At 43.8% G+C, this 140,747-nt stretch overlaps 1 protein-coding gene across 8 annotated transcripts; it reads right to left on the bottom strand.

Moving 5' to 3' along the window:
- Positions 1-36,300: 36,300 nt before the first annotated feature.
- On the bottom strand, positions 36,301-139,076 carry TRANK1 (tetratricopeptide repeat and ankyrin repeat containing 1). Of its 8 annotated transcripts, none has more exons than XM_074312632.1 (25): positions 138,936-139,076; positions 134,564-134,704; positions 108,078-108,209; positions 103,327-103,453; positions 100,283-100,433; positions 97,976-98,094; positions 95,309-95,392; positions 94,949-95,087; positions 93,045-93,176; positions 84,688-84,858; positions 77,149-77,310; positions 73,432-73,686; positions 71,707-71,883; positions 68,151-71,081; positions 62,755-62,954; positions 62,342-62,479; positions 57,135-57,281; positions 55,785-55,941; positions 53,100-53,188; positions 50,842-50,945; positions 50,602-50,734; positions 45,356-45,501; positions 39,658-42,707; positions 39,092-39,190; positions 36,301-37,878 (listed from the first exon to the last, which is right to left on the bottom strand). In XM_074312632.1, the coding sequence occupies exons 2-25, from the start codon at positions 134,647-134,649 to the stop codon at positions 37,781-37,783; spliced, it is 9,027 nt and encodes a 3,008-aa protein (XP_074168733.1). In that variant the 5' UTR covers positions 134,650-134,704; positions 138,936-139,076; the 3' UTR covers positions 36,301-37,780. The 8 variants fall into 8 exon arrangements, with proteins under 8 accessions (XP_074168733.1, XP_074168734.1, XP_074168735.1 ...); XM_074312633.1 differs by having other exon boundaries at positions 138,921-139,056; XM_074312634.1 differs by lacking the exon at positions 138,936-139,076 and adding an exon at positions 135,114-135,237.
- Between the last annotated feature and the right edge of the window lie 1,671 nt (positions 139,077-140,747).

The raw sequence follows: 140,747 nt of genomic DNA, 5'->3' as shown, positions 1-140,747 counted from the left end.
GACAGGTTGCAAAACATCCCTCTAGCCTCAAGTCTTCCTGATACCATTTAAAGGCTGCTCAATGCCCCTTGCACTGTTAAACCCTTATACCCCTTCCCAGCACCACGTGTCTAATCCTCATATTTGCAGATGCCCCAGGTCTGCAATCACAGTCCGGGGGGAGGGGGGGGAGGGGAGGGGGGCGACACCAAATCCTCAACTGGCTCCCAAGCTCTTCCTGCGAGAAACGATGAATGCACGGGAAAAACATGGCCAATTCTCCACATGGCCACTGACATGTTTACAACAGTGGTCTTGATTTTGTTTTGTCTCAACCCTTCAAGTCACAGAATGGCCTTGTCCAACATTGGTGTTCTGTAAAATTGTTCACATTCAACAGACCACTGAGACTGAGCTGATAGTACCAGGTCAGCTCCGAGACATAAGAGTCTTTCTCTTTCTCACACATAACAAAAGTCTAAAAGAAGGCTGTTCGTTGTTGCTCAGCCTCTCCGAGATGACCTTAGGACCCAGTCTCTTTCCAGACTTCCATGTGTCCACTTGCAATATATTGCCTTTTCTCCCCAGACTTTGTTACCTCAGGATCACAAAATGGCAGCAACAGCCTCATGAAACTACTGTGTGAAAAGGAACTTCTGCTTCTAGCTGGTTCCAGACAACCCCAAGTGATCACCTAGGACCTTTTTCAGCAATCCAGTTCACCAATAGTGAACAAAATGACAAATGACCTGCTTCCAAGTCACTCACCTTCTAGTGGGGGGAGACAGATAATGAAATAATCAGGTAGGGTGAGAAATGGTATGTGGAAAAGGAAGCAAGGAAAGGGAAGTGGGGAGGGTTGTTACTGAGCAAAAACCTGAAGAAAGAGCCTTCCGTAGTCCCCTTTATCCATGGTTTCACTTTCCATGGTTTCCGTTACCCTCGGTCAACCGGTCCAAAAATATTAAATGGAAAAATTCCAGAAATAAACAATTCTGTGTAGCATGATGAAATCTCACATCATCCCTTTCTGTCCTGCCTGGGACATGAGTCATCCCTTTGTCCAGTGTCATCTCTCTCAAAATCCTGCTCAGTTGCCGAGTCCTCACAGACATCTCCTAGGCACCTCTTACAATATATCCAAAACAAAACTCAACATCTTTCCCCAAAAATATGTCCTACCTGCTGGATGCTTAGTCTCAGTTTATTCAGTTGTCCAAGTCATAACCCAGAAATTAATGTCAACTCCACATCCAGTCACCAAATCTTCTGTTCTCCCTCATCCTCCTCCCCAGCGCCTGCCATTGTGTTGTTCTCACTCTCATTACATCCCATCTTCACCATCCCGAGCATCTCCTCTCCTACACAGCTACATCCTTTCCATTCTTATTCCCAGATCACCAGCCTTACCGGAGATGAGGAAATCTTTCTCAATATTGCTCTCTATAATTACACAATGTCTCCATTGAAAAATCTGCCCAGGGCTCTATGTCCCCTGAGAATTAAAAATCTAAATCCCTTAGAATGAACTTCCAGGCCCTTCGACCTCTGGTTTTGTCTGTCTGCCAGCGTTCATCTCCTGCCTGCCATCCCCTTCCAGCTAATGCACATTCCCTGCTTTGTCTCAGCTACCGTCTCTTTCCATACGTGGCTCCATCTGCCTCCTGCAGCCCTGACTCAAGCATCACCTCCACACAGTACGTACGTAACTGCCAGACCATGATGAAAGCCCTAACTATTCTGCCCTCCCTACCGGCAGAACGATAGGAAAGTAGGGTGTTTGAAATTACTGCCTCGTGGCCAGTCTGAGCTCTCCCCAGTGCTGACAACTGACCCAGTCACTGGCACATTCCATTCAGCCAGTGATTCTTATCTACCCTGAAGTCAGCCCAAATGCCTCAGTCTGGTGTGAAAGACTCATCACTGTTGACCTGAGTCCACACTGGAGAAAGGCTTCAAAAAGCAAGAAGTCAAAACTATTGCCTCAGAGAAAATACAGGGTTTCCAGTGGCTGTCATTGATGCATATAATCTATCTTCTCACTTTAGTTCAGATAACTGTGTCAGCTAACTTTGTAGACATGAGATAAGGAATATATCAAAATACGTATGTTACCTCTTTTCCTGGACACAAGCTCTTGCTTTTAAATGAATCCATTTATTTCGAATGCCTGCTAAAATTGCCATCTGGGCCCTCCTGATGCCCAAGAATATGGTACTCAGTGCTATAAAAGCAAGATGCAAATAATTGTTTCTGTATTACAGCAATAAGAACAAATTCATATGCAAAACTACTCATCCACTTTCCAAGTCCTTACAGTATAGTTGTAGATACAAGGCAAGATTTCAAGTATCACAGGATATTATGTTACTTTTAAAACTTAATCACAATTTCCCAAAATACTGCTTATAATTAGATACCATAGCTAGAACACTGAACTGGGCCCCAGTTAGCAAAAGCTGGACTATAGTACAAAAATATGGGTGATCTCTATTGACTTACCAAATGTTCCTGAAGAAGAAGAAGAAGAAGAAGAAGAAGAAGAAGAAGAAGAAGAAGAAGAAGAAGAAGAAGAAGAAGAAGAAGAAGAAGGAGAAGAAGAAGAAGAAGAAGAATGTGAGGTCCAGTTCTAAGATTTCAGAATAAGACGTGAAGGCACTCAAAGTTAAAAACGTACAAATGCACGTGCACATTTGCAAAATATATATGTATGGTTCATGCCATGTACAGGGCACACTGAAACTGAGAGTGCTGTTAAGAAATTCTTAAATTTAGGGGCTCAAATTCTGTTACACAAAATTTAAAGTTATCAACGCTTCAGTTGGCCTTAGAAAAACTCTTTTTGTCCATCTTAATGTTAAACAAAGGATAGAAGTCACCTTCGGTGGTGACTTCTGGTAGATATGGGTGCTATTCACAAAGTTAAACAGAGAGAAGGTGCTGACAGACCTTTCCTGGTTCTAATATTTAGCTGAAGGTTGCTGCTCTAAGGCAGGGGTCTACAAATTATATGGACCTCACAGACAAATCTGGCCTACTGCCAATGTGTGCAAATAGTTTTATTAAAATATAGCCACACCTGTCATTTACAGATTGTCTATGCTACTTTTGAATACTTGTGACAGAGACTATGTATTCCACAAAGCCAAAAATATTTATTATCTAGTCCTTTACAGAAAAAGTTTGCTATAGAGTCAGCACATTTCTGTGTTCCGTCTTTGGATGAAACGGAGAAGAGCGAGCCACCAAAATATACTTATTTATATGTTTAATAAGGATGAGATGTTTTCAGGAAAAAAAATTACAGATCCTCATTCTCAGGTTCGAGCCAGTCATTCTGTTTTAATGTAACCCTTTCAGTGTCCAACTCACTCGGTAGATTCACTTCCCTCTGTGAACATTCTCAAAATACCAAGTAGAGAAGCTCAACAGGAAAGGAAAGGTGAACATTTCTGAACTATCTTTCAGGAGCATCCACAAAAGGTCACCTCTTTTAAACCTCATAACTCTATAAGGTAAGGCCATTCTTGCCATTTTTCTGAGGCTGTCTCCTGTTTTTAAATACTTGACAAAGCTGAAAATGGGAGAGCTTATGAAATTCACCCAAAGTCACACAACAGCCTAATACGTTGCAGAGGCAAAACTCAAATTCAGGTCTGTCTGATTCGAATGCTCCTTCCACCATATCTTGCTGCCTGACTGAATTATTCATATAATCATTCAATGAATAATTATTGAGCACTTCAGAGGGTATCTATTTGATTCAGTCACTATGCCAGGCACCAAGGACACACAGATAATCAAAAAAGGAAGAGGAATTGACACTTGGGGAGGATACATTTCAAATAAGATTGATGTGACCCTCCACCTCAGAATCCCCTCAATCCATAATCTAATTTAAAAAATTAAGAGTAACCATATCCTTATGAAATACAGTTGCATGGTTTTATTTTCTAAAAGCTGCAGTGTTGACTAATTAGACTGTTAATGCTGAAGTGGGTGCCTGATGTATAGACTATTGATATAATGTCAGAGAAGTTGCCTGGCTCATGAAATTCAAAGCAATTTCACAAACCAATTCAGTTTTTCTTTTATCTAGATTACCTTTGAATTTCTATTAACCACCATACCAGACATAATTCTGACGTCCTGTTGGCATGGAACGCACCAGACTGTGATGAGTTAGATACAGTTACTGTGCTGTACTCTATAACTTGGGTGTCGTTTTTCAGTATGATCTTAGGATCTGCATTGTGTGTGTACGTGATAGAAGTTACTTCAGCTTAGATTTGGACAATGCACAGCAAAATATAATTGAACTCTTTTTTTATTGAAATATAGTTGACATACAATATTATATTAGTTTCAGGTGTATAACATAGTGATTCAACGTTTATATACCTCATGATGTGATCACCATGCTAAGTCTAGTAACCATCTATCACTGTACGAAGTTATTACCATATTATTGACTATATTCCCAATGCTGTACTTTACATGCCTGTGACTTACTTAGTTTATAACTGGAAGTTTGTCTAATTCAACTCTTGACACCTGCATGGAACATATATGAGGGAGAAATGTTCCATGATTTTCATGCTCCAGGAGAAGAGATGGTTTGGGCAGTTGTGCTGTAACCTGGGAAACAAGCGTTGCGATCAGGGCTGATGGAGCACCAGTCACATTTGAAGCAAAAACTATTTCTATACAGTCCATGGTCTGTTCCCAAAGGCCAACCCACATACAGCTTTGACAGAGAATATGGCAGTGGTCAGCAGCAGTCCCTCTGGTCCTAGCACAATGAGAAAGGAGCCAGTGAAAATCACAGGCGTGATTAAATCAGAGTGACTTAGTGTCTGCTTTGTCAGCGTGTTGTGGGAAGAAACGGACGACAACAACAACTCTATTTCTCCCACACTCCAGTACGATTACAGTCAAAAAGGACTGTGCTTACGTTAAATTATGGAGATAAGGATGAGATTGTGAAAATGGTATTTTTCATGTCACTGACAACGCAAAAAAGACCCATTCTATGCTTCCAAGTGGCAAGCGGTAGTGACATATTCAGTATCTTAGAGGGGCTGGGATTATAACCTCCAAGCTAATCTATCACAATTGTAAATACTATCGAAGGTAAGATATCAGAATTTCGTAAGGAGGTTGGGCTGTGGTACAAACGACTACCACTGGGTAAGACTTTTTTTTCCCCAACACTAGTTTCTTCATTCATTAGAGAAATAAGTCAATGTCATATTATTGAGCATATTTAAAAGCCACATTCAAACAGTGCACTAGGCCGTGAAGAAATTCTTTCCTGGGCCAAGTCGACCTAGGGCAAAACAGGAATACAGGAAGTATCCTCTTCCAAACTCAGATGGTCACCCTCCTGGGCTCTGAGTGCAATGGAACTGTCCACCTAACACACTTCGAGTGTAGTCTTCAGTAAGAAATGACCCTATAATTTCTGGGTGATTGTCCAATTCCTATATCCAAACCATCAGAGCTATCAAACACATGCTGGTATCCTGAGTGCCTACCCCTGTGATTTAGTTGAAATAAGGAGTCAGACAAGAAAACAGAGAGAGTCAGCATGACCTACTATTTAAGCCGGCTGATGCAGAAACCCTAGTGGGGAAAAAAAAAGAACTCTTCTCCTAGATGATCTGAAATTATTGTCATTAGTCTTGACTTTTTAATGTCATGTTTTGTAATATTTGGAAATCGTGATGACTTTTGAAACTAAAGTTGGTAAATTGCGTGATCCAAACCCCCATGAGTGGTCTAAATTTCAAAAGATTAAGTTCCCAAGTAAGCATGTTAAAAACAAAAAAACAACTGCAGCACAGCTACTTTGGCAATATGAAAACAGGGCCATCATGGCTGGTCTGGACAGCCATCGTCTTTTGTATATAGTCCTTGCCTTTGTCTTTTACGCTTGCAAAGAACCTTCCTGGGTTGAAATTTCAAGAATTTTGCAAGTGTTCCATGAATCTTTAGACCATCCCACTTATACTGAGAGTGGGTGGAGAACATGAGACCCAGGGAAATGACACAGATTCTTCTGTGTCAGAGAAGAGAGTAAGGATGAAAAAAAAATGCCATACTTTTGTTCTGGTTTACTTTTAATAATCTTTTTTCTTACAGCATTTTAGCAACAAAAAAATCAGACGAAAATCCCTCAAATTATCCCTAAGTGTCAGAGGAGGTAGAAAACGTAAATTTTTTTAATGCTATTTTCAGGAAAGCATTTAAAAAGCACAAATGTCTAACAAAGCAAAACTGATAATTATATCATTGCACAGCACTTGGCAACATGATAACTTTTGTTTAAAAGAATAGGTGGGCTTTGTTTGTTTCCTTCATGTCTACAGAACTTTGTGCCTCAGCTCTGGAGAAATCTCTACTGTAGAACAAGATTATCATCGATCAAATGTCTTGCAGGAACAGACAGTATTTATCTTAGTCTTTAGGAAAACAGAACTTGGAGAGTGCAAATGGAAATTGCTGGTAATGAAAACAGTCTAGAGAATGTTTCCTCTGGGAAAAAAAATGAAAGCAAATGACACACAGTGACAGAAGACTTGGTTCCCAAAAGATGGCACCTCCTACACCTTGAACTTTAGGAAGGTGCCACCTTGGTGATGAGAGCCTCGGTTATAGAGCATCTATCATGTACTAAAATCTGGGTGTCTAGCTTTATATGAATTGTCTTATTTATTCCTCACAGCAATCTACGTGCAGAAATTGTTATGTCCATGTCAAAAATAAGTCAGATGAAGTGGCTCTCCAACAAGCCACACAGTGATATAAATACAGCAACAAGAGATGAATGACAAAGTTATAATAGAAGGACTGATGGAAAACACTTAATTGGGGGGCAGGGTGAAAAAAAGTGAAGGGATTAAGGAATACAAATTGATAGTTCCAAAATAGTCACGGGGATGTAAAGTAAGGCATAGGGAATATAGTCAATGATATAGTAATAACTCTGTATAGTGCCAGGTGGGTACTAGACTAGTTAGAGAGATCACTTCTTAAGTTATATAAATGTCTAACCACTATGCTGTACACCTGAAATTAATATAAAATAACATTGAGTGTGCGTCAATTATAATCAAAAATTTTAGAAAGGGGAGAAAAAGTGAAGGAGAATAAGAGGTTCAAATTTCCAGGTATAAAACAAATAAGTCACAGGGATGTAATATACAGCATAGGGAATATAGTCAATAATATTATGATAACATGGTACGGTGTCAGATGGTTGCTGACGGTGATCACTTCTTTAGGTATATAAATGGTGTACAACTGAAATTGATATAATACTATATGTTAGCTATATTTTAATAAAAAATCTTTTTTAAAAAGTTGATTAACAGATTATAAAGGCTTTATTTGACTTTGGTATTTTTTCAATAAAGATCTAAATTTGAATACAAAAAAGAAAACACTTAAACCATTCCAATACAAAGTCAATGCTAAACAACCATCTAAAATGTAGACTCTAAACAATAATTACCAATGAGAATATAGTAAATGCTGTAAATCATGCAATATGTTTAACCTGTCTCAATAACTGGTTTTCATGGTACTAATGATCCCATTTCGTGGTACATTGGATCCCATTGTTTGTCAGATGTTTTTTGATATGAAATATGTTTTAAAAATCAAAGTATATTTCCCATTTTTCATTGTTATATATGGAAATATTACTTACCCGATTCCTTCTGATTTTACTGCATAGACTTAGGGAAACTGTTCACAAGAAACCACATGTTTCAATTGCGAGTCTCCTCTTTATCTAGCTGAGTCCGGTTTCCAATCTAAATACAGAAAACAATAAGGGAATTAGGTTCAAGTTTATACCTAGCTTAGTGACTTAAAGGGATCTATACAGATTTCTACATGCAATGCCCAGAATCTTAATAAAGGGAATCAGAGAAATAGAAATGGTAGTGGAATGCAAAATGTGAAAGCAAAAAATTTCACTTAAGGCCCAAGAGTTTTCAATGAATTCACCAGATTTCACAGTTCAGTTATAACGACCCAGGGGCAAAGCCAGCCTCAGTCATGATCCTCATTTGAGGAATGTTTCCCTGAGCTCGTTCCCAGGTCCCAGCTCATTTCATCCTCAATAACCAGCCCGTGAAGCAGAATGCTACCATCCTCATTTTACATGTTAGAAAAAAAATCAGACACTCCAATAGATTAAGTGATTTGCCCAAGATTATTCAGTTAATTCCTTTGTGCGCCTGGAAGTTGATGCCAAGGCCTTTTGATGGCAAAAACTGTGTTTCTTCCCCTGTATCAGTGATTCTCAAACCTTTAAGAATGTAGATTTCAGACATAGATTTCAGAATGTACATTAGCATATATATATATATATATATATATATATATATATATATATATATATATACATACATACACACACATATAAGCATATTTTTTAACTGAAATCTTTCATGAAACCTTAAAGTATAAGACCAATAACGGAAGAATTCTCTTGGTGGATTTATTTTATATATTCACACGTATGACATTCATGTTAAAGTTAAACAAGGAGAACAATGAAACTGTTTTGATAACGTTTTGAAATGATAGCTTATGGAAGATAAAGTATTATGTAAGTCCCAGGATACAGAAGGCAAAGTAACCCAGAAGTCGACTGAGTATTAAAGAGATATAGGAAAATATTCAACTGCAGTTGCCATCAAAACAATATAAAGCAGTGAGAATAAAACAATGTAACAGCAGACAGAACCATTTTGCTCAATGTTGCAAACACGTGGTGAGATGGAGACTCACAAACATTGCTTTAATCATGGTACAATTTTTGAAAAATAATTAGCTTTGAGGTTCTATAAAAATTTTCTATATTCCTTTTTCTCAATAATTTCCTTTCTAAGATTCTATCCTAGGGAAATAATCTTAGATACAAAAAGGTAAAAGAAACTAATATTTTCCCAGTCTCTACACTGTTAGACATTATGCTAGAGGCTTCAGACCTTGAAAAACTATGAGTTAGACGTGAAATAGATACTATTCACTCCATTTTACACAATGTCTAAGCAATTTATCTAATATCACAAATGTAGACATTCCAGTCCAGCTTTATCCAACTCTGAAGGCCAGACTGTTCTTTGAACTTTCTTGATTATCAAGAACTTGGACTCAGAAGAGCCATCATTCCCCATACTTGTCAATATCCCATCTTCATCTTCCTTCCCTCTTGTCTAGAGTCACAATGGCTATGAGAAGCTGAGTGGGAGCTTGAGGCTTCAAGAGATACAACGTAAGCCCTCAGCTGGTGGATACTGATTAGGTTAAAAAACAAAGGGCATCAAATGGAATTTGGACGTCTTTATATATGTGAAATTGTTAGAAGAAAACATCTGGATCACACCGGAACTCTTGAGAGAAACCAAGAGTGAGAGCTCATTGTAATATTCCCAATTCTCAATGAAAAAGTCTATCTTTAAGGCTGTTAGAGACAGATGTCATTGCATCATGGGAATTGCCCATAAGAAATCAGCTCAATGGGAAAAAATGTGTCCCGGAAACATAAAAATGATGCTGTTCTGTTAATAGACATCAAGGACTCCTGTGAGACCTGAACTATGGAACATCCAACATGACTCAGGAACATTTCAGGACTCCCAAGTTTCCTTCTTTCTGCTCAGCCTACATGAGCCGGATGAGGCCCATTTGGCTGCAGTGCCCTGGGCAGTCAGTCAGGGGAAGAAGGCACGCCCCCAGGAAAGAAACTCCAGGAAAGAACTCATAGATGGAGCTGCCGTGCCTCCATGCCAACACAGACTCTGTGGTGATGGTTGATGTCTGCCATATGGGTCCTGGAATGGAGGTCCAAGGTCACTTAGGTGCATACTTCTTTGTTGAAAGCCAGAGATAGGGTTCATTGCCCTAGGTAAAATCAGGCCTTATGCCTCAAAAGGAAATGGTCATTTTGGGCTTACCTAAAAGAATAAAAAATATGAGTGACGGCCACTCGTGGCCATAGCCTGTTTGAGCTTCTGCCAGGAATCAAATTGCTAGCCTCTTCTCCCTAGTTTGCCATTCGTCTCCTCACTGTTTCTTGGGCCACAGAAGCCCTCTCAGCCCTGCCAGCTTTGGGGCAGGGATTTCTCAGTGTGGGTGCACTTAAGATCCTGGGGGTCCTTTGGATTCCCATAGGATTTGAATCCTTCCCAAAATCAGAATGAAGATAAACCACAGAATGAGCGTCATAAAACATATCCTGAAGCACTTTACCTCACCAACCAGACCAGCAGTCTCTGTCTCAAGGTCTCCGTGCTTCTGAGAATTCTCTCACCACCAATGTAATATTTACCTAGGTCCTTGCATTGTGTCATTTCTGAGTCATCTGAAAATTAAAAATTTAGAAATCCTACAGAATAAGAAAGAAAAGTCAAATAAAACGATGAATAGTGAAAAGGTCGTATTCAATTACCTTATGTGATTGCATTGTGTTTCTTTTTGAAACACACAATTGCAAGGTGTGTTTCTTTTTTCCAATTAAAATTTTGTTCCTCACTCTTTGGAAAGTAACAGAAACAAAATCTGAAAGAAAATATATGTAATGATAGCAACCTAAATACAGAATAGAAAGGGATGGTGGGTTCACCAGAAATTTTACAGCCATAATTTTTATGCCTCCCTCTCTCAGCTCCTTTATCTACATCATCACCAAGTCCTGTCGATTTTACCTCCAAAGTGGCCTTCAAATCCATCTGCATCTCAGCTACCAGTGCCCTAATCCAAACTATCATCACACCCTATCTAGACCACTGCCATAACCTCCTCATTCATATCCCTGCTTCGAATCTTGCTCTTCACCCACCTGTTCCACACCAGAAGCTGGAGAGGATTTCTTAGAATGCAAATATGATTGTGTGTCATGCTCTTGCAGAAAAGTCGTCAGTGGCCCATAAACATTTGAAGATGTTCCCTGTTTACTCATTTGGAAAATGCAAATTAAAAACACAGGGAGCTATCACTACAAACCAACCAGAATAGCTGAAATTTTAAAAAGATGCAAAATACTATACTCAGGGTAGATGAGTATGTAGAGACTGAAACTCTCATACCTTGCCGGTGAGGATGTAAATTGATACCACCACTTTGGAAACCAGTATTGTGGTATCTACCAAAGCTGCACATACATGCATCCTGTGACCCGGCAACTATGCCATTAAGTATATATAGCCAACAGAGAGACATATTTATCTAGACATGTTCACAAACATTCTGCACAGCACAATTCATAACAACCCAAAATTAGAAACTTGCCAAATGCTCATCTACATCACGATGGATAAACCAGCTGGGGTGTGTTCACTTAATGAGAATGAATAAGCTACAGGTACAAAAACAGATGGATCTCATGGACATTATTTTGAGGGAAAGACGCTAGATACCAGAGGACATATCGTATAATTCCTTTTATAGAACGGACAAAAACAGGCAAACAAATGTATGCTGTTGAAAATCAAGACAGTGCTTACTCTTGGAAGGAGGGGGGCGGCCTGGAGGCAGGTGCAAAGGGGAGTCCTTTGTGTTTCTCATACGTTCTGTTTTCTGATCTGGGTGCTGATTTTATGGATACAGAGTTTGTGAAAACTTCAGCAAGCTGTGTATTTATGTGCACTTTTCCATGTGGTTTATAGCTAAATAAAAACTATTTAAATTATTCAATGACTTCTCAGTGAGAGAAAAATCCCAAATCCTTGACATGGGCTACAAGACTGTAAGTTATCTTGCACCTGCTCACATCTCCATCCTTCTTTTGAACTACTTACCACCTTGCTTACTAACTCCAACCACATTGGCCTTGAATCAGTTCCTTGATTGTACTGCATTTCTTCCCACCTCAGGGGCTTCACACCTGCTGTTCCCTTGGCCTCAAATAGTGGTTGGCAAACTATGGCCAGCCCATAGGCTAATCCTGCCTGCCATTTGTTTTTGTAAATAAAGTTTTATTGGAACGCAGCCATGCCCATTCATTTGTATATTGTCTCTAGTTGCTTTAGTAGTACAACAGCAACAGAGTCTGTATGGCCCAGAAAATTGAAAATATGTACTATCTGGCCCTTTATAGAGAAACTTTGCCAAACCCTGGCCTAGAATCTTCTTACACACCTACTCTACGCCATCTATCTAACTCCCACTCACCTTTCAGAATTCAGCAAAAACCTGTCCTTTGTTCACGGAAGCTTGGGTCCACATTTTGAAGATCTTTGGACCTTTCTTCTATGACTCTCCCCTGCTTCAGACCCTCAAATGGCATACAGTACAGAGTTCCTCAGTCTGCAGCCCCTGAATGGCTTGGCCCTCGTGCTCCACTCAGGTCTTTTCTCCTACGTGCTCATTTTGATGTGATCTGGACTTTGACCTCATTCCAAGACTCAGTCAAGTTCTTCTACACCTCAGAATCTTTGCCCATGTTGTACCCTCTACCTCGAATGCTCTTTCCCAGCTCTTCATTGAGCCACTATTTGCTCCTTCTTCAATATCAGCATAGAGGTCACTCAGTAAAATGGCAGCTCCCTTAGTGGGTTTAGCACAACCAAATGCTGGAGGCCTCTCACTCAGTGTGGGGTCCTGAGGCCCCACCCCCTTCCAACTTGGAGCCTCTTCTTGACCCCACCCATACCCACCCTTGAGTCTTACTTCAACTTCCCCTTCAGCAGAGGCTGCCCATGCCTTAGACACCACAACCCCTCACATAGAGCTCACCATTAGCTCCTCAGAACGCGTCCTTCTTGGGCACCTCTCCCAGCTGATGACCTTTACAGAAGTAGCTCCCACAATATCTTGCCCTTTGCTCTCTGTGCTACCCCAGAACCAGTGATGCTTCTCACTAGGAAGGGGACAGTTGCCTCAAGGAGGGATTCTGGGTCTCCTTTATGCTTCAGACATAGAGATGAGCCACCCAAAGAACCCCCCAAAGGAAGACATGTTGCCTCCATTGTCAGTTCGTTCATTGTCAGAGGCAGAAAGCCACCTCCACTGAGATCATGCCCTGTCTCAGGCAGCCTACATCGGTGACAGACTGAGGTGGGACGTTAGGGCCCAGGCATTTGTCTACCTCGCGACAGCTCTGATGGTTGATACTCACTCCAGAACACCCCACCAGGACGGCCAAGACCTCATTGTGCCTGCATTACACTTCAACTTCTCTCTCTGCCCAATCTTGATTCCTCCCCCTTCCCTTCACAGATTTCCATTCCTATTAAACATCTTGAACCCCGCACTGTCTCAGCATCTGCTCCCAAAGAGTCCAACCTGTGACATTTATTTATATGGTATTAGGGAATTAACACAAAACTGGGAGTCAGACAGAGCTGGCCTTGAATCCTACTGCTGGTCCTCAGCAGCTGGGTAACTTTGGAAAAGTATTTAACCTCCTATCCCCAATGTCCTCAGCAAATGAAGATGATAATACCTTCATTGCAAGTATGGTTTTAGGATTAATGGAAGTTACATTATATGACAGAGTGTGAAAATGGAAGCTGGGAATGAGATGCCCAAGGTTGTAAATATCAGATGTCAAACTGAGTTAAAGGACAGACCCTGTGGGACTTTCAAAGTAGATATCTCAAAAAGGATTACATGACCCTTGGAATTCCTCACACATCAATTTATAAACAGTATGATTATATAATACTGTATGTCTTAAAAGAGGGTGGTTTTGCGATTCATACCTCACCCCGGAGGTAAAGATGGGTGGTACTTTTCACTTTGCTTTGAGAAAAGAAGAGGGGCTTCAGAAAGCTGACTATCCTACAATTAGGGAGATACAGTGGGCCCTTATCTGATTCCCAGGGGAAAATCAAGAGGGCAAGAGATAGGCTGGATGAAGTGGATCAAGGAGAGATTATACTGTAGTGGAATCGTCCTTCACTCTCAAAGCTTGTCTGGGCAAAGACTTTGAGAGTCCTTCCCAGGGAACTGGATTTGGGGAATGCACAACAACAACAAAGCCAGTCTGTGGGTTGCCTTAGGCATTGTCCAGGAGGCCAACCTGGAAGGACAATCAGAATTTAGCATTGGAGAGGCTAAAGCTACCACCTCATTGTTTAACACTGTGCTAGGGCTTGACCTACGTTACATGAGCTGACCTTGAGAAACCAGGAGTTCATAGTTCCAAGAGTTCATAGTTCTCTCTGGTTAGAGAGACTGCGGGTTCACCCGGGGATGGGGGCTTTATCCCAAAAGCATCTGCAAGTAAAGGAATCAATGTGTTATGCCTGCCACATCCAGAGCTGTAAAGACATCTTACAATAGCCCCAGCATCTCCATCCTCTCTTCCCCTCTTCCACTCTAAAAGGATCAGAAATCAACATTATCAGGTAGGGAGAGGAGTAGAAAGATGAGGCAGGCGCACCTATGAGCATGGTTAAAATAGTTTTTAAAAACTGACACTGTCAAATGCTGCCAAGAATGCAGAACAACTAGAATTTCCGTACACTGCTGGTGAGAGTGCAAAATGATACAGCCAGTTTGTAAAAGAGTTTGGCGATTTCTTATGAAGTTACACATACACTTTCTAGGTGATCCAGCCATCTCACTCTTAGGTACTTACCTAAGAAAAATGAAAACAAAAAGACCTGTACTTGACCATTTATAACAGTTTTATTCATAATGGCCTCAAACTGGAAACACCCCAAATGTCCATCAACTGGTGAATGGATAAGTTAACTATGGTGTGTCCGTATAGTGGAATACTAGAACAAAGGAACGAACACGCGACAACATGGATGATTCTCAAAGGCATTATGCTAAATGAAAGAAGTCACACAAAAACTACAAGTGTATAATTTTATTTCTATGACATTCTGCAAAAGGCAAAACTATAGGAACAGAAATCCAATGAAGGATCAGAGTGGAGGGAAGAAGTTGACTACAAAGGGATATCAGGGAACTTTTCAGGATAATGGAAATATTTTGTATCTTAAGTGTGGTGGTGGTTATACAATTAAATACATTTGTCAAAACTCATAGAACTGTATGCCTAAAAAGGGTGAATACACATAAGTTATACTCCAATAGACCTAACTTTAAAAAAAGGAAGAAGGAAGAAATGTGAGGCAGAAGAAGAAAGGTCGTGTTTTCCTCCTGGAGAGCAGGTTTCTTGCAAGGAGGATTTTGTTCATTATTATGGAACTGGTGACACTGAACTTCAGACATTCTTTTACCCACAAGGGACCAATAAAGAGAACAAACACTGCTGCATAATTTTAAATTAGCAGTAGGAAGTAAAAAATATGTGCTATGTTTGTTTAGTATTCCAGACACCCGGGATGTACCTTGCAGTGCCTCATACTGAGTTGGTATTTAATAAATGCCAGCCCCCCCCCACCCCCCGCCCAAGCCTTTTTAATCAGCTACATAGAAAACAGTAGCACTGTGGAAATCAGAAACATACAAAAAATTGAAAAATGGCAGAGAACTTGAAGGAAATCCAACATTTGGAGACTAAGGCAAGGATGTCTTTAGTGTGGCTTAGTTCCTCACACAAATCTAAAGTATGGTTTATTTAAAGCTAATTAAAAGAACTGGTGGGCAACTCTGAAAAGTGAGGTAGTTCTTATCCAAATTATGTAATGAACACACCAAATTGTATGGAAACACAAAAATGTTCCTATGCGCTGATCTAAAAATTTTTCAGTGAAGGTAAGGGTTTCACACACAAAAACATAACTATTAGAATGAATAACAGAGTTCATCACACTTTCCAGAAACATAACTAACATATAAAAGTCAATTATAAGGAGAAGGGATTGGGAAGTTATTATTTAATCGGTATAGAGTTTCCGTTTTACAAGATGAAAAGAGTTCTGGAGATGGATGGTGGTGATGGTTGTACAGCAGTATGAATGTATTTAATATCACTGAACTGTACACTTAAAATGGTTAAGGTAGGGGGGCAGGAGAGCAAAAATAATGGTTAAGGTAGTAAATTTTACATTATGTGTATTTTACGACAATGTTAAAAACGGAAGAAAAATCAATACCAACTCAACCATTTTGGAAAATCATTTGGCAGTATGTACTAAAAATGACCATATGCAAACCTTACGACGCACCACTTCTACTCCTAGGTGTGTATACCCAACAGAAATATGTACATATGTTCACCAAAAGATGTGTACAAAAATGTCTATAAGCTGTGCTATTCATAATAATGCAGAAGCTGAAAACTACCCAAATATCCATCAATAATAGAATGGATTAAATAGATGGTGACATATTCACACAGTGAAGTACTACACATCAATGAAAATGAGTGATTTATAACCACAAGCAACAATACATATGACTCTCACAAACACATTATGAAGCAAAAGAAGCCTGATGCAAAACAGTACACTCTGTCTGATTCCGTTTATGTAAAGTATAAACCACACAAAACTAATATAGCAAGTTAGAGGTCAGGGTAGTAGCAGTTGTCATCACAGCAGTTGTGACCAGAAGGAGGTATCAGGGTGCTTCCAGGGTCTGGTCATGTTCTGATTTTTGACCTAGGTGCTGGTTACATGGACATGTTCAGTTTGTAGAAATTCACTGAGTTGTCTTCTCATGATATGTTCACTTCTCTGTATCATATGTTTGAAATAGATAATCCCATTTCTTTACATAAGCAAAACTGATAATGTTGTAGGAAATAAAATATCATTGAAGGGGATCAGAATAGGCCACCCTAAAACATGTCATTTTGGCATAAGGATTATTTTGAGCTGAAGGCAATCGAGAGAGAACAGGTACAAAGGAAGCTCTCTACCCTCCCCCATCTAAAAACAGGGTATAAATCTCCCTTTGTAAAGGTAACATAAGTTTCCATTTGTAAAGGTGTCTTCCGCTCCTTTACCAGGAAGAGGAGGATGAGTCTTAGATTCTTAATCACCAACTCTTATCAATAGAAAAGACTCAGACATAACTCTCCATTACAAATCTTACTAAATAATCTTTATCTTCCATTAGTTTCCCCCATACACTTACTGTTCCACATTTACTGCCTCTCCAAGAACAGAGTTAAAAGAAAAAGAAGAAAGAGCAAAAGCCACACCCCACCCCTACCCCAGGGGACCCAGGGAGTCACCAGCTGAGGCCAAAGAAGACAGCTCCTTCCTTCACAGAGCTAGATGGTAATTTACTCTGGGAAATTTATAGAAGACTCTTTCTGCAGGCTCAGTTCCCTGCATCTCCTGCATTGTTTCATAGAGGGGTCCTTCTGGGTCAGGCTGGGAGTCTGCTTTCTCCCAGGGGTAACTCAGTACCATGCTGGCCACGAGTCCTCTCCTTATCGTTGGCTGCCTTTGAGGAGCTCAAGGAGAAGGGGAGCCATAGGCAGACCCTGAGCAGTGAGGGGCAGGGCTGGCTGTGTACCCTGAGGTCAAGAGACGCATATGGGACCTGGAGGTCCACAGGACCAGGGAATGAGGAAGTGGGGATGCACTTTTATTATTGAATAGCAAATAACATATTAGATCAGGAGACTTCAGTCTGTCTGACAAGATGGCTTCTGGAAGAGAAAGAGATTGAGGATGAAGAACAGCAGGATGCTTTCTTGGTGTCTCTTCCTGACATGGTTAGTCATTTTATTTCCCTGTGTTTAGGCCTCCCTCAGTCACTGACCATATTAACTGACGCCAACTGTCATCTACCACAGCATGGGGACCGTCTCTTCCTCCTTCCTGGGCTCTGTTCAGCACTTGTTAACAAGGTGGGCTGGGAATGGGGAGGCATGCGAGAGAGCCCCGACTCAGCCGGGGCAGGCTCTGCCAATGGCGTGGTCTCAGTTTCTTCTTCTCTAATTCTGTCACCATCATCATCCAGCCCTTACTATGTACCAGGCATTATTTTAAGTACTTTACATACATTAACTCACTTAATCTTAACAACAACCCTAGGAAGTAGGTACTAGTGCCACCTTACCCCCTTTTTACCAATGAGGACCCAGAAACAGAGAGGCTAATTAACTTGCCTAAACTTACACAGCTAGTTAGTGGGTAAACTCTGAGTTTGAACTCAGGCAGTCTGGCCTCAGTCTATACTCTCTGCAAATAGGTTCAATCTTATTTAAAACACGGATAATACGTAATGCCACTGAGCAGAATTCTGAAATCATGTCTGCACTCAGGAGGAAAAGTACCATAATTGAATAGCAATGTCTGCAATAGTGGCATCTATCTATACTGTTTGTTTTTTGTTTTGTTTTTTCATCATTATATTATATAATGAAAAAGACTCTTTCCTTAGCCAAACTTTCGGCAGGCTCCTCTGAGTCCTCTTTTTAAACAGACCTTGACATTGACCCTCATTCTGTCTCCCCGCTGCCTAGCCCAGTCTTAACAAGATTGCTGCAAAGTCAGTTTAGTAAGAATCCCTCCCACCTTGATACCTGACTACCCTTGCTCTCTGATCAAGTTCCTCGTTCCCATCTCTGATATATAAGTTCTTGAATTACCTTCAGCATGAATCCTGTTGGTCAGTTTAGCAAAAATCCCCCACTCTTCGTGTCTCCTCTTAGTAATTATCCATCCACTGACCACCACCCCCACTCTGTTCATTGGCCATAAATCCCCACTTTTCCTTGTTATATTCCAGTTGAGCCTGATCTCTCTCCCCTGTTGCAATAGTCTCAAATAAAGTCTTCCTCACCATTTTAACCAGTACCAAAATAATGTTTTCTTTAACAATCATCTTTAAGGTCATATTTCAAAAAGTGCAAGTGGTGAAGGCCTTTAAGACTAAAAAACCAGCACATACAGAGGACTGTGGTGTGGATGGGAGGGCTAGAGAGAAAGATGCGAGATGACGAAGAAAAGCCTGTTACAGGTATCTTGGTTTGTGCTGAGAATCCACAGAGGCCTGATAAACAGGCCTGAGCTTTATTTCAGAAAATTTCCCTTGGTAGTCATATCAAGGAGAAATTCATTTCATGGACTAGAAGAAACAGAGGTGGCATGCAAGGTAAGGACTAAGGGGCCGGTCCCAAGTAGTTGGGACTAGGACAAGACACATTGAAGACACTTTGAAGGGCGACCCAAAAGTTACATAGAATGCAAGTTTCAATGCTGACTTTCCAGAAAACACCACCAAAATAACCTGATGAGCAAGCAAAACCACTGTAACTTAACTTACTGCAGTAAGGGAGACTGCCACCTTGATCTATTCTTAGTATTGTCTCAGCAGATCAGTGGTAGATGTTTATGGGGTTTGGGTCTGGGATCAAGTAATTTAAGACAGGTCTTCCAGATGGGGGAAGAGGGAACTAAATAGGATCGAGAAAAGTGTGTGACATTTGCAAGGGCAAATACAAATTTTTAAAAGGAAGCTTAATTCTCCCTGCTAAAAATAAGAAAACAGAATTTTTTCCCCTCTTTCTTTTCCTTCAGAATTTCGGTCTCTGTCCATTTCAAATGTATGTATATCTGAGGGCTAAATAAGACTCTCTCCAGTGTCACAACTCAGGAATGTTTCCTCAAAAACCTGGGCGCCATCTTTTTGAAATGCAGACACCAAGGGAGGTAGCATGTGTGCCTCCCAATTCCTGTGGGAGGGTAAGAGCCTCGGTTTCCGTGGGCACCTTGCTCCAATTTGCAAAAGAATCTTCTGTCATAGATTTGAGAAGTTTGTTCCTCCTCCAAGAAAGCCAACACACGGAGTCTCCCCAATTACCATGCTGGTTAGGACCACCATGTGCAACAAAAGGTGCTGTCAAGTCTCCTTACTTGCAGACTAGTTACCATTTATCTTGAAAACATGTATTAATGGATTGTATCTGCTTGACTGTAAAAAGGGGTGAGATTTCTTTCTTTGCAATCGCTTAGTGGATTGCCTGTATTGCTTTATTCAATCACATTCTGCTTATACAATAACGAAAGTGTTGGGGGTTTTTTCTCTACTACCTTTGTGAAGAGGATGTCTGGGTCAGAAGAACATTCTATTTTTAATCTGTTTCTCCAACACATTATAGTTTAGGACTGGTGGTGTAGCGGAGAGAAGAAAAAAGCCAGCTCCTCTACTGTCCTAGGTTTTCCTCTGGGGCCCTGTGAATTGGACTGACAAAAGACAAATTAACAAGAGAAAAATAAGCAGATGTGTGTTACATAGGCAGCTCTCATGCACATGGGAGCACTCAGGGATGGGTCGCTCAAAAGGAGGCTTAGAACTTGGGCTAATATAGCATCTGAAAAGAAGAATGATAAATTTTTAGAGAAGTGGCAAAACAAATGAGCTTCTAGGTGCAGGAAATTGTGGGAAGGCAGATATATGAAGAAAACAATGGTAGATAAGGGCTAGTTAGCAAAGTTTGTGTAGAATATTTGGTGTCCTCCCGTGGCTAATAATGGGTCTAGAGTTGTCTCCATTCATTAACTTTTCTCCTTTCTGGTAAGAGGGGAGGGGGACACCCTTACAAATTTATGTCCTGCTTCTAGGCAAATAGGGGGAGGGCAGAGAGCTTGTCTTGTATCTACTTCTGCTTAATTGTCTTCAGCTCAAAATAATCCTCATGCTAAAGTGGCATACTTCAGGGTGGCATATTCTGCTACCCCTCAGAGGATACGGCCTGACGAAAGTCTTACAGTAAACCTTGATACCAAAGTGAGACAGGTTAGTTAACATATTGTTAAGCAGACAGGAAAATCCCTGGTGAATAAAGCAGAAGACAGCCATATCCTGAAACTCCAGGTTCTGAAATGTCTCCTTCACTCCAGGACAAAGATATGAGAATGCACCTTGAGGTTAATAAATTATCTCATAAATCCCTTTTGGCTGGACAAAGGAGCAGATCTGATAGACAGCAATCGGTTGTTAATCCCTTTAGGGTGAGCAAACAGGACAAACCTGATAGACAAATTCCATTAGAAGTCTCTAGCCCCCTTCCCCAAGCAGGCAAGGGAAGGTATAAAATAAGAACTTTTGTCTCTGTCACTGGGCTTCCCAGTTTCAGGTACCCCCTTCTGCTCGAGAGCTGCAACCTCTTCTCTTGTTTTTAATAAACTAACTTCCTTTACAACTCTTTGCCTCTCCCTGGTCCGTGTGTACATTCTTCAGCTTCACGAGACACGATCCCAGCCTACACCCAGAAATTGCCGGCAGATCTGACATGAAAAGTAAGTGTTTGCCCAACTGAACAATATATTGTCCCAGAAGGAGGCTATTTGCCCAGATGAGCAAAACTGAACAAACTGGGTGTCATGTAAGGTCTCAGCTCCCGCTCCCTGCACGAGAACGCAGGATATAGTGAGGCCAAAAAGGGACACCCACAGAGCCATAGATAGAGGATTCATACCACTATTTTCGCTGGCGGCTGGGTTGGAGACACAGGAAGCAGGATCCACACGATACTAACCAACCAACCAACCCCCTAGCATAGCCACATCAGTTATGTTAGTGGCCAATTGCTAACTGGTTACAGCTGACGGCCAACTACTACCCGAGCCAGCACCTTTCCACGTGAGGCCGAGAGCCTGGAAACGGCTCTCTGGGACTGTCCCCTCACTGGGTTACAGAAATTCCCTGAAGCAAACAATGAGGTTATTATTTACTGGTTCATAGCCTTAATTCTGGGCAAGAATTTCCTGGAATAAACAAGTGGTCCCACTTCTCAGTTCTGATAGCTAAGCTGTGTGGATGCAGGTGGTCTCAGTTCTCACAAGGAAGAAGCACAAATAAGATCTGAGCTTTCAGCCTGGGTGGGTGGTGATTCTAGCAACCAAATCCGTGTCTGGAGGCCAGAAGGCCACGTGGGGGCCAGGAATTAGGCAGATGATGAGGTTGAAATGGAGGTGTTGTCTGAAATGGCTGTATGCCACCCAGGTAGAGTCCAGTGGCTGAGGGCTGAGATGTTGCTTTGCGGGCTCTGCTGTGTGGTGATAGTGATTGCCTGCAAGCCATGGGATTACTTGAATGAAAAAATAGCAAAGACAACACTTCTAGCTGCAGTTCTCAGCAGCTGTTTCAGCTGTGGGTCTGCTAGATCCTAGATGGAACCAGCTTTCCGGTTCAACACAAATTGAGGGACATTCTACAAAGTCCTGATGTATCATCTTCAGAAGCGTCAAGTTCAGAAAGTCAAGTAAAGGCTGAGGAGTTTTCCAGGTTAACAGAGACTAAAAAGATATGATAACTAAAGAGATATAACTAATTGAAAGGCATGATTCTGAACTGAATTCTTGGGGACATCATTGTGACATTTGGTGATTTGAATGAGATCTGGGGATTAGGTAGTAGTAACGTATCGATTTAATTTTCCTGTTGTGATGGTTGTGTTGTAGGCATGTAGGAAAATGTCCTCATTTGTGGTAAATACACACTAATGTATTTGGAAGATGATGGAGCAGTATGTCAGCAACTTACTCTGGAACGACTCAGGAAAAGTTATTTGTAGTTGTTGCAACTTCTCTGTAAGTTTGAGATTGTTCCAAATAAAAGGCGTTAAAAACAAATCCAGAGTGAGGAAGGCTAGGGGGAAAATTCTCAGCATGCTGATCTACAAACATCTCAGCATGAGGGTATCAAGTATAAAATGGGAATTTTAAAAGAGTAAGCTCTGTGTGCAGCCACAGTAAGGCCCCTCGTGCCTACTGGTCATCACTCCGCAGCCAATCCAGACTCCCTGCCTGGCCTGGGATGCCCTGCCCAGCTCTACTTCCCTTTCCTCTCCCTTTGTTGGCTGCTCAAGAAGGAGAATTTATCAGTCCCTTGCCAGGGCCTCAGAACTAGGTCAAGACAACATTTTTAAAAACTGCAATATACAAGGTCATTGTCTGTGGTCTTGTGGACTTTATCCTACAGGATATATACCGAGGGTACTAAACAAATTTATACACATTTTAAGAAAGGAAAAAACTGTATTAAATGGTTTAACTGATGGTGACCACTTTGAGCTCCTCTTGTAATTGCAGAAGTCAAACGTGATTTGTATTCATCTTTTGTTATCAGAAGGTTTGACAACCCAACTTCTCCCCACACTTGGGAAAGGAGGGAGGGACATCTAGGCTGGCTCCAGGAGGTCAACTACTCCACCTCTGCACCTCCCAGAGCACAGGGGCCTGACTCTTGTATCACTTGTTCATTCATTCATTCAAGAAATATCTACCATGTTTCCCCGAAAATAAGACCATCAGCTCTAATGCTTCTTTTGGAGCAAAAATTAATATAAGACCTGGTCTTATTTTAATATATTATATTACATTACATTATATTATATTATATTATATTATATTATATTATATTATACAAGACCGGGTCTTATATTAATTTTTCCTCCAAAAGACGCTTTAGAGATGATGATCCAACTAGGTCTTATTTTCAGGGAAACACGGCATTGGACAGGCACTGCTCTAGGTGCAGAGGTGGATAAAATAGACACGATTCCAACTCTTGAGGAATTTACATTCCAATGGGAGAAGACAAAGATGAAAACAAATAAACAAGTTATCTTCTAATTGTGATAAATCCCATAAGGTGAATAAAGCAGAAAGCTACGACAGAAAGTGAGTAAGGATGGGAAAGGTGAGCCTCTCTATTGCTTCTGGCCTAGCATGATCTTGGCAACTGAAGACTGCAGTCCTCATTCTCCAAAGGAGGAAGAGAAGCACCTTGGGAGTGAGGGGGTGGAGTGGGGGTGGATCCTTCTGTCATTTCAGCAGATTGTTGTTATCTGAGCCCCGTTGCCAGGCAACCCAGCCATGCCACAGGCAAAACTGGCACAGAGTTTGGAACCCAGGTGAGCAAAGCCAATTTCTGCTAAGCAAGAAAGCTCTCACCCAAAGCATCTTGGTGTCTGGATGGTCTCACCCTACAGGTCCTTGAAGGAGAGAGAGGAAGAGAAGCACTTGTGAGGGGGCAGAGTCAGCGGTCCAAACTCTTGATCCATGGAAGACAAGACTGAAACATCTTTTCAGAAAGAACAATGTCAACAGCAACAATACTTACCGTTAGACTAAGCATATCTTGGCCAGAAAGATTGTTCCAGGTCTCTCGGTTTACACCCTCCCTTTCAGCTAACTGGTCCTTGTGTCTTGTCTGGGCTCCCTGACCCCAACCATACGTCTGGCAAACTGACACTCAGTTGAAGAGCACCTAGCAACAGGGGTCCTTCCCAGGTAGCCTTAGGGTGCAGGGGGTGGGGTGGAGACCTGTACTGAGCAGGAGGGATGTCTTTCCTGCCCCCGTCTCAACTCTGACATCCCCCACCCATACGCATCTTAGGTACAGGTCTTCAGCCTCAGTGGAGTAATGCGCAAGTGTTAACTACTCAGAGAATGTCTTCCTACTGACCTTCAATTCACGGCTTCTGATGAGAAGTCAGCCCTTAATCTTTTTGAGGCTCCCTTGTATATGATGAGTTGCTTCTCTTGCTGCATTCAAGGTTCTCTCTTTGGCTTTTTCTTTTTTTTAAGATTTTATTGGGGAAGGGGAACAGGACTTTATTGGGGAACAGTATGTACTTCCAGGATTTTTTTCCAAGTCAAGTTGTCCTTTCAATCTTAGTTGTGGAGGGCGCAGCTCAGCTCCAGGTCCAGTTGCCATTGCTAGTTGCAGGAGACACAGTCCACCATCTCTTGTGGGAGTCGAACCCACAACCTTGTGGTTGAGAGGACGCGCTCCAACCAACGGAGCCATCTGGGAGCTCAGTGGCAGCTCAGCTCAAGGTGTCCTGTTCAATCTTAGTTGCAGGGGGTGGAGGCCACCATCCCTTGCAGGACTAAAGGAGTTGAACCAGCAACCTTGAGGTTGAGAGCCCACTGGCCCATGTGGGAATCGAACCGCCTGAGTGACCGTGCTGGCCCAAGGTTCTCTCTTTGGCTTTAGACAGTTTCATTATGATTTGTCTAGACGTGATTTTTCATTTTCACTTGTACTTTTCAACTCCAAAATTTCTATTCATTCAATGTTTGCTATGTCATGAGATAGCGCTCCCCTGGTGTCCTTTAGTTCTCTGGCCCTGGGGCATTAGGGCAAGTCCTGCAAGTAGCCTGATAGAGGGGATAAGGGTGTGTGGACTCAATTGGCTGCTCAAGAAGGAGAATTTACCATCCCCTTGCCAGGGCCTCAGAACTAGGTCAAGACAGTATTTTTAAAAACTACAATACACAAGGTCATAGTCTGTGGTCTTGTGGACTTCATTCTTCAGGATATATACCGAGGGTACCAAACAAATGTATACACATTTTAAGAAAGGAAAAAACTGTATTAAATGGTTTAACTGATGGTAACCCCTTTGAGCACCTCTTGTAATTGCAGAAGTCAAACGTGACTTGTATTCTTCTTTTGTTATCAGTATATATTGAGTACTACAACTTTAATACAGTTTTTTCCTTTCTTAAAATGTGTATACTTTTTTTGGTACCCTCGGTACTAAGCAGTAGCCAGAGGCAGGAGTACTGGGGGGCATTTGTTGAAAATATTTATAGGCTAACAGTCTTACGTGCTGCTGCCTAAGGTGATAGATAATAGTTAACAGAGGAAATAACAGAGATAATAGATAACAGAGGAAATAATAGCCTAAAAGCTTGGGAGGAAAGCCTGGAGAACAAAACAGAAAAGGGATGCACCAATTATTGTTAATGATTGGGACTGAAAGTCCATTGCAGGGGTACCAGTCACTATGGTTGCAAGCTACCCCAAAACACAGTGGCTTAAAACATTTATTTTGCATACAGATCTGCAATTTGGGTACGGCTCATGTCTCTACTCCATTTGACATCTCTTGGGGCAAGGGCTGGGAGCTAGAGCCATCTGAGGGCTTGTTCACCTGCGTGTTTAGTGGTGGTTGATGCCGGCTGCTGACCCAGACCTTACCTGGGACTGTTGGCTGAAACACCTGCACGTGCCTCTCCATGCGGCTGCTTGGGCTTCCTTACAACATGGGGGCTGGGCTCTCCAGGAGAAAAAGCCCGGTGGAAGCCATATCAATTTTTATGCACCTCGCTTTGAAAATAATGCAGTTTTCCTCCTGCCATATTCTGTTCCTTAAGGAACTAACAGAGTCCCACCTGGTTCAAGGGAGAAAAAATAGACTGTCTCTTCGTGAGGTGTGTCAAAGCCCTGGTATAGCAGGTGGGGCTAGAAACGTTGCTGTGCCAGTTTTGGGAAAATACAATCTGTCACAGGGGCTGAAGGAAGGAAAAACTGAAGACAACAGGGGAGCACAGGAGAGATGAGGCAGGCGTGTGTTAGGTGAGGAATGAACAGGGGCAAGATTACGCTTGGCTGCAAAAAGCCCAAGAGAGGAAGCAAGGAATCGATGCCTTGATGGAGACTGAGTCTGGAGAGGGTGGTCTGCAGCAAGGAGATTTCATGTCCTGCCCAACAATGGTCTTTCTTCCGAGGTGTCTGTGCTGGGTGCTCCCTAGGGCTGATGGTGCCAGGCTGTGGTGGAGCAGGTGAAAGGTTTAACTGGGGTTGCAGGAGTCAGAGGTACCTGATGTATCAGGTCCCAGATGAGTGCACTGGCTCAGAGAAATCAGGCCCGCAGGAGGGGCAAATCAGAGAGCTATCATGGCCATAGGGGGCAGCAAATAACCTCCCTCGTGATTGTACTGTGCTAGTGGAGGATGGAGCAGGGCACTGAGAGTGGTGAGGGAAAGGCACGGGCTGGCCGCTTAACTTCTCTGCATCTCAATCTGTACATCTGCAAAGTGGACACTGCCTGCTTTTCAAGGTTACCAGGAAGCTTAAATACAATGACAGCCGTGAGACACTTGGCTCCAAATGCTGATTAGTGGGTGTTCCACACAGAAGCCATGCTTGCTTATACTTAAATAGTTCATGAACATTCCTAGAGGAAAAGGAACGAAGTACCAACTTTTTTGACCAGGAATAGATGGAGTTCCAGGTGTCAAAATCATCTTGTGATATTAATTCTTGGGAGCGTTTATGGGGAAAACAACCGAGTTTGATCCGTGTCTTGATTTGAGCAGATAGAGCTCAGAGCCTCCCACTGGCTGTCAGAGGACCTGAAGACTGGGTTTCCCAGAGAAACCCAGTGACAGCTCACTGTCACTGCAAGGGAGCTGCCTATTTGAAGCTGAGACTGACACACAGCCCCAGATTCAGTCTGGAAAAAGGCCAGGAGCCCAACTCCTCCCTCTCTGCATGGGCCTCCCTGCATTTTCTCTAGTCTCCCCAGGTCCCCTCTCAGAAGCTGTGTCTAAAGTAACAATTGTCTGCACTTCTCCATGCACCACACTAGCCCCAGCAAATTTTGGGGCTGTACCTCAGGCCTGGTAAGTAGTAGGTGCTCAGCTCCTGGGCTCCTCTTCCTTTCTCCCCATCTTCTGCTCCTCAGGGGCAGGGCAGCTGCCAATTCACTTTGGAAGACTGGAAATCTGGTTCAAGGGCGCAAAAGATTATTATTTATTATTATTATTTTTTTTTTGTGGTCATCCCCTCATTCTTTTTCTCCCTCCAAAACATATGTGTAATTGAATTCAACAGACATTTATTGAACACCGACTATGGGCCAAGCCCCACGCCTTATGCCGGGACTGGCAGGTAGGAGCTCTCGCTCTTTGTCCAACAGAACTTTCTGTGGTGGTGGAAATGCTCCATACCAGTGTTGCCCACTACAGAACCACTGTGGCTAGTGTGACTGAGGAACTGGATTTTCAATTATATTTCATTTTAATATAAATCGCCAAATGTGGCCAGTGACTGCTACACTGGACAGCGTAGGCTAGGAGGCAGGCACGTACACCAACGCCCTATTCCCCCTTCTGCTCTGAAGTGCTGCAAAAGAGGCATGGAGCCCACATGCTGGGGAGCAGAGTATCAGTCCCCCTCCTCCCACATCTCAAAGAAAAAGGTTAATTTCCATGTGAGGATTAGGGAAGGCTTCCTGGAAGTGGGGGTCTGGGAAAAGAGAAATAAAGGAGGGAAAGGATTTCAACAGGTGAATCTGGGTGGGAAAGGGGCTTCCAGGCAGAAACTAGTGCTAGGCGAGGGCGCAGAAGCTGGAAAGTACACTATACATGCAGGGGACAGTTAGAAAAGACGGTCACTTGCAGGCAAAGAAGGGCAACTGGGATATGAGGCTGGACAAGGGGGCCGGCGAGAGTTTTGATGGGCAGCCTGGGCCCTGGGGTGTCTGATGTCTCTGCGCAACAGAACCATACAGCCAATGCAGCTTTAAGAAGCAGCGAGCATGGCTAAGACACAAGTGAGGGGGGAAGCCGAACAGCCCTGGGAGGTGGGAGGTGGGTGCCATGGTCCAAACGACAAGGGATGAAGACCTGAGTCAGGAAGGAAATAAGGGTTGAGGGAAAAGTGAGTCTGAGCTTGCCCTTCGATGGCCTTCCTAGCACCTCCTACTGTTGTGCACCCCCAGCACCCAGCTAAGTTTCAGTCAATAAAAGGGGGTCAAAGCACAAGGTAGGTGCCCAGTAGAGGTTTGCAGGAGGATGGATAAAACAGAGTGATCTCTCAGGCTTGGTGACTGATTAGAAATTAGCCACAGGGATAAAACAGGTTTAGCGATCCATTCCCCCCATCTCCCAACAGTTACTGGGTGCCCACTAAGGGGGGCACACGTTGGCATGGGGGACACAGCGGTAACCAGCCCGAGTGCTGCCCTTAGGAGATCATTCTTGGTGAGGAATGCAACCAGCTTCTTCGAGGCTTGTGACTGAGGGGAGATTGACCTTTCATGAAAATCAATAAATCAGGACAAAAAGCTGACCCAAAGGGGCAGAGCACTTTGTTTGGGGCCCCCTGACTTTAGTGTACCAGTGAGACATCAGGATGGAGAAGTCCCGCAGGATTTGGGAAGAGGGACGGGGCAGGAAGACTTAAATTTGAAGTCATGAGCAGATCAGGGAAACTGAGGCCGCAGGGGTGATGCAGACGTCCAGGGAGTAGGATCAGAAAAGACACAAGGGAGGGAGAAGACGGAGCTCCAAGGGCAGCCTTTATGGCCACCGCCCTGCCAGCCAGTCGTCTACGCCCTCCGGGCATCTGAAACATTCCAGGCAACCAGATGCCATAAATCCTTTGGTCCCCTTTGTTCAGCCAAAATTTACCATCACAGGCTCTGCTTTCTGCCACTTGACCACTGGGGCTAATGTAATAAATTCAACTAAACTCATTCTTCCTCAAATATTCCTCAGAAAAGCAGATGCCTCTACCTGGTGCTATGAGATGTGTGTGTCCTCCAAAAATTCATGTTGATGTCCCAACACCCAGTACCTCAGACACCTCGTGTATTTGAAGTGGGGCCGCTAAAGAGGCAATTAAGTTAAAATGAGGTTATCAGAGTAGGCCCTAATCCAATATGACGGGTGTCCTTATAAGAAAAGACTATTAGGACACAGACGCACACAGAGGGGAGACGATGTGAAGATGCAGGGAGAAGAGGGCCATCTACAAGCCAAGGAGAGAGGCCTTCGGAAACACCAAATTGCTGACACCTTGATCTCAGACTTCTAGCTTTCAGAACTGTGAGAAAACACATTTCTGCCGTTTAAGCCACGCACCTTGTGATACTTTGTTATGGCAGCCGGAGCTGACTAAGATACCTATCATTATGGGGTGATGGCCCTCGTCAAGAAGGCCTCCCGTTCTCCTTCCTTATACCAAATAGGCAGCTCCCTCCCCACTGCACACAGCGTCTCCTGCCCTTCCCTGCACACCCCACCCACACACACCTACTCCCATCAGTGCAGGATGAAAAAAGGATTTGTAGACCCTTTCAGACTGCAGGCTTCCACTTTATTTTTTAAACTACCTCCTGTAACAAGGGTAGACAAAACAGTGTTTGTCCCCTGGCCAAGACTCCTCAGATATAGGTATTTGCGGATTGCAGTTCACTTGGAGTAAACTGCCATGGCTTAGTTCCACCTGGACACCCCCGGGCAGCCTGGGAGATTTCTTTCCTTTGAATTAGTTTTCCTTTGAATTAAATGCAAAGAAGAAACAGAAGGGATGATAAATTCAGCCACTTGCACCCTCTTCCTCTATGCCCCAGTCACCCCCACACACACACACACACCCCACCAGGCAGTGTCCTGCCTACTCACAAGCTGTGCCCTTAGGGCCCAGGCCACATTCCCTTCCACCAGCACAGACAGCCTGACACTTTCCTTCTTTTCTAACAGGATTGCTGCTGCTTTCCAATTTTTTCATTTGAAAGCTCTTGACAGGAGGAAGACTAGAGTTCTTCTAGGAAAGCACTTCAGTGAGAAACCCAGGTCTCCCTGAAAACTCTAACCTGACCTGGGTTCTTCAGGGCTGAGTTTTGACGAGCCAAGAGAATTGATGGTGCTTGACAGCAGACACACAAACCCCAGGCACATAGCACTTCTGCCTTTTGTCCTGCGGTTCAAATATCTCACAGCCCCGGTGGAAGGGATAAAGAGTTTTCCCCCAGTTCTGACCCAGAAGCTCAGAGTGAAGTTGAAAAAGTCACCAACCTGGTCTGTTCTGTTTCTTCACTTGTGAAATCAGAAACATTCCATGAGAGGGAGTCTTTCCCTTCGCTGGATGTGGCCCAGCCCTGCATCGTCCCAGGGGCCCCACTCCTGGGCCAACAAGACCAGCAACATGGTGGGAAGGGATGCCTGATGCTGGGTCAACCGTTGTAGCTCTCACCCAGGAAAATGGACTTCATGCTTAGCAACAAAAAAGATGCTCCCACCTCTTCCCCGTTGCCAAATTGGCACCTGCAAGGTCAGCAGTCAAAACAGGCAAAGGACTCCAGGTAATTGGAAACATGCTGACATCTGCTAGAAAAAAAAACACTAAAAAACAAAAACTGAAGGGAGGAGGACGTTGATAAGAGAAAATGAAAAACACTATTTTCGTCCTCAAGCAAACGTCTACCCTCTCTACCTATGCAATTCAAACACTTATCTGTGATCCCCATGGGCCAGTGCTGGAGGGGGGAGTCCTGAGGGACAAGGCCTTAGCTTCCCTCTGTATGACGGACGTGATCACATCTCTCTCGTGGGGTCGCTGTGAGCATTCTTTGGGGTTGTACCTGTACAAGCCTGTACTGAAGTACTCACTCACTAAATGACGGGTTAGTATTATTGTTGTGACTGCTTGGTCTGAAGCCCCATAGCTACGTAGGTGAGGGTGTCTTCATGGCTTAGGAAAGAAGCCTGGGAAGGTAGCAGGAGGATATCATCACCTGTGAGACTCAAGGTCAAGAATGCTCTTGGGGAGAAAGCTAGGTCTAGAGCCAAGATTATTAAGAACAGGACATGTAAGGATCAGGTGATAAAGTTCAAGGTGTAAATGACGGACAACCTTGGAAGCTGGGCTTTCCTCTTATTTACAGCTGGCTGCAGATACACATCAGTTGGATGGGGGTCAGTTGGAGGAGAAACACAGGACTGAACCAAACCTGTGTGGGACCTCAGGGATGTCTAGAAGAGCATCCGTTCCTACAGGGCTATCATCACCATGAAACACGTGACACTACCTGTGGGGACAGAGTCAGGAGTCCAGTTCCCAGGCTCTCGCCCTCACATGGAAAGGTGCTGGCTCAGGTAGTAAATGGCCATCAGCTGTGATTAGATGGCCATCAGCTATGGCTAGTTGGCCGTCAGCTGTAACCAGTGAGCCATTGGCCATTAATATAACTGCCAAGGCTACGCTAGCAGAAAAATGGGGGCTAGCAAGAAGATGGTGGCTGAGCTAGCAAGCGCGGATTGCAGTTAGCAAGGGAGGTTGGTGAGCAGAGAGACAGTAGATGGCAGGTAGCGGATAGTGTAGCTCCTGCTTCCTGTGTCTCTAGCCCAGCCGCCAGCGAGAATATAGTGGTATGACTCCCTATCTATGGCTCTGTGGGTGTTCCTTTTTGGCCTCACCATGTCCTGCGTTCTTATGTGGGGAGCGGGAGCTGAGACCCCGCATTACACCCTGCATGACACTACCTTTTAATATCACTTTGTAAATTCCTGAGTGGGTGGAGCATATTCACCTCTGACCACCTCATTGAGCAACATATACCTGCCCTCTTCTGCCTCTGCATTTTGATTTCTAAAAATATTTTTGTGTGTGACCACAAATACACTCCAAACGATTTTTAAAATTCCAAGTCTTTCAGAGTACTCAAGTACACCACAACAGCAATTTGGAATTAAATTTTTATTTATTTTTACCAAAAAAATTGATTGAACCTCAGAGCCTCCTCTTTACCTTGAGTTTGCAGTGAGAAATTTTTCTTTGCCATATTTCCATGCCAGCACATTTAGATCTTTCTAAAATCTGAACCATATTCATGGTATTTGCTCATGCCCCTGCTGAATATTTGAGTTGTGGCCAATTTTTCCTTCTCTCAGGCACTCCTGAAGTGTATGTTTATTTGGGCACTTGTAGGGATGTTTCTCTAATATAAATCCTTAAAAGTAGGAATGCTGGTAACACATAGGCAATGGAATATTAGTCAGCCTTAAAAAGGAAAGAAAGTCTGACACATGCTACACCATGGGTAAGCCTTGAGAGCAGAGTTCTAAGTGAAAGAAGCCCGTTATAAACAGACAAATTCTGCATGATTCCATTTATGGGGTACTTAGGGTAGTCAAGAATCACAAAGACAGAAAGTAGAATGGTGGTAGCCAGGGGCTGAGGGGAAGAAAAATGGGAGTTATTATTTAATGAGTATAGCGTTTCAGCTTTTTAAGATGAAAAAGTTCCAGAAGATGGTTGCACAATAACGTGAATGTACTTAACACTGAGCTGTATGTGAAAAAATGCTGAGAGAGTAAACTGTATGTTATGTGTATTTTACCACAATTAATAATAATAATCATCATCATAATAATAAAGTGGGGATGCTAAGTCCAAAGGTGAGTCGATTTTTTAAGATTTTTATTGGGGAGGGGCAACAGGACTTTATGGGGGAACAGTGTGTACTTTCAGGACTTCTTTCCAAGTCAAGTTGTTGTCCTTCCAATCTTAGTTGTGGAGGGTGCCATTCAGCTTCAAGTTGTTGTTCTTTCAGTCTTAGTTGGGGAGGGCGCAGCTCAGCTCCAGGTCCAGTTGCCATTGCTAGTTGCAGGGGGCACAGCCCACCATCCCTTGAGGGAGTCGAACCAGCAACCTTGTGGTTGAGAGTGGTTGGGAGCCCACTGGCCCATGTGGGAATCAAACCGGCAGCCTTTGGAGTTAGGAGCACGGAGCTCCAACCGCCTGAGCCACCGGGCCAGCCCTGGTGAGTCCATTTTTAAATTTTAATAGATGTTGTCGAAGCACCCTCTAGAAAGGCTGTACCGGTTTTGTTCCCACTGCAGTGTGACAATGCCTTTCTCCCACAGCCTCTCCAGCACAGGCATAGTCAATCTTTTCTCCATCATGATTTGGTAATGGCAAATGGGGACAGAAACAGCAGAAAACGATACTCAACTGGCAGTGTAACAAAAGGATGTTCACCTACTGGGCACCTCCAGACCCTCAAGAGTGGCCACAGTCACTTCGGGTTGCAGGTGTGGATCTCTGAGGACACAGCCTCCAGAAACTCCGGGGTTTCTCTCTCGTGCCCCATCCCACTCCCTGACCTTAAAACAATGACTCCAAATATCACAGACTGGCCTACTATTTCCCTGAAACAGCTGTCCTGCAAAATTGCTAAAATTTGGGTTAAAAATAGTCTCAGTCTCTAAAAGAAGGTTGGGTAGCTGGGAACAAAGCCCTCTTAGAAATGGGCACACATAAAGGGCACTCAAAAGCTGACCCAGCTTTGTCCCCAGGGCTCCGTCATTGCTCCTGACCACTCTTCCCTGTCCTGTCTGAAATCTTTTCACATTCTTCCTCCATCTACCAAATGAAGGCAGGAGGAAGGAAGCTAATGATATTACAACCAAGCTACAAGCCTGTGTCATTATTTCCATTTTGTAAATCCCCATAACGGGCTCAGACTTTAAATAACATGTCTGAATTCCCACCAGTATAAGCCAAATTTCAATCTTTATAGCTCACTTCAAAAATCCTGTGATGACGGTACTGTTTCCCCAAGGCAGCCCATCCCACAGAAATGTCCTAGCAGCTATTCAGGTTGCATCACCACTAAGGAGGGTGATATGCTGTGTCTTAAGCAGAGAACATAGAATTCTGAATAGGGTTAGAATTCTGCAGCACCAGGAGACAGGATTCTAAACAACCCATCTGTAGAACACCTGGTACCTCACTGGTGGCTTCTCCCTCCCCCTTCGCCAGTGGGGAGACACATTTTCCCGGCTGGTGGGTGGGAGTGAGGATCAGCTGTCTACCGTCATTGGCAGACCTGTTTCTCTGCTGTGGTACGGAATAGCGGTCTGTTGGGTTAAGCAGGGAGGCTTCCTGGCAACTCTTCCAGCCTGTGCCATTATGGGGGCTGCTGGGGGCGGTGGTGGGGAGATGGCTCCTTGCTGCCCACCTGGTCTTGTGCTCTACAGCCAGCATCTCTGAAGCATCATTAGAGTGACAAGGTCAGGCAAAGCCAGTCTCAGTTTCTTAGGAAAGATATTTGTGGCAGAAGGGAGAGCAGTGACCCGCTGCGTTGATTTCTCCATCCCCTGGGTCATACACTTAAGGCTGACCCCAGGGACACAGATTTCTGGCAATTACACAGTATTGACCCAGGAACACATTTGAGGCATCGCAGACCCCAGATCAGACTGCAGGAAAAGGCCAGGGAGAAGTGTGTGTGTGTGAGAGAGAGAGAGAGAGAGAGAGAGAGAGAGAGAGAGAGAGAGAGAGGTTTGACACCGAGGAAGTTAAGATGGTCATATTGTAATCATGGCTGGAGAATATATGAATGCTTGATTCCTATCCTGCAAGGATCCTGAAGGAGCTAGATGTAGGAAGAGAGATGACAGGAAAAGTGGCACAATGTTGTGTTGTTAGCTAAATACTGCGTCCCAAACTTGTGGAAAGTACGTATTCACGGCCCCCTCCAGATCACATTCCAGTATGAACAAACTGCCCCCCCACAAATATCCTGAGCCTCTTCCTTGCTGGTGTGCAGGGTCCAAGGGGGAAGTCAAGGGTGAGTGTTTGGGGGGTGGGTACAGCCTATAATGAGCTTGCATTTGTGGCTGGAATGTCCACACACAAACGGGCTTTTCATGGTGCAGGATGGAGCAAAGGGTGGGAAGAGAAGGGATGGGGGAGAGACCTCTTGTTGTATTCCTACCCCAGGCCCCACAAATGTTAGGGTGCAGACCTGTCCTTATGTGATAGCCAGTAGTGTTGGCTGCCAGTGTCCCAGGGGAACGAGAACCTAGGATCCCCACCGGGTCAGGAAAACAGGTGGCGGAAGCCCTTTCCTTCTGATGGCAGGCTGTGTACTAACATGGGCTTCCACAGGGAGTTGTGCTCACTACTTCAGGCAAACCCCTCACTTTACACATATATAAATTAGTGATTATCACGCTATAAGTTGGAGAGTTGTAAGATTTAGCATCACAGCTGCAACATGCCTAATAGTACCTGACCCATAGTAGACCCTTGTTTTAGTTATCCACTGCTATGTAACAAACCTCCTCAAAACTTAGTAGCTTAAAGCAAGCACGCTTTATTCATTCTCATGACTCTTGGGATAGGAGGCCCTGCAACCCAGAGTAAGAAATAGTATCTAGGCCTCAGTTTTCCCACCAGCAATTTGGTAAGGTATTGAGGTGCCAGCACAGAGCTGGGGGACGCTGTTAGCTCCCAAGTCAGTGTCCTTTCTTCCTTCCAAACTCCTGGCAACAGCCCACAGAACCACTCTGCATCAGGGCAGGAAGAAATCTTAGACAATTCAGTTTCCCAAATGGGGAGACTGAGGCCCAGCTGGGTGATGTAAATGCTGCTAACACCCCACGCGTTCCCCTTTTCTATCGCTGCTGTTTTTCCCAGTCTCCATCTCTCTCCCACAGCACATTGTGAGGGCCTCCAGCCCCAAGGGTGGTGCCATGTTTAGGCATTCAGGGAGTGTTGAACGGATGGGACTTACCCAGGTAACATGGCTTATTAGGGGCAGAACAAGGATTCGATTCCAGGTCTTCTGCCTCCCAGAGCGATGTTGGTGTCAGGGAGCAGTACCAATAGACAACACTGGCAAAACTCTGGACAGTCCACCCCCTGCATGCTTAGGAGCCGCCAGATGGGAAAGAATTTGCACAGGCAGGCCCTCAGGAGACTGCGACCAGCCGTGAGCCCTGGGCTATGCTTTATTTCCCTGTCCCCGGATGTCTTCACTTCAGAAGGCACAGCGAGCTTCTGCCCTGGTCAGCCTCAACCAGCTGACCAGAAAGAACCAGCCACAAGATGTACCCCTTTACTCTCTGCGTGGAGATTACACATAAACAAATGGACAGCATCATGTAAGAGAAATGATTTAACTTTATAAAAATGTGATAATACAGCAAGATTTGATTTTTTTTCATTTTTTTTCTGGCAAGTGAAGTTTATAAAAAACACCTGGAATAAAAATTAGAAACATAACCTAATAAAAATTAGAAACATAAACATTTCAAGGAAAGAGAGACATTAGGAAAGCAAGGAAGAGAAAACAATGAGCAGCAAAAGCAGCAGCAACATGGGGAGAAAGTTGGTTCTGTGGTGACAACAGAAACAATGAAGGGCCAAGGCGAACCTGACCTTTCCCACCAGGCTGAACTGAGGGGCTGGGGAAAGGGTGGGCAGTAATCAGAGAGGCATGAAGGCTTTCCAAATGGGACTGTAGTGATGGCTGCTGGCCCAGGGGGGTGGGAGGAGAAAGCACTGGCCTCCCACAGACAGACCCACGCCCCACCCCTCCTCTTACAGGGCCTACCAGCCACAGGGCAGTGATTCACAGCTATATTCCCTAGGGATCGGCACTATAAGACTGGCTTCCCTTTCTGTCCGCTTGTCCCTTACCTGCATCTCTGCAAGTCACTATCCCACCGTGGTGAGCTCAGTGGGACAAACCTCATCAGAATGTCAACCTGAGCTAGGATGACAAACTTGCCTGGGAGAACCGAAAGAACTAGATATACCAGGCTACATACAAAACACTGTTTGAAATGTCGGTACCATAGCCAAGGTAGAGTTAGGACCACCTTGGAGAGGCAAGCCGGGAAGCCGCTGGCCAACACCTCCCCAGCCTTTCCTTCTAGGGGGAAGGTCCTCAGGTTGGCCACCCAAAGGATGCTGGGGGAACTCTTGACTACATTCTGAGGTAGTCTAACCATAATGTGCACAGGTAGCAGAGAATCGGGGAGGAGAGGGGACGGAAGGCAGAAAAGTTACCACAGAGAGAAAAGGCGAACATATATAACAGAACGAACTATGCTACAAGTAGGCTCAGAGATGACCAGGATGGGACTTGGGGGCAGGGGTGGCCGACAGTAGGGCCCACACAGACTGCGCACACATAGCTCTTGCACTACTCGATGTTGCAGCAGTGGAAAAGGAGATGAGGGGATCTGTGGAGGCATTTCCTGGCCCAGGACAGTGGCAACTGAGGTGAGAGGTGTGCCTCCTACTAACTCCAGTCGTGATGGGGATGAGCCAGAGAACTTGGGGCCTTTGGGGTGAGGAGCTATCCCTTCAATGATGACTCCTCTCATCTGTCATGTTTTAGGGGAACTAACACTGCTGGACTTTTACTGGGAAAGCATTAGAGGTCCCTGCTCTGAGGGAGCAGCCAGGCCCTAAGCCACCACAGAAAGAGAAGCAACGGGAACAAAAAGCAAAGAGGTTGCTAGACTCCCCTACTTTTTAAAGCTGCTTTACATTCTTTTTCTCCTCAGCCGCAGCACTCAGAATTCTAAGTCAGGATGGAATGTTCTGAAGGTTGAGGCAGTTGTGGGGACCTTCATTATTTCCTCTGCTTCCCACATTTCCGGGCACGTCTTCTAGGACGGAGCTCACCAAAGTCTTCAACTTCATTTTCGTAATCATTTTCCTGAATGATGCCTGTTTAAAAAGCAACAACAACAGCAAAAAAAAAAAAAAGAAAAAGAAAAAAAACACAGAAAAGAATAGAAACAAAGTGTAAGTATAGAATGGTGATTCCCCCCCCACACACATACACACCCCCACCCCATGCACTGCAAAATATAACAAACTAGTAAAACCTAATGTTGCTGTAATTGTTTTAAAGTAAAGGGGCCTTCTGCCAGGGTGCCAGCAAGAGAGGATTTTTCTTCCAGTACTGACGTTGCCTCCCAGGATGAGCTGAAGCCAAAGTAAACGCTCTTCTCTAGAAGGAAGTTCTCTCACAGGCTGGTTCCTCTGGCCTTATTTTAAAGGCCCTTTAAACGAAAGAAGTGAAACAAAACCTAAACTCAACCACACACTTTAGTTGATATACGTCATCTTCCTTTTGAAAGAATCTTAAAAATCACAGATCAGGCAGAGACTATATTCTAAAGACTTTTTTTATTGGGACAGATATTTGTGCCAGGTCCCCTCAAGTTTTCCAAGCTCTGGGGTCTGGATTTCCTGGTAGCATCTGGATTAAAAGGACTCACAGAAGAACAATATAAGGCAGGTGAAATACTCAAGAGCTAGAAGAAAAGAGGTGGGGCCAAGGGGTCAGCAGTTGGAATGGGCAAGAGGGAAGACTTTCCAGATCACAAAGAACTTGGCAACATAGTTCTGTCAGGAGAGAAACTCATTCTACACAGGCCTTTACGGCTCTGCAGGAAGATGCATGCAAGTTGCCCCAATGATTTTGTTTGTTTTGTTCACCAAAGTGTTCTTTTATATGCCCAAGCCCAGAACGGTATTAATCCACACTAAATACTCAATAAATATTCATTAACTTACACAAACGGTTGACACAGGCAAACATTTATCAAGAGATGGCTTTGCAATACTTTGTGTAACCTTGGGAGTCACTGTTTTTTAGCGGGAGTAGTGACTGAACGTCACTGATAATAGCTCTTGAGTGGCAAAAGAGGTTTTTGAAAAAGCAACTAACTTAAGCCCAGAATAAGGCCCTCACAAGTCAGGTGGAAACACTCAGATTCTATGTTGCTAATAATTTGATTAGGGGGCAGATGCTCCCAGACGGAGAGCGGTCACTGCTGACATCAGAGGCAGCCCCACTTCAGATTGACCTGAAAGTCGGCACAGCCAAGAACCCCAAGACCCAGAGCCTTGCCAGGGATAAAGGACTCCTCACCTTCCTCCTTTAAGTGGACTTCTGTTTTCTTCAGCCACTCCCGTGCATCCTTGACTGACGGGATCAGAATGTTGACAAGCCGCGTCATCATTTCCTCCGCTATGGGAACCAAGGAATAAGGGATCTGAGTGAAGGGGCCACTGTAGGGGCATGGACCCCCAGTACTAGAGCCAAAGCCCCCACCTCCCAAGAGTTTTCTCTGTGCTTCCCTGAGGAGAACGACAGGGTAAAAAGACCCACTGCTGCCTTCTGCAGCCAAAAGCGAAGTCCTCAAAACTTGAAACATTCTCTCTATATCCTCTCCATAGACTTAGTTAGCAAGCCCTTTACTTATCTGTGGTGCCAGGGGAAACCATCCTGGCCCAAGATAATCCGTCAGTTTAACGGGGGAAAGGGTGGTGCCAACCATGGGTTTTGCTCAAATTTGAGAACACACGGTCCTCGCTTGCGTTTCTGCAAACACCAAGTTCCATCAGGCCCAGGTCAGACAAAGGGCTGACTCTGATGTGTGTTCTTAAAGGCCTGGTCTAACACCCTGTGGGCCCCCCTCTCCTGGGGCCCCTTACCACCAGCCCAGGCCTTCCGCCTGTACAGGTCCTCCACTGTATCCGAAACCTTCTTGATGTTCTCTTGGACCTTCCTCTGCAGCATGTGGCTCTGCTCTTTGGAGCCCAGGTGACTGCGGATCCACACGCTCTGCTCAATATCCTGCACCACCAGCTTGCCCTCGTCAATGGCCGGATCCACCTTGTCACGGAAAAATTCAGCATATTTCTGGTAGGCCATCTGCTGCCTCTGGTGGCCTTCTTGGCGGATGTGCTGCTCGTAAGTCTCGCTATTCCTCTCCCGACCTTCCTTGTCGTCCAGCTCGGCCCCGGAAAGGGCCACAGTCTCTGAAGGATCTCCCTCGAAGTCTTTACTGGGGCTGAAATAGTTCTCAGGACCTCGGGTGAACTTCACTCCACACAGGTCACACTGGGTCCTGTCGATGTCGGCCTTTTTGAAGTTCCCAGTCCCGGGCTCCCTGGCCTCCTCCCTGAAGCACTCTGTCGGGGCATTCACCCTTCTCCTCCAGCTGATGCACAGGGACACCACCAGGCACACTCTTCTCAACTTCCGCTGGATGGAAGCCTTCCGCTGCCTCTGGGAAAGGATGGTGGCGAGGAGGTGATCTCGGTCTTCTAACGCCAGCTCATCCGTCTCGTTCTGGTCAAACTCACACTCCGGTTCGGCAGAGTAGTCCACAGGGTCCACACAGAGCAGGCGGTTTAGTTTGACCTCCTCGTGATAGAGGCCGCGGACCAGGACCCCTTTGGTGTGCACACTGTCCCACCGCCAGCAGCAGTCCACCAGGTACTCTTCATCTCGCTCAAAGAGCAGGTCTTGCAGCGCTTCTGCCACAGACTTCACACTGGCTGCCATCAACACCTGTTTCACCACTTTCAGGAGCCTCTCGGGAACCTGGCCCGGGCAATCCATGCTCATCAGCTGCAGCCTCCTCTCGATCTCCTGGAAGTGGCCATGCAGAAGAGATTTGCAGAACGGCTGCAGAATGGCCTCTGCATTCACCAGCATCACCAAGCACAGCACCAGGGTCCGCTCTGCCTCCCCAGAGACCACGTAGTCTATGTCAGCGAAGGCATCGAGCAGGACGTTGAAGTCCATATTCTCGTAGCCGCATAGCACCTTGGCAAGGTAGGAGAGGTGGAACCGGAAATCCTGAACGGCTCTTGTCACATCCTTAGGTTTGTACTCCTGAATGATGGAGAACACGTCCCCGAGCTCCTTGTCCTTCTTGCTGCACAGAAACTCCCAGTAGTACAAGAGCGCAAGGTAGCTCTTGGGGAGGCACAGGATGGTGTTCTTCCGGAGGCGGGCCAGGACCACCCCACAGTGGATGAACTGGAACTCCAGCAGGGCCACTGTGTTTGCAATGCTGGGGATGAGTGGTGCTTTGCACCGCTTGACAAGGACATTCATGAAACGGAAGAAGAGCCTCTTGTAGTTCTCTGGGTTCCTGTACACGTAGAACTGGTCGATGCAATTCTCCAGCAGCCGGATGAAGCACAGGTGGGTCTTCTCGGTACTCGCGTCATCCTTGTTGGGTACCAGCATGCCGAATTTCCCTTCGATTCCTTTCATCCTGCTGCCTCTCCCTCTGCCCCGTTCCTCTTTTTCAGACTCTAGAGCTTTGAGTTCTCTGTGGTAATCGTCTTCCTCCTGGCGCAGCAGCTTTTCAAACTCCTCCGGGTAGTTGGAGGAGGGAAGGAAAGCCTGCATGGCGCTCAGCCACAGGTCTGTAGATTCCCGGCGGCCTAGGGCCCTTTCATTTTGAAACAGAAAATGGATGTATTCTTTCAGAGCAAACTTGTAAGATCGGAAGGATTTGTAATTTGGTTTGAGGATTTCTTTACATGCCACGGGGTTTTCTGACAACACTCTTTGATGGAAATGCTTAGGGAAGAGGACATTCAGGAAGGATTTGCAAAGGTGATACGTATCTGTAGACAAAATATAATCAATTTCTCCCAGTTCTTCAGCTAAGATTTTAGGGAACACTTCTTTGGCTTCCAAAAGCAATCCATTGATTGCAACCAGGTGCATTTTTGACTGAACCAAACACCTGGCCTCACAACGCCGCAAAGGCCTATGGAAATCTTCACAGTTTTTATCCTCACATTTTAAGCCAACAATAAACCTCATGCAGATGCCCGGGTAGTTCTTCCCAAGCAGTTTCCGTGTGATCTGACACAGCCTGCTCAAAAGGTGTTTGTTTAGGGCTAATTTCACTTGGTCAGTCATTATCAAGAAATGGTCTTTTGTCTTCTTCTCTCTCAAGTTCAAATCCAGGTCAAAAATTTTTCTTAATATGGGTCCAGGATCGTTCTGAGCTATCTGGCAATATTTGGCATCTACCTGAGAAATCCCAAAAAACTCAAAGCAAGACTTGACCATATCCTTCTCAGCATTGTTGGTCACTCTTTTGAGGGCCCTGACCAGATTGAGCAGGACTTCCAAGCCCCCCGGAGCCAGGGCTAGAACCTTCTGAGGCTCAGCTTCACGCTGGTTGGTGGCTTCGTAGAGTGCTTCCACCACTCCAGCCGAGTGGTTGAGGTTGCCAAACTTAAAGAAGGCATCCTTGAGTTTCTGGAAGTCTCCCAGGATTACCCCCAGCAAGAACTGGGCCTCAGCAATGCCGGACAACTGATTGGTTTGATAGCAGAGATCAAGGGCTTCTTTCAGAATGTCCTCGGTACGTTTTACATCCAAATTCCTGGCTACATTGAGGCGGGCAACCCCCAGCAGACATGAGGCCTGAAAGTCCTTGTCGGCAGTGAGCCTGGCAGCTTCCAGGAGGCAGCCATGTTGCTTCATAAGCAAAGCAGCATCTTCTCTCCGACCTTCCCTGTTCAGCAGGTCTGCGGCTTCTGTGAGCCGTTTCCGAGACTTCAGGAACACCAGCTGGTCATCTATGTCTAGCTTCGAGAGGACAGCCATCATCTCCTTGATCTTATTGGCACTCAGGTACTTTGCTGCAGCTTCTAAGTAAAACTGACTGGCAGAATAGGAGAGCTTGGGTTTAGGAAGGGTCTTGGCCCTTAGCATTTCTTCATACCTACAATGACAGATGACACAAATGAGAACTCATTGTCACCCAACCAATAGAAAATGTCCTCCAAAACATAGCACAGAGAAACTTAAATGAAATAAATTACAAAATAGGACCTCAACTTATCCAACATCTTTATAAATGCTTCATTTTACAACGATAAAATTAATTCTTTATTTTCCAAAGGAGCCAAGTATTAGTGTGTTTGATTAGTGAAATACAATGGAGTTGCAACCTAAGTAACCAAAACTTAAGTCTGAAAGTCAATCGCCAGTGCAAAAATTACGCAGTCAAAAGTATCCTTGAAAAAATAAATCCCTTACACTTTCATAAAAGCATGATAATCCTTTTGGGTATACAAACCTATTCAGTTTGATACGTGATTAATGAGAGAGGAAGAAGATGGGGGTTGCACACTCCAGCAATTGCATTAGTCTTCCTCTAATTAACCAACCTGTGATTTCTTTCTTTTGCCAGGTCTGTATGGGGTTGAGTTAGTGTAAGATTAATGAACTTCTGATCAAAGTCCGTATATCCCACACTACCAGTTTTCAAGGCATTGGAACAATCCGACAAAACATGCTTACTTTTGAACTCTCACATTGGGACAAAATTCATTTCCTCACAACCAGAGAAGTGGCCAGGGACCTTGTGATGCCTCAGGTTATCCTACAAACATCAGATTTCCTAGTACAACAGGCCCTCTGTGAATGGGGTATAAATGAAGATGAAGAAAGGGAATATACTTCTCATGCGAGCATCGGCTGATGGAGTAGGGAGCATTTTTAGCAAGTTTAAGGAACTACCTAGGTCTTTTCTTTTCAAATCTAATATGTCCAGTTAGCAACTGAATTTTGAGTTACACCAGTTAGCAACTGAATTCTACATCCAGTACACACGGCATTCAAAGGACACTCAGATAAATCTAGTGAGAAACTCTAGTTAATATTCAGACGACTACACTTAGATCTCAACTCAACACATCATTAAAAACTCAGTTGTGTACCTTAAGAAAGCTGAAAAAAAATAAAGTACAGAGGGACCCAAAAAAATGTTTCTGGGGAAAAAAAAAAATCGATGCTTATTCAATGCTCTATTGGAAAAGTGAGAAGGTTAAATAAATAATTAAAAGTATTAAAAAACAAAACAAAAAAACTCTCCATCAGTTTTGTCATACGAACTCACAAGGAATTGGCCTGGTCCATTACTCACACCATTGCATAGCACCCTGATAATTGGGAACACAATAAATGCTGCAGCTGGCACCTGTTCTAGAATGATAGTTTGTGTCCCCAAAATTCCTGTGTTGAAGCCCTGACCCCTAGTGTAACTGTATTTGGAGATGAGGCCTCTAAGGAAGTAATTAAGGTTAAATAAAGTCATAAGGTTAGAGCCCTGATCCGACAGGATTAGTGTCCTTATAAGAAAAGACACCAGAAAGCAAGTTCCCCCGCCCCACCCCCTCCACTCCCACATGTGCTACCAAGAAAAGGCCACATGAGGACATAGAGAGAAGGCAGCCAGCCCCCTGCAAGCCAGGAGGAGAGCTCACACCAGTAACCCTATTGGCTGGAACCTTGATCTTGGACTTCTAGCCTCCACAACTATGAGAAAAGGAATTTCTGTTGTTGAAGCCACCCAACCTGTGGCATCTTGTTAGAGCAGTTTGAGCTGACTAATATAGACTCATTGTGTGTATCAGATGCATGATGGGCCCAAAGACCTGGATAAAGGAATATGCTCAATTACCAACCATGGCACTGGACACCTACTTTTCCATTTCCAAAGATAAAACAATTTCTTTATCTAGGTGCTGGTTATGCAAGTGTATTTATTGTGAAAATTATGTGCCCATTTTAAAATATATGTTATACTTTGATAAAAGTAAACTTAAAAATTAAAACCTAAGGGTTGAACCTCTGGGGCAATTATGTTTATTTTGTCACATGTATAACTTGGTGTAAAGCAAAACAGAACCAATCCATAGCCTGCTTTCCCAGGAGCTATGCGTGAACTCAAACCCCTGCCAAACAGAAAGGCAGAAAAGCAGACTCTGTAATTCTAGCTGTCTCATACCACCAGGGAGATCTGGGGGATGCCAACCTCATGCTGTTTCTAGATTCCTTGTCAACCATTAACTCCACCCATCTCCACTTCACCTCTGGAATATCAGCTAAAGGCTCAAGGAGGCTTCCGACGTGTCCTGCAATTGAGGGTACATGTACATACGTATCATACACACACGTGTAAGTGCGTGGGTGAGCATCTGCCAGGAGATCACGAAGAAGCAAAGTCCTGACTGCCCCCTAGTGTTCTTATCTGTATCCATCCACCCAACAGCGAAACTCAACTCAGCAGGTAAAGGTGAGAGGACAGAACCACTAAGCACAAACCTGCTGTGCATGTTCTATGCATATACGCACTCAGAATACACCCTTCACCTTCTTTGGTTCCTGTGTCAAAGCTTAGAAGGAGAAAACAGAGTCCTCCTCTCGGGGAGCTCTTGACCCAGCACCAAGAACACCACTCCGGTGGAAGGAGGGTGACATGGTCCACACACTGCAGAAGAACAGGACAACACCACCTGGGGCAGGCTGCCCCTCCGCTACCCCTCTGAGAGTAGGCGGAGGGGGGAGGGAGAGAATAAAACCTACCTTTCCACTGCAACAGCAGCCTCTTCATAAAGCTCCTCTTGACAGTACATTTTGAGGGCTTGATCAAATTCCTGAATCTGCTCAAAGCATCTGAAAGCATCTTGGTAGCGTTGGCTTCGCTTGTAGAAGTAGGCGGCATCTCTTATCTAGGACAGAGTAAAATTTTCCTCGTAGAGTATTCGTAACATAACTTTTTATCTTAAAAATACACCAACACCTTAAAGAATAAAGAGGATGGTCATATGGCTTCCAATTTGTTAGCATCTAGGTAAAAACACTAAAGCATAGCTACTGTTAGGCAAACTAATTCTTTATAGGGAAAAAATAAAGTTAAATCCCAATATCACGCCATACACCACACACAAAGTTAAGCTCTGGACGGCTCAGAGACCTAAAGGGGAAAGCTATTGGAGGAAAATATATAAGAATATCTTGTGACCTTGAGGTAAAGGAGGTCTTCCACAAAACCCAAAACACACAAACTTCAGGAGAGAAACTGATGGATTTGATTACGACAAAACTGTTCAACAAAGGCCATGAGAAATACAGTTAACGGAGAGAAGACAAACATTAACATCTAGGTCAGCATTGTCCAATCGACCTTCCTGTGAAGATGGAAAGGTCCTGGATCTATGTATCCAGTATGGCAGCCATTAGCCCCGTGTGAACAGTGAGCACGTGAAATGTGGGTAAAGCAACAAAGGAGCTGAATTTTATGTTTCATTTCATTTTAATTAATTTTATTGCCACATGTGGGTAGTGGCCACTGTACTAGGCTGGGCAGGTCTAGAATATTAAATGGATTCTGGCAACCACACACACACACACACCCACACGAAAGAAAAGAAAAGAATAAGAGATTTTTCAGAAAATTAGGCAAAGGATATAGACCAGCAATTCACAGCGGGGGAAACACACACCAACAGATAAATGAAGATGCTCAACCTCACTAATAACCAGAGAAGCACAAACTAAACCCACAGTGGGAGACATCCATCAGGTTTTGAAAAAATTAGGAAATCAATACCCACTGAACCTGGTTAGGGATGTGGGGCACCACTGTTCTGGAAGCCACGTGGCTCTCACTTTCACTTACGGAGTGAAGTATATGCATACCGTGGGGCCAGCAAGCCCACTTCTAGCAGAACACCCCCTGGTCTCAGACGCCTGGAAGGAGATGCACTGCGGCACCATTCAGTGTGTGGCAGCCAGGAGTTGGTGGCAATTTGGGCGTCCACTAGTAGGGAAATGGAAAAGTCAAATGCAGCGGATGCTGACTCTACAATACTATCAGCGGTCAGAAACCTGGCCAGACCGTAACACTACAGCAGGAGGCGGAAAAAGTGAAAAACAGAGCAAGATGTTATTAAGATAAGCTTAAAATATATAGGTGTAGAAAATACTACTATTTATTCTCCCATTATGCATGCATATGGGAACATATATTAAATGTATTGGGATGGCTGCCGGTGAGAAGACAATGGGAATGGAGACTGGCTATGAAGAGGAAGAGGATGAACAAAGTAAAATGCCGTGAACGTGGCCTGGTACCCATCAAGGGTGGGTTGGCTGTGAACCTATAGAAGCCTATACTCCACTCCTCTCCCTCTCCCACTGCCCATTCAGCCACGAGTAATCCTGTCTGCCTGGCTCTCCCAGCATTTCCCAGACACCACCCCTTCCCACCACCTCCACCACCACCACGACATTCCAAGCCACATATCTCGGCCTCAGCCACCACTAGACTCTCCTAACTGACCTTCTGCTTCTACGCTTGCTGCCCACAGACCTCTCCACAGGGCCTCCGAATAATTCGCTTCATGTCTCTCACCAGTCAGAACCTCCTCTGGCTCCCCACCACATGTGAACAAAATCCAGTCCCTACCATGGGCCACGAGGCCTTACCTGATTGGTTCCTGCCACACTCTCTTGTTCATTTTACCATTTCTGTCCCGCTCACTCTGCTCCTGCCAAACGATTCCTTGCTGTTCTTCAAACTCATCCACACACTCCCACTCTGACGCCTTTGCCTGCAGGGACCCTTGCCCTGCCGGGCCCTCCAGAAATTATTCTCATAGTCTCTGCTCAAAAGTCAGCTCCCTGACTGCCCTGTGTCTAAAACACCAACCCCTCTCTCCTCTCATCTGGCCCTCATCATCGCTCATCTTATATACCACTGGCTTATCTATCATCTCCCTCCCAGGGGCAGAGGCCTCTGCTTCCTGGCCTGCTGGTCAATGAGCACCCATAGTGCCCGGTACACAGCAGGAGTCCATCTGCTTATTGAATATTTAACAATATTCAACTCTGCTTGATGCACCTGAGATCCAAAGAGACAACAAAATCAAAGTTAAATGAAACCAAATACCTATGCCAGGCCCTCTAATAAATTTTAGCTGGGTTTTATTTAAGGAGACACAGTACAGGAAGGGCCAAAGTATACCCAAGATTCAGGTGTGAGGTTCTTCTATGTCTAGAGACCTCACGGACTGGGGAGCTCCTAGACCCATCTTGCCACATCAATAAAACCCCATAATTAGTACATCTAACCACCCATCTCCTTTCCTCTTCTTGACAAGGCTGAGTACTCAGAGAAAAATCCTAGAGTGTGGCCCTACTCGGTGCCCAGTGTGCACACAACTGGAGTGAGAAGAGGGAGAGGGGAAGGCTCTAAGAGGCAGCTCCCCACTCAGGCCCACTCTGCTCCAAGGGCCTTGAGAGGTTTCCAGGGAAACCAGTGTTGCTCTCTGGAGAGAGGCAGGAAGCAGGTGAGGCAGAGGAATCCCTGAAAGGAAATCTTACACTCCCGTGGCCCCCCTCACAAGCATTTCTTCCCAGGGGTAGCACAGATTTAGGGGCTGGGAACAGGGAAGTGATTGGCTTAAGGATTTGGGCAAAGGCTGCTACCACACTGGTCAATTTGAGTCAGACTGGTTAGTTTGGTGGGATGACCACAAGAGGTCTGAGCCTGGCTGAGGCTCAAACGCCCTTCCAGAGAGAGGCCTAATCAAAAAAAAAAAAGAAAAGAAAGAAAAGAAAGTGATCTGACTCTTTCCCTGGGTGGGGCTTGGAATGTACTGGTGAGAGAGGGTAGACACCAGTGGTCAGGCCTGTGAAGTGGAAGGGAAGAGGGAACGTGCCTCTAGGAGCAGAGTGGCCTCATATTCTGAAGGCACTGAGGTCCTGGAGAAGGGAACGTGGGCTATTCTGTGGCCTCCTGGTTCCCACCACCCTGCCCCACTTTAGAGGCAGAGCTTGGCAGGCTGGCGGAGGCAAGGTGAGCAGATAAACAAGGGGTCTCTGGTGCAGCCATGACAGGTTCTGGTAGGCAAAAAGGGGAAAGTGAGAGGCTTAGGCCTGTCCCCTGTAGTTGTCACTGCTTGGGGTCCAGACGGTGGCACTGAGATTGGAGGGAGGGTGCTAAGGAATATGGAAAGGCTGGAAACTATTCTAGTTCCTGGAATCTTAAGATCTAAACTTTCACCTACACTGAAATCCCTACTCCATCCTCATTTCCCTCACAGTCACATCCCATAATAAACATGGGACAGGGCTGGCAGCATTGGGGGCACACATCAAACATCCCATTAGGTCCCCCCATGCCACCCAGTGCCTGGGATGCTCTGAGGATCCAGGACTTACTACATTTCACATACAGATGTGCAAACCCACCCCCCTACTAGAGGGTCATAAAGCCCATGGGGGGGGGGGGAATGTTCCAGCCACAGCTGGGCGCCTAGAGCACCGTTTCTCATGCCACCTGTGGGGAAGGACCAGATAGATAGTTTTACACATCCAATCCATCACAACTGATACATTAAAAGTGAATCTTATGGGCGGCCAGATGGCTCAGACAGTTAGAGTACAAGCTTTTAACAACAGGGTTGCAGGTTCGATTCCTACATGGGCCAGTGAGCTGTGCCCTCCACAATTAGGTTGAAGACAATGAGCTGCCGCTGAGCTGCTGGAGGGGCAGCCAGATGGCTCAGGTGGTTAGAGCGCGAGTTCTCAACAACAAGATTGCAGGTTCAGTTCCTACATAGGATGGTGGGCTGTGCCCCCTGCAACTAAAGATTGAAAACAGTGACTGGACTTGGAGCTGAGCTGCACCCTCCACAACTAGATTGAAGGACAACGATTTGGAGTTGAGGGGCCCTGGAGAAACACACTGTTCCCCAATATTCCCCAATTAAAAAAAAAAAGAACCTTGTAATGTACAGCATGCTGATGCAAGTTAATAATGCTGTATTGTATATTTGAAAATTGCTAAGAGAGGAAATCCTAAAAGTTCTCCTCACAAGAAAAAATATCGTAACTATGGGTGGTGATGGATATTGACTAAACTTATTGTGGCGATCATCTCACTATATATATATATATATATATATATATATATATATATGTATCAAATTACTACGCTGTGCACCTGAAACTAATACACTATTATATGTCAATTATAACTCAATAAAACGATGAATCACTAAGAAAAGTATCCCCACTTGGATGTCACAGAAACGCCAAATGGCTATAAAAATTTGTTACTACTTCCTTTCACCTTCTGCGTTAATCTTATCTCAGACAAGTAAGAGTGTGTGGCCCCCTGCCAGCCTGCCGACCACTCTGTGAGTAGCCAGGCCATCAGCTCTGTCCAACAGAGCTTTCTGCAAGGATGGAAATGTTCTATAACAACGAGCACTTGAAATGTGGCGAGTAAGGCTAAGGAACTGAATTTTTAATTTTATTTACAATTTTCATTAACTTAAAATTTAAGTTAAGTAGCCGCATGTGGCTAGTGGCTGTTAACCTGGTGGGTAGTTCCAGAGCAATTAATTACTGGGAACGTAGAAAGACCGCCGTGTAAATGCCAAGCCATTCACCCAGGCAGACCCCTGACTGTGAACATAGAGGAAGAGAAGGCAGAAATATTGTGGAGCCCATCACCCCTTTGATCAGAACACTTGGCCTCCTCATTGTTAGTATCAGTTCTCAAACATTCCCACAGACATGAACACTACACACACACACACACACACACACACACACACACACACGTGCACACGCCTATGGAGCCATCTAAACACGAGCATGTAGAGAAAGAAGGGCCATCCTAGAGTCAACCGGGCCGACTTCTCTCTCTTTGGAGGACTGGAGCCCCTTCCTGACACAAACAGAGGCAGAGAGCCCACCCCTCAACCTGCCCGAGGACAGTATAATTCTCCCCGGAGCAGCTGTGGGCTGGAGCGTACCTTCCCAAGCCTTTCGCACAGCTGACCAGAGAGCTGGAACTCCTTGGCGTAGCTCAGACACTTAAGGGACAGCTTTGGCTCATTGCACTCCAAATAAGTCTTAGCCAGTTCCAAGTAAGCCACTTGCTTTTCCCTGGGATGGGGGGGAACAAAACAGTTTCCGTGAACTGTTGACCTGACACCAACATATTTACCTGCTGATCTCATCAGAGCAAATCCGAAATGACCTGAGACTCTTACTTGGGGCTGACTTTCTTAGATTTCATATTCAGGGCGGTGTTGTGGGCCAGTGCCAGTTTCTCCTTCTCAAACGCACCCCCTTTTTGGTAACACTTGGCTGCAACCTGGAAAAGGCAAATGGTTTCAAGAACCCACAAGGTAATGGAGGTGACATACAGAACAAGAGTTAGAGCGGGCATTCTGTGTTTGCACCGACAAAGCACTGAGTCTCACCCCAGCCCTATCTAAGAGGGAGGAGCAGGAAGGTGCTGGTAAGCTAAAGACAACAGCCTCTGAGGACAAAGCCCAACAATGTTACCACTAACACTTCACACTCAAAGGTTCCTTCTGGAAGTACCCAGTAGCCGTGGAAAAGGTACATAATACATACTTTACAGGCGCTCAGTTAATCTTCCATCAACCATGTGTGAGAAGTTTCATCTTCCTCACTGTATATAGTAGCAACCTCAGGTCAGAGACACAGAGTGATTGGCCCAAAGTCACCCAGTGGCTTTTCTGGGCTCAACACAGTTTCTCTCTGGAACCCCATTCATCCCCATCACCTGAACCAAGAGCCAGCCAACCCCCAAAAGCAACCTGCTTGCTGACTGACAGCTAAGTTCAGACATGAATCTCTCAGCTGAGACTAGAAGAACTACTCAGCTGAACTGTTTTGCCAACCCACAGAACTACGAGCTACATTAAGTGACTTGTTTTAAGCCACTAAGTTTTGGGGTTGTTTGTCATGCAGCAAAAAGTAACTGATAAACCCTAAATAGGAGTTACTTGTTGTAGACAAAACCATTTTTCCTTACACAGGAGACAAAATTCTGCTAAGAATAGGGAAAAAGAAAACTCTGAGAGTTCCTTCTTCCAGGCACGTCAGACAGAAGGCACCTCCAACAGTGGCTTCTAGTAAATTTTGACTTGCAGTTTCATTGTATTCATCACTTCCCAGTACCTTCACTAGGGTCCAACTCTAGGAAATTCCAGTGAAAAGAAGAATCATGAAAGCAGCCCTTCAAGGAATCACTGTCTCAAAACATTTTTTCAGAAGTAGCAAGAGAAATTTCAGGCACTTTCCCTATAACATTCGAGGAGTTGGACCCAAGTCTGACATGTGCACAGAGGCATAGAAAGGAAAGAAAGCACTCTGACCAGAATTCAGTTTCAGGTGTTCTCTCAGGAAGCTCTCCTGCACCAGCATGGGGCACTGCAGGTGCCTGGGAGAGTCAAATCTCAGGGAAATGCGTTCCTGTGTGATCGTGCCTGGGCTGGCAAACACTGCTGGTCAGTTACCCACTCCTCCCTTTCTTGACTGATGGTAGAACCTGCCTGCCATGAAAGACCAGAATTGTCACATGGGACTGCTCTCCCAGACTCCCTTACAGCCAGGCATGGACATGTGACTTAGTGCTGACCAATGAGATGTAAGGAGAAGTCCACCGGGACTTCATGATAAAAAAGATACACGAGAAGAGAGGGTCTGCCCCTCCTTCTTGCTTGGGGTGCTGCTGAGGGAAATGAGGTGCTTAGCCCTGCAGAAGCCATCATGCAACCAGGAGGGGGGGCATCTGACAAACTGCCGGTGACACAGGGAAGAGGTGGAATGAGACTGGGCCCATGCTGACTTTGTTGAGCTGAAGGTGTTTGTGACCTGCAGGCGAAGACATCATTACCATTACATCACGGGAGACACACAGGCCACGGTGCCCCACCTGAGATCATGTGACATGTAGGGATGCCGACTGTGGGGAAAGGGATGGCGCTTTTTATGCTGGTTTCAATATTTCAAGGACTAATGGTGACAACATTCCCTGAAAGAACGCTAGGCTCACTATGATGGCTTGTGGCCGGAAATCAGTCAGTCAGCTCAATCTAGTGATAAAGTTTAACCTGTGCCCACCAGTCTCAAATTGGCCGTGAAGTCCGTGTCTGATCGATTTGGGGGGAAAAAACAAGAGAACGATTTGTTCCAGTTTAAAAAACACCATATGACTACAGCAAAACCTTTTAAGCTTAGAATACAGGAGAAAATAAATAGAAGTGTTCCTTAGTGGGGCAAAAGCCATGACCTCCCGTTTTCCCATCAGCCCATGCTGGCCCTTGGCCAAATGAAGGAGCAAGAGGGGTGACCTGATGTTTCCGAAGAAGTAGCACAAGCACCATTACCCTCGTCCGGTCACAGTGAAAATGTGATGGTGGGAAACCTGCCATGAGGCCTGATGAGGCCACGCGTCACAACGACCCCTCCTGCAGCTGCGGGTCTAGCCCCTTACCTTCCAGCACTGATGTTTTGCATAGTATTCCCCTTGTGCGAACCACTCCTCAGGGGTGGAGGTTTTAACAAACATGCTGTCATCCAAGTCTAAAATGAAAAAGCAAAGTGAAATTACTTCTCTTGGCATTTGTTCACTTCAACCTGTTGTTATGGGCTGAATTTTGCCCCCCACCTAAAAATTCATATGTGACATCCTAACCCCAAGTCCCTTGGAATGTGATTGTATTTGGGAACGGGGACTTTACAAGGATGATTAAGTTAAATTGAGGCTCTTCTGGTGGGTCCTGATCCGATCTGACTGATGTTCTTATAAGAAGAGGAGAATCACACACGCAAAGAGATGTCAGAGGCTCACACAGAGGAAAGGCTATCTAGAAGCCAAGAAGAAAGACCTCAGAAGACACCAAAGCTGCTGACAGCTCGATCTTCGACTTCCAGCCCTCAGAACTGTGAGAAAATAAATTTCTGTTGTGTAAGTCACCCAGTCTGTGGTATTCTGTTATTGGCAGCCTTAGCAAACAAATACACCTGAGTTGTCTTCCTAGCTTTCATTTTAAGATGTAGCTTCACTTACCAGGCCAGGTGGTTGTGGGTTTTGGAAGGAGGATATGGGGGTGAGAAAGGATGCTGTTTGGTTTTTGAACTTTGCTCTACCTTCCTTTTCTACGGCTGTGAATTAGAAGACGATAGCAATTCATAATTCCTCCTTGAAAATCCAAAGCTATGTAGCTCTCAGCAAAGTCCCAAGGTGGGGCCTTAGCAAGGGACAACGTGATAGGATTTTACAGTATTTCCAAATGTGCAGACTTTGCCCTCACCATAGTGAGCAATCTGACACTCCCGTTGGTGGACACAGACTATTGCAAACCACCTGCTGTCAGACCCGTCTGTTATCCTCACTAACCTGCTGGTGACGGGATCAGCTTCCCCTCCCTCAGACCCCTGAGCAACACCAGCTGTGGGTGACACTCCCTGCAGGTCTGAGCCACAGTTTCATCGAGCCCAGGAATGGCAGTGACTACCAGAACGATGCTGACAGCCAAATCTGAGCTGAGAGGGCTAGAGCTATCCAGGCTAATGGATATTAACCGGGGAGCAAGGCAGACACACCAGCTTTATTTAGAAGGTGCAAAAACACACATTAAGCCTTAGAGCCTGACCCCTCCTTGCGGGCTGACAGGCTCCACAGCAAAGATGACTTCGCAGCATCTTGTTCTGGGTCCATATTCACTATTAGTGCCCTGGTGACGTTTTATCCCTACAGCAAAGCCCTGCAGTATCTCTCTGCATAGGGCCAGTGAACTCCGCCAGCACCACGTTGAAGAAACCCACACCACGCAGTCACTACGTTCATCCCAAGCTCCCCTGCACAGCGGGAACAGATGTTCTCAAAGACTTTACCATGTGCAACTTGTAACACAATTAAGACTGTACTTTTTCTTGTATTCGTAATACTATGAAGACAAAATAAATTAGAATCCTTTATTTTGAATTTTTAAAGTAAAGCAGATGCCTATTTTGACAATCTCTTATTATGGGTGCCAGGACATACTTTGAGAATAAAAGGAGTGTAGGGAAGAGTAAAAATGGCCACAGTAGGCCCCACCTACTCGTTTGTCTTTAAGATAAGGAAGTGAAGGCCCAGGGAGAGAAAGTGGGACCTGAACAAGGCCATGTGGCCACACAGCTGGAGGGTTCTTCTAATCAGAAGCTAGGTCAGCCCCAAGCCTTCGAGTTTTCCCATTAAACCACAGCAGTCAGGGCCCAGGAAGAAAACGTCTAATCCCGGTTCCCAAGTCAGACATTGGCTGTAAGCAGAAATAGCCCCCCAAAGAACTGGCTAAAACATGCTGAGGAAACCAGCAGACCCCTCTGTACAGCAGCCAAGCCCTGTGCTTTCCCCTGTCTTTGGAGAAATTAACTGTGTCCTAGAGGGGCCAACTCAATAGCTAAGCCACGACAAAGGACAATTGTCTCCTTCATGAAGGGCTACTGATTTCTCCCCCAGTTATCCTATCAAGAAACCTTCACTCCATTTTTAATTAGCTAGTCTTTGTAAATTATGAAAACAATACATGACAACGGTTTTAAAAAAAACAAACACTACAAACAGCACAGAAGGGTATAAAAGTGAAAAGTGAAAGGTATCCATAGCTCCTCAACAACTCGACAACAGTCAATTCTAGCACCAGAGGACCCACTGTACACAGTTTCGCATTGGTGGACACTTAGGTCGTTTTTAGTTTCTTATAATTACAAATAGACCTGCGATGAACATTGTTGTCCATGTATCTTTGAGATTTTATACAAGATATATCCTTAGAAGTGGAATTACTGGGTCCAAAGGTATGTGCATCCTTTATTTTAATAGATATTGCCTATCAGCTGTCCAAAAGCCCATAATAATTTGTATTCTCCCAACAGAGCCTATTTCCTGCAACCTTTGCCCATGACCCTCACTTTTAAAGGACAATAACAGATCTTCCCCAAAGGAGTTAACCCTTTCGATGCCATTACAACCACACTTTTCCAGCACACCTTAGTAATAAATAGCAACTCTTATTTCTCAGACTAGAAAAGAAAGTGCTTTCAAAAAAACGAAACCCTTTGTACCACACTCTAAGAACAGTTGACAGCAACACGCGTCCTATCCAATAGCAAGAATATTTTGATGAGCCCTTACCTTTATTTTCATCTGTCTTCACCACTTGGACAAAATTTCTTCTATTGAAATATTTGAAAGCAGGAGCCCGCTTCTCTAGGTTCTCATCGAAGATCCAGAGGTTGACCCGAGCCCGTGTGATGGCGGTGTACAGCTGCTTCAGCTCACCATTGAGGAGCTAAAGACAAGATGAAGGACAAAGATGATGAGTGAGCCTTTTGTCTGTAGCGAGCAGGTGACACACTTCAATGGGCTTAAACTCTGATTTGGGAGAAACACGAGGTGTAAATTGTAGAGAAGTCTAGCACCATAGCCTAGGCCATGAAAACCTGAGGAGCTCATTGTGGCCGGAGAAGAAACAGGCAAAGCTGTAGCAGGGAGCACACCATTAGTACAGGACCACTCTTGTGGTCTGCTGTGATTTTATATTTGAAAATATTATAGAGTCATAGGAAGTCGCAAAGATCGTACAAAGAGGTCCCACGTAACTTCCATTCAGTTTACCCCAGTGGTTACATCTTGAGCAATCACTGGAACTGATTTTTAAAAATTAAACCAGTCATATACTTCTATTATATTATAACTATCACTAGAACTAAATGACTCATGATCTACCCCAGGGCTGGGTACTGTGGATATAAGGGGATTCTGACTTGGATGAGGGAGGGTCTATGTGATTAAATAACATTTCAAGACAACAACAGATTTGTGGCTGCCTACAAGTATGCAAAGCTCAGCAGTGATTTAACTTTTGTATCTGCAAAGCCTTAGAGGCATTTACAGAAATAACCTGATAACTGCTATTCTATTTATTTGCTTTATACTTTATATGAGACATGAAACTAGGACAGTAGCTTCTCCCAGTTTTTGCTTTTGCTGCTTCAGTTTTCCATGATGTCACCCTCACTCTCTTGAGGGCCCCATCAATCCCCCTCTGCCAAGAACTCCATAAAACTTCTTAGCTTTGGCCTCCTTCTTGGTGACAAAGCAGAGATGTGAAGGGCAAGGGAGGCCGGATTCCTTAACAGTCAAGGCTCCACTAACTATAGTCCTGGACTTGCCTTCTGAGTTCCTCAGCAGCAACTACAAAATTTCGGAACAGAACCGAGGTCCAGAGAGGAACAGAAGGTATAACCCACCCCTTCCACTTTCAGAAAGTGCACCACCCATCAAGCCCAGCTCCCTGCTGAGACAAGGGAGTTTGCCACCACCGAGATCCCTGCCGCTCCCTTGCCATCCTCCACTCCCCGGTGCTGATGCACAGGAAGACCGACCAAGTACCAGGCTCCATCTTTAATCTCATCTTCTCAACCAAGCTTCAGTCACTGGCTCCCTGTCAAAGAAGCGTGTAGACAAATGGCAGAAAATCACCTTGTACATTTCTGGATTCACCATAACAGACCGACCCTGAGACGAGCTGGGTTTCTCCAGGGGCACTTCAGTCAGTGGCTGGTTTTCCCCTCTGGAGTCAGATGATGACGGTACAAAAGAGGAAATGATCTTCCATTCCTTGTAAGCCTAAATAATAATGACAAAGCAAAGACTGACAGAATATGCTTTTGAACTGTACAGGCAGCCTCCATGGGCCTCATGGAGAGTTGAGCCCCGCTTTTCCCAGGGTTGGGACAAGGCCTTCATCCCCAGCTCTGAGGAGGGGGCCATCATATGGCCTCAGAGTGAGGTGAGTGTGCTCAAGTTGCAGAGGCAGAGACCAAGGAAGCTTCTGGGAAAACTTCCCCCAGACACTTGACCAAGACAGCTGACAAGCCAAGCACATGTACCCACTTCCAGAAGGAATGCTAAGAGCAAAGAATTTCAAGAAACAGTACAGAGAGAGGAACCCAGTGTTCTCACCCCTTTTCACAACCTGTTTAAAGAGATGCCATTTAGGGTCAGCTGTTAAGACACATGTGGCAGAATGTTCTAACTAAATTATTCAACCGAGGATGGAAGAAAATTCTGGAGCTGTGGGGTACATTGTGTAAAGACTCTGAGGTCAGAAAGAACAAATTCATATCTCAGTTCTTTCACTTATTAGCTATGTGACCTTGGACAAATTGTTGACTTGTCTCTTCTCCGTCTCATTTTCCTGTTCTTTAAAATGGGGATAATAGAACTACTCAAGTTTGTTGGGAAAATAAAAGGAGATAATCAATGTCAAGTGTCTGACACTATCCTTGATAAATAGTTGGTATTTTAGCCATTTTTCCCTTTACCTAAACTCAAATCCTAAAAACACAGTGACTGTATAGACCAGGAGTGAGCAAATTTTTTCTCTAATGGGTCAGATAATAAATATTTTTGCCTTCGTGGGCCATATGGTCTCTCTGGCAACTACTCAACTCTGCTACTATCGGGCAAAAGCAGCCATAGTCAGTACATAAATGAATGGGCATAGTATGTTCCAACAAAGCGTTATTTTTCAACACTAAAATTGAATTTAATGTAATTTTCATGTGCCACAGACTACTACTTTCCTTTTAATTTTTTTAACCATTTAAAAATGCAAAAACCATTGTGAGCCCACAGGCCATACAAAAATAGGCACTGGGCTGGATTTGGCCCCCAGGGCCATGGTTTACAGACCCTGGTGAAGCTAAAGTGCCCAGATTACGTGCAGTATTTAGAGTTCAGAATTCCTATGACATTTCAATTTCAGACTTCATACTTTACTGTGTCTTGCGAGAGTAGCTAATTAACGCTTCTAGCCATTACGTTTCTATTCCTCAAATGGTGCTACTTGCCACCTATGTACCTTTTCAAGGATGAAAACATGGAGTGGACACAATTCATTACCTCCTTTAAGTTACTCCATAACTTAAACTATATACACATTAGATTAAATGCTTTAAACACTACCTATTAAATGACAATTGTTATGCTACTAACCAATTACGGAATTAATCAACAGGTTTTGGGGTTTTTTTTAAAGATTTTATTGGTGAAGGGGACCAGGACTTTATTGGGAAACAGTGTGTAGTTCCAGGGCTTTTCTTTCCAAGTCAAGTTATTGTCCTTTCAGTCTTAGTTGTGGAGGGCGCAGCTCAGCTCCAGGTCCAGTTGCCGTTGCTAGTTGCAGGGGGCACAGCCCACCATCCCTTGCGGGAGTCGAACCGGCAACCTTGTGGTTGAGAGGACGCGCTCCAACCAACTGAGCCATCCGGGAGCTCCGTAGCAGCTCAGCTCAAGGTGCCGTGTTCAATCTTCGTTGCAGGGAGCACAGCCCACTGTCCCACAACAGCCCACCATCCCTTGTGGGACTCGAGGAATCGAACTGGCAACCTTGTGGTTGAGAGCCCGCACTCCAACCAACTGAGCCATCTGGGAGCTCAGTGGCGGCTCAGCTCAAGGTGCCATGTTCAATCTTTAGTTGCAGGGGGCGCTGCCCACCATCCCTTGCAGGACTCGAGGAATAGAACTGGCAACCTTGCGGTTGAGAGCCCACTGGCCCATGTGGGAATCCAACCGGCAGCCTTCGGAGTTAGGAGCGTGGAGCTCTAACTGCCTGAGCCACCGGGCTGGCCCAACAGGTTTTTTCAAAGAGATATGAATCATCTAATCATTTAAGTAGTTGGAAACTAAAAAAACATCTTCAAGACATATTATGACTATCCTCTTTGTAAAGCTGTTTACACAAATGAATTGTATGCCAAAGAAAGCAAACAAAAGACACATGTGCTCAACATTTGAGAGGCTCTCTTAGCAGACAGCATGAGGCACAGACTGACTGACCTTGGAAGGGCTAGTGAAGCACAGTGTATTTTAAAACTGCTAAACGAGAAGCAAAAGCTGCTCGTATGGCACATGACTAACTGCTCCCATGAATAAAACACATTTGACTTTCAAGACAGAGCCTTTTATGTCCACGAAGACACAAAAACAGAGGCCTGCAGCACTTCTGGCAATAAAGGAAGAAGCATTAAGTCTTCCAGCTTATTTTATTGGGATCAGCCATTGTGAAGGAAAAATGCTTAGATTCTACTACCATGTATCCCCAAAAATTAGACCTAGCTGGACCACCTGCTCTGATGCGTCTTTTGGAGCAAAAATTAATTAAGACCGGTTATTATATTAATTTTTGCTCCAAAAGACGCATTAGAGCTGGTGGTACGGCTAGGTTTTATTTTCAGGGAAGCATGGTAGCAAGCCAAGCATTGTGGGGCCTGCTCCCTAGGCTAGTTAAGCAGCCCATAAAACCTGTGGCTTTCAAAGTCCCTCTGGTCTTATTCACATGAGTGTGAAGGAAAGGACTCCTCACCGGGGCAGAGTGTAAATGGACCCCACAGGAGGAGAGGACGGGGGTGACTGGGAGAAGCACTGCCCCTCTTCCAAATGAGGCAAAATCCTATAAGAAGACTTGGTGCAACATTCCCTGTTTCCTTCCCCGTCCCAGGAGACAGTGCTAGTGACCATGTGGTTGGACAGGAAACAATAAACCCTCTAGAGAGAAGAATCACAATCCAGGGCAACAAGAAGCCCCCTCCACACGTCCGCACCCAACTGACAGGTGCTTTAAAGGGACTGCCTGCCAGAAACATAAATGGGGTGGGGGGAGTAGAGGACAGGGATGGAGAGGAGCTCTCTGCAGTTCCCCCATCTCAAACAGCAATTACTATTCAACAGCCTTCAGCCAGTCATCCTGGAAGAAACAACCACATGAGCAGCCAAACCACAGGTGACCAGGGACTTACACGATCCCTGTCTCTCTTGGCTTTGATTAAAGCCTTTCCTACCATCTGCTAACTGCCGCTTTTAGGTCTTGAGGTTGTAAATAATAAACTGAGGGTGTGCTTTGTACCCGGAACACATAATTACATTCCCTTGTACCCTGGGAAGCACCCCATCAGAGGTCTTTCTAGAAGTCTTCCAATGTACATGGGATGAAGTGGATGTCACAAAAGATTCAATGTGTGATTGTTTTCACTTCATGCAATTCACTGAGCCATTGGTGGGAGCACAGGGACAAGGTATCCAGGTCTTTGCCATTTCCAGGATCAAGGTGAGACAGAATCACTGGATTTTTCTATCACAAACAGAAGCAACCACAAGTTATAGATCCCTAAAGTCCAGAACTCCTTGAGCTTCTTACTGGCACAAGCATACAACTGGCACTTAATAAAGGACAGGAACAACAAAGTCTTACCCCTTCCTCTTTTAGGAGAGCCTCGGTCCAACTATGACCAATGGATATATTATGAGAAAAAGAAGTTAGTCCTCAGAGATTAAAAATGGTTCCCGGCTTAATGAGATTGCATCTGATTTTATTAGCAAAAGTCAATAGAGAAGGAATGTACTTAAGGTATGACAATGGTATACTCATTGTGGAAGGTTCTGGAAGCTGATTTGCATGCAGGGCTTTAAAAGGAAGGGAATACAGTAGAGATTTAGAACTCAGGGCATCTGAGTTCAGTTCTAGGCTCTGCCACCTACGGGCAATTTACTTAATTTCCATGACCCTCAGCCTTATCTATAGGATGAAGGTAATAAAAATACATACAACCTCAGAGGGTTGGTAGAGGATGAAGTGAAACAATGCATTTAAAAAGTACTTAATAAACTGTAAAGCACCCACAGCAATATTTGTCATAGGTATTATCAAGGCAAACATGACATTTTTTTGAAAGATCAGAAAAAGAAAATAAGGACTCCATGGAAAGGGTCAGTTCTGGGCAGATTTTAAGGTGTCCAAGCTAAAGGTGGTCCTGACCTGGATATGAAAACCAGCTCCTCAAGCATGCACCATGTGCAGTGGGAAGTCTGCACCAGGGACCAGGGCAGAGTCAGCTAAGTCCCCAAAAGAGATCCCACAGCACAGTCAGCAGCCAGCCTGAGTTCCCACCCAAAGATGGTGGTAAAGAGAAATCAGTGGCTAGAAAACCGAGGACAATGGTCTTGAGTTGGTCACTCTATCCATAATGTGCCGAGCTTGGGAAGAACGACCATCAAGTCGAAGAAATGAGCTGGCCCAGAGGTCACTGGGGGTCATTCTGGGGACTCTCTGACTGCCAGTGTCTGCATGGGCGGCAAGCAATGGTGGTGAAGCCATGCCAGAAGGGAGCTCCCAGATAGGGCGGCTGTTCTCATCCCCCACATTACCTGATCCAGTGTGCAGGAACCAAGCCTCATTTGTCTTCCCGGAGTTGTCTCTTTCTATGGACTGACCTTGCCCAGTTCTGTCCTCATTGGGTGGACACTGCTAACCTTGCCTTCATTAGTAAGGCTCTCCTTAGAGCTCACTCCAACTTGAGCATCTTCGGGAGTCAAGGATAACAGAAGCTGGTGAAAACCGGAAGCTGGCACTTGGGTACCAGGCATTCAGAAGAAGATGAATACAAGAGAGCAGGGAAGGGCAGGGCACGGGGAGAACCAGCCCATGACACACTGTGAAACAACCCACAGCCATTGTCAAAACCCACATCAAACACTCCAAACCCCACGCTAAACGGAGGATGCTCGAAAACAGAAACAGGCACCTGTGATAAACCCTCTTCCACTCAGCTCCAAATTCTTTTTCCTGGAGTGGAAGTATAGCTCATACATATACATGCATTGGGTGAAAAGAATTCAGCATGACATACCTCAGAATCAGTAAAAAAGTTGTAGAGGAGGACATCATCGAATTCTAAGCCTTTTGCTTCATAAACTGTTAGCACCAGCGCTAACCCCAGCTCTTCTGGAATTTTTTCCTTTGCCATTTCATTGGCTACAAGGATTACCTGGAAAAAAGAAAAGGGAGATGAAAGGAAAAAAAAAAGCCCATCAAATATTACATAGAGAAATCTCGTAAAGCTCAGTCTATTTCTTTGGGAGGCAGGCAATGTCTTTAAAGAGAAGAAGCCAGCATGGACTTGGTCAGCCAGTATAGTGGAAATATTAATAACAATTAGTCACTCACCCATCTCCGAAACTTACCCATTCTGGAAGAGGGGCTATTCTTTTTTCAATTGCAAAGTGCCTTTTATTTCAAAACATACAATCCCAAGAAGCTCACCTGGTGGGCTCCAAATTCAATGGGCTGGGTTTTTCTTTTGTTCCCTCGTAGCAAAATTGCCAAGTCGCTTACGCTACAAGACTCCAGGACAGTTGGTTTTGGACCATCAAAGAGGCCAGAATCCCTTGGAAGGCGATCAAAAGATTCTGGGAAATAGAATTGAAGTAAATCCACCACTCCTGATGCCAGATTGAGGATTCCTGGAATAAAACAGAAAACACATGTCAGATATTGAACAACATGACAATATGGCTGGATTTTTGGTTTCTGTGGGGTTTTCTGTTGTTGTTGTTTTTCAGTTTGGTTTCGTGTTTTTTTTCCTGAGAAGCAGTATTGGCCCTGATAGTACATGTAATTGCAAGCCAATTTCCAGCTCTCATTAGATTATCACTTCGGCCCTGAGCCTTATTACTCTGGGTACAGTGGCTGAAGGCAGAGATGTGTTGCTGTGCTAAGGTTTTGTGGGACCTCATTCTCGACCTATATTCCTATTAGAAAAAATTACCTAATAAAGAAGAGTCAAGGCAGAAATGTAACCTGAACAATTAGAGATGTTAGAATGTTAATACAAGGGGCTAGTGTAGATGGTAAGGAAACAAAGTTATCCTGTCCCCTCTCGTTGGTGCTTAGAGCACTGAAGACAACATTGCCATGGTAACAGCAGTGCTGTTAGCTGGGGCAGCAACGAAGGCCTCCACCGCCCTTTTTCACCAGGTTTGTATCCAGCTGAGAGAAGATTATATCAAGAAAAATTCCCAGCGCTGGAGAAAAGATTTTTAAAAAAAAAAAAAGATTTTTCCAAAGAACTTTCTCCCTGGGTCCCATTTTTTTTCTCTAAGCTCTGAAGTAACACTGACAGTGATGCTGACTGATGACTACCATATAACAGGCACCTTCATAAAAACCATACCATATAACAGGCACCTTCATAAAAACCATTCCATTTAATCCTCACAACTGCCCAGTGAAACAAACCAGACAGACCGAGTTTTCATAGAGACTCCGAGGTCCAAGAAGTCAGTCAACCTCTCCATGACAGGATTTGCAGCTGGATTGAACAGATCATCCTGGATCTCTTCACTATTCTCAGGGGCCATGTGCTCTTTACCTAACACTGGATAGAATACTACATTCCTGGTAGAACACCATGAAATGTGCATATGTGTCCCCATTGCTATGACCAAATAATAAAGGGAAATTTTACTACCCAATACTAGTATCAGTAAAGTATACAATATAGGGGCTGGCCCGGTGGCTCAGGCGGTTAGAGATCCATGCCCCTAACTCCGAAGGCTGCCGGTTCGATTCCCACATGGGCCATGGGCCAGTGGGCTCTCAACCACAAGGTTGCCAGTTCAATTCCTTGAGTCCTGCAAGGAAAGGTGGGCCCCACCCCCTGCAACTAAGATTGAACACGGCACCTTGAGCTGAGCTGCCACTGAGCTCCTGGATGGCTTAATTGGTTGGAGCACATCCTTTCAAACACACGGTTGCCGGTTTCGACTCCCGCAAGGGATGGTGGGCTGTGCCCCCTGCAACTAGCAACGGCAACTGGACTTGGAGCTGAGCTGCGCTCTCCACAACTAAGACTGAAAGGACAACAACTTGAAGCTGTTGTTTCTCTTCCCCAATAAAATCTTTAAAAAAAAAGTGTACAATATAAAGAAATCATGAGCACAAGTGGAAACTGCTGACTGAATCCAAGCAAATCAGCTGCTAGTGGGGTTCCCTCCCCCATTTAGAGCTAGCAAAGGCCAGAGATTCACATTAATGAAAGTATCAGAGTGTTCATTGCAGAGCAAAACTGAAATCCTCTTAAATGCCCTTCTAGGAAATAGATAAATAACTTTTACATAAACATAACTCAAGGCATAAGACAGCTCCACCATCAAAAGGAATGAAGTCCTGATATACCCTACAATATGGATGAGCCTTGAAAACATTATGCTAAGTGAAAGAAGCCAGACACAAAAGGCCACATATTGTAAGATTCCATGTATATGAACTGTCTGGAACAGGTAAATCCATAGAGACAGAAAATAGATTAGTAGTTCCCACAGAGCGGGGGTGTGGGGGAGGATGAGTGACTGCTAATGGTATGGGGTTTCTTTTTGAGTGATGAAAACGTTGTGGAATTAGATGGTGGTAATGGTGGCACAACCTTGTGAATATGTTAGAAACCACTAAACATTTTAAACAGGTGAATGTTATGCTATGTGAATCTCAATTTAAAAAAAGAATAAAAGATCGGGGGAAATAGTCACCAAACATAGTATATATTCACTACATAATCAATACATGAGTGTGATAAATGCATATAATGTATATAAAGAAAATAAATCAGAAGGAAATGAAACAAAATGTTAGTAGTGAGCAGCCTTACAGATAGCTTATAATTTTTTTTTTAACATTTTATGTCTTCTAAAGTCTCTAAAATCTAGTACATATTATTTGGGCTTTTTCTGGTTCTGTACTCGGAAACGTATACCCATAGTCTTGTCTCCATTCCAAGATAGGAGGTGGGAAATGGGGTTTGTGTAGTAATCGTCCAAGTGTGTTACTTAGCGGGGGTAAAAAACCAAAACAACAAAAAACAACTGTTCCCAGGAACAACTCCCTTTGCTATGCTCTATCGTGCTGATCATAAAGGCTGCTGATCATAAAGGCTGCTGGTCCTAGACCCATGTCACAGAACCAGGAATACACATCAGAAGAGGGGCTCACTCAACTACTCATGCCAGGTCCTCTCTACTGGATCCAACGATGGGGGGAGGGTGCCATCAGAGCCGCTCCCTGAGGACAAAGAAGTAACTGGGCATCTCGGTCACACAGTGCCAAGCAGGGTAGGAGCTCAACAAACATTTCCTGAACAGATGAAGGAAGAGCAAGGGCTAATATTTCCCATTAAGAGCATAAATTCCTCTGGCAACCACCAAGGTAAGGGGGATCGAATATATGGTGATGGAAGGAGAACTAACTCTGGGTGATGAACACACAACGGGATTTATAGATGATGTAATACAGAATTGTACACCTGAAATCTATGTAATTTTACTAACAATTGTCACCCCAATAAATTTAATAAAATAAAATAAAAAAAAATAAAAAGAGCATAAATTCCCTTGTGCCAGCTCTTCCCACACAAATCCCAGTCTAAGACCATGGAAGAACAAGAAGATGAGCTTCTTAGACCCAGCCGGATCCTGTGATTCACAGGTAACACCAGTGAGAACTTCGAGAGCCCTGGAAAGCTGGGCTGAGTTGTGTGGTGTATGCTATACTCTGGGAGGCCACCTGGCTTCTAATCATTTTCTGAATCCTTGGCTAAACAAATCAGGATTTTAATCTAATTTTACAGTGTGTGTGCATACGTGTATGAGTGTGTATGTGGATATATGTATGTGTATGAATATGTGTGTATATGTATATATATGTGTATATGTATATATGTGTATGTGTTGTATGTATGTTTTCTCTTTCCACCAAACTATAGCTATCTGAAATGCATCTAGAAAAAGCGCATCTATCAAAAACCTACAATAAATGTAACACTTAAATGATGAAATGTTATTAATAGAAATATCCCCATTAACTTCAGAAATAACACAGCAAATGTCTGTTATTGCTTCTATTTAAGGACTTAACCAATGAAATATGATGGGGAAAAATAACAAGTATGAAAAAGAAGATAAAACTGCCCTTATCTGTAGAAAAATGCCAAAATCTCAAAGTCAGGATGTTCAGCAAGATTGTTAGATACCAGATGAACATACAAGAACTAACAGCATACAAATATGCCTATACTCAGAATAAAATATTAAGTGTAAAAAAAAAAGAACTAACAACATTCCTCTATACCAGTAATAACTGATAAGAAAAAAAAAATTTTTTTTTAAAAAGGTAGCCATAATAGCAACAAAAAGTATAAGGTACTAGGATAAATCTAACAGCTGTGTAAAATGTCTGGGGAAAATGATAAAATATTATTGAAGGCAGTAAAAGAAGATCTAAATAGAGAAATAGGCCAATGCCATGACTCAGAAATCTCAACAATGTAAAAATATGAATTCTTCCCAAAGAGCAACAAATTCAATGAAATTCCAATCCAAATTACAAAGAGCTGTTGGACAAGTTTGGTAACTATCATAACTATAATAGTGTGATAATAGCCCAAGAATAGACACATAAGACAAATAAAATAAAATAGTGAGTCCAGAAACAGATTCCCAGATGTATGAAAGAAAAAACGAAACAAAACACAAAATGCAGCATTACAAATCACAGGCAAGGTTGGACTGTGAAGTAAATGGCATCAACACAACAAATTATCCACATGGAAAAAGTAAAATTAGATCACAAAAGGGTTATAATAGTGCCAAGGTGGAGAAACCATGAAATAACCTTATAATACTCCAGTAAGATCCTTACTACCAGAATCCTTGAAAATGGTGTAGACAAATGGAAAGCATTTGTGAGCTATGGACAGCCCATGTTGAAACTTAATTCACTCCAGGATTGCATGTCACAGTAAAATATTAGCAGGAACCGAATGTCCATCACAACAGATTGTGTTATAATCACCGAATAGAATATTAAGGGAGTTAGAAATGCATGAACTAGAGCTCCACATTATTGACGTGCAGAAAACCCAAAACACAACGTTAAGGAGAAATAGGAAGTTTCAAAAAGATATGTCTGGCATGAGCCTATTAAATAGTTTCCAAATGTGTAAAAGAATACTGTATATTATTCATGGACACGGGTAGGACACAGGAATTTGTGAGCACCCTATAAACCATAAAGAAGTATTCTGGCATTGGTGTCATGTTATTTAAACCCTCCGTGCTTCACTTTCTTTCTCTGTAAAAGAGGAATGATGCTTACCTTGTGGGTTGTTTGAGGGTTAAGCGTAGGTAAACTGCCTGGCATCATGCCTGGCACAGAAAAGGGGCACCACTGAGGTACAAGTTCAAAGCACCTGAGTGTATATTATCTCCCACGACTGGCCACCCCTGTTTTTTGGCTTCTTCTTGAAAGAAAAGCTACTTTAAGGATTAATGACCTGCAATTGGTGCATTACTTTATCTTGTATAAGCAAAGTGCTTTCATAAAGTTCTCCAGCAGTTTCAATGTTCCCCTGCAATGTTTTCATGTCATGGCAAACACCCTAAGATGTATTATTTAGTGCTCCATTTCCACTCAACCACAACTGGAATTGCCAACCTAAGAAGCAGTGGTGGCAGAAATCATAAGATCTCTTGCTCATGAGCATATTTACTTACTAACAAACTCCAAAATACTATCCTTACTTCAGCTACAAGAGCCGCAGCTTCAAAAGCAGCCCAAGAACAGTGCCCAGCACCTCCCTTGTAGGTGAGCCCAAGGCCTGGACGTACCAGAATGGGACCTGTAGTTCTGGTACAGCTGGTAGATCTTTTTAGGCTTGCGGACGGCATACTGCTTGTCTACAGTGTTTCTACAGCTGGCATAGTGGAACAGAGAGCGCAGGTCGCTGAAGCGGAAGGCCACGCCCTTCATGATGCTCTGGGCCGTGTCCCCGGTAAGGAACATGGCGTTGGGGTCGTTGATGCATTTCATCAGCAGCGCCAGCTCAGCCTGAGTGAAGTCCTGAATCTCATCGCCATAGAGCTCATGGATGGACCACGGGAGCACCTTGAGCTTCGACAGCCTCCGGGACAAGTTGTACAGAACATCCTCTTCATCAAAATAACCGTTCTGAGACATGATCTGCTGATACAGGCAGAAAAGGCTATAGATCTCGCTCCGGTCTTCCTTGAAATTGGGGGACCGCTTCTTCCCTAATTTCTTATACGCTTCTTCCGTGAGTATCCCCTGGGGGCAGCTGAGGGCCTCATAAGACCCCTTCAGAAAAGATTTTATTTCTTTCCAAACCAGTGCCGGGTTGTAGGAGGTTTTTCCTTTGTTCATTTTGGGCCATATTTCATTGGTGAACACCTCAAATGTCACATACACTCGGGGGTCGATGTCACATGAACGCATTTCCACAACTTTATCCTCCTCGCCAGTGTCCCCGTCCATCTCGGCCTCTTCCTCATCCTCCTGCCAATTGGGGATGGTCAGCTCTTCCTGTGTGGACCATCCCACAATGGTTCTTTTCAAGCTGCCATCTTCATTTCTCAGGAAAAACGGTTTGGGCAGAGAAGCATCAAGCAGGAGGAGCAGCTGCTTGGAAGTGACAAACAGAGGAAAGTTCTCATCCTTCAGGTCCTGGAGCTTGTGAACGTTGGGTTCCAATGGTTTGTAGTGGCTGGTGGCTTTGGTAGACTTGGAAAGCTCAATGAAATTCCTCTGGACCTCCCGGCACAGGACGTGGTTCTTGGTCACGAAGATCTGATGTAAATGCTCCAGCTGGTGGGGATGGTCGGGGGCACATACTTCCACCCCATGGTCAGGTGCCCCGGGATCCCCACTGGCTCTCTCTGTGCAGGCTTCACTTTCCTGCTCCTGCTCCTCATCTCCACTGTCCACCGTCTCCATTTCCATGGAACCTTCCTCGTCCTCATCCTCATCCTCGTCCTCATCCTCCTCTTCCTCTCCACTTGGACCCTCCTTTCTGGGTTCCACTTCCAACCTTCTCTTTGGCCAGATCTGTTTCACCAGCAGCGGGCTTTCTGCTTGCTCGGCTTTTTCCCAGTAAACATGGAATTTCTTCCACAGCCTATACAAGCAGCAGGTCGTCTTCCCAGTGCCACTCCGCCCGATGAGGATGATGGGCTCCAGCGGCCTGGGATTGAGGTCAATCACGGAGTACTCGAGCTCCCCGACCCGGAAGGGGTACTCCACCGTCGCTGTTGTGTCATTGAGGATATTGAAGGCCATGTTGGTGCTGAAGCTGTGGAACTTCATGATGTTGTACTCCGTCTGCACCGCGCTGGCCGGGGGGAAGTACTCGGGCTCCACGGGCTCCACGGGCTCCCGGCTCTTGACAGCGTCCGTGTCCTCCACATAGCAGCGGGGTATCCGCTTTTGGATTTTCATGTTGGTTGACACCTGGCTTTTGTTGATACCCTTCAGCTTCTTTCGCAGGACACAGGACAAGCCCCGGTTGTAGGCGTTGCAGATGGTCCTGATGGAGTCCGACAGTTTGCCGTGATCTAAGACGATGTCCCAGATCCGGATGATTTCCGTGTAGACCCGCCCTGACTTCTCCATGGAGTGTGAACTCCGCTCTGTGGCAATGATCTTCTCTGGGTTCTCACTGCATCGAGGGGAGAAGTCGATGGCGAGCTCCCACAGCATCCGGGCTCCTTTGTCCAGCTTGGCCTCAAAGAGCTGGATGTTTCCTTTTAGATGCTTCAGCCTCTTCTGCAGGCCCTGGGTCCACTCACCATTCCCCAGCTGCTGGATAGCTAGGATGATTTTCTTCTTCATGACCTTGGGCATCACCTTACTGGACAGCTTTTTCAACATGTCCGAAGTGCACTCGATCTCCCACGTCATATTCTCAAAGTCCTGGAGGCAGAACTCAACTTCCTGCACGCTAGGGTCATCCTGGTCACCACAGACCTCCCCGTCTCTGTGACCAACAGGAATGAGCTGCGAGGCCCCAAGGCCTGCCTGAGCATGTCCATCCCCTGCCTCCAGGACGGCAAGTTTGTTCCCACTACAGTCAGAGCCCCCCGCCCCTAGGGCTCGCTGGAGCTCATCTTTCTTTACTTGGGTGCCAGCTCCAGTCTCCAGAGGTTTGGAGTCCTGAGGATAGTCCCTCGGGAGAGACGTATCCAATTCGACCTGCTCAATCAGAACCGTGATGTCCTGCACGAGGCGGTCTCTCAGACAGCAGGGCCTGACGGCTTCAGGCTCCTGCCTCATCATCTGGGCATCCGGGAGAGTCTCCCAGCTGTCAGGGACCACGGCTCTGTCAGGCCGGGATCTGGCAGTGACACCGCCTGGCAGCACCTTGGATGAAACCTGGGACTTGAGCTGAGATATGTGACCAGGGGCCGCAGACTTCAGCAATTTCCCCGAGTGGGCAGCCGCGTCCTGCCGGCTCTTCCGCCGGCTCTCCGTGAGAGCTTTGTTCCAGGCCAGGAGCAGAGGATCATTCTTCTTAATCCGGTGCCGTGCGTCCTTGCCTTCTTTGTTCTTCAGGTTGAAGTTGATGTCAAACTTCACCAGCACGTCTAACAGCTTCTTCATTCGCTTCAGCATGCCCCTCTGGAAGAGGATGTGCATCAGCGTGTTCCCATTGCTGTCCTGGACGTTGGGGTTGAGGTAGTGAAACTCGGTGGAGTTGGACCAGAATAGGTCCAACAGGTAGGTGAGGAAGTTAAAACCGATGTCAGCTGAAAGACACAAACAAAACTCTGTGAGTGCTGAGCCACTCTTCTCAGGGAACAGAGATGCCTGGATCTGAGAGAACCAGGGGCATGCCAGAATTTCCCTAAGGATTTCATAACCCAGTGGTTCTCAACCAGGGGTGATTTGCTCCTCAAGGGACACGTGGCAATGTCTGGAGAAATTTTTGATTGTTACAATTTGGGAGGTGCTACTGGCATCTTGTGGGTGGCGATCAGGGATGCTATTAAACATCCTACAGTGCCCAGGGTAGCTCCCATAACAAAGAATTATCCGGCCCATGTGACAATGGTGCCAAGGTTGAAATAACCTTATAACACTCCAGTAAGAGCCTTTATGTCAGGACCCTTGAAAATGGTGTAAATAAATGAAAAGCATTTGTCAGTTATGGACAGCCAACTTTGAAACTTAAGAATCCTCCTCAGTCAGCCCACCCTGACCATCGACCATGATGGTCAGGCCTTCCCATCAAGCTATGGGTAGACCTCGCCAAGAAATGGGCCTTTTCCAGATCATTGGTTTTCACAATAGGAAAGACCAAAAAGCAGAGCATCAGTTCTAATAGTCAGCATCCTCCTCAAGGAAAAGACTGGTCAAAAAACAGAGGCCTACCATTGATATCTAAAAAGATGTGGAGTGCTGCATGCAAAGGAGTATCGCCTTCCGTGAGGGAAATGCCGTGGGGGTCTGCACCCTTGGTCAACAGAAGGAAAGCCAACTCGAAGTCTTCATGTTTCAGGCACATGACGAGCGGCCTCTCCTGGCTGTTCTGAAGACCCTCTGGCAAGGCTGGGGGAGGCAGAGGAGGAAGGGCACCCATGAGTTGCATTGCTGTGACAAGGTATAGCCTGGCTCACCTGAGGAGGGCAGGACCACTTCTGCCATTTGTTCCAAGGGAAAAGCTGATGCTCCGAGGTCCTCCTACCACCACTCTTTCTGGGGCAAAGGCTTCCCAACACCCTCAGAGTGAAAGCCCGACTTCCTCAAGTGCCCTGTCCCTGGGCCTTGCCTCTCGCACCTCTCCAGCTTCCCCTCGTCCCACCACAGGACCACGGACCCCAGCATCAGCACTGCCAAGGAGTGGGGACAGGGCCTGCCAACAACGGAAACCCCAGTGCTTGCCTAACCTATACCTACCATAGTCAGTGATCAGGACATGAGTGCCACTTCCTACATCCTTTGTTTCTACGAAGCTTCTGCCCTCAACTGCCATGTTCCCTGACACCTCTCCAGCTCAGTCCACACCTTCCCTCTGCACTGCAGGCTCCCTGACCTCCACCCGCTGCGATTTGCGGCCCTCCTGCACACGCCTCCAGCAGCCACGCATTCACTCTCTGTCCCTGGTCCCTAACACCTGATCCCACGGAGGTACTCTGTAAGTGCTTGGTGAATCAGGAATAAAACAGGAATTCCGTGACAGCCATACTTTCTGGGCAAAGGTAGTAACACTCCACACAAGGTATAAGTTTGAAGAAATAAACTATAGGAGGCAGCATTCCTGAAACCCATGGGTAGAGCCAACACCCAAAGGCTTTCTATGGCACTTTTAGAGCTGAGGACCAGCTCCTTCTCAAGGGCATTTCACCTTAAATGGCAAAGCAAGCAGAAAGCCATACAACCAAGATGCTCTTCCAAGAGCCTGCATATGTGAACTCATTGAACATTCCAAGGAGCCCTAAGAAAGAGGGACTATTATCATTTCCCATTGTATAAGTGAGGAGAAGAAGGCATAACTAGCGTGCCCAAGGCCACACAGTTAGCAGTGGTGTTAGTGGGGGTAGGTGGGCGGAAGGAGGTTGGTGTTTCCAAATTAGTTTTAAAATAAAACCCAATCCAGCAAGATGTCTGCACACTCCAGACATACATCCAGCCAAGTGTGATTGTGCTGGTGAAAATGGCAGATGTTTCCATCCACCAATTATTGATTTGGCTGTTGCCTTAAAAACAAGCATCTCAAATCCCAATCTGTTGATTAGAAAAGAAGGCCACAGGACCCACACTGCATACGGGGTGCAGGGGAAAGTCCCGCCGGAGGTCAGAAGGAAGTGACTGCTGTGGGCTGAACTGGGGGCAAGGGCCCCTCCACGTACCTGAGCTTTCTCCCACAAGAGAGAAAGAGAAGACAACAGAGGGAACTGTAATTCACAGAAATGCAGAGTTCCTACAGGGCACCACCCACTGACGAGCCTCACTGTTTCAAAATGAGAAGATATGGAGGAAGAGAATGAGGCAGAATTTAAAGGTGTCTCCAGAATCAAGTGGAAGACCCCAGGACAGGTGGTGGCCTGAACTCCCGTGGGACGAACCCTGCAGTGCTCCTCCCCTCGGCATTCTCACCTCCACCGTCTATCAGGCAGCCCAGGAGCTGTGTCCTGCGCTGGTCCCAGGTGCTGAGCAGAGGGATGATGGTGCAGAGGTCAAGGTCAGCGAAGTTGCAGTCTTTGATGAGGCAGTCTCCGAGCGGTGGCTCCCCGCTTACTTTGCGGGTCAGCAGCAGAAGCACTTCGGGCCATTTCTGTTTTTCCAGTAAACACTTGATGAAGGTGTTGGCACAGTCGCGATTAATGTCACAGACCAGGTCAGCAGGAATTTCTTTCAAAAATAAGAATATACCAAACTCCGAAAAAAGGTTCATATGACTTCTGTCCCCAACTACAAACCAACCCCCCCCACACACAACCATTATACATATATATAATTAACATGAATTATATATATATATATATATATATATATATATATATATATATATATAATTAAGATGAATTATTGATCTGTAGTTTTAAGCACTGGGGGAACTACAAACAAGTAATTAATTACTTTGGGCAGGCTACTTAACCACTCACAAAGTTCCTTCCCCCCCCCTTTTCTTCCGCCTCCCCCCACTCCGGTTCAAGCCATTGTTTCTCAGTCTAGTTGTGTAGGACACAGCTCCCTGGCCCATGCTGGTATTATGAGCCTTGCGCTCCCCCTCGGCTGAGGCAGTCGGTCGCCAGTTGTTGGTCGGCTGCTCACAGCAGCTTATGGCAGCTCTCACCAGCCGCCGGCTGCTCCGGGCAGCACAGAGCAGTGGGCGGCTGCTCACACCAACCTCTGGCTGCTCAGGGCAGCCCAGCTCCAGGGAGAGCCGTTGTTCACAATCTTAGCTGTAGAGGGCGCAGCTCACTGGCCCATGTGGGAATCGAACCGGTGACCTCGGCATTAGGAGCACGGAGCTCCAACCACCTGAGCCACCCCACAAAGCTTCTTGAGAAGGCTAGAAATACCTTAAGGAGAGTAGAGCCTGGCCCAGGAAGAGAGCAGAATGATAACTGCATCTTAAGGAAAAATACTTGAGTTAGGGCATTCTATTAAGACCAAACGAGCAAGAGCCTAGCTTAAATTTTACATAATGTTAAGAGTTGAAACAACACTGAAATACAGGGAAACACTATAGAATCATGAAAAAGTCAAGAGTTATAGGATAATGGTGAGAAGATGGTTTAACCCCTAATTCTTAATTTTGTATTCTGATACATAAGTATTTCCATCTGATCTCTAATGTCTGGAGACAGGTTCCTGGATATCCTAGTTTATGATGCTGGTGTATCTTATGTGTGGAAAACTTTTAAAAGAGATCTTCAGTAAGGAAATTGCCAGATTTACGAAATAAAAAATACAGGATGCCAGTTCAATTTGAATTTCAGATAAATGACAAATAAAATGTTAGTATAAGTATGCCTCACACAATATTTGAGACATACTTATACTAAAAATACATTCATTGTACATCGGAAATTATCATTCAACCAGCACTCTGTATTTTGTCTGACAATTCTACCAGTAAGAAAAACGGAAGAAGAGAAGAAGGAAAGAAATCAAAGTTACCTAAATAAGAGCAACTTGGTTTGCATTTGCAAGCTTTTGCTTCCCATCTTTTTCTAAGTTTTCTAAATGAATATTTATTTTAATATTTAAAATATTCATTTGAAAATAAGAAAAAAAACCAGTATACGCTACCCTATCATCTTAACAGGAATCAGCAAAATAAAAAGTGTAAAATACAAACTTTCATAATAGACATTTGCAATTTTTGTGCCCCATAATCTATTCGCGTATCTTCTGGTAACAGTGCTCTCCCACTCTCCATTTCACGTGGCAGGGAAGGGGGCGGCGTATGATTTGGGTCTAAGTCAATCACGACTCTCCATTCCCCTGACCACACGTGTTGGGTTCAGAGGTACACACTGTGACCAAAAGTGAAGGACTTTTGTTCAGACGTGAGAGAGAGATGGGTCCATAGGTCCAGAAACTCTAGACAAAGGCGGTGGTTAGAGACCTGGACCACGTCTCCACAGAGAGTCTGATGGAAGCCAACCAGAGGAAAGCTGAGTTAAAAGATGGGAGATAGTGGGTCCTGCTGACATTGATTAGATCCCTCAGGCCAGCTGTACCTGAAGCCAGCCTGGTGTTCCTATTATGACTGTCAAAATGTCACTTTTTTGCTGGTTTAAGCCAGTCTGAGTCTGTCTGCCACTTTCAACCGAAACAGTTCTAAATATCTTATCTTGTGGCCAATTAAGGAGACAGAGAAGAGAAAAAGGGAGAAGGTAAAAAGAAAAAAATTCAAGAGTTGAGTGAATTAGAGATGCTGGAAGAGAGTTGGGGGAAGACCTTCAGGAAAGCTAGGAAGAGCAAGAGACAGAGAGGAACCGAGAAAGTAACCTAGCCAAAGTGAGAGAAGGAAGAACCACACCAACATACAAAATTCCCCCAGAGAAAACACAGGGGTACAGACTGTAAGACATGAAGGACAGTCAAGAAGTAGCATTCCCATCTTACGGTCCCTTAGAAGATCTTTACCAAACACCAATGTTTTATTTTCACAGCCTGAAGTATAAATGAGGACAGTCTTCATGGGTCATGGGTCACGGGTCAGATAACACCAAGTTCAAAAGCCAAAGCCTCCCTAGAAGTAGTTGCACAGAATGGCCCATACCTACTAGACCCCATACAATGTGGCCCTATCCTAGAGGCTCAGTGTGCTATTTGTCTTTGACACACTCATATCCAAGAAGGAAAGATCAGCCAGGCAACCTTGCCTCACTTCCACCTGCCCTGACAGCTAGTGGATGTTAGCATTTTTTGTGCGGGACACTAGACTAAGTGTTCTACATGTGTCATCTCAGAAGCTTACTTGGTTCCCTGGCCAAGGCAGACAGGAAGAAACTAAAGCATAAAGTAAGGTCATAGATCTGATAAGGGGTGGAGTTTAAGATTCAAAACTCGAGACCTTCAACACTGAGATCTGCTGCGTACCCTGAAGAGCATTTAGGGGTCCGCTGGCCATGCCTTACTGCACTCTCTGTAAAATTGAGAAACCTCAGCCTTACAAGTTGTGCAAGTGAATGCACAGAGTCCAAACACTACATTTCATCTACTTAGGATTTCTAGAATCTTCCCTAATTATCTAAATTTTGTCATCTACAGTTCTTTTCTGGAACCTTCCTGATTTCCCCATAATGAAAAGAAATTAACACTCAGTTAGTTCTACAATAACTTTATATACCAACATTAGCCAATATCTAGAGAAGAGAGAAACATCTGTGGTATTTTGAAAAGGACAATCTATGTGAAGAGTAACTTTAGGAAGATACATGAAACACTAGTAACAGAGGTTGCCCTGGGGATGGGATTTAAAAACTGAAGTTCAGGGGTGGGTGACAGACTTCACTGAAGAATGTTCTGTGCTATTTGAATGTTTACATGCAGATCATTACATTCTTTTAATTAATTTTTATTTTTATTTTTAATATTTATTGGAGAATATGGGGGAACAGTGTGTTTTTCCAGGAACCATCAGTTCCAAGTCAAGTTGTTGTTTTCAATCAAGTTGTGGAGGGTGCAGCTCACTGGCCCATGTGGGAATCAAACTGGCAACCTGGGTGTTATGAGCACTCTAACCAACTAAGCAAACTGGCCACCCACTTTTAATTAATTTTTAAAAGACAGTCAAAAAAGTTTTAACGAGCATAAATCATCTTTAACACAATTGAATGTTGTGAGAAAAATTACCTTGCAGAGAAGAAAGGAGGCGCAAGAACCTCTGAACTACATCTTGCTTCAGAAAGTTTTTATGCAATAACTGGTTTCCTGAGTTCATGTACTCCACCAGCTGTGCGGAGGCCTTCCGGAAAATGTCACTCTCACTAATGGGTCCATCGCCATTGCTCAGTCCTGTAAAACAACACCAGGTGATAATTCCGAATATAGAGATCAGAGCTGTGGGAGAGTAAAAATGACCACAATCTCTACCCCTTGATGTGTTCACCCGCTTTGCCATGTGGCCTTGCACCTCCTCCCATCAAGAGGTGGCAACTACCCCCTGCCCCTAGCCTTGATTCTGGCCTGGCTTCAAGACTTGCTATGACCAATAGAATGTAGTGGAATGGGATTTTTTCTGCCAGTTCTGAGCCAGGGCCTCAAGAGGGCTGGTTTAGTACTATTCACTTTCTTGAGACCCTGGCCTCTGCCCTGTGAACAGATCCAGATCAGTCTTCTGGCGGAAGAGACAGCATAGAACAAAGAGGAATCAGCCCAGTTATCCAAACGGAGGCCCCATAGATGAGAAAGACCCCAGCCAAGATCAGCAAGACTACAGACACCTGAAGGAGTTCAGTTGAGGCTATGAGAACAGCCCAGCCTAAACTGCTGACCTGCGGGATCATGAGTTAAATCAATGCTTATTGTTTGAAGCCACTAAGTTTGGTGGTGGTTTGTTATGTAGCAGTAGGTAACTGATGTAACAGTTCTGGGAAGTGACAGCAGGAGGATGACTTAGTTCAATAGCAAAATCCAACCACAGCAGTCCCCTCCTTATCCACAGTTTAAGTTTCCAAGGTTTCAGTTACCCGCGGTCAACCATGGTCTGAAAATATTAGATGGAAAATTCCAGAAATAAACAACTTGTAAGCTTTAAATTGCATGCCTTTCTGAATAACATGGTGAAATGTCACACCATCCCACTCCATCCCACCTGGGACGTGAATCATCCCTTTGTCCAGCGTATCCACACTGCATTCGCTAACTGCCCCTTAGTCACTTAGCAGCCATCTCAGTTTCAGAGAAAGAGAGCAACCACGTTCACATAACTTTTATTCCAGTATATTGCTATAACTGTTCTATTTTATTATTAGTCATTGTCATTAATCTCTTACCATGCCTAATTTATAAATTAAACTTTACCATACATATGTCTGTATAGGGAAAAAAGTAACATGTATAGGGTTCGGTACTACCCACAATTTCAGGTATCCACTAGGGGTCTTGGAACGTATTCCTGCAGATAACAGGGGGTTACCATACATGACAGCCACCCACATGTCTTACTGGCAAGCGGAAAAAGCCAAGCGCAAGGAGCCATCTCTCTGGCCAAAGAAGGGAAGACAATATTCCCTTGGTTTAATTTATCTGAGAAAGTAGTCATGACTTGAAAACACCCACTGGTGGAATGTTGAAAAGGGCAAATGTTTCATATGGTATCAGATTATACACTCAAAAACCACTCTCGGTTAAAACAGTATCTTACTGAACAGACAGGGGAGCAAAGCTGGACATCCATTTTCACACCCAATGAAAAGGGCCTGACCCACAACATAAGCGCTATCATGTTATGAAGAGATGAACAAATGTTCAGTGTCATGTTCTTACCAAGTAGAAACACTTTAAAAGAGATGAACTATTTGGAAATTGCAAAAAAAATAAGAAGCATCCTATCTTCAGTCAGGTTTCCCAGCAGCAGACCCTGAGTCAAGGATGTGTGTGCACGTAGTTCATTAAAGAGGAGACAAGTGAGGAAGTGGGGGAAGCAAGTTAAGGGTAAGGGAAGAAGCCAGGTCAGATCTGAGCTCAGGTCAAGTCCCACAGAGGAGTGCTGGAGTGAGTCACACCTCACATCTGTCCCCATCCAAGGCGAGGAAAACAAGCTTTCAATGTCTCACTTCTGTCTGTCTCTGGCTACAGGCTGCCTTGGGAGGACATAAACTCCCAGGCGCTTCTCGTTTGAAGGAACATGAACTAAACAGTCTCCATAACCCCCAAACTGTCATCCTGAAGAACAAGGCTTAGGTGCTGGCTTTTCAGAGTGAAGGCAGCACACAGCATGGGAAAGGGAGAATCCAAGCAGAGCTCCAACATTATCTGCTCTGATTTCTGATACACAGCTGGATCACCTTTCAATAACAGAACACCAGAAACACACACACACACACACACACACACACACACCACTTCTAGTGCAAACGCTCATTGCGTTCTAATCAAGGGACCGTCAGATGCCAGACAGAACAAGACCCACTCTAGCATTATCCTCCAAAGGAAAAGAAATAGAAACCATCTGGCAAAGGAAGACCTACATCCCCTCAACTGGAAGCCCACTCTGAGATAGAAATCATGTATGTGATGTAACAATGACTGATTAGCACTCCTGGACTTGGCCTTTCTGTCTTCCTCCTAAAATACCCAGGAAGATACAGAAAACTGAAAACTCACAATACAGAAAACTAGGGCTCTTGGTAAAGGAGGAACTTCCTTCACTATCTACCGTAGCAGATGAAAACCTGCTGCTTGCCTCCCTGCCTCATGTCATTACATGCTTTTCGGGAACATCATTTTTCCACCAGGGGAATTAGTATAAAAGTCACTTGAAATTGAACAGAAACATACCAAGCTTATAGAAATATACCAACAGAGATAATTATGTACAGTTGTATCATAAACGCACGGTTGTTCAGAAGAGTTAAGAAGGCAGTTATAGATCAGAGAAAGCTCCAGACATCAGGAAAGAAACCAGAGAATAACATCAATAATGTAAGAATGCATAAAAGGAAAGGTGCGAAAATACTGACAATGGTATCCCTGGGTGGTACAGGTAACGTGTTTATTACTCCAAACTTCTCAGGTGTTTTTTTTTCTAAATTTTGTATAAGCTTAGTAAGAGGCAAAAGAAACATCAGGATATGAAGTTATTTATGCATATTAATCACATATTTTTTAAAAAAGGTGACTATGTAAGTATTGAGCAACAAAAGACTGGATAAAAATATGCCGAAGTGCAATTACAATAATTTTTTTGTTTTGATATAAAACTATATTTTTACAAATGTTCTACAATGGTCATATTTGCAGTAAATACATATAAGCAGATCTGAAATTAAAATGAAAATAGTATTCAGAAGTGTTAGGAAATAGAAATAAATCATTTCAAAAGGAGATTTCATTTTGCCTGAGCTATTTCTTTCATGCTAAAAAAGGCAAAACTGGTAAGTTTTATTACACACATTTTACCAATTTAAATTTGTGTACCCATCTCATTTTTATAAAAGGAAATAAAAATGTATAACTGTAAATGCATGGAATAAGACTAAATAAGCAAATCACATACATATTACATTTTGGAGGTAGGTGGGTTTATGTAGAATTAATATTATTTTTGTTTTCCTTTCCTATGTTCTATAAATTCTCTTTAATAAAGAATATATTGCCTTTATAATAAGTATCATGAGCATCCTTTGAGTAAATACTGCATGTCTGCATTTACTGAAAACAGGGCACCGTCCTGGTTTTGAGGGATGTAAAGATGACAAACCATGGCCTGTCAGTCACAGATGGGGGAAACGGACACACAGAGAAGGTTCGAGGCCTGAGTGCTGTGCTAGAGATGCCAGCATGAGCACAGAGCAGAAAGCAGCTGGCTCCCGCCGGAGGATCAGAGAGAAAGCTTCAGAGGGCTGGGTTTGTTGCCACTTCAAAGGCCATGTATTCGTGCATCAGAGAAGAACGCAAATGATCTTGTACTGGGTCCTACCGAAAGAGATGGGCAACAGCTGCCACAGGAAGTGGACATGCTGCCATCTGGTGGTGGCTGTGATAGGCCGGTAAAGACAGTTACATATAACCCTGACTATTCCTGGCTTTCCTGGCCGCTAGTGAGAAAGGCAGGGTCCTGCCCTCAACCTGATAAATCAAATTCAGCATTTGAACAGGCTCACCAGTGGTTCGTGTGCACGTTAAAGTCGGGAAGCCCTGGTTTAGAGAACAGCAGGCATTTTCAGTGAGACCCTTTATTGCTCAGGTTTTATCTCAGCCAGATGCAAACGTCACCCACCCCATCCATGGACACCATCACCTGCTAGCCCTTCCTGATAACTGTCGACCTCCTCTTTTCCGATTTTTATCAGTTTCTTTTGCTTTTGTTGACTCAGTGTTTCCCTATAGTCTTTCAATATTCCTCTAGCGTGGCAAGGAAAGCTTCGTGGACAATGGTCTAGAAAACTTGAAAGTAATCAAACATACAGTAAGTTTACTAACGAGTACTGCGGGCTTTAGGCTTGACTGCCATCACCAACTACCCAGTGAGCCAAATGGCAGGCCTGGCAGGGGGCACATTCCTCTCCCGTGTGCTTTTCTGCTGAGCAAGGACCCTTGAATTCTAACAAGTTAAAAAGGGATGAGCTGCAATTCTACTGAGTCTCTTCTCTTGGTTCCAAACCTGGCTGGACCAGATTTAGCTGGCGAAGAAGCAAAGAGAGGAAAGGAGAATAAGAAGACCCTGTCTCAGAAGATGAAATTTTTATTTTAAGATTAGCAGATATTAAAAGATTCTGTTATACAAGGAAACTAAAAGAAATTAAAACTTTAAAAATGAAATAAAAATGAATAACTTATGCTAAAGTCTATAACATAAATATACATATACACATATACAGTGTTCTAAGAAACAATAAACAATAAATTTGCAAACCATCAGCCTTTTTCTACCATCAACTGGTGGTCTTTTTGTGTTGTTATTTTAAGACTTGGAAATTCATTGGTAAAGATGGTTAGTTTCCATCTCTCAAACAGTAGAGACCATTCTGAAATAGAGATTACAGGCGTAAGCTCTCAGAAAGCATTTCACAATGATTTATGAATTACACTACCTCACTGAAGAAATCACAATTCCTTAAAATAGAGGCCATTTATAAACTGTACATGGTATGTCACAACTTTAAAAGAACATCTATGAAACACAGAGGACTGTGTAAATACATTTCTCTTCCTTCCTCCCCATGGTCTCATGGGAGCAACAGAAGATATTTTAAGTAAATATATGAAAATGAAGACATAGATGGGGAAATGAGGAGCAGATGTTAAATGAAAAGCAGATTCAATCTCCAACATGTGAAATTTTTCTGACCCCGGCAGCTGCGATGTGACCCCAGTCTGTCACACTGACTCCCTCTCCCACCCCAACACCCTACAAGCTGCCTGCAACGTGTCACCTACTTACCCATCCCAGGGAGGGAGTGTTTCTGGGGAAACACATCCAAATAACTTCAGTACACGCACACTCACCATCTATTAAGTATTAATCAGTCTAGTCTTTCATTCATAAATGTAAACCATCCAAAGATACGAAGATAATTAACGAAAAGCAATGGCACAAAAGAGAAGCAAGAAAATGAACAACAGACCCCAAAAGAAATAGAAATAATTCAGAGACGAGAGGAGGATGTTCTTTTTAAAAATAAAAAAAAATTCTCAGTGTTCTTAAATGCCATCCAAGAAGAAATGGCAAACGTAAACAAGCACAAGCTGCCACAGATAAGGAATAACCAGAGAACAAGACAGAGTTCTTAGAAATTAAAACTGAGCTTCCAAATTAAAAAATGCAATGGGCAAGCTGAATTATAAAAGAAAAAGCTGAAGACCAAGTTCAAGATCTGGGAAGGAAAAAAGGAGACTGAAAACATGAAAGAAAAGTAAAAGGACATGTTATAAATTCAGGAAGCTCATCCATTTAATAGTGATGGCAAAGAGACACTGGATGAGGGGTGGGGAGGCGGCCGGATGGCTCAGGTGCTTAGAGAGCAGTGCTCACAACAGCAAGGCTGCCGGTTTGATCCCCTCATGGGCCACTGCGAGCTGCACCCTCCACAACTAGATTGAAACAACTACTTGACTTGGAGCTGATGGGTCTTGGAAAAACACACTAAAAGTTTTTTTAAAAGCGAGAGACACTGGAGGGGAACAAAGCAATAGAAGATAATTTCCTTGAGCTAAAAAAAGTTAGATTGAAAGGGGCCAACAAGTGCCAAGCAAGAAGAATGAATAAGGGCTCACACCTAGACATATTCTAGGGACATTGCAGAACTCTTAAGGACAGAGAAAATCCTAGAAGGGGAAACAAATGAGACTGACATCAGACTTTAACCAGTAGCAAAGGGAGGCTAGAATACAATGAAACAATTTCTTCAGAGCTGTGAGGAACAAGGTTTTATAGAGCTTTTCATAATCAAAAATACCAAGGATTGTCAGACATACCAGAAAAGGCTACCATGAAACTGGGACATGTCACTGATTATGCAACACATTCCAATTTCAAAGATGTTCAAATGTGGGGAACAAGTGAAACTTGGAGTCAATGAAATACAATGCCTATTCTCAGACATATTATCAACCAATAAAAGGATAAAATAAAGACTTTTCAAAAACTCCCTAAGTCTACTATCCATGTCTCCCTCCATGAAAAATTTACTTAAGTAGGTACTTCACCAGAGCAAGGCAGAAATCGAAGCAAACATGAGCCACGAGAGTCATATATGAGCACAAGAACTAAAAGCAGCACAGTACACATATGCTGAGGCTAAAGTCTAAACAAAATCTAAATAAAGTTTAAAAGGTACATATGTGCACATAGATACATATATATACACAGAAACTGGGAAGCCTAAGTATCACATTTTTTGTTTTTTCAATTTTTCAATTATAGTTGACATTCAACATTATATAAGTTTCAGGTATAGAGCATGGGGGTTAGACATTTATATACCTTACGAAATGGTCCTCCTGATAAGTCTAGTACCCATCTGACACCACACATAGTTATTACAATATTTAAAGAGCAAAGTTGTCAGGACATTTGGTAATTCTTTTCTATGGGTCCAGTTGTATAAAGTGTAACATTTACATAATCATCCTACTGTGCAAATGCATTTACTGGTTTTCAGTTTTTAGAATCAATCCACAGATGAAGCACAGAAAACTTAAAGGAACAGAATGGAAGTGACGCAAATAATATTACTAGACAGAATTCAACAAGGTGGGCTGACTTGTTGTATCTTATACAGCAGTCAGTCAACAGATGTTGTCTCAAACTGATAAATCAAGAAATAGAAATATAAGTCAGTATATAAGGGCATAAGTATAATTTAGTGTCATCTAAATGTATTTTAAATTGCTGGCTGTGGTTGTTTTTGAAGAAAAGGATTGAGTTTTGTTATTTCCTGTTCTGTCTGAATATTTTTTTCTTTTTTATTATGTGCATGCATTAAGGAAAAAAAAACACCCATAATATGCAAAGGTGAACCTGGTGAAGTTCCCCAAATGTCGCAGATGCTCTGTAAAGACGGTTGTCTCATTCTATATTTAAAAAAAAAAAAAAGCAAACAAGTTTTCCAAAGCCTGGGAGTCTCACTTCCATCTTCATACACCAAGAAAAGATAAGCTGATTTGCAGCTAACATCACAGAACCAGTTTTGCCCCCCAAGAAAGTTAATTCACTGGAAGCTGTACCTGATAGGTCCTTAGAACACACAGCCAGTTTTTCCAAGTGACTATTGATTTTCTCAATGGCTTTGAAGTTCTTATTCCTCTTCAGGACATCCACGGGGGACCGGGACTGGCGATCGAGCAGGGTGGGGTCTGCCCCGAAGCGCAGGAGCATCTGCACATCCTCCGTTTGTCCTAGAGCAGGCCAAAAGGAAAAGGGGGCACTGGCATGCTTCCTTCCGTAAGGAGATGTCCCCATCAGTGCTGTCCTCCCAGTTCTCTGCCTGAGCAGCCCGGGCCAAGGAGACCAAGGCCTCTCTGCTTACAGAACCTCAACTGCTGGCCTTGGGCAATCCACCAACTCCCAGAAGCAAGGAGTCCTGTGTGGAGTGGGAAGGACAATAGCTTTCAAGAGGTTTAGAAGTGCGCTCCTCTATACCTTTCTCCCCTCTCCTTGGCAACAAGCAAGGAGAGGGGGAATCTGGTTACTAGGCAACAGTTACAGCTGTACGGATAACAGCAAGCTGTGACTTCAGATTTCTTTATTCCCTAGAGAGGAAACAGAATATTCTTCCAGAAAAAAAAAAAGCTTGTCTGGGGACAGAAGAAAGGGGCAATTGCTTTCACATCAGGGTCTTTTTGTTGTCACTGTTTCCACCTTCCCAGATCCTACCCTCTGGCTGCCAGCTTCATTTGCTGCTTTGACAAATCTATTTGCCAAGCATCAAGGTGTCTCTGTGATCACACAAGCAACAGTTTTCAGAATAGAACAGATGTATCCATGGGGTACAAAGACTTAGGTGGGCACAGAGTTAAATGAATCAATGCCTGCTCCCCAACTTCCATACTCATGCTTCTCTAACATTCATCACCTTAACCAAGCACATGTGAGATCTGACAATTAAGCTCACAAACTAGTTGCAATGATGTTGCTAACTTTTGATATCAGAGGGATTATTCATTATGAATTTGTACCAACTGGACAAACACTTAACCAAGTTTACTATTTGGAAGTGCTGAAAAGGCTGCATGAAAAAGTTAGACACCTTGAACTTTTCACCAACAATTTATGGCTCTTGCATCACGACAATGCACCAGCTCACATGGCACTGTCTGTGAGGGAGTTTTTAGACAGTAAATAAGTAACTGTATTGGAACACCCTCCCTACTCACCTGATCTGGCCCTCAGTGACTTCTTTCTTTACCCGAAGATAAAGGAAATATTCAAAGAAAGACATTTTGATGACATTCATGACATCAAGTGTAATACGACGACAGCTCTGATGGCCATTCCAGAAGAAAGAGTTCCAAAATTGCTTTGAAGGGTGGATGAGGTGCTGGCGTTGGTGCACAGCTTCCCAAGGGGAGTACTTCAAAGGTGACCATAGTGATATTCAGCAACGAGTTATGTGGCACTTTTTCTAGGATCAGTTCACGAACTTAATTGTCCTACCTCACATACTCTTAAGTATTGTTCCACTCATGGTGTTCTCCTCTCCCATCTCCCCACTCACAGCCGCCCTTCTTCCATTTTATAAAAATAAGGCAAAATTAAAAAGTCCTACTTCTTTCTTCCCCATTGAGTATCTCCCTGTGGTGGGTAGAATTCTAAGCTAGCCCCTGAGATTCCCAGCGTACACATACCTTCTCCCAGTTCTTCAATCAAATACTAATCCAAGTACTGCTGTGACGAGACTTTGCAAATAAAATTAAGGTCCCAAAGCAGTTGACCTTAAGATAGGGAGATTTCCCAGGTGGGCCTGACTTAATCCTATGAGCCCTAAAGGTCAAAGGTGTAGAGGTCAGAGATGGAAGAGGGCAGAGATTCAAAGTACAAGAGGGAGCTGATGCACAAGAAATTCTCCCCTGCTGGTTTTGAAGACAGAGGGGGCCACACGACAAGGAATGTGTGTGGCCTGTAGAAGCTGACAGTAGCCTCTGGCTGACGACCAGCAAGGAAACAGGGACCTCAGTGCCACAACCATCAGGATCTGCATTCTGCCACAATCCCGTGAGCTTGTGGAACCCCTGGAACTCTAGATGAAAACACAGCCCCAGCCAATACCTGCATTTCAGCTCTGGGAGACACGGAGCAGAAAACCCAGTCATATCACTCCAGACTACTGACTTACAGAACTGGGAGCAAAAGTACGGGTGCTGTGTGAAGCCACTAAGTTTATGGTGATTTGTCACATAGCGGAAAACTAATGCAGTTACCATGGTGTGTTGCCCCAAAGGAGATGAAAACGCTTAACCTCCTGGGTATCACCTAAGAGAAAATGAGGTTCCTGCCAAGCCCCTTTTAAAATGCATTATAATCCATCCTCCTCTTACCTAACCTCCTGCAAATTGTAATATGTTTCTCTTGTTTTCATGGTCTCTGTAGTAATAATTTTAGTAATATGTCAATCCAGAAAAAAATTAACCTTTAGATTTAAGTGTTAAAGTTATATGAGTACTTTTGTTCCAGAAGAGTATCACTGAATGACTGATATGACTTTCAAGCATAAACTATATTACTCAAAAAGTAAACTGGAAATATGAATTTAAAATGTATATTTGATACTTTTGACCACTGAAGATCTTGTCCTCTAAGCGTACCCTCTGTTTGGCTCAAATACACTCTTATAATAATATATTTTTTAAAAAGATCTTGTCTAAAATTTTTAAATGGATATTAGAAGATATTAAATTGTCGCATGTTTATATTCTACTATACAAGTAAAGCAGTGACAGAACAGCTTTATTTTAAAATATCAATATGTACAAAAATTCTGCAAATTGCCTTTTCTTACAATTATTTAGACTCACAGATAAAAAAATTCTAGATGTCAACTTAAAAACGTATAATGAGGAACACAGATTTCAAAATGTTCTAAGCAAAATGTGAAAATCACTGACATACTAGACTTATTTTTTTACTTGATTAACATCCATTGCTCCTTTTCCTGATAATAACAACCCAGTTTACCTTTGAGGAAGCACTTCTCCCCCACTCCAAGCCTACCTGATTTGATAGCAGTGAAAACTAGACAGATACACACGCCTCTCATCACAGCACCCTTTACCACTGCTCCAAATCCAGGGGCAAACACCTGACCAGGACCTGGCCAATCAGACCTTTCCATTCTCTGGCCCTGTGCCCGCCCCCCACACTACCCCCCAACCCTCCACCCCCAGCTCTAGGGGCAAATACTTCCCAGGACCTGACCAATCAGATCATTCCATCCTCTAGCTCTAATGATTGATTGGTTCATGGAGGGCATGAGACAAAAGTTAAGTCACTGAGACTCATTTCTAGGACTTTTACTGAAAAATTGGGAGGAGGTATTCTCTTTGCTGAGATTGAAAAATTGGCAGAATATAATCCAGAAGGCTCTGGTGGCTTCAACTGAAAGAGTATCTGCCTAAGAATAAGGCCTAGCACAGAAAAAGAGGGGCTGAGAGGTAAGACTGACTCTTGAAGACACCTTGGGAGCGTCTCGACCAAACTCAACTCTTTAGTCACACGAGCCAATAAATTCTCTTTCTTGCCTAAACCGGTTTGAGTGTCTGTAGCTTGTAACCAAGACAGATACAACTAGTCCCTATCCATCCTCACTTCCTCAGTTCTAAGAGATGACCACATCTAGGCTTTGCGTCCAACTGCTGCTTGGCTCTAGTGATTCCCTAAGACTGTATCCCTGGGCCTTTCGCACCACTGCTTCAGAGCCAGGGGGACCATGGTAACAAACAACCCCTACCAAAATGCCAACAGAACAGAAAATGCTGCATTATATAATGCATTATTTCAAATGGTGGGTTTGAAATTCAGGCCAGATGAAAGAATTTGCAGAGTTCTTGACTCTTCGTGTACCAAAAAAATATTCAAGATGGAGATAGTATCATATTGCTGGGGCAACCTTTCGGGTTCAAGTTAGCAATAGCTTTCAAAATCCAAACAGTATCAATAGGCTAACATTTTAAACTGTATATATGTTTTTACTTGTACATACATAAAATATTTGTGAAAGAAAACATAAAATATTGGTAATACTGGTTCCTGAGTGGTTGAAGGACAGAGGTAGCACAGAGACTCTCAGTGTGTACCTTTGTACCTTTTGATTTTTTAATGTAATCTATTTTAAAATTTCAATAAAATCAGAGTTTATCCAAATAAATAGAGCGTACAAATTCTTTGAACAAGAAATTTCTCAACCAGGAAATTACCCAATAGATACATTCCTACCAGTTCACTAAGATGGATATAGAAAAATGTTCTCTGAGCATTGTTTTCAGTAGCAAAATAACTGAAAACCATTTAAACAACCATCAGTAGGGTACAGTCATGTTAGAGAATACTGTGACCTGTTAAAAAATGAAATAGCTGCACAGGTACTTTAAGGGCAACTTGTCCAAGACACATTGTTCAGGGAAAAAAACAAGTTGCTGAACAGAATGTAGAGTTTGCCCACTTTCTTATATTTGAAAGAGAAAAAAGACATCTGACTTTATAAATATATTTACTAACAAGACACTCAAAAAATATTTTGGTAGTTGACTTTGTGGAAGAGAATTTACTTTTTATCATGCATCTTTCTGAAGTAGTTTGCTGGTGTTGTTGGTTTGGTTTGGATTTTTTTTTTTTTTACTAAGAACATGCACTTTCAAGTTTTTTGCCTTTAAATTTTTTTTGATTGAGATATAGTTCATATACCATAAAATTCATCCTTTTAAAGTGTACAATTCACTGGGTTTTAGTAATTTACAAAGTTGTACAATCATTACCATTATCCAACTCCAGAGAGGTTCCATCATCCTAAAAGAAGTCTTATACACATTCACTCCCCATTCTCCCTCCAGCCCCAGCCCCTGACAACCACTAATCTACTTTCTGTCTCTATGGATTTCCTTATTCTGGACATTTCATATAAATGGGATCATGCAATATGTGGCCTTTTGTGTTTGGCTTCTTTCACTCAGCATAAAATGTTTTCATGTTTCATCCATGCTGTTTGTAGCATGTATCAGTATTTTGTTTCTCTTTATGGCTGAATAATATTCCATTGTATGGATATGCCTCATTTGTCTGTCCATTCATCATTTAATGTATATTTGGGTTGTTTCCACTTTTGGGGAGCTGTTATAAATAATGCTGCTATGAACATTCATATATATATTTTTGTTGGGATATATGTTTTCAATATACCTAGCAGTGATATTGCTGGGTCATATGGTAACTGTTTAACTTTTTGAGTGACTGCCAGACTTTTTGCTAAAGCAGATACACCATTTTTCATTTCCCACCAGCAATGTATGAGAGTTCCAATTTTTCCACATCTTTGTCAATACTTGTTACCATCCATTTTTTTATTTTTATTTTAGCCATCTTGGTGTGAAGTGTACTTTCCATTTTTAAACTAGCTTTTAAAAAAAGGTGATTCAAAGAAGGCTGTACCACATGAGAGGCAAAGAGACCAGTAGAACAGAACAGAAAGTCCAGAATTAGTGGCATCTCAAATCCCTGAGGTCACAACAGACTTTTAAATAAAAGGTGTTGAGACAAATAGGTGCCATTTGGAAAAAGACAGAACTAGAACCTTACGTTAAGCTCCAATGGATCAGGGAGAAATGATAATATTTTGATAAATGATCAGGGAGAAATGATAAATAAAATATATTATTGAAATTAATTTCATCTATTTTGCTTTACTTTTTTTAATGCAACTACTAAAACAATTAAATTGTATATGCGGCTCTCATTATACTTGTATTAGACAGCAGTGGTTTAAACCTCAGGAAATGGAATGCTTGCCAAGTCATCAACATGCATAGTTAACAACCAAGGCATTACATATATATAAAATACCCAAACCCGGGTGGCCGGATGGCTCAGTTGGTTAGAGCGTGAGCTCTGAACAACAGGAATGCCAGTTCGATTCCCACATGGGCCAGTAGACTGAGCCCTCCACAACTAGATTGAAGGACAACAACTTGGAGCTGATGGGCCCTGGAGAAACATACTGTTCCCCAATTAAAAAAATACAAAATACTCAAACCCCGCTCAAGGCACCTGTATTTCAGGAGACCTGAAGATGGGTTTCCCTGCAAATCCAAGAGTCCTGTCTGGAAACATTTTTTCTTGGGGATTTTCAGGACAGGGATGTGTAAAGACAGCACGACTACAGGCACAGATTTTAACCATCTGCGTAAATCACTAGGTTAATGACAGCTTTACCACAGTGGTGTGCTGGGCCAGCTCATAGCAGTTCACAAGGACCAACAGTCACATGTCCAGGAGTGGTGCGAGCTGGTTGATAAACACGGCCATCATTAACAACTAGACTAATTAAACTTATAATAAGTACATTAAAAACAAAACTCATCACTTCCTAATTATTTTTCTATGCTTTGCTATTATCTATGACGAGGTTTCTTTATATCTGTCTTCATATATTTCTTTACATCTATCTTAAAATGCAATATAATGGTGTGCGACTGCACATTTTCCAGCTGCATGTTCAATGACATCACATCGGTAGTTTGAAATCAGCCATGCAGGGAATATTTATACCAGGGAAATCAGTGAACACTATAATCAGGACTTTTCTTTTTGAACTCCCAGTTGTCAAACATTTGCCAGGATACCACTGTATTTAAGAAGATGTTAAAGTACACAGGACATCAAAAAGACATAAAACAAGTGTTGGCAAGGATATAGAGAAATTGGAACCCTCATACATCACTTGTGGGAATGTACAATGGTGTATCTGCTTTGGAAAATAATCTGGCAGTTCCTCAAAAGGTTAAACGTAGAATTACCACATGATCCAGCAGTACCGTTCCTAGGTTATCTACCTGAGAAAAATGAAAAGATATTCCAACACAAAAACTTATACACAAATGTCCATAGCAGCATTACTCATAATAGCTAGAAAATGGAAACAAGCCAAGTATCCATCACCTGATGAATGGATAAACAAAATGTGGTCTCTCCATACAATGGAATATTACTTGGTAATAAAAAGGAATGAAGTACTGATACACTCTACAACATGAGTGAACCGTGAAAACATGCTAAGGGAAAGAAACCAAACACAAAAGACCACAGATTGCATGCTTCCGTTCCTGTGATCTGTCCAGAATAGGTAGGTAGGTCTCTAGAGACACGAAGTAGATTTAGTGCTCAGGGCTGGAGAGGTAGGAGGAAAATGGGAGTGACTGCTAACGGATACAGGGTTTCTTTTTGGGGAGGATGAAAATGTTCTAAAATTGGTTGTGATGATGTTAGCTGTAAAGCACTGAGTGGTACACTTTAAGCAGGTGAATTACATGGCATATAAATTGTATTTCAATAAAGCTCAAAATAAAAACCCACAGGACACCTTTTCTCTGTTTCCCTTAGATGTGGATTCCTGGGACCCAGCTCCGTGAGGAATGACAGGAGAGAAACAAACTTCACCGGGCTGCTCCTGGGACATGCTGAAAACAGAAAACTGCAATTTCCCAAGAGAACCCACCAGACCAGCGGTCCCCGACTGGAAGACTTCAGGTTGTGTCTAGCCCACAGGCATGTTGAATTTCAAGCTGACATTTTATAATCATGAGTTTCCTTTTTTTTTTTCAATTTAAATCCAGCCTTCCAACGTCTCTACCCTCAGAAGACGGCAGCACTGCCTGGTTCCCATTATCAGCGCCAGGCTGCAGTGACACCAGACACAAGCTCCCCACGGCTCATGGTGACCTCCCATCCCCTGGGGCTGAGAGTCCGTGACCATTTATCATCACAGCTACCCTAACTCTTTTATAGAAAAAATACGCTTTTCTCCATGAGAATTTCCAGAAAAACGAGAGACATCAGAGAGCTGAGAGAGAGGCACACGGTCTTCCTGTTTCACAAGCTAACAAGGCGTATCGGTATCAAAGAGCCAGCTCTTCCCTGCATGTGCAAGCCTCACTTTTTCACGTGGCCAGTCGGCCATGGCACGTACAGGAGGGTGCAATTCCTGCATTAGATTCTAGGTGCCATGAAGAACAATGTCTGTCGTCTGGCTCGCAATTTACCTCGAGTGGCCAGCACGCATTTGGCACAAAATAAAGCATGTAGTGACTATGTGACGAGCAAGGCAACACATGCAGCCAAAACCCATGTCCTTGACTCATTCAACTCCACACAAGCCACTTAAAGCCAACAGAGCACATGGAGCCCAGCAATTCTTCCTTCTCTTTCCCCACCTCCTTTCTGCCTACAGTCTACCCTCCCACTCATGTTTAATTCCAGGCAAAGTTTAGCCCTCTGAACCTGTCACAGGATGCGACAAGTAAAACGTAGTGGTCAGTTGTGTGGGTTCTCTGGCGTCCTCCTGCCCACAGCACGCCCTCCAGATGGTGTCACTACTTACGCTTGATGAGGTATCCTGGGGAGTGGGCAGCAACCACATGTAGGACGGTGCAGCCATCCTCATCCTTCTGGTTGATGCGGCCTTTCCACTCGGGCTTATAGTCCATTAACCACCTGAAAAGATGGTTTTCTCCTGAAGGGAATTAAAATGGAAAAAAAAAAAAAAATGAGTTACTGACGTTCTTTTCTGCACACAGAAAATCAGCAAAGCAAATCAATGTTACCACACTGAGGGAAACTCAGGAGTCTGAGAATTGAAAGGATAAGTTACAGAAAGTTATTCATAACACACTGTTTCAGATTTCCTAGGAACAGCCTGAGATAAGGATTCTTGTACATGTGACTTACTAAAAGAGGGAGCTCAGGAGAAAGACAGTGAGGGAAGCAGGTCAGGGCCAGGGAAAGAGGCAAGCAGACATGTAGTCTCAGCTGAGTCTGCTTCAGCCTGACCCTGCGGGGAGCTCTGGAGAGTGAGCTGCACCTCACCACTGACCCAACCTGAGGCAGGGGCTGACTTTTCATACCCACAAGGTCCCCAGGGAAGGAGGTGAGGTCCAAGGATACCCTCCCTGGAAAGAATTGCTCTTTGGCAAATAGCAATTCTCTTGAAGCGCCAACACTCAGAGCAGATGGGCGTGGGAGCACCGGTCAGAAAGAGGAGCTGGGCAGGACCTAACAGGCCCGTCACGTCAGTTTCCCCAGTCGATTACCCAACCACACGACTATCAATAGGACACAGATTTTAAATTCTTTTCCCAGACTCCGCCTTGTAGCTCCTAGGAGCGAGGAAATCCACATACTTCCACCAACTCTGTAAACATCACTTGTCACCATGTCAATGGTGAGAAACGAATCAGGGATAAACTGAAGACTTGATCTTATCAATACCAGCCTATACCCACAGGAGCTAACTTAAAGAGTAGACACAATGAGGAATCATGACTTTCAGAACCAGAGGCAACTTCTCTGGGTTCCAGGTGCCTAATTTGAAACAGCAAAGACTGGATTAGATTGCTTTTCATCGGACTTTACTTTTAAATGTTTTATTCTCCAATCCCTGTGTAAGAATAAAATCTCTTACAGATTCCCAAATACATAAAATGAATAACAGTGGGGCAAATCTGGTTAAAGCAAAGATGGGGGCCCAGGTCTTGAAGCCCCTGGCCATGCCACCACTCCCTCATTCTCAGGGCAATGATAGAACCTGGGAGAGAAAGACTGTCTAGACAAGTTCCCTTGGCCCCTTCTGGCTCTAAAACAGCATGGGTAAATGTCCAACAGTGATGCCACATGTGCTTGGAAAAGAAAAACAAGCCTCTATCTGAAGTGTAGTGTGTGTGTGTGTGTGTGTGTTTTAATGATAAATTGTTTTGGGTGTTTTTTTTTTAATTTTATGAAAATAGGAGTTCTTTAAAAGAACAATAAGCAAACTGTATCAGCAATAACCACTGTTTCCCCTGGGATCCCACCCCACCCCCACAGCAGTCAGCCCTCTGGGCTACAGAGAAAATGAACCTGAACCAGGAAAAAGACCCCTTCTGCCTTTGCCAGGGGGAGGAAACGCCACAGCTCTCCTGGGAGCTCTGCCCAGCCAAGGCTGTCTGTTCCATTCCTTCCGGGGTCCCAGGGCTCCACCCCCAGCCAGGATCTGTCTAGGAACACAGAATCCTTTCAATCTGGGCCTCCTGTAGCTACTGGATCCCAGGAGAAATTAAAAAATGATGCTGTTCCCCTGCTGCCTTCATTCATTTGAATGATCAACCATTGACTATTCAGATCCTGTGAATATTCTGTATTCAAATAGCTAACTTCTGGTTTCACCTGAGCTCAGCAGAGCGCCCGAGCTCAGCGCTTAGAGCTGGAAGGACAGCTGGAAGGAGGGGGCATAACTGGGAGAGCACTCACTTGCTTGGATACAGAGTCGCATGAGGGCATGGAGAGGATAAGGTCCTATAGTCTCAATACTTGCACCAATGGAGATGAGCCACTGGACTAACTTGGGCACCTGTTCCATCTTCTCATAAAGTCCAATGAAGACATATTTCTGGAAAAGAGAGGCACACAGGTCCAATCACGGAAGTCGCTGTATCAATATGAAACTTCAAACTCCTTCACCCATAACGCTCCGAATCAGTAAAACCCTGGATGAGCTGTGGCCCAAGCACCAGATTATCATACATAACACGTGTGCCGTGAGGCAGCTGAAGGGGAAGGTCCCAAATACACACCTGAAGTAAAAGCATAGGCTTCAAGAAGCCACCTTACCTCAAAGAGACTTTTCAGTGATAACTCTGGGACATGGATATTTCTTGGCAGTCGGTCTTTTTTCGCTGACAGAAGTAGAAATGACTGATGAGGGGAGAAAAAGAAAAGGTCGGAATAATGATGCTATCCACATAGGTTATTAGAGCAAAAGTTATCTCAAGCTTTAAAATGAAGACGCAAACATACAAAACAAAATGCCCTCTGGCCCTGTCTCTTTTTTTAAGCTACCTGCCAAGCTTTTGAGCCTGAGCCATGACAACCAAAGTCTCTCTGTGTAGCCAACTTCTTGTTCTTGCTGAGAGCTAAGCTCTCTCCACATCTCCTCGAAGCCCGCTGAGGACAGGAGCAGCAGCTGTGAAGCAGGACTATAGAAAGTACAGTGGCAGTGAGGTAAATAAAAAAGTAATTCCCTGCAAACTTCCTAAAGCTTAGCAAGCCGAAGAATCAAGTCCTTGAGAAATATCCTACCCCATTTAATTCTTTAGCACATTATTGTTTCATAAGCCCCAAGTATTCGAGGTCCATTCAACCCCATTGAGTGGTGTGCTGGAGCTGGCTCCCACCAGCTAGTGAGAGACGACTTTGTGCCCAGCTCTTCACAACTTCAAGTTCTGTAGTCACATTAGTAGCTTGAAACTGGCCACGGTGAGAGGGTTTACACTACAGAAATTGGCAAACGCTATACATCAGGACTTGTTTTTTCTCAGAGAGCCAGTTGTTCAGCCACTGACCCTATCTAAAGTCTCTGAAGAAACTGAGTTCCAGAGAGGTTAAGCAACTTTTCCTAGGTCACACAGATAGCACATCCTGAGAGGGCCCTATTGAGATCAGCCAGGTATGCCAACAGGTCTAAGAGTCCTAGGTTCTGGCACAGCCATGACCGGAGACCCAGTCTCTCAGCATCAACTTCCTTCGTGACTGCTCTTGCCAGTGGAAGTGGGACCACAGGAACTGAGCCCATGGCCACACTTGCTTCCAGTTTCTTTCAGTTTGACACCCACTCTTAACCGCTCACTCTAAACAGGTTCCACTGCCCATGTTCAACCCCAGATGACATGTTTGAAGTTCTGACAGTCCTCATGGCGGGCCTGGCTTTTTAAATAAGATACCTCTGTCTCCAATATTTGACAATGACCTGGGCCCCATTGCTAGTGGGGTTTTGGACCTGCCACTTGGGCTGGATTCCTGGGCCTTCCCTGGCTGGTTGGAAGGATAACCTAACAGGAACTACCTGGCTCCCATTCCCTCACTCCCCACCTAGGCTATGGGACTCAATTCAGATCTACCCCACTTGGGGAAGAGGGGACATCAGGGGCTCTTTCCTGGGGGCTGCTAATAAGACTGAAAGCCTCCTACTCATAGCTCTACCCTAATACCTGCAATCATTGAATTTCAGAACTTTTTTAAATTGAAGCTAGAAAGATACCTTCGTTCAGCCATCTAATCCAAAAAGAGAAGGTCCAGATCTCTTAATAGGGCCCTGGATTCCTGACTCCCGGTTCCCCAGAGTCCAGCTTTCCTCATCCTCGGTGGCTGCCCTCTCAAGACCTTTTAGTATAGGGGTGAGCTTCAGGGAGCCTGTGGCTGGACTTGAAAGGGTTTTCCATGAACTCCCTGACACTCTACCCATAATGGCATGTACATGCAAAGAGAGTCCCATCATTTCATTAGATTTCCAATGGCATTCATGACCTTTCCAAAAATGTAAGAATTCTGTACTCTTAAGTCATTTGGCCTGCCAGAATCTAGAGTCCTTAGGGGTTGCTCTTGCTTTGGTGACATCCCTGGACTTCCCAGCTTTAGAAAGCCCAGCAGGCCCTTTCTAACCAGACTCCCAGGACTTAAGCAGCCTATTCTCAGGAGCACTTACAGGCCACCATCAATGACAACTACTATTCACTGGGCACTCAGCATATGCCAGGTATTATTATAAAACTCCTTTATCTCAGTGTCTGGCACATTGTACGTCCTGAATAAACATTCGCTGATATTATTAGGTGCTTTTGGTCTATTATTTTTAATCCTCACCCAAACCCTGAAGGAATTTATATTCTGCAACTTACAAATAAGGAAATGAGGCTCAGAGGGGAAGTAATTAGTCTAAAATAGAAACTGGAGGATTAGGGTACACAGAGACATCCGTGTGACCCTGACACCCAAGCCCACAGCCCACCCTGCTCCTCCATTCCATGGATTCCTGGCTCTGGGTTCGGGTCCTACAGCCTCAGTGTTACCTCTGGAGAGAAGCCCCTTAAAGCTATGCGGAAACCTCCAAGTCGCGCAGGCACGGCACCTGGGTCCTCACAGTTTTCCACAGCAAACGCAGTATGGAAAGGATTATGCAGATGAACATGCAATTGTTTCTTTTCCTCACTCCATGTTGCCATTAGCGTCAGGACTTAACATTCCTTTGATGAAAATGGCGACACAGAGCAAGGAGTGAGGTTGCCACAAACTGAGTATATTTCTATCTTTGAAAAAAAGAAGAGGAAACTAGCTAATTAAAACATCTCAATGACTTTCCATCTTTAATGGTGTTACAGTTTAAAAATTTACTTGGGCATCAAGAGAAACAAATAATAAATTATAATCCCCTAGTGCCGGCAGGAAGATACCATTTAACAAAGAATGCACTTTCCCACAAGAAAACCATCTCCTTTTACTTACGTGCCATAATCCCTTCCTTGCCAACTTTTCTATTACAGATTGCCACACTTCTGTTGAGAATCCAGTGGTGAAAATATGATCAAAGCAGGGCAAGAAACTTTGCAAAACAATGGGGTCATCTGAAAGAAAGTTTCATAGTTTAGAAATTTTTAATGGGGGGAAAGTCTAGGACATTTGGGAAAAAGTCTTCCAATTAAGAGCACAAATAGACAAATGGTAAATTAAAGACAGCAGAAAGAAAAGCATTTTAAAATATGTGTAATTGACTGAAGTTGCAATCATTTTAAGTTCAGGTAAAAATCAATCCCCTAAGAGTTAGACAGGATAATGGGAGCCAACATCCATTTAGCTTTTCTAGTCGTCCAATCCAGTGATATGTGTTTATATTTAATGCCTCAAACAAACCATGAAGGCAGTGCCTAGTATCTCCATTCATGGAGGGAGAAATGGAAGCTTAAGGGGAATTACAAAACTCACTTCCTTTAAGAAAAATGTGACAAATACTATTTTCACCCAACAGATAAGAAACTAAGAAATGAGGTCAGGCTTCACGGCATATCAGGCCGCTAGTTCATGACAAATAAGACTGGAACCCAGGTCTACCAACACTTTTAGTCAATACACATTCTTCTAACCTAGTGGCCCATCAACCTATTGCATCTCATGATCCTTCAAACTACATTTCTCAAACTCATGCACGAGAGAGCATCCAAGGGGACAGATCAGACAGAATAACATGGCACCTCTTCCAGGATTATCAATATCCCAAATACGTAAATATCAAAACCACCATATGTGGTATGAAAGGATACAAAATTTCCATAAGCACATTTTTTCAAAATTTAGAAATTGGACATGGGCATACTTTCCCCCTCCAAACAGGAGTATTTTGATAGAAAAGCATGGGATGCATTGCCTCTCAAGGTGAGGGCAGAAGGAAAAGCATCCAGGTTTCTTAAAGGGACAGCCACCAAGAGCAGTTATTTAGAACTGTCCTAACTCTGGCTTCTGACAGAACAGTGATTTTTAAAAGACACAGAGAAGACAATAAGGAAGTGTGGGGAAAGGGCTAAACCATCAGGTTCAGAAAAAGGGAAGCAGGTTCAGTAATTGTCACCAAATGGTGTACTGGAAAGCTGTGACCCATCAGCACCTGCCTGGAGACCTTCTCTGACTGCGGGCCGGGGCCATGTCCACCTCTAACCACTTCCACTCACTGCCTGCGCCTGCTCTTACCACTCTCAGTGCCTAACTTGCCCAACTCCGCAGAACTCTTCCCGCAGACCACAGAAGTCGCCTTCCCCCAGTCACAGTGGGAACACTTGGCTCTCTTTAACAGTTGAATCTGTTATCAGCAGTGATTTCCCCTCCTCTGAAGGCCACAGAACATTTCTTAGCGATGCTAACGTGACATTTTTCACATTCTAACATCTCTAGAATCGGGATATGTGTTACAGTCGATGTTGTTTTTCAATGGCAGAACATAAATTAAAGGCACGTCTTAAATCAGTGCAATCTTAAATCTGATAAAGCATAGTATTTGCAAACAACGGCCTGGTTACTGGCGGTTCTTCAGACCTCACTAAGATAACCAGAGCAGAAACTCCTCTGTCACTGGCAAGGGATATGTTACTTGTGCTTTGTGGTTTTTCTGGTTTTGCCTAAGCCAGGCCACTGACAAAGCCACCTCAGGGGCCAGGTCATTAGAGTAAGAATCTAATGCAGTGATGCAAAAGGCCTCCCATGCGTCACTCCCAGACTGAATGCGTGGGTCTTCTGCTGCAGTGAGCATCGCAGCCAGACACCAAGCGCCCACTGCCAGCTTTCCCAGGGCCCTCTGTCGGCCCTTTCTGGTTATTTTCATCGCAAACAAGAATGTGTTCTTGACGCATTGGAGAAATACATGCGAAAATCACAAGAAAGAGCAAAAATTACATAAAACAAGTAGTATAAATAGGGAAAGCTCTCTGAATAGCAACACAGAAAAGAGCTGAAACAAAATTGGGACTGCTTTAAGAAATTTGTGTTTTACAAAGGCATGAGCCACTGAAGCTTTCAAAATGCTTTCTAATGAGAAAACTAGTTTGATTCAAACTACATAAATTAGCCACAAAGAAACACCCTGTAATTATCTCCCCAGGAGCCTGAGTCCCTAGGAGCCCTTCAAATAAAATAACAAGGACTTGGAAGGAAGGGAGGGAGGAAAGGTAGGAGGGAGGAGGAAGGAAAGAAGAAAGGAAAGGAGGGAGGCAGGGAAGGAGGGAGGGAGGGGAAAAGGAAAAGAAGGCTTCCCCATATCCAACTTACTGCCCATAGTGGTGAAAACTCCCACAAGGAAATCAGCAACCTGGGTCTGATCCTGGCTGCTCTGTAGCAGTCGAAGACCCTCAAGAAACATGCGAGCAGCTTCATAATGCTGGAGCAACCGCAGCAAGGAATAACCAGCTCGGTAGTATCCCTGGAATGGGGACAAAAAGGAAAACCTTAACACTCCCATCTCTTCTCCTCTGCTGCTGAAAGGAAGGGCGAGACTGACGACAGGGGAAATGGACTCCAGAAGTCTCCCCTCTAGGGAAACAGATTTCTAACGAGCACTGGGTACAGGGTTGCCACATTATATTCTGTGCCACATTTTTCCTGTCATTTCCTCACTGGCAAGAAAATCACTGCTTTCACATCTGTGATGTATACCGCATCTAACATATGACACAGAGAAAAAGGAAGCAGGCTTGGTTCCAATTACATGTGTGGTTTATTTATTCATGCCTCAAATCACAGCCTGGGCAAGAAGAGAGGAATGACAAAAACCCTATGACTAGAGTGTTCCAGAAAAGAATAAGACTATCATGTAAACACAGCAGTTACTCCCTGCTCCTTTCAATCAAAGTAATCACAAGCATCGAGATTTACGGAGCTCCACGTTATAGGTAATACATACCGGGTTTCCCCAAAAACAAGACCTAGCCGGACAGTCAGCTCTAAGGCGTCTTTTGGAGCAAAATTTAATATAAGACCTGGTCTATAATATAAGACTGGGTCTCATACAATATAATATAAGCCTGGGTCTTATTATTAATTTTTGCTCCAAAAGACGCATTAGAGCTGATTGTCCGGCAAGGTCTTATTTTCGGGGAAACAGGGTACCAGAGGCGAAAAGAAAAACAAAAAGTTGATTTCTGTAGAGAGGAAAATTACAATTAATAAAGGAAAATAACCTAGTTTTGCCTAAAAGGCGTCCCATACATGCAATACCGTAGCTTGAGGAGGAAGTAAAAAACACTTAACTGCTTTCCCTACTTTGACCATCTACATGCACTGGCACTTAAAATTCCACTTACCACCAAATCTCTATTTATTGAATTGTCTTAACCTTCATTTGGAAGTCTAAACCTTAGATAATGATCAGAAAAAGAGGGGAAAAAAATTTTTTTTCCAACCAGGTAAGCTAGTACAGAATTTTCCTTTTCTTTGACTTCCTCAGACTTAAGTTTCACCTTTTTATTTTGGATAGGGGTAAATAGGATCAGAATATGCCACCCCAAAATATGAGAAATGAGGACTGCATAAATCTCCTCTCCTGGGGAATTTTTATGGCCGTGAAGAAGACAGAAAGTCAGCACTGCCATGGGCCTCACAAACAAACCTTGCTAAGATAGTCCTTACCCTCCCCTAGTTTCCCCGGTATATTTACTTTTCCACAGTTTGCAGCCCCCAGAAGTCTTTAAAACCCTCTCCTTTGTCTTGTCATCTCCACAATTTATCGCTCTTCGTTAAAAATGGTATATGAACTCTCAGGCCTACCTGCTTTTCAAGAGTCTTCACTTCTTTTCTCAGAAGGCCCCCGTGTCACATAAAAATTAACATCAAATAAAACTTATTCTTTTTCTCCTGTTCATCTTTCTCTTATCAGGCTCATTTGCAGGGCCCCAGCCACTGAACCAAAAGAGGGTAAAAGAAGATGTTTTTTTCCCTCCCCTACAGAGGACATTTGGGGGCAGGGTGGGCAGGGGGAAACAACGGAGAAGGAGGGAGACACCCAGGAGTTCTGGATGAAAATGGGACCGTGGTCCTGGTTACTTTGCTGTAAGAAGCTGCTACAGGTTTGGCTGCTCAAGGAAGAACCTGGGAGCATCACCCAAGACCCCCTCTGCCCCATGGGCCACAGCCACACTCCTCCTCAGAGATGTGGGCAAACCCTAACTACTCCCCGCCCTACCCTAGTTAGAGGATGGGAAAATCCTAAAATGTCATTAGGCGGAACGCCTCAGGAATGCATTCCCATTTTCAAAACTATTCAATAATTTCTATAGTACCCATTCTCCAATAGAAGAGGTTTAATATAAAATATACAAATCCCTCCTAATCCGTAGGTCAAACTTCCCCAACCACTTCCCACCGTGTTGTTTCTGTGTAGCAGCCGTACACAAAATGCAGATGACAGTGGATATAACACAGGCTCTTAGTTACTGACTGTGAACAACTTTACTTCATGTCTCCTTAATCCTAGAAGCAACTCGAAGGCATAGGTATCATCTCATTTTATAGTTGGGGAAATGCAGGCTTAGAGAGGAAAAGTCACCCAATCTGTTGAAACCAGTGTGAGGGAGAAAGGGCTGCACTTTCCCCACTTCATCCTGAAGCCTCTCTATAAAGTGTCTATGGATGGAGCCGCTCTATAAAGTGTCTATACCACTAATTAGACACTCAGATGTACGCGGCCTCCACTAGCTCCAGAATGGAATTTCAGGCCCCTGGTTTTGCACATGCTTTTCCTCTCCCTAGCTTAACTGTGAACGACTCAAGGCCTGGGATGGTGTCTTCCACTCCTTTTGTTGAAGCATCAAGAGGGTGAAGGCACCTTGCAGAGAGGGCAGTCAAAACATTTTAGCCGAAAAAGTAATCAAGTGATTATTTACTAGCCTCTCAAACATCCCAGATCCTTCCAAAGGGGCTAATTTCTACTGTAAGAAACACTACCTGAAGAATAGATACCATGCCGGACACCCAGCTTGCATTTGAAATAAAGCTTTGCTAAAATGAAACCTTGCAAACAGCAAGACGATGAATTCTGGTATAACTCCATCAGAACAAAACAAGCTCCAGGAGGCTCTCCACTGTACTCCATCAGCCAAGAGGCCCAGCTCAGCTCTCCCCTACCAGGAGGTTTCGACACTTGGCCATCATGATTTTTACTCTTCTCTGGGTACTGCTCACATGCCTGATGGGCATCTGTTTGAAGTGCAAAAAGAGTTGAAAAAGAAGCACTCCCTCTTTAAAAAGAAGGGAGGGAAGGTGGCAGGTTAAGAAGAATGAGGCAGCAGCCACCCCAGCTGTCATTGCACCGTACATACCTTCACGTAGGTTGGATCCCACTGGAGACATTCCTTGGCAGCCACAAATGCCTCGTTCCATTTCCCAAGGTTGTAAAATGCATTGGATTTGTTGCACAGAAGCACAGCCAAGTCCCTGGGGGGAACCCTATGAGAAAGAACAAGCTGGTGGTCGGTAAAACTATCTTCCTGCAAATACAGAAAATAACCCGTGAAGGCCACCATTTTGGTGCCGGCTGCTGCCATCACAAAGGGGTTTCAGCAGGAAATGTCCCACTTATGCCTATCAGATCTGACCCTTGTAGCCCTCTACAAAGCCTGGGGCACTTGCAAGGTACAAATCTGTCCTTCCTTGCCCCCAAATCCTCTGCTCCCATCTTTTAATGACAGTGTTCTCAACACCTCAATTCCATCTCCTATTGATCTCCACAGATCTTTTCCTATTTTAGAGACCACTGCTGAAGATGCTGCAAAAATGGTTACTGCTTCTAAGGTTGGAATGGACAGGAGTTCCCACTGAGCCTTAGCAGAGTCCAGACAAGGTGCGAACCACTCCACATGCATGTTCATGCTGAATGGAGACAGCTTATCACAGGAAGGGCCTTTTAAAACACGTGACCATACCATCCCCATGGACCCAGGAGAAGCGCTGTTCTAGTATACTGGCAGGGCCACCCTAACATTTGCAGGACCCAGAGGCCTGCAGAGAGGACCATACACCATGTGGTTAACCTGCACTGCCCAATAGGATAGCCACCTTCCACATATGGCTATTTAAATTTAAATTAATTACAATACAATAAAATGGAAAGCTCAGTTCCTTAGCTGTATTAGCCACATTTCAGTACTCAATAGTAGCCACACTCTAGCACAGAACATTTTCATCAGCACAGAAAGTGCTACTCTAAGTATTTGAAGGTCATAAATCAAGCTTACAAACTGTTCAATAAAATATGCTCTGCCCTCCTGATTTATAGTAACTGGAAGGCAAGGTTCATATTTAGAACTGCAGGGACTGTGTCAGGCAGGGTGAGGCTCCTCCTCCCTTTCCACCTCAGCCTCTATCCTGCACTGCAACAGGCACGATTCCAAGCTCTGTCCACACCCCTGACCTTGGCCGGCCCTCGGAAAAATGGACCGCAGGAGGAGACCTGTGCACGCCCTAGGAACAGGGTCCATGGACAGAAATTCTAGGCTTCTGGTATCCACAGTGTGGCTCAAAGGGCACAGAAGGGCTCGAGGTGGATAAAACCCCTGGCCTCACAGAATCCTGCCAGTGGGGAGGGGGACAACTGGGGAGGCCAAAAGGGGGCTCTCTAAAGCATGACAGGATGGGGCGCCTCTTACCTGGGTCTTGGGGTAATATAACTAACTGCAAGGTTAGCGCTGAAACCAGGTGGAAAGAAGGAAATCACAAAATATACCACAATATGTTAACAGAAGCTCAGGTGCCATTGAATTCAAGACACACAAGGGGAAAAAGGAAGGCTCATGCATCTTTTTTAAATGAATATTTTAATTGTGAAAATAATACAAAGAAAAGAACACAGATCACTATAGAAAAGTTAGGTAATACAGATAAACACAAAAATAAAGCACAATTGGGGTGGATGGGTGGCTCAGTTGGTTGGAGCAGGTGGGTGGCTCAGTTGGTTGAGGAGCTGGGTTGCAGGTTCAGTTCCCACATGGGCCAGTGAGCTGCGCCCTCCGCAGCTGGAGTGGGGGCAGCGAGCTGCCACTGAGCTCCCGCGCGGCCCAATGGCTCAGTCGGTTGGAGCGCGTGCTCTCAACCACAGGATTACAGGTTTGACTCCCGCAGGGGATGGTGGGTTGCGCCCCCTGCAACTAAGATTGAACAATGGGGCTGGATGTGGAGCTAGGCTGCGCCCTCCACAGCTAAGAATGAAGGGACAGCGGCTTGACTTGGAGCTGATGGGTCCTGGGGAAAAAACACTGTTCCCCAATAAAGTCCTGGAAATACACACTGTTCCCCAATGCAGTCCTGTTCCCCTTCCCTAATAAAATCTTTAAAAATAAAATAAAATAAAATAAAATAAAATAAAATAAAATAAAATAAAATAAAATAAAATAAAATAAAGCACAATAAAAATCACCTTTAGTACTGTCCCCACTCCAATGCTTTATGTGTATAGTTTCTCTCAGCACCCATAATTCCCTCTGGATGACTGGCAAGGAAGCTGTGACCGCAGAGGATGAGATGCCATAGTGTCCAGCCCAGATACCTTGGCCAGTGTTGCCATTCCCAGCTGTAGTGAGTGTTGGCTGCAGCTAGGGCCTCCAGAGCTTTACCCTTAGCCTAATGGGAGCATGCTGTCCCCAGGAAATTGTGCCCCGGCTGTGGACTGAACTGTGGCCCCATCCCCTCAGATTCGTATGTTGAAGCCTTAGCTCCCAATATGATGGTATTTGGAGATGGGGCTTTTGGGGGTGTGATTAGGTTTAGATGACGTCCTGAGGGTGGGGCCCTCAGGATGGGATTAGCGCCCTTATAAGAAGAGACACCAGAGAGCTTCCTCACTCTCTCGCTCCCTCCACCACGTAAGGACACAGGGAAGTGGCCACCTGAAAACCAGGAAGAGAGTTCTTATCAAGAACTGAATTAGTCAGTGCCTTCCCAGCCTCTAGAACTGTGAGAAATAACTTCCTGTTGTTTAAATCACCCAGGTTATGGGATTTTGTTATGGCACCTTGAGCTGACTAATATAGCCCCTCTCCCTAGGACAACTCCCAGGGGCCAGACAGTCTACAAACAATGATTGACTAATATGGGAATCAAAAGGTCAGCCCCCTTGCCTGAAAGTGGAACCAACTCTGCAGTACAACTCATGCTTCAGAGCTCCCCAGAGAGATCAGACTCCAGATGAGACAACATCCCTGCTTGGAGACTTCCCCTCCCCCATCCTGCTCCCTCGATTCCCTCCTCCTCAGAGCACTTGCTACATTCACCTAAATCCCTATGTCAGCTGGCAGCAGCAGGAAGGCAGGCAGCAAGTGATGGGTAAGGGGAACACTGTCAGGAAGATCCATAAAAGATATCATGTGAAGGTCCTGGACAAAGTCCCATCAGTGGTCACACAGCTAGCAAGTGGTGGAGCTGAGATTTGAACACTTACAGAGTGGGGTTAGTCTACGGCCATAACCAATATACAATGCTACTGCTTTAAGAAAGCTGGCTGTTTTGCCCTGAATGAGGAGCTCTAGGCCCAGCTCTGAAACAGTTCTGATCTGAACCAAGAGGTGACAGAATCACAGAACTATAGCTCCAAGCCAATTACACTCATCTGAAGTCCAGCTAGAGTGTAGACACCAAGGTGATAGGAGGTAGGGGGTGAGAGCCATGTTTCGGTGATTTAATTCAGTGCCATTTCTCAGTACAAGTTCAGGCTGCACATACCCCACAAATGCCACCTTCTGCTTCCTCTACTATGGCTGTTCCCCAAGTATGATCTGGGAACCTCTGGGGGTCCCCAGGACCATTTCAGGAGGTCCACAAGGTCAAATTATTTTCACAATTGTAGTAAACTGAATAATAGTCCCCAAATAATGTCACCTTTTATGGCAAAAGGGACTTTGCAGATGTGTTTAATTTATGAATCTTGAGAAGATTGTCCTATAGTATATACAATCACAAGGGTCCTTATAAGAGAGAGAGACAGAGTGAGACTGGGCTACAGCAGAGTAGAAGGCAGTGTCGTGACAGACATAGACTGCAATGATGTGCTTTGAAGATGGGGGAAGGGGCCACACGCCAAGAAAAACAGGCAGCCACTCAAAGCTGAAAAGGACAAGGGAATGGGTTCTCCTCCACTAGGAACCAGCCCTGTACTGTTTTAAGCTATGAAGTTTGGGGTAACTTGTTACAGCAGCAACAGGAAACTAACACAATAACATTAAGACATTATGTCTTTTTTCACGCTCATTCTCTCTCATGTGCACGGAGAATTTTCCAGAGTGTATATGACATGTGATATCGCAACAGATTGAATACTGGAGCAGGTGTGAGAAGCCAGGTGTCTTCTACTGAGACAGACATTGAAGAGATCTGCAAAAATGTATAATAAAATGTGCCACTCTTCCCGCCAAATTGTTTGCTTTGGAAAATATAGTTATTTTTCTTTATAATATGTTATTTATGTTAATATGGACTTATTGTTGATATTTTTACATAAATAAATACACACTTTAAATTTCTCTCAGTTTTCAGTTCTAATACAGACTATATTGACAGCTAAAACCTACAGAAACAAAAAGTCTTTGGGACCCTCCATGATTTTTAAGCATGTCACAATACTAAAATGTTTAGGAATAGGTTTACTAGAAGCAAAAGGTGCCGGGGAAGAAGTAAGCCTTAGTTCCCGAGTAGTGTGCACTCCTAGGGGATAAATGACATAGGTACTCAAAAAGATGAAATGAATGACAACTGAGAAGTTTGGGGACGTCAGTCAAACCAGGAATTCTGTTCCAGGAACCAGGCAGAAGGGAAACTTTAGTTATGTTTATCTACTATCCTCTAGGTTTCACTTTCTATTTCTCTTACTACTCTGGTGTTCTCTATTCAGATTCTCAGCTGACAATACAGAGAAAAGCAACAGGAAGTAGGGGAGAAAGAAAACAGAAACTCAGCAGTGTGATAAGAAAAACTAACACAATAACATTAAGACATAAAGAGAAAAGCAACAGTAAGAGTCACCGCTTACTTATAAAAAAAAAAAAAAAAAAAAAAAAGTGGAGAGAAAAATCCAAACACTTACCCCCACTGGTATAACTGCAGGAGAATCTGGATGGCTTCATCGTACTTTCTGATGGCCAAAGAGAAGTTCCCATTCTTAAAAACCTGGTTGCCAGATTCTTTCAACAGCTCAGCATAAGCTGTGGGGTCCATCCTGTGAGGAGACAGAGGAAAGAGTGGCTGCCAGGCCCGCAGGGACCCGGTCCCTTTCACATCTGCATTGCTGAGAGTCAGGAGAGGCAGTGTGTTCATTCTGGCCCCACCCACCAGGGGAGGGCACACCCTAACAACACCCCTCACCACTATGGGACCTGATAGGAGTCTAACCAGGTCATTTCTTCCTCAGTTCTTTTCTGACCTCAGGGGCAGGCCAGAACAATGCCATTTATTCTGTATTAATGACCAAGGAGGTTTGCTTCCATGCACAAGACAACATAATCCTGGCAGGTAGTTTGGCTCAAGAAGTGGCAGCTATTCCCATAACAGGCACTCTCATTACTCTCTCCTTTACCCATCACTACAGCCTGCCCATAAGGAGGCATTGTCCTCTCTGTTCAAATGAGGAAACAGGCTCAAAGAGGTTCACGCCACTTGCCTAAGGATCTGCTAATGGCATTCCCCAGTTCGGACCTCAAATTCAGGTTTCTGCTCTTCACAAATATCACATTGCCTGTGATACAAGCCGAACTCAGCTGAGAATCCTTCTACTCAGAAGGTGGGTTGGAGAGGGAAGGTACAGTTCTAAAAGCCACCACATACAAGGGGCTAAGATGCAGGGCCACAACCCCTGCCTCTCCCGAGCTCTTCTCTTCCTAAAACACTATATATGAAATAAGCTCCAGAGTACGTATTTGTCCCTGAGATTTGTCTCTGAATTTGCCATCGCCTGCTTACTTCTCTGTGCCCCCAAGAAGCACTTGCTTCTTTCAGGTCATGACTTCTGTTTTATTCGTATTTGTCTCCCTATGGCCTAGGATATAATGGGTACTTAAATACTTGTGGTGTAACAAATCTGACCCAGAGAGGTTGCCTGTTACTTATCGGTTCTCTCTGGTGTGGCCTGGGTAATCTGAGAGAAGTCCCTGGGGCCCTGCTGACATGACGGGCCTCAGGAAGTGTTTACTGAACAAAGGTAGCAGAGAGGAGAGCATCTTGGAGAACCTCAAGAAGCAGATGGCCAGGAGGTAGGGGGCAGCAGAGATGTCTCTTAGGATTTCCTCCTCCCAAGACGGCCGTAGGAAAGGCAAGGGGTCACCCCAATAAACTTTAATTTAAAAAGAGAGAGAGAGAGAGAGAGAGAGAGAGAGAGAGAGAGAGAGAGGGGCAAGGTGATGGGAAGGTCTTAAATAAGGACAATTCAGGCATTTGCATATGCCATGTACCTGTGGGGTCACACAACCTATTGGGGGCCTTGCAAACCAACACAATTCTTGGACAGATAATCATTCTTATTCTTTTTATCATTTCAAATCTTGGTAAGGGGCTTGGGGACAGGGGAAGCAGACCCAAGCAGACGTAAGTAGTGGCTTATTTTAAACCCATATGAGCTTATTGGAAATGGGTTTCTGTTTGTTTGTTTGTTTGATTTTTTAACTGTGTTGCATTCCTCAGGTAGAGCTGTATCAGAACGAGGCACATGGTTATTAAACAAGTCAGAAGACAAAATTCCACCTACACTTTTCATTAAATAATCTCTCAATTCCATGGCTCACATTTACACAGAGATGACTGAGGAGAACGTGGAAAAAAAAAAAGAATTGATGAACTAGAGAATACAAACATATTTCTCTGTCAAATATTGTTAGCCATACATGTCCAGTGACTGTTTCTTAAAATTGGCCACGATCAGACAACTAGAAAAAGGAAATTGCTGTAACAACGAACAAAGGGTTAATACTCCTCTTTTGTAAATAGCTTTACACCACAAGAAAAGCCCAATACTCTGATCAAACTGTGTAAGGTCCTAAACAGACAATTCACAGAGGAATACAAGTAATGGTTAAATATATGGAGACTGGATAAACAGCATCACCCTCACTAGTGAGCAAGAGATGAAAAATTAAAGCAACGAGGTATCATTGGAAAATGATTAAAAGACTGACCCCAATTCTGGGCGCTATCATATATTGCTTACAGGGAAATATACCCTATCATGGATAGATTTAGGCTCATGGATGTTTGCCACAGTGAAAAACTGGAAATAACCCTCCCTAAATGCACCATAACGTGGGTTACAATCAGTTGTAGAAGGTCCATATGGTGTAACACCATGCAGTTATTTTTAAAATCATATTGTAAAAGAACATTTAATGATAGGCTAAGTTAGTACACATTAAAAGGTGTATAATCCCAAATTACATTTTAAACTCACATATGTACTGAAGATATGCCAAAATATGAACAGTCACACCACTGGGATTGTTACCCGGATACCACCGGGTTTGACCAAGCCCAGACACTGCACCAAGAAGGGCCACCCCTCCAGTAACATGGTTATGCAGGGTTTTAATTTTCCTCCTCGTGCCTTCCTGAACTTCCAATTGCTCTAAAATGTACCACCGTAATAATCAGACCATAAATTATTTTTTGTTTGTTTTGATAGTTCTGCCTACACTAAGCAGAATGAGCCCCCCACCTTTTATTAATTTTGCTCTGAGATCTGCTCTTCTTTCATTCATTTATTAATTCCATTAAACATGTGTTTTATAGGCCTCATGGAGAACCTCGACTCTCGGCACCAAGCAACAGCTCTGAGTCGGTCCTTCTTTATATCTCGCAAGCTGCCCACAGGCATCTCAAGGAAAGGGGGTTTGAGGGAGTGGAAGCCATGTCATCAACGTGCATATCTTAAAAACCATCAAAATGGCAGCCCTCCTTGCTTATTTCTACAATGGTGTCTAGCCTCAGGTACTTATTGGGGCTGCTACCAAGTCCTTCTGGGCTTTCCTCGGTGCCTGATTCTCAGCTACTTTCATTCCCTCTCTACTTAGCCTTGTCACTGGCCAGTGGGGAGGCATTCTGGTTGTCACCAAATGTCTCATTCTCAGCAGCATCCCTCAAAGGCAGCCTCAGTGAATGGGTGCCTTTCTTCTGCGAAACTTGGGCCCACCACCTCCATTCTGGGTGAGATCTAACGAAAGCCCCTCCACATTTCCACAGAATCTGCAGGACCTGTTTATGGTCCTAATTTCTCCAGGAAAGAGCCCAAATGCAAACAAATATGGTGGCTATGTTATCAAAGCCTCACTAGACGGAGCCCTATTGCAGACTGAGCAATCAGTGAAGCTAAGCAAATCTGAGCTCAGGGATACCTTCAAACCCCAAAACTCTCTTTCAGGGAGCCCCCAGTGGGCTTCCACGTCTGTGCCTTCTAAAATAGTGTTTTGCTAGAACCTTCTACCTGGCCAAAGTTCACTGGTGAGCTATTTGGTATTGAGTGGGCCGAGGTCCTTACGTGGACCCGTGAGCCCCTTCAGAGGTCGGATTGCTGGAATTCAGCAATTTGAGGTCTGTCAGCTCCATGAGTCACACGTGGGGCCAGGTAAGTGCTTCCCAACATTTCAGTTTCCTTAGCAGGGGTATGTGGTTCTCTACTAGCTCACTGGTCAACTGGGGAGGAAACTCTCTGATACCCAGTCTTGAACCTGGCCCTGCCTGTGCTTCAGCGTCGTCTCCTAGTGATGGGAGCATCACGCCTGGTTCCCACTCAGCCATTCCCTAGCTGTGTAACCATGGGCATGAAGAAAGCCTCACTTTCTTCATCAGTGAAATAGGGCTGCTTTGAGGGTTAAATGAAAGAGTAAGTGATGCACAGAGTGAGCTTAGCTCAATAGATATCCCCACCCTAACTGCTCTAGGCTTGTGCTGTCCAATAAAGAAGCCACTAGCCCCATGTGGCTGACATTTAAATTTTTTTAAATAAATTTATATCCCCCTTCACCCATTTTCCCCACCCCCACCTCTGGCAACCACCAATCTGTTCTTGGTGTCTATGAGCTTGGGTTTGTCTGTTTGTTTGTTTTAGATTCCATATATAAAGGAGATTACACGGTACTTGTCTTTCTGCCTGACGTATTTCACTTAGCATAATGCCTTTGCAGTTCATCCATGCTGTGAAATTTCAAGATTTCATTCTTTTTTATAGCTGAATAACACTGTTTATCCTTTCATCCATCGATGAACACTTAGGTTGCTTCCCTATCTTGGCTATTGTAAACAATACTACAATGAACATGGGTGCATAAGAGGTCTGACAATTAAGTTTGTGAACTCATCCTAGAAAAAGTGCTATAAACCTCATTGCTGAATATCACTATGGTCACCTTTCAAGTAGTCCCCTTGGGAAGTTATGCACTGACACAGCGCCTAGTCCACCCTTCAAAGCAATTTTGGACTCTTTTTCTGGAATGGCCATCAGAACTGTCATCATATTACCCTTGATGTCCTGAATGTCATCAAAATGTCTTCCTTTCAATATTTCCTTTATCTTCGGGTAAAGAAAGAAGTCATTGGGGATCAGATCAGGTGAGTAGGGAGGTTGTTCCAATACAGCTATTTGTTTACTGGCTAAAAACTCCCTCACAGACAGTGCTGTGTGAGCTGGTGCATTGTCGTGATGCAAGAATCATGAATTGTTCACAGTGTGCGGGATATAAATGATAAACGTCTAAGTATTGCTTTGTCTTGTGCACCTGAAACTAATAAAAAAAAAAGAATCATGAATTGTTGGCAAAAAGTTCAGGTTGTCTAACTTTTTCTCACAGCCTTTTCAGCACTTCCAAATAGTAAACTTGGTTAACTGTTTGTCCAGTTGGTACAAATTCATAATGAATAAGCCCTCTGATACTAAAAAAAAGTTAGCAACATCATTGCACCAAATTCTTGAACTTAATTGTCAGACCTCATACATCTTTTCAATTTAATGTTGTTGTTTTCTTTGGATAAATACACAAAAGTGGAATTGTTGGATCAAATGCTAGTTCTATTTTTAATTTTTTTTTTTGAAACTCCATACTGTTTTCCACAGTGGTTGCACCAATTGTCATTCCCGCCAACAATACAAGGTTTCCCTTTTCTCCATATCTTTGCCAAGACTTGTTATTTCTTGTCTGATAATGGCCATCCTAACAGTTGTGTGGTGGTATCTCATTGTGGTTTCGATTTGCATTTCCCTGATGATTAATGATGTTGAGCACCTTTTCATGTACTTGTTGGATGTCTGTATGTCTCCCTTGGAAAAAAATGTCTATTCAGATCTTCTGCCTATTTTTCAATTGGATTATTTGGGATTTTTTTTTTTTTTTTTTTTTTTTTGCTATTGAGTTGTATGAGTTCTTTACATATTTTGGATATTTGCCCCTTATCAGATATATGACTTGCAAATACTTTCTCCCATTCAGTTGCCTTTTGATTTTGTTGATGGGTTTCCTTTGCTTTGCAGAAGCTTTTTAGTATGATGTAGTCCCACTTATTTATTTTGCTTTTCTTGCTTTTCTTTTTGGTGTCAGATCAAAAACTTACTACCAAGATCTATGTAAAGAAGTTTACAGCCTATGTTTCCTTCTAGGAGTTTTATGGTTTCAGGTCTTACATTCAAGCCTTTAATCCATTTTGAGTTAATTTTTGTGTATGGTGTAAGATAGTGGTCCAGTTTCATTCTTTTGCATGTGGCTGTCCCATTTTCCCCAACACCATTTAATTGAAGAGACTGTCCTTTCCCGTGTATATCTTGGCTCTTTTGTCATAAATCAATTGACCATATAGGTGTGGGTTTAATTCTGGGCTTTCTATTCTATTCCACCATCTATGTGCCTCTTTTTACACTAATACCATTCTGTTGTTATTACTATTTTAAATAACATTTAATCAATGTTATTAAAATGAAACTCTTTGAAAGGGCTTAATTAAAGATTTCAAGCATAAAATATTTCCACTGTACTTACAAATACAGAATTTTTTTTTTCATATTCCTCTAGAAACCAAGAGTGAGCTCTTAATGTTATATGGGCAAACATCACATGTATTCATCCACTTATGTTTCTGTTTTTTCTTGGTACAATCACAGCACAGGGGAAAGTGAATTGCCAACCACATGGAGGGCTTTTCGCTTCTTAATAGGATTGATTTATAGACAGTTCCGTTCTCATTATAGGGAAGAACGCTCTTTATCTCTGGTTAGAACACAGAGGGCTCAGTTGTTGAGTCTATTTTTTTTTAAAACAACAGAATGGTCTATTTATAAAATGAAATTGTTAAATACAAGTGGTAACAATTTAACATAATAACAATCCGCTTGATAGATAATGTGTAGTGAGCCCCTACTATGTGCTTCACAGCATTATGTCACTTCATTCTTACACGAAGCCCCACGAAGTAGGCATGATTGTGTCCTCATTTAACATATAAGGAAAATGAGACAAAGAGAGGTTAAGCTACTTGCCATGGTCATACAGAAAACGGCAGAGCTGGAATCCAAACATAGGGGGCCTGACTTTAAGAGCTCAGCTACACTCTGAAGGGCCAAAAAAGAGGCCAACAGGTCAGCACCCAGTCAAATCACTACAGTATGTGATAGTTTGGCTGGCACCAAACACTTACTCCCCTGCACTTTCAGTTTTGTTAATGATGCAAAAAGCTAAAAGACAGAGACAGTTTGACAGCTGCAGCGTTGGCTTTCAGTCAGTTTCACTACGTCCCTATGAGAATCCAGGATTCAGGTATGTCATGGGCTACCTAGCTACATCTAAGGAAACAGAAGAAAAAAAATAAAATGCAAATGCACTGGGTGGATTTTAAAACAAGGAAGTTTGAAAGAAAGAAGACACAGGTTGTTGTAGTTTTTATTACTCACTGTGTATGTACACATGAGATTCTATACCTGACTTGCAGGAATAGAGCAAAAACTGCCAACAGGGATGGGCTTAGGGGCAGCTGAATGGGCAGAGGGACGTTTTACCTTTATATGTTATCTGGGTACTACTTGAAATCTTGAAAGCAAATTTGTTCCCTGTTTGAGATTTTGGTAGTTTGTTGTTGTTGTTTTGTTGTTGTTGTTTTAATTAAAATCCTTTCAAACGACCCTAAAAGCAATCAACAATCCAAGATCAACTCTGCAATGCTAGGGGTAGAGACAGTTTCCAACTGGGACCAGAGAGAACAAATCTTAAAACTGACTCCTTCCTACTTCCCACTGGAAGGAGGCCAGGATAAGAACGCAAAGGCAGACTCATTCTGGGGACTCCAATTTGGTTTTGTTTTTTGTTGTTTTGTTTTGTTTTTTTGTTTTTTTTTTTGCTTTTCTTTCTTTTTTTCTTGGGGGAAGGGGAGCAAATGTAGGAGAAGAGTAGGAATTTTCTTAAGAAACTCACTCAAAATCTTTCAAAAGGCCTCTGGAAAATGTGAAGTGTTAGGCGCAAGCCTTTCCTACCTGGGTGTCCAGACAGAACAAGATAAACCAGATCCCCTTGCTACTCCACCTCTGCTCTCTCACCAGCCTGCCCCAGCCCACCAAAGCCCAGGTCAGTAGCCTTCCCTAAACCTAGGACTGTCCCAGTCCAACCAATCTCCTTCATCCATCAACTTTAAATTATTCCGCCTCAGTTTACTGCCTCGTTAGCCCCCAACTACACAAAACACCAAAATCAAGATGGTGATTCTAAAACCAGTTAAGGAGTCCAGCTCTGAACCACTCTTGAAAATTTACATCCTAAAACTCATACTGCCAGCAAAAAATAAACACCATAAATAACTATCTCCCTAATATGTGAGATCTCTTGATTGTTTTTAAATCTATGCCTCTTTTGATAGAATTTTCACATACGCACGCAACACGTAAGTATCTCCCAAGAAGATCTATAACTTTCAGAATACCCCAATTTTATTATTTACACAGCATCTACCCTGTGCCAGGCAGTGTACTGGAAGTTGGGGGGTTCACGGTGAAAGGAAAACCACTATCCCCACCTTTGAGAAGTTTATTGTTTATTAGGGAGATGGACATTAAATAAATAATCACACAAATATTATAGCTAATAGATATTTTCATCTTAAGAAGAAAAAGTAGAGAGCATAAGGAAGCATATAAAAGAAGAACATCACCTAAACTGCAGGGGCGAAGGCAGGTCTTTCTTGAAAGTGACATTTAAGCCAAGATCCAGACAATGAGTAGTTAGCTGAGGGAAGAGTAGGGATAGGTGTCCAGGCAAGGGGAACAGTATATGCAAAGGCTCTGAGCTTCACAGTTCAAGAACTGTCAGGTAAGGAGAGGACAGAAGTGAAGTTGGAGGAATAGGTACTGGCTGGAATAGATGGGCGACCTGGGATCTTGAGGGCCATCAGACGGTCTTGTAATTCATCTTCAAATGCAACTGGGAAAGCAGCAGTATCCATCACAACTTTGTGTGATGATGGGAATGAACTATCATGTACTCTCCAGTACAGTTACCACTAACCACGTGTGGCTATTATACATTGGAAAGATGGCTAGAACTACAGAACTGAATTGTTCATTTTCTTCCATGTCATTTCATTTTTTTTTTTTTTTTTTAGTTCATTTTCTTTAATTTTAAGTAACTTTAATTTACATAGCCACATGTTACTCTTGGCTGCCACATTGGACAGTACAGCACTAGAGGGTTTTAAGCTGGGGGTTAACAAGAACCAACTGGCTTATACTGGCTGCAGGCCAGGTGGAAAGAAATAGGCCAATGTAAAAGAAACTCAGGAGGCAGAGTCAGTAAGAGTTGGTGATGGAACTACCTGGGAGTAAAGGGCAGGAAAAATCAACTCCAAAGCTTTTCGTCAAACTTTACTTTGCATTACAAAAATTGGAGCTTTGTTTTCAAATATAAATGTATATAATATTGAATATTCTTTTACACACACACGCACACACACACACACACACACACACACACACACACAGTCTAGCCCCTGGGAACAACCATTCTGATGCCACTGAATCTAATGGGGTAAAGTATATGCGCTATAAAATCCACAATTTTGAAAAATACACAAAAGCCTGAGAATGGGTCACTCGTGACTGTCAAGGATGTACCAAGTAGAAATACATTCTTTAGGAAAATATATCCTGTGAGCCATACAAAGCATCATGCACCCATTACAGTGTCCCAGCAACAGCAAAATTTGGGGGGCTAGGATGGGGGTAGCAGTCACAGAGAACCATTCTCCTCTCTAGAAAAGAGGTCAGCCGTACATCTTGACTGGAAAAGATACTTCTCTACCACAACCAAACCAAAGTCAGGATGTTGCCTTTTTCTTCTTTTTTGTTGTCTGTTTGTTTAAAGGTGGTGGAGTACTTAGGATAGGGGTGGGGAAGATAGAGAGTTAGTGGGAAAAGAGAGAGCAGAGGTGAATTTGAAGTTTTCTTCAAGTGCCATTTCTTTCATTACCAGACTATTTAGCAAATTTGGGGCTGCCTCTCCATACGTTAGTCTGGAAGCATTTTCCCTATAATATGCATTCTCAAGGGGGCAATATCATCCCTGAAAGGAGCAAAAAATGGTTCTTGACGAGTAAACATTTTTATGAAAAAGATATAGATATATATGTACAATACACAAATAGACATACAGTGTATCTGTGGTATTAAAATTTCGTAGGCAATGGACAGCTCTGTGTTAGGAAAAATCTCTTAAAAGATTGGGAGTGGCTATAATGAAAAAAATAGTTAAGAAACACTTATTGTCCTATTGGAATAGATATCCTATTGGAAACTAAAGGGATAAAATAAATGTTAAAAGTAAAAAAGGTCCATCTACAGGTGAATGGATAAACAAAAGGTGGTATACATTTGTAGGTACAATAGAATTCAACCCCCAAAAGGAAGGTAATTCTGACACATGCTAGCAACATGGATGAACCTTGAGGATATATGCTAAGTGCAATAAGCCAGTCGCAAAAAGATAAATACTGTAGGATGCCACTTACAGGAGGCACCTAGAGTAGTCAAATTCGTAGAGACAGAAAGTAGGTGGTTGCCAGGAGCTGGGGGGAGAAGGCGATGGGGAGTTATTGTTTGAGAGGAATAGAGTTTCAGTTTTGCAAGATGAAAAAGTTCTCCTCAACAGTGTGAATATACTTCACACTACTGTACACTTAAAATGGCTAAGATGGTAACTTTTATGTTATGTGGGGGGTTTTTCCCACAATTAAAATTTTTTAAAAGTACAATGACAACAAACCAAAAACCCAGAAAGGAAGAAAAAGAAGCATTAAAACACCAGTGTGAAAGAATATTTCCAAGACTTGTATTTCTACTCCAAGTTTGACAGAAAAAACTATTTATTTTCCTTGTATGTCCTATGCTACACCAATATACCCAAAAGATGGCAGGGTACCGAAAACGTCCCTGTCTTGTGGTACTGATTTACATGCATATCCGGGAAAGGGAAGGCAGCCAAGATACTAATATCTTACAAAGCCAGGCTAACGTGCTGGCCCCGCTGAGAAGACAGAAATAAAAACCCATCTCCCAAATCCTTCCTCAGTGTGTACAAACATCAAATCACATTGTACACTGCAAGAATCTTACAATTTTATTTGTCAAGTATACCTCAGTAAAGCTGGTGGTGGGGAGAACCATCCTCCAGCAGGCATCCCATGTATATCGTTTATGGTACTCAAAGGGTAATTTCTATGACCGTAAAGGAAAACAACAACAAAAACAACTACATTATACAATTAATGTGTTTGGGTTTACAGTCAAATCTTCGGACAACATACATGTACAATTACCATGCAATGTTAATGAAAAGATATGTGTAGGAGGAATGTCCTAAACTGTTACCTTGAACAGGCTGAATTTTTTTTAACATTGTCATTGAGGTAAAACACTGTAATGTGTGTTACGTGCACTAATCTTAGGTGCTCAGATCAATGAATTTTTAACCCATGTAACCCATCCAAGTCAATATATAGAACATTTCCAGGTTCCAGAAGGTTCCCTCTCGCCCCTGCCTTGTCTAAACCCACCTTCACCACTATTTTGATCTCTAAACCATAGATTAGTTTTGCCTCTTCTTACACCTTGTAATCTTACAGTGGAAATGCTTGAGTCTGGTTTCCTTCCCTAAAAATGGTGTGTGTAAGACTCACCTATGTTACTGTGTGTATCAGTAGCTCATTTCTCATAGTTGTGCAGTGTTTCATTGTATGACTATACCACAATTTATTTCTTATCCATTCCACTGATGGACATTGGGTTTTCAGTTTGAGGTAATTATGAAGAAAGTTGTTATAAACATTCTTGTATGTGTCTTCCAGTGAATATATATCCGTATTTGTTTTGAGTACGTCACCCAGGGGTGGAATCGCCAGGTCAGAGAGTAGATGAACTATATAGTTTTAGGAGAAGACGGCCTGTTTTTCAGATGGTTGGAAACATTTCTACTCTCAATAGCAGTGTGCTCTGGGTATAAACTGCCAACATTTGTTGATATTAGTTGTCAGTCTTTTTAATTTTAACCAATGTGGTATCTCCCTGTGGTTTTCATTAGCATTTTCCTGATGACTGCGTGATTTTCATAACGATATAAGCTGTATGAATGTCCTCTTGTGATGTGCAAACAAAACCAATCTTAAAAGTAAAGGGTTATTTGTTTTGTTTTTAATAAGTAACCACTAGATGACCAAATGCGAGACCCACTTTAGCTCATTTTCTTAGCAATAATATCACTACTTGACAGCAGGGAGAAGAATGGACTCTGACCTGGACACCAACAGCCACCATTCAACAGCACACACACGGTAATAAGCTCAGGAAATAAACTGCCTAAGGGGGCTTTACAAATAAGTGGCATGGGAGATTTCATTAGATTCCAGTGATAGCACAGTGTCATTGTAAAAACTAAAAAACAGGTTAAACTTTTTTGTAGAAATTTGAAAGTTGGCCCTGAATAACAATTAACGGTATTTACCACTCAGGAGGCTGGGACACTGCACCCATTTGGCTACAGTGAACCATTCCTGGGGCCTTTAAAGTGGCCCTCCTGCCTAACTGAACCCCCGTTTTGTTTCTCTTACCTACCCTTTCCCCACAGAACTGCTAGCCTTATGGGGAGCCAACCCCACCCCTAGTTCCTGAGGAGGGTCTGATGAGTAAATCCTGTCTCCCTGCCAGGGATTGGTTCAGTACTGGGTGTGGGGCTCAATTCTGGCCCTTGAAACTTAAAGAGCCGTTTGTCGGAGGCCTCTGGGAACATTTTTTCTCACTTTTCTAAATAAGCTTCCAGAAGCAAATCTGTCACGTGGGGTGTTGTTGTCCAGTGTAGAAGTGAGCTGCGAATCTAGACACCAAGTCTGTAGATGTGTAGCCCTGAACTTCAGCAGCTTGTTGATTCTGGTCTGAGGATGGAGCCAACGCTGACAGGAAGAGGACGGAGCCCAGGGAATCCCAGGAAAATATGTGGGAGCCCTCAGTTTGAGAGAACCCTAAGGCCCGCCTATTCTCTGGACTGGTTTCTGTGAGTGCATCGGTTAGGATGCATTTGGCTGCAGGCCACAGAATAGCTGACTGCCGGTAGCTTGAATCAGGAGGAGACATTTTCTCACATCGTCAGACGTCAGGGGTAAGAGCGCACACAGCTCTTCATCCTCCTGAGACACCAGCGTAGGTGCCTGGTTTTGTGTCCCCCGTGATTGAAGATGGTGCTACACGTCCAGGCGCTGCATACAGTCAAGGCAGGATAGAGGGTTAGAAGACAACCATCTGGCTCCCCGCTACCACTCATCTCATTGATAAAAGAGGAACTTTCCCCAGCCCACAAGTAAACTCCTTCACGTATTTCACTGGTCAGAAAGAGGAATCTGGAAAACAAGTGTCTGGCTCAATAATGGCAGGTGGCCGGGGAGGAGGAAGTTGGCAGGGATTGCTGGCTTTGACAAAAGAAGCTTATGTTCGGTTTTCTGTTACTCAGAGTTAAAGCACCGTGATTTAGAGCTTTACACTATACTATTCTATCTGGAACATTCTGTCCAATATGGCACCCACTACCTACATGTGGCTATTTACATTTAATTTAAACGAACTACAACTAAATACGCTTGAAAACTACATGTCAAGTGCTCAGTAGTCACACGTGGCTAATGGCTGCCCTACCTGACAGGGCAGATACCCACTATCACCCTCACTGAGAAAGTTTTATTGGAGAGTGCAGTTCTAGAAAGAATAGTAACCAAGGTGCAACATCTGGAATATTATTTTTCTACTCCGTGAGAAATGCAGCCTTTAATCCTCTGTGTGAGAGAACGGCAGCTATATGAGGGTTGTTGCCCCAAATTTTGGTGCGCAGGGTCTCTGCCCAGGGACTGGGTACTGCCACTCTCCTGGCACCACCTTATTCCCACCGCTGAGCATCGTGCCGTCTTTATCCCATACAACACCTAACACATAGAGACTAACAATATCTATACTCAGGAACTAGGTTCCTTGGAATTACTTCTGCATCATACTTCGGACAGAGCGTGGGGTCACACGTTGTGCTGAGTAAACCGAGCCGGATCTTCTCCAAGCATCTTGTTCAGTGCACACAGTACTACACCTAGAAAGTAGCTCATTTCTCCATAGCTCCCCCATAAACACAGAACCTTACGTTTCTATCCTACTTACTCCCTGAACAAAAGGAGGAAAGACCTGCAAAACCAAAGTACAAGCCGGGAAAACTGCTACTGACCTTACAAAGCAAGCATGAAGAAAATTTTCTGATACGATTTCATAGAGCAACTTGTTTTTTATTTGAGAGGGGGATAAAATAGTTGTATTCTACTACTCAAGTTTGATCCCTACTGAGTAGCTCTTTAGAATTTTTAATACAGCCAACTTTAAAGCCCTAAGCTCCCCCTGACATTCACATTCAGACTTGAGTCACCTCAGCCCAACTCACTCTTGCCCTTCAACTAAGCAGTTCTTCAAAATGTTTTTCATTAAATTCTAGATTATAAATGGAACATTTCATTATGTGGAGAAAAGCAGAAGGAGGACTCCTGGGAAGGTTAATTATATTCACACTGCTTTACAATTTAATGTTTACAGGCTTAAATTAACACAAGAATAAAATAACCTGTATCTGTCTAACCTGAGGGAACAGGCACAGATTTTCAAGGAAAATCCAGGGTAATAAGAAAAATTTTAATGAAAAAAATGTAAATATCTATATTATATACATATATAACATATATAATATATATACATACATATATATAAGAGCTTTTTTAAGTGCTTCTGATAAAATATTCACTAACATTCATAAAATTGCAAGGCTAACATGGAGAAAAATAACTTGACTCAAGAAAATAGTCTTGAGTTTTAAAAATACCCAACATATTTCTTACTGAGCAAATTCACTATTCACTATAAAACGTCACCTTCTCTCCATATTAATGATTGAATATATATTTTCAACAAAATTTCAATTAAAAAAAACAGGATACTTAAAGAAATTAATGAAAGCTTTCTCAACTTCATCTAAAAGAATAAACAAGCCAGAATAGCCAAGATAGTTACAATAAAAAGAGAAAACATTGTCTAACATTTAAAAATGCATTTTCAAATGTATCTAATTTTGAAAGAGGGATATGAACATGAGAGTAAGCAGATCCATGGAATAAACAGAATATACAGAAACAAACATATACTATAAAAGAACTGCATGTGTGACAAATGTGGCTTTTTAAAGAGACAGGAAAAGGATGAATCAGTTGGTGCAACTGGCTAAATATCTGGAATAGGAGTTAAATTTCTACTTCATACCACGTGGTAGATGGAATAACGGACACCTCCTCCCAGAGATGTCCGTGCCCCAAACCCCAGACCCTGTGGATACGTTCCCCTACATGGCAAAAGGGACTTGGTAGATGTCATTAAGACTGCAGGCCTTAAGATAAAGATATGACCCGGATGATCGGGTGAGCCCAACCTGGTCACAGGAACACTTAAGAGCAGAAAACTTTCTCTGGCTGGAGACAGAGATGCCAGGGAAGAGCAAGGCAGGGAGATGCAGCAGACGCTGGGAAACATGAGAAAGACCTGACCCATCACTGCATGCCTGAGGACAGAGGGGCGGGCAATGTGACAAGGAATACAGGTGGCCTTGGAAACTGACAGAGGCTCCTGGGTGACAGTCAGTAAGGAAACAGGGACCTCAGCCCTAGAGTGCAGGGAACTGGATCCGGCAACAACATGAATGAGCCTGGACGAGAATTCTTTGCAGACTCTTAAGAGCCCAACCAGCCAACACCTTGACTTCAGCCTTGTGAAATCTGCCAGGCTAACCCAAATTTCTGTCTGACCTACAGACTGTGAACGATTATGGAATTTATGTTGTGTTAAGCCACTAAATTGGTGGTCATTTGTTATGGCAGCAATAGAAAACTAATACATATCCATACACCAAAATTTGGTCCAAATGAAGGAAATAAGTATTAAGCTAAAAAACACAAAAATAATACAGTAATTAAAAGAAACAAGTAGCTGACGCACACAGCAACGTAAAGAACATCAAAAATATTGTGTTGAGCAAAAGAAGCCAGACTCAAAAGAATGTATCTTGGGGCAGCCGGATGGCTTAGTTGGTTAGAGAGCGAGCTCTGAAAACAGAGTTGCCAGTTCGATTCTCGCCATGGGATGGTGGGCTGAGCCCCCTGCAACTAAAGATTGAAAACGGCGACTGGACTTGGAGCTGAGCTGCGCCCTCCACAACTAGATTGAAGGACAACAACTTGGAGCTGAGGGGCCCTGGAGATTTATTTATTGGAGATTGTTCCCCAATATTCCCTATAAAAAAAAAAAATTTTTTTAAAGAAAAACAGAATGTATCTTTGTGACTCCACTTAGATGAAGTTCTAGAACAGGCAAATCCCAGAAATGGCAGAGTGGCTGCCGAGGGAGTGAGGAAGGGCTATTGGCTGGAAAGGGGCACTAATGCACTTTCCAGGGGGTGGAAATATTCTCTATTTTGGCAGGGGTGGTGACCACATTGGTGTATATATTTGTTAAAGCTCGTTGAACAGTACATTTGAAATCTGTGCCTTTTATCACATGCAAATCTCTCTTTTTTCAGTATTGGGGAAAAGAAACCATAAAAGCACTAAGAGAAAAATATAGATACAAATTTTAGATCATCTTCAACTGCTCTAGGAAGAAATTTGATCATACTTAACTAAGTGACATATACATATGGCCTTTGACCCAGCAATTCTACTTCTGGGGATCAATTTTACAAACGGATCACACACACAAGGAATGGCAGATGTACAAGATTATTCACTGTCAAACTGCTGTAATAGCAGAAGACTGAGACCAAGCTTAAAGCCCATCAACAGGGGGTCGGTTTAACAAATTAAAATGCAGTTCCCACACAGACTACTACACAAGTGTTTAAGAAGGAAGGAAGGGAGGGAGAGAGGGGAATGAAGATGCTTTCCATGTACTGATCTGGGATAATCTCCAAAATATACTTTTTAAAAACAAACGTAGAACAGTGTGTACGTTATACTCCCTTTTGTGCAAAAAACTTTTTTAAAGGGCTGAATAAGAATATATATTCACATTTGCTTGTATGTGTATAAAGAAGTTCTGGAAGGATCCATTAGAAATAAAATTATTTACCCTTATTGGGGGGTGGGGTGGAGGGCTAAGAAGGGAGACCTACTCCCGCCTTTTCACTGTAACCTTTTTATATTTTTTGATTCTTGAATTACATAAATTCAAAAGTTTTAACGCAAGGAAAAGAAATTGTACATAATCTTCACATTTGAGAAAGCCATTCTAATGACAACAAAAACAAAAATCATACGGCGATAGACACGAATTCATAAAAAATTGAAAGCTTCTGTACATCAAAAAGTCCTCCAAATAGTTTAATAACAACCTAAATCAGCAAAATGATGGGCCGAGCCACTCCCCTACTGCTGACGGCAGGAATAAGTGGTGTGGCATCTGTGTATAGATGTGTTCAATGCACAAACTTTTCATACAGCTCTTCAGCTGCTTGGAATTAATTCTACAAACATATTTCGTTCAAGTATGTGAGGATATTCACTGCCTCTTTCTTTGTAAAGCAAAAACAATACAAATCCAAAAGTCCAACAACTGGAGATATTTATATAAACAATGGTACAGCTTCGTACAGAACACTATACAGTTGTTAAAAACTCAAGGCAGATCTAGATAAATAGGAGATGTCAAAATATGCTAATAAGGTGAATAAAGCAAGTTGGAGAAGAATTTGTACAGCAACTTGGAGAGCTTAAGGGTGTATGTGTATATGTGCGTATGTGCGTGCACTTGATTAGGAGAATTTCTGAAGGACACTTACGAAACTAGTAAGAGTGGGGATCTTTGGGAAGTAGATCTGGGAAAGGGGAGAACGCTCCTGAACTATGGGAGAATAAATTTCTGTTGTTTTAAATCACCCAGATTGTGGTAATTTGTGATTGCAGCTGTACGAAACTAAAACAACACCTCTCTGAATATGTTCACAGAATCAGATAAGTAGAAAGGATTTAATAAAGTGAGATGATTGGACTAAAATTTGCGAAGTAAGGAACCCAAGGCTCAGAGATTCGAGGGCCTGACCTAGGTCACACAGCAGTGAGCACCAGAGGTGAGGTCCCGGCTTACCTGCGGCTGGGCAGGACAGCCAGGACCAGAACCCAGGTTTTGCCCCTGGTCCACGATGGTTCAGGGTAATGGTACGGGCCGTGACAGTCCATGCATGTAATTTGAGTGCAAACCCTGAAACATTTACAGAACCTTTGCTTTGTTGACCCAGCAAAAAGAAAATATTTGTTAAAAACATAGCCCTCGTATTTGCCTGTTTTCACAGGGCTTTCCTGAAATTACCAGTCAGTTAAGCAGTTACAGCTGAGGGAATCTGTGAGACTCAAGGCCTTGAATGAAAGGTGGGAGGGGTCAGTGCTGGACCATTAGAAAGTGGTCCTAAATCTACTGTGATTGTTCCTTTGGGAAGAATAGCCCCCACACCTGCTCACAGGCCCTAATAAACCCTTTTCAGCTGGAGGACAGACCATGGGAAGCACGCTCCGGGATGGCAGCTCAGCTCACCACAAAGGCCTTCTGAGGGGACAGCCGAGTGCAGAGGTGGGCTTGCATGTGTGCTCTATGTGCCACACGTGCAGGCTGCAGCCCTGCCATGGGGGTGTTTGAACTGGAACTTTGGGAGGAGTTCCTCCAGTGATGGCAGATGGGGTAGGAGCCTCCAGAGGGGGGTGGCCTTGCCCCCCTACCCTGCGAAGAAGCCACTCTGGGGGGAGAGAATATGATACTTATACCCAGAGACAGGAGAGGCAGAAAGAGGAGGCTTCTGGGGCCCCACCATTCCACATACCACTGCCCCTGAGGCCCAGCTGTGCCCCTGTCCCTTCCCTAATTCCCAAAGACATCAGCAGTCTTCCAGAACTCGCCTCTTTTTGCCTAAGTAGTTGTTTTTTTCCTTCATTCACTAGAAAGGAAGAAAAGAGGCAAGAGTAGCTAGCCTATTTCACCCCTCTCTACCACTTCACATTAAACAAGGTCTAGATCACGGGTATCCTGCCCCCAACCCTTTGCTAGGCATCCAAAGCTCCATGCTAGACCTTTGGTTTTCTGCTTTCCCCAATAGACTGAGCTCTTAAGGCAGAAACTAAGTCTTAACTAAGTTTTATTTCTGCAACCCAAGGGCTCATCGTTGTATGAATAAATGATTTTCTGGCTGTTTCTTTACTTATCAGAGACAGATGAGTAAGCTAGAGGAATGGGGAAGGAAGAAAGGTTTAGGGGTTTAATTCAAACTAGATGATTTCACTGGTGGTATTGGATTTCTGACCACCTCCTGGAATGCCAAGAAGTGCTGAACTGTTAGATGTTCCCTTGGAGGACACAAATTCAATGAAAGCCAATCACACAAAGTGTAAGCCAGAAACCACCAGATAAACCCAACTAAAATAAAATTCCCAAAGCTGCTGGCTACTTGGGAAAAACAAAGGAGAAAGATGTTTACACATTTATAAGCACCTGTTGAGAATTCGATGGTCAGTGAACAAGGCTACATATTCCCGTGTGATATTATAGTCCCAGAGATTTAGAAATGCTCAAACCAAGAGTAATCCTATAGTTAGTTTGGAGCTGGTAAAAAGTAACACTTGCATACACAGAAAAGAAATCTAAGGGAACCTAAATAGGGTTGCCAACTCTTTATTTTGCCAAACAAGAACTTTAAAAAAAAAAAAATTGTACTGTCTACTACCCCCATAATTGCACAAAAGAAGAAATATTTTAATTCCAATAAAAGGAGGAAAAATGTAAATTCAGACGAAAGAAAGCCATTCCCAAGAAGGATGAGCTAAGAACCTTACAGCACGTTTTAGTCTTGGATAGTGTGCAGATGGTTTGGACATTGAAAGAGTCATTTCAAGCCCTAACACCACAGCAGGCCCCTGGAAGGTGCTCAAGAAATATCGCTAAAGGGCAAAGATAGATCAATTTCAACTCCTGGTTCTGCAGTGGAGTCTCAATCATGTGACCTACAAAGAGAAAGGACATAAGGAGGCCTCCCTCCCAGCTGGTGGCCATTGATAGGTGTAATTTCTCCCCAGTGTGTGCCACAGATGGGCATTTTTCCGTTTTGCTATTTGAATGAGAGGAGTCCGAGGCAGTTGTGTGATAACAAATAAAATTCATTGAGCATGTTCTATGTTCCAGGCCTTGTGCTAAGCCTTTCTCGGGCAATTTCTCATTAAATATCCCTAATGATGCCAGTGAGAGAGGTATAATTATTATCCCAATTTCACAGGTCAGAAAACAGTTTTAATCAAGGTGTAGAGACTTCAAGCAAGGAGCAAACTCAAGCCTGATACCAAAATCTGTGTTCACAAGCCTGGAGAGAGACGGTGAACAAAGGGTGGAGGGTAACTGGGGAAAACAGGCAGGATGGCTTTTAAAATTAAAATCAAATCCTGCAAAAGCAACCCCAAAGAAGTCTGAGCAGTTAGCACTCCACACTCTGCCTCAAGACAAACAAATGAGGAACTTAACCCTCGGCCAGGACAGGTTGACTCTCCGTATCTGGGTTAACTCCAGTCTGCCCTACAACTGCCACATTACCTTTATTTAGGTCCCCCCCACCACCACCACCCCCTTCCCCCCCCACCCCTTCCCCCACCCCCCACCCCACCTGGGAGTTAGAGATGATGGTAAAGTTTGCAAAGTTCAGAGCAGCCCCAGAGGGCACAAAGCCACCCTGCGGTGGCAGCCCTGGAACAAAGTGCTTTCTCATTCACCAAAGAACCTGAGTTGAATAATAGCAGCCCAGACATCCTCCCCTCCATGTCCCCAAGTCCCTCTGTGATAATGTTAAATGCTGGTTAATGGCCTCCATTCCACCTCCCACCCTCAAGACCAGAGTAATCTAATTCCCCCTCAATATGAAGGTCAAGAGAAACCCAGCAGAGGCTAAAACACCATCCACTGTGGCATCGGGAGGGTCCCAAGGTGCCCCGGAGCTCCCCATACACAAAACAGTCTCCCCCAGACAGGGACACCTGAAGGGCAGTCCCTTAACAGTGTCAGGAGAATCTGAGTTCTAGCCTCAGTTCTGACACTAGCTGACAGTTTCCTGAAACATGGAACCTTGATCTTGGCCTTGAAAAAAGAGGCCAGGCTGAAAGATGTATTTATCCACACTCCCAGCCTTCTAAATAAAACTGTGTGTTCACACACACACACACACACAAACACACACACTCATGCACACCACACTTTCCATGGCTTCTAACCCCATTTAGAATAAAGCCCCAAAAGCTTTGATTCCCATTCTAAGACCCACACACACACATTTCAACTACCTTCAACATTCTCCAAACTATATGCCCACAATATTGTAGCCACAAATTCATCTGGCTCCTTGCCTCTCCCACACCTTTGCACAACAATGTAACAGGGCTGGGGCTGGTGCCAGGAAGATAGAAGGATGTAAATGTGTCCCCCTGATAGCAGAGAAAGTCCAGAAGCCTGGGATCAAGTCTTATTTTACCTCTTCCAGGCCTGATGTCAGGTAGCCAATTCACTTAACCCTAGGCCTCAGTTTCCTCACTGGAAAACAGGGATAGTATTGCCTACAAGCCTGGACTCCCCATTTCCTCAGTCAGTCAATAAATATTGAGTGAGTGCTAATTGTGTGCCAGGCACTCTGATGGATGCTTAGGATACGTGAATGAGCAAGACTGACCACAACACTGCTGCCCTCATGAAGCTTACATTCTGGTACAGGGAGGTCTATAAAATGGGGATTGCTCGTAATATTTCTGTGAGAATTAAATAAGATATATATGAAACACACTTACCATACAGCCTGACATAGGATCAACTATTATTATTATTATTATATTGATGTTTAAAGTATACACCCTTTTGCTCACCATTATTCTTAAAAAGAAGCTGCTCCTGTTACCTAGAATACGCCTCTCTCCCTCCTGGCACCCTTCAATCTGCCTGCTAGAAGTTCTCTTCATCTATTTAGGCACAACTCAAAACTGACCTCCCATACTTCCTCCTGGGAAGGATTCAGGAGCAGGGAACTCTCTGGGCGTGCTCGTCTGCATCTCCATTAATCCTTTCTCACAGGTCAGCCTGGCATTAACTCTGTTTCACCACCTTGAGCAGCGCCTACCTATGTCTTATATGTTTACATCCTCCATAGGCCTATACAGGGCACTGAGATATGTGGGGAGTGGAACTGCCTTAAACAAAAATAAGAAAGCATAGACAGGTGAAAAGAGGTAAGACACTGAGGGGAGAAGAAAGGGCATATTAGAGAGGAAGTCTTGGAGGGACGGTTTATGGGGACCCTTGGCACCTGGCCAATGAGTTCAGACTTGAGTGAGCCCTGGAAGTCACTGATTTTTGACTTCTCCAGGTAGAGTAGGCCCTGATGGGCAGAGATGAGCTGGTCCAACGGTGACCAAAGGAGAGTGCACTGGCGGCCACACCTGGACATGAAGCTCACCCCAGTTCGAGGCTGTGATCTGAGAATTCTCACAGTGAATCAAATTGCCCGTATAGCACTGTGATTCTCTATATTCCCTGTGTTGCGAAATTTCCTCCCAAATGGCCTGGCGTCCTCTGAAGCGAAGCTGAATATGCCACCCCAAAATGTCACTTCAGCGTATTGATTATTTTGAATTAAGGGTATTTGAGAAACAGCTGGTGTAAGAAGGACTCTGACCCTTCTTTATCTTCCTGAAAGCAGAAGATAAATCTCCATGTGAAAGGTACCCTCCCGGTACCAGGAGGGTAGAGAGACATCCTTATCACCAGAGACAGGGAATTTAGGGGCGAGGAGGCTGTATAAACAAACCTTGTTACTTCTTTACCAATTGATTACCCCAAACCCAAACCCTTTGTCTTGTCAATTTTTCGCAAATGCATTATTTCTTTGTCTAAAAGGTATAAAAGCTTCTTGCTTTGGACACCTCTTTGAGTCTCATATTTTTATGGGGCTCCCATGTGTACAAAATTAAATGTTTCCCTCCTGTTAATCTGTCTTATGTCAGTTTAACTACTAGAACAGCCAAAGAACCTAGCGGGGAAGAAGGGAAAAAGAACTTTTCCGCCCCTACACCTCCGAAATGTCATCACCATTTTCTAGAGGTAGCAATTGGCCCCCTTTCCATTGACAGGAGGATCCAGGGCCTACAAAAATATAAACATCTCAATCTAAATGTCATCGGAACTTCAAACACAGTCACAGCTAAAGCCAGATGTGGCCTGGGTCCAACACACACACAGGAGTCCCACCAGCTTGCAGACACATGTCATGGTGAGTCCAGAGGGGCACTGATACAAAGGTTCAACACCAAGGCAAAAGGTGGAGTCCACTCACGTAAACTGGGTCAAGCTATCACAGGTAAGGCGCATTCCCACTTCCAGATTTTCCATAAAAACAAGGAAACAAGGCAATGCTTACTTAAGAAATTTGAGACCAAGAAAAATGTCTGGTCAGGCAGCACGGACAACCCCACTGACAAAAAGAAGAACACTGCTCTCGGTGTAGGCACTGTGACATTTTGGGGTTCAAGGTGCCTGTTTACCTGGTTCAACACTTATTTTTTATTTTAAACCTGAATCTCTCTCTGCCATCACCACTGTCCCTATAATCAATCTCTGCTGTAACTTAGAGTGTCATCTTTACTAAAACTATCCATTTCCCCCAATTCCTCTTTCTTATAAAGATTTCTTATAGTAAGGATTTTTTGACCTTAAGAACCTCAGCGTGCACTCTAAGGAAACTTGTTACAAAAGCCATGAACCCACAGTAATCTGTGTCACTGACACAGCAAAGGCAAAGGGAAACCAAAGGCAAAGCTCTGACCTGTCAGCCCCACTTCCCCATCTGAAAGGGCAAAGATCTTGTTCCTCAAGGTTAATTAAAACAACGCCACATTCCTGACAACCGCTGGAGGCCCACACCCCCAACCTCCACTTCAGGTCTTAAAAACATCCTCAGGATCATTTTACCTTCCCCACCCAAACAGAAGGCTTGCGGGTTCTACTTTGGCTGCTAAAAGAAGCTTCATCCTAACAAGCAAAAAAATAACAATAATAATACAAGGGCATATACCTTAGTAATGGGCTTTTCGTAGCAGCCACAGAAAAACAAAACTAATCAGCAAAGAGAAGTTTAAGAATCTCACAAAGTCTCTATTTGGTCGCTGAGAGCCATGCTCTGGGAAGTCAGGATATATATATATATATATTCCTTGATTTGCCACTAATGACTAACAAGTGATGGGCCTCGGTTTCTTCATCTATAAAATGTTCATGGCCCCATTCCTGACACTGCATTTGTGAAATTCTGAGCAGAGACTTAAAGAATCCCCTTTCGAATTTATAAATCCAGAGTTTGTGGCAGCATTAAAGCACTCTACTTCCTTCTCCAAAAAAAAAATAAATAAATAAAATTCAAAAGAAAACAGGCATAATGACAAGGAGCCATTATTCTCCTATCTCCTCAGCACTCACACAAGGCCCCACTGAGCTCAAGGTAGACAACCAGCTGGTGTGGGCAGACAGACAGAACCAGAGTAACCAGAAGCATCCTCTAGCTTGCCTTTGCAGACGCTACTGGCATGACCCACACAGCCATGTCCTATGGTACTCTCATTACTCAAGTATGAATTTCCTTACTCGAGTATGGATATCAGCCTCCTTCATCGCTCCAATGGTTACTTCCCAAGGAAATGGCGATTTCCTAAGCCTCTTTGAGGTGCTCCAAAGAGAGCCTGCAGTTGCCACCTAAACTGGTTAGTTGGTCATAAAATCAAGTTAATGGATTATGATTAGCTTTTTAATAGGACAGAAAATGTCACTGTGCTTCACCCTGTAGAGAGAATAAATACACTGTGGAGCTCTTGTTGCAGTTTTATGCTTATATATGCACGTGGGTGGGTGTGGTTCCTATTGTGGGTCTTAGTCAAAAGAGGACTGAGAAACCCATACACCTGAAGAAGGGGGATTTGACTTGGGATGAATGCCACACACACCCATCCCACCTCCATGCCCTGTGGAGAATGCGAGGGCCAGCAAACGGTACTGAGAACTCAAGCCCCGATCATGCAATTCTACAAAACAGAGCTGACCGGAAAACAGCTGAAACAAACTTCTGTCTCCCCTACAAGGTAGTACTTCCTATAAGGTACAAAACAGGATGCTCAATAAAAGACCAAGCCATCCGTGTAACAGCCTTGCCTCAGAAAGGTGCTTGGCACCAGGGAGACTCAGCACAGACAGCCATGGGAGAACTTGGGTGCTGGGAACGCAAGGTTCTTTGCTCCCTGATCTTCCAGCTAAGGTTGACTGGGCTAACAGCAATGCTGGGGATTAGAGATCTCAGAGCCCCCTTTCTCTGTTTAATTTTTTTTCTTTATTTTTCAATTGCACATCTCCCTAAAATTTTTCGCTAGGAAGCACCAAAGCTTACAGCCTTCCAGAAACGACTCCCAGCTGGAAGGGGAGCTGGCCTGCGCTGCACGCAGAAAGATAGGTGCAATTTCAGCAGGGTTGCAAAAGCTCAGGGCTCTCCTTGGGCTCGCGGCCGCAGGGGGCGGAGTGAGCCTTCCCAGGCTCTGAGCCCACGTTTGAAAACGATCTGAAGCAGAGACTGGGCATCTGGGGACTCCGCTTCTCGGCCTTGGGCCCTGCTCTTCCCCTGCCCCTAGACTCATTTGGCCGAGGACTGTAGACCGTGAAGCAAGCCCCTTTCTGGCAAGTCCCGCTCACGATCGATCGGGCGGGCTGGGGAAGAGGCCTGCCCAGGGCTGGATTCGCGAACCTACAGCAGCCGGGAATCGACCAGACTCTCCAAGTTCCCGGCAAATCCCGCCCCGCGCAGGGCGCTTCCCAGCCCAAGAGTGTGTCCGGGGCGCATCCACTGGTCTTCTCATTAGAACATACTAGCAGCCCTGGGGTCCTCCCAAGGAGGTGGGAGGTGAGACCCGGAGCCGCAGGTTCTGTACCCTGGTGGGAACGAGGCAGGCCACGAGCCTCTGCAGTCCTGTCGCAGCTCGTCCCCTCGTCCCCTGGGGCTCAGAAGGCCAGAGCCACCCCCGCGCCTGACCCCGCGCAACAGGCCCGGGTCTGCACCTGGATGAGCGCGGGGCCCACAGGGATGGCCTGCTCGGGTGCTGCCTCGGAGGTCGCCGGCCCCCGCGCGCAGCCGTTTCCCTCTAGGAAGAGGCGAGGGACGTGGAAGACCCGAGGTGCCCCCCGCGCTTCCCGCGCCACTTACGCACCTAGTTGCCCGCGGGTCCCACATGGCCCGGGCCCGAGGGCCGGCGTTGGGCCCGCCGCCACCGCCTCGGGAGCCGCTTCCCTAGCGGCAGGACGCAGCGGGCGGTGCGGAAGCCCGAAAGCCGCGGTACTGGGCAAGGGCGGCGCGGTGCAGCGGCCGCGCGGGGGCCCCCTGCTCCCGGAGGATCAGCGCCCGGGCAGTGATGAGAAGGCGCGGGGGGCGGGGACCCTGGCGCCCAGCTGTGTGCAGCCCGCAGACCTATTCCAAGTTTCCACGTAGTTGGGAGAGACCGAAGATTGTCACGTGCACGTCGCCGCTGGATGGGAGGGGGTGTTTGTCACTGTGTTCAAAAGAGGCATTTCGACGTCTCCCATTAAGCGTGTGAGTGCTGCTCCAATGGAGTGGCTCTCAGCTGCCTTTGAAAAACGGGGATTTCGAGCCGGTTACCACGAGGGGCTGAGCACACACACACACACACACACACACACCGGACACGGTCCAGCCATCGATGAATTCCACTTTCGTTACTCGAGCCCGCAGCGATTGTCACGGAAACTGAGAACAGGGTCATGACTCGCCTCTTCACCTTCCCTCCGTCCCCCTCATATAAAGAAACCAGAGCCACAGCCTGCGGGGCTCCGAACACCGGCCCCTGAGCTCCCACTTCCTTTTTGCCTCAGTCAGTCACTGGATACCAAGTACTTACTGTGAGTTCCAGACTCCATTCTTGAGTCGCTGGGGATTCAGGTGGGAAGAGGCCCCCAACTTCTTGATGCTCACAGCCGTGTTCATGGCATCTACGGTCTAGTATATCTCTCACCACAGGCAGGAACTAGCAAGGAACCTCCTGGAAGGGCAGTGTGATAACTGAGGTGGGGGACAGTTAGGACAACCTCAGGCTGCCATTTCCCTGTCGGTTCTTGGAACTATAAGCCACACACCCTCTCACCCACTGCTCCTGTTTGGGCCTCAACTTCTCTGGGACGGGGATTCCTTTCCCACAAGCCACGGATTTGGCCCAATCAGAGAGCAAAGCCCCCTGCCCTCTCTTGGGGCAAGGCTTTGGCCTACACTGCCTCCTGGTGGTTCTCGCTTCTTCTGGGGGACTACCCAGCCAGGCCACCCCTGTGTCGGGGAGGGGGACACCGCAGAGTTTTAGAGAAAGGAACAGTACAGTTTCCACAGAAGCAGAGAGGAGTTGATGACAGTAAACACACTTAAAACACGCAGCCCATGTACTTCTCTGCTCTGCTTACTCTGAATCAAGAGCTAGCCAAACAGTCTAGCTAGCGGTCTTCTTGCTTCTGGAGTCTCACCTCCTCCCATTTCTTCTGTGCATTAATCTTCCTCAAATACCACCGTGCAACACTTCCAGTTTAAAAGTCTTCAATGGCATCCTGTTGCCTACTGGAGACCAGGTTAGATAGCTGAGCATTTGGGATTCTTGACAATTTTACCCTATCCTTCCAGTCAGCCTCCTCACACAAACATTATACTCCAGTAGTTCCCAAACTTGGCAGCATATTCAAATCGCCTGAGGGTCTTTTAAAAATACTGATGTCTGGCTCCTATTGTCAATACTCTGGTTTAATTGGTACGGGGTGTGATACGGGCATCAGGATTTTTAAAAGCTCCCCAGGTGATTATAACATGAAGCAAAAATTTTGGAAACACTGCTGGTCTCTAAATAGTTGGAGTTACTTGTTGTTTCCCAGACATCATTGATCGTTGCACTTTTAGGAGACTTTACATATCCTTTCTCCAATGTTTTTCCCAACATCTCCCACTGCTATATTTAGGAAAGGCCCATACCACCTCTTCTAACATGCCTCTTCTTTTGAGCCAACTGCAAGTAATCTCTGCTTCCAGAAGGCCTAGCCAGGTTCTTACATAAGCATTTCAGAATATTTTTGTCATACTTCTTCCTCTGTATCTTTCATCATAGTCCTCAAAACAGTCACATCAACTCAAGACAGTCAAGTCTTTCTGTTTAAAACTGTTTCTTCTCTTTCTGCTATTTTAATATTTTTATCAAAATTACACATTCTCACAGTTAAAGGAACAGTCCCCCTTCCCACCTGACTTCTTCCCCAGAGGCAACTTTTATCTCTATTAGCAGATCAGTAGATGGCTATTTTCGTATCTCTAAATAACACTGCTACTTCTTATTGTTGGGATGTTTTCCCCAGTTTTATGCATCATCAGGTAAATTTTTTTTTAGGTTGTGCTTGTCTGAAAACCTTCACCCTCTATATAGTTTGTCTGGGTATAAAATTCTAGGTTGGAAATAATTTTCCTACAGGATTTTGAAGCTATTACTCCAGTGACTAGCTTCCAGTACAGCTGTTGAGAATTCTGGAAACATCCAATTACCCATTTTATGTGACCTCTCTCTCTTTTTTTTAAATTTCTGGAAGTCTGAAAATTTTTCTGTTTCTTCCTAATGTTTCAAAATTACACAATGATGTGCTTTGATTTGGGCCCATTCATTCATCCCATTGTATATTGGATGTGTTATTTCAGTCTTGAAACTCAAGCTCTTTTGTTCTGGGAAATGATCTTGAATTTTTATTTTTATTTGTTTATTTTTTTATGTCTTCTCCTCCATTTCCCCTATTCTGTCTTTTTGGAAATCCTATTATTCAAATATTGAACTTCCAGGACTGGCACCTGTGATACAGTGCCCTGTAACTACATATCTATCAACAATTACTTTAAGTGTAAATGGATTAAATGCTCCAATCAAAAGATAGGGTGGCTGAATGGGTAAGAAAACAAGACCCTTATATATGCTGCCTACAAGAGACTCATTTCAGATGGAAAGGCTGAAAGTAAAAGAATGGGAAAAAGATATTGCATGAAAATAGAAACAACCACAACAAAAGCTGAAGTGGCAATACTTATACCCGAAAAAAATCAATTTGAAAACAAAGGTGATAACAAGAGACAAAGAAGGACCCAGTAATCCCACTTCTAGGTATTTATCCGAAGAAACCTAAAATGCTACTTTGAGGGGACATGTACATCCATATGTTTATTACAGCATTGTTTACAATGGCCAAGATGTGGAGGCAGCCTGGGTATCTGTCAATAGATTAATGGATAAAGAGTAGATGGCACATATATGCAATGGAATATTGTTTGGCCATGGAGGGAATAGGTTCTTGCCATCTGCAGTGGCATGGATGGACCTGGAGGGTATTGTGCTGAGTGGAGTATGTCAGATAAAGGCAGATGCAATGTGATTTTGCTTATATGTAGAATCTAAATAACAAAATAAATGAACAAATAAAATAGAAAAAACTCATGGATACAGAGAACATTTTGATGGTTGCCACATGGCAGGGGGTTTGGAGGTGAGTGAAAAAGGGAAGGGATTAAGAAGTACAAATTTGTTGTTACACAGTCATGGGGATGTAGGGTATAGCAAAAGGGATATAGTCAATAATATTGTAATAACTATGTATGGTGCCAGATGGGTACTAGGTTTATTGGGATGATAGATGGGAGGGGGTTGGGAAGTAGGGTGAAAAAGCTGAAGGGATTAAGAAGTACAAATTGGTAGTCACAAAATAGTCATGGGGATGTAAAGTGTAGCATAGGGAATATAGTCAATAATATAATAATAACTATGTATGGTGTCAGGTGGGTACTAGACAAGCCAGGGAGATCACTTCTTAAATTACACAAATGTCTAACCACTATGCTGCACACCTGAAATTAATATAAAATATTTAAATAAGTAAATAAAGGGAAAAAAGAAACAAAAACTCAAAGACACAGACAATAGTCTAGTGGTTATCAGAGGGTAAGTGGGGAGGTGGTAGTAGAAGAGGGAAAGGGTGGGAAATATAAGATGATGGAAGGAGAACTGACTCTGGGTGGTGAACACACAGTGCAATATGTAGATGATATATTATAGACATGTACCCTTCAAACCTATATAACTTGACTAACCAATGTCACCCCCAATAAATTTAATAAATAATAAACAAACAAACAAAATAAAAAATGGGCAAAGAATCTGACTGGATATTTTTCCAAAGAAGACATACAAATGGTCAACAGTTACATGAAAAAGTATTCAATATCACTCATCATCAGGGAAATGCAAATTAAAACCACAGATCTCACCTCTCACCTGTTAGAATAGCCATCATCAAAAAGACAAGAGATAAAAAGTGTTGGCAAGGATGTGGAGAAAAGGGGACCCTTGTGCCCTGTTGGTGGGAATGTAAACTTGTACAGCCACTATGGAAAACAGTATGGAGTTTCCTCCAAAACATAAAAATAGAACTCTATGATGTAGCAATCCCACTTCTGGGTATTTATCCAAAAGAAACAAAATCAGTATTTCACAGAGATATCTGTACTTGCTCTTTCATTGCAGCATTATTCACAATAGTCAAAATAGGGTTAGGGAAACAACCTAAGTAACAGATGAACAGCTAAAGAAAATGTGATAGATGATAGATAGATGATAGATAGATAGATAGAATGGAGATATATAATGAAATATTATTCAGCCAGGAGAAAGCAGGAAATCTTACAAATACTAAATGATCTCACTTATATGTGGAAGGAGAGAGAGCGAGCGTCAAATTCACAGACAGAGAGTAGAATGGCAGTTACCAGGGGCTGGGGCAGGGACTGTTCATAGAGTATATGCCTTCAGTCATAAAATGACTAATTTCTGGAGATATAATGAAAAGCATGGTGACTGTAGTTAATAACACCATACTGTACACTTGAATTTTGCTAAGAGAATAAATCTTAAACATTCTCATTACAAAAAGTGGTAACTGTAAGGTAATGGATGTTTTAACTATGGTAATTGTTTCACAACGTATACGTATATCAAATCATCATGGTGTATGTCTCATTATAAATAGATACAATTTTATTTATCAATTGTACCTCAATAAAGCTGGAGGAAAAAAAAGAATATTAATTTGAAAGAGCAGGAAAAGTACCGGTGAGAGCATCCATGGTTCTCTCTCCTTTGATTCTGTGGCTTATCCCTTAATATGATGTTTTGAAGGCCAGAGACTCACTCTACATACCTTTCTGCTTCTCACCTGTGGTTGGTTGGTTGCTTGAAAGAATGACAAGCTCTTCTCCCTTGAAAGTGTCTAAGAATCCACTTCAATGATCTTGAATAACTGAAAATTAACAGACCATCTTGAGGACTTCGTTCAGCCAGAATCATCACTGTCAAACACATCCAGGAAAACAAATGACTATTGAGTCACTAGTGGCCACAATGGCCACTATACCAAGTGAAGATACAGACCCAACCCTATGTACCCAGATAGCTAACCAAGTAAGAAAGACAAACATTTAGATAGATGATAAGGAAAATAGAGTATGTAAATAAATATCAGTTGATCTTTTTAAAGGGAAGAGCTTATACAATGCCAAATAGAGGAAGTACAATTTATTTTCATTCAACATTTATGTAGCATTAATTTTAATTCCTTATGACAATGTAAGTTGCTCTCAAATAGTCCTCTAACAATATTAATTATCCCTGTTTTACAGACAGGAAAAGTAAAGAAATGGAAGGTTGAGCGGTTTGTTATACAACCAGTTGGTGAAAGGGCTGAGACTAGAGAACACTGATGAGCTCAGAATGGGCTTGGCTGTGCTTCTTGGATTCTGAGTTTGGTCCACCCACGATTCTGATACTAAAGCATGATGTCATTGGAGACCATTTATTACACATTACATATACCTAGAGGCATGCAGGTCTACACAGTAGGGAAAAATCACTGTAAAGCAGGGGTGTCCAAACTTTTTTCAACGTTTTTCACCAAGGGCCATATGCGGTAAAATACACGAACAGCCGGGCCACTCACTCGAGGTGAAGTACGTATTTGCCTCACCTGGTTTATTTAAGTAAACTAAATATAGTTTTGGAATTTGCTGCGGACCAATTAAAAATGGATTGCGGGCCACAGTTTGGATACCCGTGCTCTAAAGCAACTTCTGTTTTTCGTTTCAATTCAGTAGAGTTGATTCTTACCCTGTGTAGCTCTGAGAGAATACCAATTAAGTGTGTTATATGTGACAGTAATCTATTCTGATAACGTAGAAGGAGGGGCAGTGTGGACTATGTACAGTCCTACCTGGACACATACAGATACATGTCCTCACACAGATACCTACACCCACACCAAGAATTGCACATTCTCAGACATGTATACACAAAAAGTAAACCACTGAACACGCTCATTCAACTTCAAGTAGCCACAAAACACACACACACGGTACCCTGTCTTGGTTTCCCCACTGTGATTGGCACATCTATTCACATGTGAACTCACCAACACCCTGCCCACGGCATGAGTTGCTCCTCTACACCTACGAGACAGCCCTGACAGAGGGAGACACGAGTATACTATAATCAGTAGCATTTATACTCACACTCCCGTCTGTCGACTACACCCACCTGAGCCGCCCATACTCTTAGAACAATGATTTCAGCCAGGGGTGATTTTCCTTCAGGAGACATTTGGCAATGTTTGAAGATACTTTGATTATCATAACTTGGTGGGAACGGGGAGAGGGCACTGCTGACATCTATTAGGTAGAGGCCTAGGATGCTCTAAACATCCTACAATGCACAGGTCCATCCCCCACAGCAATGAGTTATCCAGCCCAAAATGTCAATAGTGCCAAGGCTGGGAAACCTTGCCTTTGAAGGAGTGGGCAATTGTCTTGCACTTAGCAACCTGCTAATAAAACCACCTGGGACTGCTTTCTCCTTGATAATTGGCCATGGTTTGCACCACAAAATTCCAACTCTGCTACTTAGACCAGGGTGGGCAGGTTCCTACCCCAAGGACAACCAATGCAGACTAGCCAGTTCCCACTGAGGCAAACCGATG

The sequence above is a fragment of the Rhinolophus sinicus genome, linkage group LG10, assembly GCF_036562045.2.
Source record: "Rhinolophus sinicus isolate RSC01 linkage group LG10, ASM3656204v1, whole genome shotgun sequence".
In the NCBI taxonomy this organism is placed as follows: domain Eukaryota; kingdom Metazoa; phylum Chordata; class Mammalia; order Chiroptera; family Rhinolophidae; genus Rhinolophus; species Rhinolophus sinicus.
The sequence above is the reverse complement of the archived record's forward strand: the minus strand, read 5'-3'. Positions and strand labels throughout refer to the sequence as shown.

What these genes read in the sequence shown, in the direction of transcription:
- TRANK1 (XM_019727661.2), bottom strand. Translation starts at nt 108,307, where the DNA reads ATGAACACACTGCCTCTCCTGACTCTCAGCAATGCAGATGTGAAAGGG. An exon ending in CCTCCTTTCTTCTCTGCAAG is followed by an intron (nt 73,687 to 77,148) that starts GTAATTTTTCTC and finishes TATTTTTGAAAG; the next exon opens with AAATTCCTGCTGACCTGGTC. An exon ending in ACTTTTTTACTGATTCTGAG is followed by an intron (nt 57,282 to 62,341) that starts GTATGTCATGCT and finishes ATTATTATTTAG; the next exon opens with GCTTACAAGGAATGGAAGAT.